Source organism: Limanda limanda, chromosome 9, assembly GCF_963576545.1.
Source record: "Limanda limanda chromosome 9, fLimLim1.1, whole genome shotgun sequence".
Taxonomy (NCBI): domain Eukaryota; kingdom Metazoa; phylum Chordata; class Actinopteri; order Pleuronectiformes; family Pleuronectidae; genus Limanda; species Limanda limanda.
Genome location: NC_083644.1, coordinates 6,433,041 through 6,559,597, shown reverse-complemented (window position 1 = coordinate 6,559,597; position 126,557 = coordinate 6,433,041). Strand labels below are relative to the sequence as shown.

At 42.7% G+C, this 126,557-nt stretch overlaps 2 protein-coding genes across 2 annotated transcripts; both read right to left on the bottom strand.

The window, feature by feature from the left end:
* Positions 1-1,584: 1,584 nt before the first annotated feature.
* On the bottom strand, positions 1,585-9,548 carry si:ch211-262h13.5 (uncharacterized protein LOC571127 homolog). Its single transcript, XM_061077701.1, has 7 exons — positions 9,282-9,548; positions 7,570-7,680; positions 7,014-7,101; positions 5,929-6,095; positions 5,324-5,431; positions 4,639-4,725; positions 1,585-2,670 (listed from the first exon to the last, which is right to left on the bottom strand). Exons 1-7 carry the CDS (start codon positions 9,504-9,506, stop codon positions 2,170-2,172), a joined length of 1,287 nt encoding a protein of 428 aa, XP_060933684.1. The 5' UTR covers positions 9,507-9,548; the 3' UTR covers positions 1,585-2,169.
* A 40,013-nt stretch (positions 9,549-49,561) lies between these two features.
* On the bottom strand, positions 49,562-123,833 carry LOC133010576 (ephrin type-B receptor 1-like). The gene is made up of 21 exons (XM_061078167.1): positions 122,433-123,833; positions 119,646-119,829; positions 105,776-105,840; positions 104,792-105,082; positions 102,782-103,000; positions 102,502-102,682; positions 94,191-94,346; positions 88,210-88,472; positions 86,707-86,782; positions 82,539-82,663; positions 74,404-74,569; positions 73,908-74,013; positions 73,315-73,373; positions 73,039-73,236; positions 67,381-67,628; positions 63,833-63,900; positions 63,402-63,549; positions 60,940-61,089; positions 53,757-53,953; positions 53,511-53,669; positions 49,562-49,676 (listed from the first exon to the last, which is right to left on the bottom strand). The coding sequence occupies exons 1-21, from the start codon at positions 123,831-123,833 to the stop codon at positions 49,562-49,564; spliced, it is 4,575 nt and encodes a 1,524-aa protein (XP_060934150.1).
* Between the last annotated feature and the right edge of the window lie 2,724 nt (positions 123,834-126,557).

The window sequence follows — 126,557 nt, the reverse complement described above, 5'->3', positions numbered from 1 at the left end:
GGACACTCTTGACACTTCAACTCCAATGGAAGTTAAAGGGAGGTTTAAAAGTGTGACGTTTTAATAGGGCGGGGAAAGGGGGGAGGGGGGAGTGGAAGGTTGTATTAATGATTCGTGATCGTGACACATTCACCAGCGCTTGGTGAATAAGGTGGATTCATTCAGAGGGATTTATACAGAGACGTGTCACGTTCCATTCAGGGCCTCTCACGCCCCCTGTCGCCCGCGGCGGGTCTGTGCTGCTGCCTTGACAAGTGAAGCAAAACTTTATTTATAACAGAACGTTGAACATTTAATTCTATGTGACAGCTCAATGTAATAATAATAGTAAATTATATAACTTCCAGCAAGAAGCTCAATGTGTTGTTGGAACCACAACACTATGTACAAAGTTTATACACAGATAAAAACATCACACAAATATATTATTTGGAATTAGATATTATAACCTCATTTTTATTAATTGTTGTTTTCCATCATGATAACAGTTTTAAACATGTAAGTTTTGTTTTGACTCTAAAATGCTAACTTCACACCTGTCTGTAGTGAAAGACGTATATTATCTGCACATAATCTGTATTTTACTTTTATTCTTTATTTATTGCCCTATTTCATTCTAATTTTGCCTTCCAGATGTAGCCAGTGAACTTCTCCAGCGTGGGATCTGTAAAGTTAACTGTTACTATTTTCTTGGGCCCCAGTGGCCCCTGAATAAGAAGGTTGCCCTTGGAAGTTGACATTTTCTACCAACGCACCCAGAAACCTTCCAGAATACGATGGAGCAGTGGATCCGAGCAGAATATTAATGAAAAGCATCTTCCATTTTGTTAGAGGACGGATATTTCAAACCTTTTTCACTCATCTTTGTAACCATCTGTCCTAGAATGTGAACTCTGCTGTTTGAATCTTCCTTTTAATCAACACAAACTGCTGCATATTGATGAGATTGCTCCGTCTCCTCCATGTTTCCTCCTCTGATGTGTTTCTCTGTGTCACTGCAGCCTGGTTCACTGCAGATCCTCCACAGTGTGACACAGAGACACATGAGAGACGACTCCGTCTCACATCCTCCTCCCTCTCCCTCTCCTCTTGCTAATTGCTCCCGTTGCTTTGCTGACCGAAGCTCACTTTGAGTCGCTGTGAGCTTTTAAAGCTTCAGATGTTTGCACTTGTCTTTCACTTCTGTGCAGTTTGGCTCCGACTCAGCTCGGCTGAAGAGTCCGATAGTAAACCCAGACTTTCAACGAACTTCTTTGTAAAGCTGTCTCCAGCCAAGTGCTCAAGTTCTCTTTCTCTGTAATGACTGCAGAGGGTGAAATGTTATACTTACCTCAGTGTAATGGCCACAACTATCAAAATAACATTCACTTTGTACAATACAATACCAGTGTTTTCGTTTTAAATCTGACACATGACAATAACATATTTGTAGAAAAATAAGATCCTAGTTTTCCTGAAAAGTTTAGGCTTTTGTTCAAACTTTTATTATGATTTCTGGACTTTGTTGCTCCAGAAATTGATTTATAAGAATTTCTTACCTTGAAAAAATGTTTCACAGTCAAAAATGAAGACAGTTTCATGAAGTTCAGTCCAAGTAAAATACTATGTTTTTATTTATGCTTCTGTTCTTCGTTTCCTTCGTACAGAACAATTCTACACATGCCATAGATACTCAATTTAGAAATATATAAACTACACAATCTCATTTGTGAAAGAATTACAATAATATAGTTTATGCACTTTTTTCTATATATATAATAGCTTCAGATTAATTTTCTTTCACTCAGCTAATTGATATAGAAACTAAGAAAAATCTAATTGTTAAATATTGAGCTCTAAAATCTTTTCCTTTATTGCTTTATTCCACCAAAATAGATCCTGACTATCAGCTTAAGTACTGAAGGTCTAAAACAATGATTTACTAAAATTGTTCAACTATTAGAGGCCATCTTCTAATACATGGGTTTTAACTCGTGGCTGTTTTGTCTGCTTTGTACCATTTGCAGCAGAGAGGTCATTTCAGGGCCACGGGAAAAAAAGGAGCTAGCATTCGTCTCATTAGCACAAATTATTACAAGCCTGCAGTGACGGGGAGCGCAGCAGTTTATTGCTCCACTGTCTCCGAGGATAAATTAAAGATGAACAAATGGTTTCCCCAAGCAGCGCCGGTTAAACTGTGGTGTATCGAGCGGGACCGGGACAGGAGCGGAAAGGAGAGCGGCCACTGGGGAAATCAACCAGGAAGACGGGCCTGTGCGTGGTGGAAGTTTCCATCAAGGCCTGGCGTCTCCTGCGCTCACGCCTCTGGTAGTGGAAGTCAAAGGGCGGACGCAGCGCCAGGGGGCCGCCAACCTCTTCAGAGGAGGAGGCGAACCACTCAGGAGCGGGTGCTGGTTGCTGCTGCTGGTTGACCAACCCTTCAGACGACTCGCTGGAGGAGGAGGAGGAGGAGGCAAGCGGGTTAGCCGCCAGTGTGGGGTCAAAGGGCTCGGGCTCAACAGGTGCGGGGTCAAACGGCGCTGGTTGAACATCAGGGGGCGATGTCGGGTCAGAGGGAAGAGGCTGTGGATCAGTTGCTGATTCATCGATCCAAGGAGGGAAGGTTGGGCTCTCAGGGTCCGGAGGGAGGTCATGGGTCTGAGGCTGCAGCGGCCGGAGGACGTCTACGTTCTGCACACAAACACACAAGATCACACAAAGAGGATAGTTTACACTCACTCCACAAGCTGGGAAAAGTAAGATGGAGTATTAGAGCCACGTTACAGGGGAAAAAAATCGAGATTTTTAGAATATAGTCGCAATTTTATGGGATTACGTCTTTTGTAATGTGTAAAGTTAGAGAGAGAAAATGAGAAGATGAATCTGGTGAGGAATGTGGAGAATATAGATTTCACAAATAAGGAACTAGTTAATTTTTGGGGGGTATAAGAAGTATCAGCAACTGGAAAATATTGTGCAAAAAATCCTCTATTCCAAAGTAGGAGCCAGAGAACTTGGGGGAAATTGTCTTCTTTGGGAAAATGTTCTTCTCAATTAAGATTTTATTCTTGTTATATTCAAACTTGTTTTTCATTTAAACTGCTTAATGCTATATATATATTAATTAAATATATAAAAAAATGTTAAACAATTCTCATTGATCTTTGACTTTATTCACGTAATATAACCTTTTTCTAGCTAAATTATATCTTTGTTCTCTTAAAATTACAACTTTTTCCTCATCAAATGTCCACTCTATGGTCTATAGACAGCCTTTTCAATCATTACTTTACTTTTGTAACATTACATAATTATTCCTGAAATCTCTTGAATTGCTTCTCAATATGTCCTGAACTCTCCGTCACACAGAAGCGTTTCACTCATGCAGTTTTAAATCAGACGCCACGAGTCTAGAAACAAGTGAGAAGACGACATAATTATAGCTCAAGAGTCGTACAATTTGAAACACACACACGAGCACGACACAAACTCGGAGACACATGGAAGATGTGACAGAATAATTATACGACTGGAAGCTTCCATTCAGACGCACAACATTCATCAGAAGTAGGTCACACAGTGTCTTATTATCAACTTACAGCCCCACAGCGCGGCTCCACTTTACCGTCGACTTTACACCGTGTGACTCACGGCTTTTATTTCAGATGAATGTTCAATTATTTCTCTCTTTCTTGCACAGACGCTGTTTTCTTTAATTAGCCGTGAGAGTGAAATCCCTGCTGCTGTTTTCCAGTCTGCAAGTTAAAAATCACTCGAGACGCGGTTGACAGCTAAAGTATTATTTACTCTTCTTGTTTGTCATGTTTTATATTTTCGGACGTGTTGATTGTGTGTATTGTTGTCACTTTGTGGTTCGATTAAAGCAACACTAAGCAACTTGTATACCTTAAATTAGCAGCTTTAAAATTATTTGATTGGACTGAGAGTCACAGCTTCAGCTGTCAGAATCAGGTTCAGCAGGTTGAAGAGTTAAACTGAACTTTAGATCAGTTAAAAATACTAAAAATTTCCAATATTCAGCAGCGAATCTTTTTAAATGTGAAGAATTCTGAACGGATTTTGGCGGATTTGTTACAGCAGCAGCTCTTTTGGTGCAGGAAGCAGAGGATCATGGGTAATATCCAGTGTTCAGTCAGTGCTCCACTCAACACATTGAGAGGAGACCAACAGAGTTAGTCTCATGTGTGACTGCAGGGGGCGCTGTTGCTCTGTAAAAGTTACATACCGTTGCTTTAACAGTAGTCAGTCGAGTGGCACCAAATGACACACACTCATAAATATTACTCCCCTGAATATGTCAGATTTTTTAACCTCTGGAACCATGAATTATTGAATTGGAAATCGTGACAATGTGAAAACAACGACTATTTATTTAAAAATAATCCTGGAGACGTCCCTTTTTCCATATTCACGCCAACATTTAATGGGATCTTTCTTGATCCATCTACAAATTTCCAGAGAAATCAGCTCAGGAGTTTTGGGCTTAATCCTGTTGACAAACAAACCAACGACCAAACAAACAAACAAAGAGAAAGCGGCAAAAAAACAACCTACATGAGTGGAGGTAACGCCAGCAGCCATTTTGGTTCAACTGGCTCAGATAGAAGAAGATAACCGTTTCCTAACTGTGTCTCCTACCTGCAGTTTGAACATCTCACAGGACACCTGCACTTCAGGATGGACGCTCACGTCACCTCGAACAGATCCGGCACAGAAACCTGCCGTCTGAGAGAAGAAGGTTTTATTCTTTAATTTCTTTTATACGATAAAGAAAAAAGAAAAAAGGAGCAGAATGAAAAGAGCAGAGAGGGGGAAAGAGATTTACAAATTAAAAAGGAGGAGCAGACGTGTCAGCAGTCGTTGATAAAAGAATCCATTACTGCAGCTCTTTAGGATTTAAAAGTAGAAATGAATCTGTCACGTCGTCAAGGAGCCGCTGCAGCGACGGTAAACAAGACGCCGGCGGATCGATGTTCATTTGTGATTCTACAACAACATTAATTAGAGTCATAACAGTGTCAGAATGCTGACATTGCAATCTATTATTTTAAATGAATGGTCCACCTACAATGATGTTCTATGACATCTCTGATTTCAGACTTTGTGCCTTCTTGCCTTTCTGTCATGTTTGTCTTTATGGATTTGAAATTGAAGCTGAAAACATTCATAAGGCCTAAAATGTATGTTTATATATATATTTATTTTAATTTAGCCATTTTCTTTTATTATATGCAACTGTTTTTTGTACTTTTGTTTCATAAACATCTGAAGCTTATGAACAAACAACTATTTGTCTGATTTTGAACTACATGTGGACTCGTACCTGTGTGTCAGGTAAGAGTGAGCGTCCCCGGCAGCTGCCTCTCTCCGTCACTCCCTCTGGACACTCTTGGATGGTGTACTCCACAAAACTGGCTTTCTCCGGCAACGACTGAAATATAAAATAACAAGGTGAGAGAAGTGTAAATTGCACAAATGAGCTCAAAGGTCACATTTGCAGTCAGATACAAAGGAGGTGAGGATTCGTGCTGTAACTTAGTGTCTATCAGTTTGGATTTAGAGCATTAAATAAGTTTCCTAAGCTGGACAATCAGATGCAAAGAGGAGCAATACAAGGATTCTCTCAGACCCCAAGTGAGCGATTCAGTTTCTCCTCTGCCCGGCCAGACAGTCACGTCTGCGTCGCCGTCAGTAATCCTCTGCAACCTCTTGCATCATTATGGTTTTTTGTGGAGCAGTAAAAGCTTCTCATCTGGTGCACCGGAGCTCGGGGGTGCAGTCGAACGGCTGCTCATTTACACCCAGAGATTAATCTCCAGTGTTATTTTCCAATAAACACATTGTTGTGTGAATGATGGAATCAGCCCTGGGAGCTTTCAGTCCCTAATCAAAGTTCACAGCTGTGTGTCCTTTGTGTTTGTTTTTTACCTGAGCCGAAGCTCTGGTGATCTTCTTCAGCCCGAGTCCTGCTCCCAGCGTGGAGCGTCTCCTGTAGGACGCCAGGGTGACCTGCGCTGTGTCCACGGCCTGAGGGCTGTCCGTGGACAGCAGCAGGGGACAAGTGGGACAGACCTGCTGCAGCTTCTCTGGGGGATCTGCAGGAACCAGGCAGGCTCGTGAGTAAAGAACATTTACACTGAAAACACAATGAAGACAATATTGTGTGCAGATTCTATTTAGTACAGATTTAACAAATAAGGAAATAGTTAATCTTTTGGGGTAATCAGAACCATTAGATTCAGGAATTGTCTCCTCCAAGGAAAGAACCCAAGAACTCTAGTGAGGAAATACCTAGAATATCTTAATTCTATATATTCAAAAAAACTTTATTCATTTAATATTATTTTGTGGCTAAATTATAACTTTGTTCTTATAAAATTTCAACTTTACTATCATAATATCATGATGATTATTTTTGCCTTCTCAATTATGACTTTATTTTTGTTATATTACAAAATTATTCTTGAAATGTATTGAATCTTTCTTTGATATGGCCCCAACACTCCAGTATATGGTACATGGACATTGAATCTAAATTGGGGATCATCATTATTAGTTACACCTAAATGCTAGAAATTAAAATGTCTACAGTGAAAAATGTCTGTTACATGGAAACATTTTCCTTTGCTTTCCTTCTTTCCTTATCCTTTCTTTCTAGAGTCAGAGCAGGTGGTTAAACAGAAGGTTCGTGCTTTTATGTTCTCCTTCTTCTGATGGTTCTGCCGACAGTGTATGAACGACATGATAGGAAAGTGCAGAGTGAATGTGACTTGTAGTGTGAAGAGCTTTTTGTTGTCATGAAGACTAGAAAATATATAAATACATCCGTTCTATAAATATTTGTTCTTATGACACTGGGTTTTGTTGAGGAATTCAAACCAGAAGCAGCATCCGCAAGATCCACAGCCACATTTACATTTGAATACAATATAGTCGATTTATAACATTGATAACAGGGATCTTCTTGGTGTTTAAACTCTTTTGTACAGAAGTGTTGAGTGTGTGATTGTCACCTGGCACCAGGGTGCAGTCGTAGCTGTACAGGTAGGAGAAGCCCTCTGGTGTGTGGAGAATCGTCGTGTTACAGTTTCCAGAGATTTGCTGCAAATAAGAAAAACAGTGTTTGTCACAATTGACAATTATCACTATCGTTAACAGAGGTGATATAAAACTAATGACTTGACTGTAATGTGTGTTTGCTCTTGTATTTATTGTTTGGAAGTGAAGATGATTGTGGGAAATACTCTGATTTTAGGTGTCAAGTTAAAATTTGACACCTAAAAAAATAGTAGTAGTTGTAGTGGTATATATTCTGATTGTTGTAGTATTTGCTCCTGCGATTTATGGATATTCTTAATATAAACCTTGATGCCTCCAATATTCAAGGCACTTCAAAATGTTACTTTCTTTAACTGCATTTTTGCAGTGTAGGGAATTCATTATGGCGGTGAGGGTCGTACAAGTGTAGTACAAAGTACAAATGTATGTTTGTCTCTGTGTATGTGTGTGTGTGTATATGTGTGTGTGTGTGTGTGTGTACGTGTGTGTGTGTGTATGTGTGTGTCCCACCGTCTCCATGAACGGTCTGACGTCACAGCGTTTCCATGGTTTCGGGCTGCCGATGTGACACTTGGTCTCCAGGACATCCAGGTCCAGGTAGTACACGTTGCCTGCCGGGCCCTGACGTGCACGGAGCAAACACAAAACACAGAGAGACGAGGAACAAACAATGTTCTGCAGTCAGAATTATTCCAGCAGCGAGAAAAAACATCAATCCCAAAATATAGAAATTGCACAAAAACTCATGTAAATCAGTCAGTTTGTTCAGTTGCAGATGAGGTTCTCTGTGCTGGAACATGGAAGTTGTGTTTTCATCCGTGTCCTTTTGTTTGTTTGTCACATGTTGACATCGCTCAGAGAATAATTCATTGATCACGATGAAATTAATGCAGAGTGATATTCTACTTTCTTTGTTTTTCCGCAGGATTACACAAAAAGCTGCAGAACACATTTCCAGGAGACTTGGCATCAGGCGAGGACAAGGCTCATGAAAGAGCCCATTATTTTTTTTTGTGTGGATCTGGAGAGAGGAGCAGGTCCAGGAATGTTTTTTATCACTTCCTTTAACAAGGCAAAATGAGGCGTTTATGGGTTATTGTTTTTATTAAATATCCAGGGAATAATTCCTGGACCTTAATGAAAACAATCAGGCATATTTAGGGGAGTGATATCTATAAGTGTGTAAATACAAATCTAGATCTAGAGAATTGAAATGCTGTTTCATCAGGCGTATTTACAGCAGCTGTATGGTGACATATGAGGCTACAGACGTGTAACTAACACCAACCTGTGGCTGAGACAATGTGAATTCACTTGTGCATGAACTTTTTACATGTATTTCCAATAGTTCAAGAACCGTGTTCATATAAATGTGACAGATTCAGTGCAGAATTGAAGGGACTCGAGCCTCGGAGACGGTTTGCGCTCCACTGAGTGCCACTCGAGTTCAATATTGATCCGGGCTGCAGCACTGAAAACAAATGTCAACACTTTGAGCAGGTGTAACGGGGCCTTTTCAGGTCGTGAAGCCGAGCTGAGCCTCTTAAAACTCCATCTATCCCACAGTCGGGCTCCAGCAGCCTTCAGCGGCTGACAGCATGAAGTTCATAAAGCCCTGTTGTGTGAGGTTTGTCCCGGCGGTGCTGGACCGGAATGACCTGGACTTTATTAACCGTCGCCTCGGTAAAAGGCCTTTTTTCATGAGGCGTGAAAGAGGAACGGCTTTCTCGTTTCACGACAGAACATTATGTTCGTCGATTTCTACGTCCTGTTTATTGGAAAGTGACACTGGCAGCAAAATGCAGACGGCAAATGTTCATTGTTTTAAAAGACTTCAGTGGTTTTGCACTGATGCACCTGCAGGTTTTGTTCCTGTCACTGATAAGTCCTTGACAAGCAGAGATTAATTCTGTCATCATTTCCCTCCGGAGAGATGGAGTCCACTCATTGTGACGAGGATTCCCTGATTAGAAAATTCAGCTGTGCTCAGTCACATCCCAACCAAACATGAATCTTATCAAATGGAATCCCACTGACATGCAGATTGTTCACGGCTGGTTACGTCCACCAGCGTGTGACTCTCTGCTCTCAATGATGTTTGGGTATTTCAGGGGCAAAACAACCTTTACACACCACAGCCTTTGTGAAACTTGCACAAATCACTCCACTGCCATAATAGAACAACCCCCCCCCCCAGGCTGAGGATTTCTGTTTGCACAAACCTGAGCCTGCAAGTGCACGTTTGCAATGCGGTTGAGGGCAAACTTGTAGCCGTCCTCTCGATCCTCGTTGATGTAGGTGAGCGCCAGACGAGACAGCTTCTCCACCGCCTTGTCGTTACAGGGCACGGGGGCGAGCTCAGCCGGGACCAGCGGGAAACCCTCGGCGTGCACGGCAGACAGGAGGGAGGCCAGCAGCAGGAACATGGAGGGGGCCTCGGTGGCCATGATGACTCAGGTGCAGACAGGGACTAAAAGACAGAGCTGTGGGTATAAAGTCAACTTTGTTCTCCCGTGTTTGCCTTCAGTGACTTTTGGAATCAAAACAGGACGGAGATGTTGGAATGGAGCCAAGGGGAAAGTTGACCTGATGTTTGTGAATGAATGTGACACTCGTTCATTTTCACCAGACAAAGAAACTCCCTCACCACTTTAAAACACATTCAAATGACTGTATATATACACACCTACATCTATACATATATATATATATATATATATATATATATATATATATGTATACTGTACTTATGTCATGTATTGTGGTGGTGATGTCAGTGCCTCTCCACTAGGGGTCACTGTGACTCTGGTCCGCTGTAGAGAAGCTGCAGAACTGGGGTTAATGATCCACTGATCAATTTAACTCACTACAGAACTAAACCTGCTGTTTTCTTAGGAACAGGAAACTCTGATATTTATTTTCTGCATTGACTTTAGTAAAAGAAAATAAACAACAGCCCTGAAAGTCAATGAATTTACTCCATCGTGGTAAGTGAGCATGGAAATTATGCATTTTTTAAGGACTTAAAAAATATTTTAGAAGATTTTCTTGCAAATGGGATGTACAGGATATTTTTGCAGCATATTTATATACTGAAGTAACTTTTTTAAGTTGTATATGAATGAAAACATTTATTATGAGACAACAGTTGGTTATTTCAACATATTCATTTCATAGCACCTTTTATTTGAAAACAATTGAATGAGCATGTGTTTAAAAATAAACAACAATCCATTTAAGCAGTTTAAAAACCAGTCAACATTTATGCATTTAAAGGCTTCCAAATACAAATATGTTTTAAGCGATGATTTGAAACCAGGGAAAGTGCTTGAAAGCCTGATCTCAGGCAATATGGCAAAAGTCTGTTTACCCTTTGTTCCCAGTCTTGACCCAACCAGGTTGTTGCTCAGCTTTACCTCTTAGGCAATAAACATCTCTGAATCTGTGCTCTTAGTATGAGCTTTGTTATTGACCCGTGAAGACTGCATGAGTTGTTTGAAGAGGAGAAACCAACACAAAGACCAGAGAGCTGTCGACAGTAACGAGCCATCTCGCTGTTCTCCGAGGAGGACAGGAGGAAAAATCGATCCGACAATCTGAAATGTGCCCAAAGAGAAAGAAGCTCCTGAAGTAAAGCGCATCAGCCATCGAGGAGGTCGGCCAAGGTCAACAACAACAGCAGCTGGGGACAGGGTGACGTCACCACCAGTGTCCACAGGGGGCAGCAATCCAGTCGACACATCACAAGGTACAACTTCCTCCACAGCTGGAAGAATCTGAAGCTCATGATGGGATTTGAAGTAGTTCAGAGATGAGATTCATACGTTTTCCTGGACTGAAGTGACAGAACAGGCCAAAGAAAGGATCTCTGCTCATGATCCAGAACAAAGCAGCTGATCTGTGGAGCAGGAGCTGGTGACACGGCTTCGTTTCCGGAATGATCTCACTCATCTTCAGAGATGATATCACACATGATGAGTTCACACATGATGATTTCACACATGGTGATATCACACATGTTGGCAGCAGATGGATTCATTCAGAAGCTGCACAGAGAAGCTTTGTTCATCAGTTTAAAGAGAAATGCAACAAAAATCAATCAGGAGCAACTTCCATCACGAAGCAACACAACAAGGGACTAGATAAGAGTGTGAGTCAACGTTTACATGGAAGCCAACAATCCAGTATTAACCCAAATAAACCAATAATCTGAATAAGACACTGTAATGATTGCTTCATTTTCTGATTACCTCAACCAGAATAAGCTCATATACTTGGAATAACTCATAATTAAATCAAAAGGTGTGAAATATTCCAACCTCAGACGCATTATATCAATATGCACATGTCATAAATGTCATTATAACGTCCTATTGGAGTTTTTAATACCAACTGTGTGTAAAAAAGATGTAAAAATAACAAGGGGTTGGAGCTGAAAGTTAGAAATCTTCAGTGTTCCAACACAAACACACAAACACACAAACACAAAAAAAAAGATTAGACTGTTGTTCTTCCTTCAGAGCAGTAGCAGGGTAACCAGGTCTGACTTTGTGTTAAAGGAGGGGTTCACACTTCTGGAGGAGTCAGACTGGTTGTTCTGTTCACGACAGGAGGGATTACTGTCTGTCACTGTACACACACAGTCACACACACACACACACACACACACACACACACACACACACACACACACACACACACACACACACACACACACACACACACACACACACACACACGTTTAACCTCTGAGTGACTAAAGCTCGATGCATATTTCTGATTTTGCAGAGATTTGTTTTAATGAGAAAAACGAATCATTCCGTAATCTAAAATAATCAGATTTTTTTGGACACTGTGGAACCAACGTGTGATTTACATCAATGCTCAAACGTTCTAGTGCAGAGTTGATGAGACGACTAATACCGTCACCATCTGTCGGTTAAATCTGGAGGGAGCGAGACTTAAAGACCGAAGTGGAAAAGCAGCAGTCCTCCCGGTTCTGTCTAACACCAGCATCTCTTTAGATCGCTTACTAATATGTTGTATCCTATTTGTTTAATCCAGAGCAATAACAGCTCTTCAGTTGCACAGGGGATTATGTGTCAGACCAGTTGTTGGCCGGGGGCATTAAGTTCAGCGTCTCCACGGGCAACTGCGACATATAATCCCTTGTAAAACAGTGAGTTGTCCTTTATATACTTTGGATTTTTTGTGGATTGAACAAACGTAATAAGAAGTAATTATTTTCTAATTATCTAGTATTTAAGGTTGAAGGGCAGCTGGTCGATACAATACAATACAATTCGATATATATATATATATATATATATATATATATATATACCAATACTCTTTTTTAAATCAACCAGTGCCAACTTGATAGATTAATATGTACATCACATAATATTGATAATTTAGTAGACTCAAATTTTATTGTGTTACTGAACACTGAACTCATATGCACTTGCCATAAACATTACACAAATAATAAAGTGCATATTTTGCCACTTGAATGAATAATTCACAGCTGGGATGATGAGCTTTGAATACAATCTGAGTCTTTATGCAGGAAAAAGGTGAAATCACATTAAAAATGGCGCAGCATAACTGGGAAAAATCAGAAAAAAAGAACTGTGGTTTTCCCTTTTGCCCAAAAAGTAGAAATACGTCAACACCCAGAATGCACTGGGCCCTTCAAGGCCTTTTGCTATTTGATGCTTGTCCTGCGATTGGGGTATAATTACAAATGCTGCAGAGCCGAGGTGCTTGCACCGCTGAGGTGTGAAGAGAAACTCAACATCTGTTTTAAGTCTGTGTAGCGTAGCTCCCTCCAGCACGGATATCAATGGAAATGCTTTTGCTTCACTTTCAGGGAGTTGTCATCCATCTTTATTTAGAGTCTATGTTCTCACCTTAAGCTCTAAAACAACAAAAAAGCACATTTCCCTCATTTCTATGCAAGTCTGGGGTGTTTCTGCTCGGCTACTTTGGTGCGGTTAAAATGTTTAACATCAAATTGAAGAGCAGCGGTTTCTTTCTTCAAGTGTGTGTCCGGGGAAAGTCGTTTAATCCATTTCAAATATTCAGAGAAGCAGGTTCAGCTCCGAGTAGATGCTGGAGGAGGCAGAAACACAGAGAGAGAGAGAGAGAGAGAGAGAGAGAGAGAGAGAGAGAGAGAGAGAGAGAGAGAGAGAGAGAGAGAGAGAGAGAGAGAGAGAGAGAGAGAGAGAGAGAGAGAGAGAGAGAGAGAGAGAGAGAGAGAGAGAGAGAGACTCACTCAGCAGAACAAATTCTACTAATATCAGAAGAAGAAAGAAAAAAGAGCTGCCTCAATGTTGTGTGTGTGTGAGTGTGTGTGTTCACACAAGACAATGTGCACTGGTGTTTGTTGTGTGCACATTTGACCGTGCCGAGCCGTGCATGCATGCGTCAGTGTTACCGGCAGCCAGTTGTGTTGCAGCAGAAAACAGAAAAGAGTCTGTTGGGGAGAGATAAGAACGGCGAGGCTGCTCCGAGGACTCGCTCCACCAGCACATCGCCAGACCCAAGTTACACAAACCTCGTTTGATGTGAGCAGAGTAATCTCCTCTTCTGCTCGCTGCACAGAGAGAGAGACGCCACAATGTAGTGATGATGCCCGGGCACAGATAGGACCAGGCTGCTGCTGCTGCTGCCGCTGGGGCTCCTTCTGCTCTCTGTGAACAGCCATGACGGGCCTGAGGTGAGAGAGGGGAGGATGAGGAGAGGAGAGGAGAGGAGAGGACAGGAGAAGAGAGGAGAGGAGAGGAAGAGTTGAAGAACCACTTAGCGACGGGAAAGGAGTAGGGCAAGAAGAAGAAGAGTTGAAAAGTGCAAAGGAAATGAGAGGAGGAAAACAGGAGGACAGAACAAGAGAAGAGGTGAAACACTAAGCAGTGTGACACCGTGCCGCTCTTCATGATTCACCTTTTCACCCACAGACTGTAAATAAAGACAGATGATTGCGTCTCCACTTCCTCCCACGATGAAGAACTGAAGCAGAAACGTCCCAGATATGAACTTTGCCGTCTTGCACATGAAACCCGTTCACACCAACACAGGGAGAGAACAAGCAAACTCCACACAGAGAGATCCGTGCTCATATCACATTGATAATTATCACAATAAATTCCGAATCATCATTTCTTTTCAATTTAAACTCTGGTTCTGCTCCTGAGTGACAAACAGAAATCTGATTGTAGAACATTGGTAAATGTTCAATTAAAACCAATTATGTGTTACACCTCCTTGAATGCTCCAGCACAATGAATTAGCAATAAATCAATATGTGGATGTTGATTGAATTCTTATTATGATAAATGATATTGCAATAAATACCTCTGCCAAGGAGCACATCATCTTTGTTTGTTTGTTTGTTACCTACTCAACCAATTATCATGGAGGGGACATTGAGATGTTATTTTTAACACCAAAAGAAGACGAGACGAGACGAGAAGAGAAGAAGTTTCCGGTGGAGCCTGTTATGAAATGTTTCCCCCCCCCCTCAGTTACTCGTCCTCCTCTGACACCGTCTCTTTCAGTGAAGTTAATTAGTGTTGTTTTCAGTGGAGAATTTCATCCTTGTCGTCTGTTTTTTTGTTTTGTTCCTCAGGCCTTCCAACTCGCCAACAACACTTTTCTCGGGGAAATCCTGGCAGGAAATCTCCTCCTGTGTCTCTTTCCTCTCAGCAGGAGCCGAAGAGAATCGCTTTCTGTACCGAGCTGCACATTTAGGACATTTCTCCTCTTCTTCTTTCAGATCACATCCTACCTGGGATTTGTGTGTCACAGTCCACAGCATTTACATTCTGTGTGTTATCATCACTCTGTCCATCGCCCACCGATACGTGCGGGTGAATAGAATCAGATTGCAGGACGGCAGCCAGCTCTTTATCTTTAGAAAATCCTCCTCTTTATCTCCATCACACATTAACGTCCACACTTTCTGTCCTTTTTTGCTTTTTACCTCTCGCTCTCTCTGTTCATTGTTTCTCTGCTTTTTGTCTTTCACACGATGGGATTTCTTTATCATCTCATTGGTCACAGTCTGCACCGAGCAGAGGAGATGTTGAGAAGGTGGAGGGATGATTCTCTCATTTAATTCCTTTCGAACTTTTTCTTTCTCCCATGTTTTCTTCACTTTTGTGGCCAAAACATGGACACTGATGCTGAACCCATTATATTACACTGTTACTGGTCAGACTGTTGCTTATTCTCTTCAAAAAATCCCATCTTCCTCAAAGAAAGTCCACATATTTAGACTCTTAATTTCCCCGTCATGCTTCTTTCTGCAGCTGCAGGAAGTAAATGAGATGTGGACGATTCACTGCAACATCAGAAGTGACACGAGGAATTGTTCTTGTTATCAAATCCTCTTTTCGCTGTTGGTTTTCTCTTCCTCCCACAGTCCAAACACATGCAGATTGGGCTTGGGTTAATATGAGACTCTGTATATTGACCCTGTGATGTGCTGAAGACAGGCTCCAGCCCCCGGACCCAGAAGAGCAGAGGGATAATGGACAGATAGATGGATGTTAATGTTCCCACTCCACTAGAGAAGAAAAATATCATCATCATCATTTATCTATCTAATAACTCTGCCTGTCTATCTCAAAGGAAATTATGTCTTGTTGAGATGAATAGATTCTTCATGAATTATTTTGAAGGTATTCTTGGTCCATCTATCTATCTATCTATCTATCTATCTATCTATCTATCTATCTATCTATCTATCTATCTATCTATCTATCTATCTATCTATCTATCTATCTATCTATCTATCTATCTATCTATCTATCTATCTATCTATCTATCTATCTATCTATCTATCTATCTATCTATCTATCTATCTATCTATCTATCTATCTATCTATCTATCCATCCATCTATCTATCTATCTATCTATCTATCTATCTATCTATCTATCTATCTATCTATCTATCTATCTATCTATCTATCTATCTATCTATCTATCTATCTATCTATCTATCTATCTATCTATCTATCTATCTATCTATCTATCTATCTATCTATCTATCTATCTATCTATCTATCTATCTATCTATCTATCTATCTATCTATCTATCTATCTATCCCTTCAATTATGATTCAAAATCATATGACATATGAATAAATACAGCATTTGCAGCCTGAATACAGAACATAACTTTGTAACAAATGTAAAGGTGACAGAAAGAAAAGAAAGAAACCTGTAACTCTACTATATTGATTTATTCAAATTATTTTCTTTTCTTTGTCTCGTAGTAATACTAATACTACTAATAATAATACTAATATTCTTAACAAGTGCTTAACAAGGACAAATATCTCCAGGCAGGAAGATAAAATGAGGATAAATCAATGAAATAAGAGCAGAGAAAATACAGAAATAAATGAATAAAGCAGTGGAACATTCGAGTAGATAAATAAAAACTTTGTTTATACAAACTTTGTTTAAATGAGAGTCTGGACTGAACTATTACTTAATGACACATAAATATATTTTTCCCCAACGACACTGAGCCGGGGCAGAGAGGGGTGATAACTCCTGTCGACCCACGGATTCATTTTAAACATACATGTTGACGATTCAGTTTCCTGTGAGAGTCGGTGAGACTAGGAGATCCGAACTTCACTGATTCAAACACTTCACAGACCCACAGCCGAGCCGCCATGAGCACAGAGCGTCGGTTTGAATCCCAGAGAGAAAGATACAGGGAACACGTCAGGTTGTGTCACAGGAACCCAGAGCCGGGATGATGACGCCCAGTGTGAGAGAGCAGCTCAATCACTGAATGTGATTGAAGTAGCATGTGTGCTCCTCCAAACTCTGGCTCTTGTGATGCTTCCCCCCCCACTCCCCCACTCGGCCTCCTCCTCTGCCAGCTGGGACACGTGTCCCGACCAGTCACCTGCTTCCCACCGGCACCTGGACCTCAGCGCCAGCCTGCTGACGGAACAATAATGATTTGGCAGTAATGTTAGTGCTGTTTGGAAAATGTGATCAGGACGATTTGGTATTTATACACCAGGCGAGTGTGTGTGTGTTTGTGTGTGTGTGTGTGTGTTTGTGTGTGTGTCCAAGCTGCATGTGCTCAGATGTATCTGGGTTCAGTTTGAGTATTAAATACATTTCCCTCACTAATTCAGCTTTATGTGTAACTAGTGGAACAACTACACTACAAGTCAACTGGTCAGCTAGTTCATATACATGGGTTTAACTCACTAGTTGGCCTCTGAGCATTAGAAGTTTGATCTAGTGGTCCACTATAGTTTGTAAAAAAGTTGACCAGCTGGGAAACCTTTTGTGACCAGTGCTGCAGCCAGGATTACCAGTGCGGCCTTTGTATGACATTTTAAGTTATTATTCACACACTGAGGAGGTTTGTTGTGTTGCAGAAGCAAACAAGACAGTAAAATTCATAAATAAGTAAACACTTAATATAAGAAATAAGGAATTCTAAAAATTGAATATAGAGTAGAAATAATATGTGCACACAGAGAAGTGTGAGCTAGACTAGAGTGTGTGTGTGTGTGTGTGTGTGTGTGTGTGTGTGTGTGTGTGTGTGTGTGATCAAGTCTCCAACTAGTGCTGACGAAGACCAGGCAAAGGGAAATGAAGCCAGATATCGAAGATAGATCTAATAATTCCATAAATATCAGTCTGACAGTAGGTGGCTCGGCTTCACACTTTGTGAGGGTGACAGGTGATCAGCTCTTTGTGCAGCAGCCTCAGGATTCTGTGGATTGGACTGAAGCTGGTCTTCGCTCAACACAGCTTAATTACTGAGGGTCCCTTTTTCAGTTTTTAGAGAGAAAAGCTGCAACCAGCAGCTTCACCACAGGCCGAACAAACAGTCCATTCCAGACAGACACTGCACCAACGTATTAAATGATAAAAACGGCTTTTTCATGGTGCTTTTTGGAGCATTAAAGCCAAGTGTGCATGTACACTCCTGTGTGTGTGTATGTGTGTGTGTGTGTGTGTGTTTGAGAGAGAGAGAGAGAGAGATGGAGAGGGGTTAGAGAGAAGTCAGTGAGTCAATGCATGACCTTGTCTAACCGACTGGGTATGAAACTCATGACAACTAAAACTTTTTTCAGCCCTAAAGCCTATTTATACCCGTACAGGCCTCTTTGATGTCTGCACTTAAAAGCACCACTAACTCACCCTGGAGGAAGAGAGACAGAGGATGCTCGGGATGTCTCAGCCTCTGTGTGTGTGTGTGTCTGTGTGTGTGTATGTGTGTGTGTGTGTGTGTGTGTGTGTGTGTCTGTGTGTGTGTATGTGTGTGTGTGTGTGTGTGTGTGTGTGTGAGAGTGTGTGTGTGTGTGTGAGGTGTGTGAGCTCATCATCCATGTTCAGCTTCATGATGACGAATCATTTTTTAGACTTTCATATTTCTAGACTTTACATGTCTCTTCTCTTTCAAGTCCATGTGCAACAACATCTGTGCTGCAGACTTTGTTTTGAGCTGAAATGTTTTTCACTTTGAGTTTTTGGGTGTCAACCTGCACGAGAAGTAGTCGAGTAGTCGTTCCTGTGTCTTCTCCTTCGACTGATCTACCAAACTTCTCCGTCTCACACGGAGCAGACCTGGAAGCTCCTTGGCATCTCGCCATTTCAATTATCTCTCTCTTTCACTTTCTCCACATTAATCTTTTAATCTTTCCGCCATTCACCTTATCCTCGGCCCAGTCTTTGAAAAATCACACGCCATTTTCTTCCCTCTCTTTAAAGTCGATCAAATATTGAATCTTTTTTCATTTCCGTCCGTGTGGGTTAAAGCAGCCGAACTGTGCATCGTAATATTCTCTGACATTTTCTTTTTCAAAAATGTTGCTCTTCTTTATCTCTAATTGAAACGACACAGCGGCAATTCAACCTTTAGCAGGTGTCGTGACGGCTTTTACATCCGTTCCTGCTTCTTGTTGTGATTCAGGTTTGACTGATCAGTGTGAGGTATTGAGAAAATTAGATTCGGTTTTAGAGGAGTGAGGTTCAACCACCTGCATGAATTAACAGGAATTTACACTTTGGGTAAATGAAGGTAGGAGCAGTGCAGAGGAGGAACTTTGCTGATTAACAGGTGGTTTTTCATGTGGCAAATAAAAGAAGCACAGCAGCAAGATGCAGAAATGATGAGGATTGCAATCTGTAGATATGTCAGTCAAAGTATTTTACATCATAGATCACACTCACGCACTGATGGTGTCTAGTCTGGAGCATTTTTGGGGTTCTGTGTTGCAGAAGGACTGTACAACACATGGGAAGAATGAGGAATCAAACCAACAACCTTCCAATTCGTGGACTTTCCACTCTACCTCATCGGCCACCAGTATGAATGGAAATGTTTCGGGTTCCATAGAGAAATCCTTTCCAAGCATCTTTTAGAAAAATGGATTTGACTTTTTATTTGGTCCATGTCCCGTCTGCTAACATGGAGGAGGCAGGGTTTATGACCTGTGCTGTAGCGGCCCCTAGAGGCGACTCGGAGGATTTGGATTCAGCTGTTGGGAGCTGTCATGTCGTCCATCTTTTAATACAGCCGATGAACCACCAAACCTTATTGCATAAAAGGTTTATTTTCCAACATTTGAAGTGTTGAATCCGTGGCATCTCAATTTAGGAAACTCTATCAGAGACCAGGACTCAATGATGAATCGGTGGGTTTAGCCCTGGAGGACGTGTTGTTTCCTTCAATTCAGCCGGATCGCTCCCGGTTTGATGTTTGACTGAAGACGGCCGGTCGGGGGTAAAATAAAAAATTCAGGTCCCGGCACCACTCCCACACAGTCTGTGTCTGTGTCTCACCACCGCTGTTCGCTTGGCTGCCTCTGACCAACTATCTGCCTGATTGCTCTCTCTCTCTCTCTCTCTCTCTGTCTCTCTCTCTCTCTCTCTCTCTCTCTCTCTCTCTCTCTCTCTCCACCCATCAGATCAGTGTTGCTCACAGCCAGGGAGAGAGGAGGTGTGAAAAGCTCCTGCAGAGAGAGCAACCCCAGGAAATGCCAGCCAAAGAATGACTGAAACACAGAGAGGGTGTCTGAGTGTGTGTGTGTGGTTGTGTGTGTGTCTGTGTGTGTGTGTGTGTGTGTGTTACACTTCAAGCCGTCTTGTTTTCCACCCGTCTGATTTCCTTCAGTTGATGGATAAGACGCTCGGCCCGACAGCGTTATGGTTTTAATACCTGGCACGAATATGAAAACTCTGTTGTTCTGGTCTAAATGGGATTCCTTTCTATATATATATATATATACACACACCCACACTCACATGCAGTAGAGTGCACAAGCTCCCACACATACGCACAAATTCTCAGAATATAGGACACATTTACATTTAAGTGTAACAGCTGCATACAGCAGTTCAGGCCTAAACATGAAATCCATTTTAAGACGTGTGTGCGAACCTTTCACGATGCTCCTGAGGAGGCTGGCGTCGGTCGGGAGGCGCACAAGGAACACGAGCATTTAAATCAGTTCAACACTTTAATCATAGATGTTTCAACACTTAAAAGCTGCAGGAGAGGAAATGGAGAAATGGAGAGCCGTGCCCTCTGCCACTGATATTAAGCATTAATGGATAAGAAAAACAGAGTGTACACACACTCACACACACACACACACACACACACTCACACACACACACACTCACACACACACAAGCTCCTGAGAGGAAGAGTTCTCCAGCCCTGAAATGGGAAGTGGTTTGTGGTATTAAAAACGAAAACGTGACTGTGGCGAGCGAGTGGACTTCGTGAGGAGGAGCAGGAGAGAGAGGGAGAGATGATCTGTGGGGTAAACAAGTTCCCAGTACATCTTACCTTCCCATGATGCATTATTCTGCTCAGGAAATGAGGCCAAACGTGGAGTGGCCGACTCACAGCTTCACTTTCTACTTGTTTGTTAGGACATGTCACCCACGTATTAGCACCTGTGGTCCTAGAGAGATTTAAACATTGGAGGAGGTTCAGGTTGTGGAAGTTAATTGGATTTTACCCTTTTAAAAATTCCATTTTAATATTTTCATCACGGGAGAAATGCCCAGACAAAGCATTCTGGATAATAAAGTGATAACGGCTATGTGATATGGTCACTGGTTTTAATTATTGTGAGAAAAAAGCTGCGTCTAATATCGTTACCTTGCTCCTCAATCAGAGGAAAGTGACTTATTATGCAGGAGCAGTAATTGACAATTTGGGGTTTTCTAAGGACAAAGTGCAGTAATATCACAGTGAGGTGAAATCAGAACAGTAAATATAGTGCAGTGTATAATACACAGTGATTACAGACACAATTCAAAAAATACAACCAAATCAATGAATCTCATTAGAAGTTGATTTAAAGATGAGATGCTGATTAGAGCAGCAAAAAGAAAGCTCCAGGGTGGCTGATTCAAATGATCCATGTTTAGCCCAAAAGAAGAAAATATTTAAAATCTTCAACGTGTTTCCAATACTTGATCTAAGCTTCAAAGCAGCAGCAGGACTTCTTCCCTAAAAGATACACAGGCTTGTTCCTTTAGAATGAAAAAGGGTGTTTCCAATGCACTTGTTCATTAACAATGTTTATAACTGAAGAAACTGCAAATTATACTTTTATTTGTACTTTGGATCCATGAAGGAAAATCATGACAACATGAACAACATAAAACCAAATCAGAGACGGGCTAGAATGACACATATATCGTCTTACTAACACATTCAAATTAACTGGATCCAGATTTGTAGTTGGATCTGCACTACAATTCAACACTTATAAATAACAAATTCCCTTAATATATAACTGACCCATGAATTTTCTCTGAGAAATCAATGAAAATGTTGAAAAATGCCTTCGTCTCACAACCTTTAAGAAACAATTTCCCGGATCCCCAACAAATATTAAATAGATTCTTACTTTTCTTCCACAACATATCATAGAAATTGATTGAGTAGCATTTGGATAATTCTGCTAAATATCAAACAAACAAACAAAGATGTTAAGACAAAAACAAAACATCTTTAGTGGAGGTAATACAATGAATGTTCTCTGGATTCTCTTATTTCTTTTGCTCCATCTATAAGCTATAAACACGTAAATCCACTTCTTGAATTGAATCTGACTACAGACAGAATATCTCCTGAGGAAAGAGAAATATGACGTTAATTCTCCCCCCCCACACCTCAGGCATCAACACACAAAACCCCACCCTACTCTTTTCACCCGCCTGTTGCCTGCGCTGCTCAAACACTCAAACCTGTCCCACACGTTTGGAATGAAAACCTCTAAAAACACTTGAGAGTCCCGAACATTTCCAAGCAGATGTTTATTTGAAGAGCAAAATGGCCGCCGCGGGCTGGAGCATCAAAGTGCGACCGCAGGTGACAAGACAATCGGGTCGCGTGTGGTTCAGAGCATCGTGATGAGCCGCGGCCATTATGTTCCTGCATGTATAATACGTGTGAATAATCTGCTGAACTGAGTGGGCACCTCCCTCTGTGGGTCCTTGGGCCAATCCAGAGCTCTCACATCTGGCTCCAGCTTTCAAGTGGCAGGTGTGTCATCTACATGCAACACACACACACACACACACACACACACACACACACACACACACACTGGCATCACGTTGGTGGATGACAGTGGGAGCCAGGTCTTTGTTTGGCAGAGTACAAGGAGCATGCACATTGTCGTTTTGGTGTTCGGGGACAGTTTGTGATGGAGCATAATCAGATGTGTGCGTCTCCGGGCTCAGCAGCTTTAACGAACAAACGGAAACCTGGCTGAAAACCCACACGTCTGTGAGGTGTGAGTCACCGGAGACGAGCTACGACTCGACTCGAGTGTGAGAGGCCTGATCTGACGCAGCTTCTCCTCCCAGAAGCACGTCAGGACTTTATTTCTCACAGAAAGAGGAAATTTACACACATGCACACACACACATGAAAATAGAGGATGTGATGTTGTGCACGAGTGAAGCGAAGCCACAGTAGAATAAGTCAGAGAATCTGGTGTCACTGCTCCACTGAGGCTCTCACACAACAGTCGTGTGTCGTGTTTTCAGGGCTGAAAAGGAAAAGTTTGCCTAAGCTACCGAGCTGAACAGAAACTAGTTTCTCCTTCTCTGGAGATGCATAAATGTTGAAGCCCTGAAAATCTAATATGAAGATTTTCTCCCAAATGTATGTGTTGTTTTTTTTATCTTCGGTTTATTTTGCTTTGCAGGAACATAAAGGCTAAAATAATAAAACTAGGGTGTCTGAAAAACATCTATAAAATCCTTTTAATTGTCATATTACAAGAGATAATCCAGCATTCAAGCTGCACTTAAACAAAGTACAGAGCAATAATTAACTAAATGTACTCAAAGTGCTCATTCTGCAGAAAATAATGTTTTAAGTTGTTCAAACTAATGCATTTATGTCCAGGCTGTATTTTTGTAGCTGGTCGAAGTGTCGCAGTTTTTAAATAAAGCACACACAGTTCAAAGTAAGAGGTGAGATAAGGAACACTGAGTTCTGCAAAACAGATCAGTTTTCAATAATATTAGCTTTTTAATTTTTCTGTGAAACACTGGAAAGTTTTACATTTTTAGATATTGCAAGTTCTTAACTTTGTTTACTAGAATTAAACCTTTAATCTTATATTTATCAAATAAAATCAGCAGAAAGAAACCTGTAAAATGGACAAGGTGTAAAATGATTTGTAAAATGATTTTATGTAACCGATTATTGGGACTCAATTAGTTGAACATGAATAGATTTATAAATACGTGGAATCAACAAGGTCCATATTATTCATCTGTTTTCAAGAATAATATTTTCCAAGCTATTAACATTATTGTAGATACAGTAGTCTTAATTTCTTACTTTTGGGGCCCCAGGCAAAAGGTAACCGGGGGTCCTGTGTCAAACCAAACCAGTGTGTGTGCCCCCCTCTATGTACCAGGCCCCGGGCAATTCCCTGCTTCTCCGGTACATTGATATTTACTCTGACTCCTCACCTGCCTTGTTAGAAACTTTATACAACAAAGAAAAACAAGATGGTGGTTTCAAAACTGCTGTAAACTACATTTGAACCATCGCCCACCGTTAGAGACGGGAGATCAGTCTCTTCTTTTCATTTTACTGAACAGCCGAGCGATAACCATATGTTCCGCCTCTGATTCAAGGTTATAGGGAAAATAAACACACACACACACACACACACACACGCACACACGCACACACGCACACACGCACACACACACACACACACACACACACACACACACACACACACAGAAAACACAGTAACCATGGTTTAAAAATAACCAGTCTAATTAGTTTTCTGCTTTGCTTAATATTTGTGTGTGAGTATGTGTGTATTTGTGTGTGTGTGTGTGTGTGTGTATTTGTATAAGGGCAGGATGGGGCTGCAGCAACAGAGTAATTAGGAGAAACAAGTCTTTGATCTTAATGAGGTTTTTCCTGCTCGTCACAGAGTGAGGGAATGTGTGTGTGTGTGTGTGTGTGTGTATGTTTGTGTGTTTGTGAGTTCATACTTTCTTTAAAGAAACCACACCGTAAACTCCAATCCTTTGCGAACCAGCAGGAAACTTTCATCTCCGCCCGCTGTCGTGACTCTCTGTGTTTTCTCAGTCGCAGCCTCTGTGTCACTTCTTTGAAAAAAAACAGATTTGGGTCATTCCGAGAGAGAGAAAGAAAAAAAAAAGAAAACATCCTCCGTCAAATCTTTCTTCTCAACTTCCTGACTAATTGACTGGAAGATCATTTGAATGCTGAACAGTGGCGCCGGGCGTCCAGTGCGTTCAGCGGTGAGATTGATGCATCGGAAACAACATCAACAAATCTGGCCCTGGATCCCTGCAGAGGAGCCGCTCCACTGAGGACTTCACTACACACGCCGTGTTGTCTGCTAAATCAAAGCATCTTCCTCGGCTTTGATAAGAAAAAAAAGAGTCTGCTGCCGACCGGGGGGTGGGAGTCTGCCGCTGGGTTCCCCACATGAAAACCGCTCGATCGTGCACCAATACACCCGAAGAAGAGGCACGAAGAAAATCTATAGATTCCAACATGTGGAAAAGGTTTCTGTGTGGTCAGAGAGAAAAGGTCCAAGAGGTGATTAGTGAAGCGATCGTTCAAATCAAAGAGAATAGAATAAGAATGGGAATGTTCCGTGCAGCCCTTTCAAACCGAATGAAATATGACAATGTGCTGGAAGTGAAACAGAACCTGGTGAGTTCAAGGTATCAGTTATTTATAAAAGCCAATTTAACACAAACGTCCGTCTCCAGGGACTTAATGCGGAGAGAAAAACAGAGAGCTCCTCCACACAGCCGATCAATAATCAATCACAGGAAGAAGATGATGCAATGCAGAGTCCAACAACAGCAGGGGAGCAGGAGGAAGCACAGAGGGAGGGAGTGGATGTTCATGCTCTGTAGAAAGACACGTGGAAAACTGCTCCAATCTGGAAAGAGGACAAGGTTTCACATGTGAGTTTGGTTAAGGTTGTAGACTGATAAGGAAAATGTATGTTAACGTAAAAACCTCAGATAATCAAAGTCTATAATAAAAAAAAGAACAATTGGACAGAAACCTCGACTCAAATGGTTCAATTCAATTGCAGGAAACATTTAAGGAATTAGTTAGTGGAGCTTCATTGTGCAACTTAGTTTTGAATCAATAGCAAACTCCAACAAAAAGTAAGGAGAGCATCGTAAAAACGAAATAAATAAATTACCTGAGCATCTATCCTGAATAAATATCCCAGCATGTACTGTACATATATTCATAAGGACCAATAAAGTGTGTATCCACCTATTTAATATAGAAGACAAGAAATATTACATGTAATGTAATACATAGAAACAAAGGAAGGAAACCAGGAACATTTAGGATTTAAGCTTTTTGGCTCAATAAGCAATATTTACCCAACTGAATATTATCATTATTGGCCACTTAAAACTATAATCCATGTTAATTAGAGGGCAGCTGTTCTGAAACTCATGTAGGAAATAAAGTGGGTGAAGTCAAATGTGAAGAACTGAGTTTTTGCAGCATTCATTTTATTTTACCAAACATATTAGAGTCATAATGCATGGAAACCTCTTAGACTCTATTTGAGTATTAGATGATCATTTTGTTTTGAATAAATTCAGATTTTTTCACAGGACAGGAGATAGTTTTCCACTCTGCGTGTTAGAAACCACCACAGAACCTGGTTGAGAAATGTATTTCCTGTGCTGCGATGACAGTGGAGGTTGTGAGGACTCGTCTAGAGAAGAGATGAAGGTTGAGAGAGAGAGAGAGAGAAAATGTTGCTGCTTTACAAAGTTTGTCTTTACACCATGTGCAGGATTCACTATCCAATATCCTTCCAAATGCACTGATCACGTGATGGTGCACAGATTGTATTTTCACTGGGAACACGTGAGGACTCTGTGATTCAACTTCTCCTCAGAGGATTTTAATCAGAAATGCTAACACAGAGTGATTTCCTGAGTGCATGAATGTGAAAGTGCACAGACACATAGAAGCGTCCTTGAGTCTCTTGCAATGCACTTTATATTAATTGTTATTAATATTATTATTATTAGATAAAGCAGTAAATGGACACTAATAGGCTCCTAATAGAAAGAACAACAGGACCATGATGTGCTGGAGGGAGATTTGTGACTTTGACCAGTTCCACAGTTCACATCAACAAGGACAGAGACTGAAACACAGCATCAGGCCAGTGTGTGTGTATCGTCCCACACACACACACACACAGACACACAAACACACACAGCGTGTCACTAAGCATGACTCACACACTCATTGTTGGGGCGTGCACAGACTCCTGTAGTGAAGCATCCACCAGGACTCAGACCTTCACCTGCTTCCAGCTGCAGGTTTCCATGTTAATGAGCTTTGAACTGAGGCAGGAGAGAAACTCTGGAGAACTCCTGAGCAGAGAGAAGCTGGTACCGTCTGTCTAATGTTAAAGATAATGTAGATAAAGTGTTTTTTATCAAATGACAAAGTGAAACAGGTTGTTTGTATCAAAGGACCTACAGAGAATTATCAGCTGTTTCCCCTCGGCTTCATCAGTTTATCATCATACTTCTCACTTGTCGAGAAGTTGACCTTTTATAGGAGTTGCAGTTTGTTTTGTGGGACGCAGGAGACGCAGGAGACGCAGGAGACGCAGGAGGCGCAGGAGACGCAGGAGACGCAGGAGACGCAGGAGAAGCAGGAGACGCAGGAGACGCAGGAGACGAAGGAGACGCAGGAGAAACAGGAGACGCAGGAGACGAAGGAGACGCAGGAGAAACAGGAGACGCAGGAGACGAAGGAGACGGAGGAGACGCAGGAGACGCAGGAGACGCAGGAGACGGGAGTCTTCATCAAAGAGCATTTGGTCCGGGCGGCCGCTGACAGCTTCAGACAGTTTCTCATTACTGATCTGGCATTTAGCATTTAGTCATTTTAACATTCAGTTCCACTCCTGTCTGCTGAGTCAGAGCACAGTCTGTACCCTGCTACACACAGACACACACACACACACACACACACACACACACACACACACTACAGCAGGACTTTAACAAGGTCTGAAAACACTTAATGAAACGCTTACATTTGCTGATTAAGAGCCAATAAAGATAATGAGTGAAATATGAAGAGTGACAAAGTTTCTTTTGCTTGGTTATTTCGTTTTGGTTCATTTATTCAGTCAATTAATTTTTTGTGACTTTTACTTTTCGTACATGTGCACACACACACACACACTTGCTCCCTTTTTCTGCTCTGGAGAATGTCATCATATCGCTGCTGTAGCCCGACGTTCACGCTGCCATCTACATGATCAACAAGTCACTGGAAGACTCTCAGTTCCCTCCGGAGCTGAGTAACCAAATAAACAAATAAACAAATAAACTCGTCACCAGCCGAAACATAAAAGTTGGTCACGACTGATTTCCTGTCAATCAGCGATCAGACTGTCGACAGCAAACTGACAGGAAGCTGATTACAACCAGTCAGAGCTTCTCAGCTTCTCACTGCTGAGATCTGCAAAGTCCACGAGAAGATTCTGACGCTTGCAGAACGACGGTAACGATCACTGACGTAATTTTAATGGAAAAATCCACTGTGATTAAAGATTTCCTGTTTTATCATCATCTTTTGTATGAAATATCTACCTGTTGTCATCGTTGATATTTCAAAATGCACACTGTTGTGCATTGTTATCACGTATAAAGGCAACACAAGGCCTCTGTAATGACTCCTACAATGTTACAGTCATATTTATTGCTGCGTGACCCTTTGCTCAACTCTTCTGTGTCCACATCTCTCCCTCCCCCCCCCCGGTGTGGTTTCATCAAGGCTTTCCCAGTCCCCGCCTCGGATTTTGGAGACAACAGATTGATCGGATTAAACACTGGAGGTGAGGCCTTTGAAAGATTTGGTCACGCACTGGGAGATTTGGAAGCAGTGTCTAATATAATATATGCTTTTGGTTGCATTATTGCAAACGGTGGGATTATTTCGGGATCTTAACCCAGACTAGGAGCTGAAAATCAGGACCCCGACATCAGCTTTGTGTCGGACAATGTTCTATCATGGTTTTATTTTGGGTGAAAAAACAAAGAAGCAGAAATTACTTTCTGGATCCTTGTAAATTCATAGTTTACATTGGTTCATATAAAATTGTGCTTTGGTGCATTAAGTGCTAAGATGGGAAATAAACATATTTTCCATGACATCTACAGTAACTGCAACTTCTGATGAAGCTTCTATGGTCAAACGCTTCAGAACAGCCATTGAATGAAAGTCTTTTTTACTAAGATGAATATCCCAAGGTCAAGACTGAAGTCTCATATTCAGACACTGGTTTATTTATGTGATTTAGCAAAGAGAAATGACCAGAAGATTAAGCCAAATATCTGCAGTCAATTTCTCCCCTTTGGTCGATCAGGGGATGAAAACCTGGCATTGATGGAGAGTGAAGCCTCTGCTAAAGATGTTCAATGATCGTCTAGTTCTCATATTGGAAATATAATAGAATAAAGAAAGGGCTTGATAACCTGAATTATTTTTGTGCACTGTTCCCTGACAAAAATGTGGGAAAATGCTCCAAGTTGCAAAGTTAAAGTGAAAGAAAACAAATCCTGGATCGGCCATTTATCCCACTGCAACATTTCCCAGGCCTCCACCTCATCCCTCCACCAAGTTTGGCGATAATCGGTTTAGTAGCTTTCTCCGTAATCCTTCTGTATAACAGACCAACCAACAGACACATGCAGGTAGAGATGCCACCTCCTTGGCCGAGGTAAACAGAATCCATCCAGCTCAGTGCTCTGAACCTCTCCTGCTTCCACGTCTCACAGGGACTCAGTCGGGGGGGGGGGGGGGGGGTAGAGCAGTTGGTGACCCCTGCTTCTCTCAGGTGCAGTAATTTGAAAAATTCCCACAGCACCGAGTCCCTCTCATTGCCAGGAAATGGGACTTTTAAATGATTACCAGACGCTTCCTGCCCCGTGCGGCCCTGCTGCTCGACAACACAGTGTCAGGAGATTACCCCCCCGACGTACAGTGAATCCTTATCTTTACGCTGCAGTTGGGGAATAATATATTTTGCACGGTGTTGTGGAGGCAGCCGGAGAGGAGAGGCATCGGTAACGTAATGAAAGCTCAGCTCATAAAATTAAAGAAAAATAGACTGGACACCCATAAGAACGCTGTATTATCAGATTTTTTTCTCCAGGTTGACTGCGAGAACATTTTCTGCAAATGTGTTTTTATGGAGGTCAGATTTATTTCTCCTGTAGACTCAGCACTCGACTCAGCAGCTGAGAAACTCCTCTGGCAGCTCGTCAGGCTCCACAGGTGAAACCTAAACCAAGACCGGAGGAGACGTTTCAGATCCAACGTGAATCGTGTGAGCTGGGGAGTTGTGTATTTATCAACTCATGTGTGCAGCCCTGTGTGTATATGCCCTCTGGAGGGGGTGGGGGGGCTTGACTCCCAAAAGATGTCATTATTTTGCACTTGCAAGCTCTCATCTCAGTGTGAGAGCAGAGGTATTTTTTTTATTATTCTGTCTGTGTTAGTCTGTGTGTGTGTGTGTGTGTTGGATGAGCTTGTGGTACTGGGAATGATGGGGGACATGCATTTATCCGTGTGCAATTGTGCGTAGGCGTGTGCTTCACAATATTTGTGTCTCCAAATCTTCCAGGCACTTGCTGGTGCTTTGTGGTCGGCTGACGACTGCGGAAAATCTCATTTCCCACCGAATCTTCTTGAGCAGCAAAGAGGCCGCGGAGCATCGAGTGTCACAAGAAACACAATCTCTCTCATCTCAAAGCAACACTTGAACAAACAATATTTGTTTACAAAATAAAATTATCGCATCAAGTGTCACAGCGTCAAGTTAACTCCACCAAACACAATATCTTTCATCTCGTTCGGGAGAGCAAGCCTTTGAATTAACTCCACAGGTGGCGTGACTGTCTGTCAGGCTGGCAGGACAAAAGTCTTGTGTTTTTTGAGAGTGGGATGGGATTCGCCCCCCCGAGAGGACAGGTTGCAGAAGGCGTTAAAGAAGAGCTGCACCGGGATGAAGGCAGGCGAGCCTTCTCAGAGTCAGCACCACGGACAGCGCCCTGCTCCCGGCTCCGATCACTGACATTCATCTCAGTTCTGAGACGAGCCGTCCAAACAGATTCATTAGATGGAAGATTAATGAACGAGTCCGAGGGTCTTCACAGCCAAACCAATCTCCACATCGAGGGCGAACGCTGCTGCAGCGACTCAGAGCGTTTAAATCTTTCCTGTGGCAGCGACTCAGGATCCTGTCAGTTGATATTTCACCTGAACAGAAGGAGTGTGGCGATCGGCCCGGTCACTCAGAACCGGAGAGGGTCCAGCTGTGAGGGGTTCTGCCTCGTTTATCCTACGGAGAGACACTTCACTTCGGGTCAATGTGTTGAGTGTTTCAATATAATCTGTCTCTGGCTAATTCCTGTGGATTTGAAGGCTCTGCAGAGAAATTTCAGATGTTGCACCTGGAGCCACTCTCCCAGTTTGCAGGTCACAGCTTCCAGTACTCCTGTTACCACGGGGACCACTTCCAACTTCTCCTTCACATCTGTTGCTGTTGTTCTTTCAGCCCCTGGTACGTCTCCATCCTCTTCTCCTTCTTCTGCCTGATATAACTGTCAGCAGAGATCTCCACATCCATCACTGCTCCACTCTCTTCTGCTCCTGTCGACGATGTGTTGATGGTTCAGCAGCAGCTGTTTGTCAATCTGAATCTTGAAGTCCCACAGGAGTCGTGGTGCGCTCTTCCTTCTGATGTCTCCATGGAGGATCCTGGTTTGATTCCTGGATCGTGGCTCTGACTCTCACCGATCCTCGTCCTCCTTCTTCTCTTTGCTCGTAGAGTCTCAGGATGATGAAGTCCTCCATGAATTGTGAGGATTTTTTGTATGTTTTAGCACATTTACCTCCAACTCCAAGGACTTTTTGTTTAAATCTCTGATCAGATTTCCTTGAAACTTGGGACATGGGTGAAAAGAGCCATTTAAATTGGGGATATTACAGAACTTTAGTTTTTTAACCACCATCTTTGACTTAGCGAGCGAGGGCATTTCCTACATTTTCACAAAATTCTCATTAATGGATCTTTTATGGGACCCATATCTTTGAGTGTGTGAAATATTTGGTGCAGCTTGATTGGATGTCAGGCGACTGTTTGGCCTTGTAAAGAAGCTTTTCAAGGTTTTCATTAAGGACAGTGGACTCAGTGGTTTTTAGGCGTTTCGAGGACCCGCAGACGCTCCGTGTAAAAAAGAATTAACTTGCAAGGACGGCAAATAACATTTTTTGTGAATGTTCTCTCTCAGCGACCCAATTTGCATATCTCTGTCCTTTCTCTCCACTTTTACTTTAGTCTCTTTTGTATCTCTGCCCTAATAACTTCATAGTTTGTCCTACGAGTCGTTCCCATTCCAATGAAATTAAACTCAATGTCTCTTCCTTCATTTGAGCTCGAGTCAAATCCAATAAACGATGCTCCCAACTATTCACCACCTGGTTAATGTTTGTAGATGGAACCAACGCGCCGAGGTCTCACCGTGAAAAACACAAAAACCCAGAAGATGAGTTTTTAAACATCCCATTAAGCGTTTCACATCAGCTTCCATTCTTGTTCTGTGGAGTCTGAGCTGTAATGACTCTAACGGCCCTCCTCCCATTCAAATCAAGGCTGAGGAGTTATTTTACTCTGCTCTGAATCTTCAGGAAACAAGTCACTGCGGGAAACTAAAAAGTGAGGGAATACTCTTCAAACCCTCCTCACCCTCTACTCCATCTCCCTCCGTCTCTGTCCGCCCCTCCGTCTTTGTTAAACCAGCGACCGGCTTCATGCCGAGTAACTGCCGGCAGCACCGGGAGTGACAGAGAGAGACGGACAGAAAGAGGCAAAGAGAGATGAAGAGAGCAGAGTCAGCGGAGAGAAAAGAGGAGAGTGAGACAAAAGGGAAGGAGAGACACAGGGAGATGGATAATGAGGACGGACGGAGCAGAATATATTTCACCACTGGAATATTTCGCACTTCACGTAATATTTCATTCTTACCATCAGATTTGGTGGGGGTTTGAGATTCTACCCGGGGCAGACGGATTGACAGACTATTTTTCATCAGCCGTGCGTTTTCCTCCCAAGCTCCGGCGACTGTAAACCTCCCGTTAAATGACCGCCATAAATCCTCCACAAATCCACACACACACTTCTGCCCTATTTCTGGCAACAGCTGATTATTTCTGCAGCGTTTAAAGTGTGTGTTCAAAACTAGAGTATTAATCTAAGTAATGAAATCAAATCGAAAGGGTTTATTATTGCTATGTCTGTGTGTGTGTGTGTGTTTTGTGTGTGAGTGTGTGTGTGTGTGTGTGTGTGTGTGAGTGTGTGCGTGTGTGAGTTCAGTTGATATAATAAAGTATAACAGGTCGTTTACAATACACAATAATTAGAGTAAGATTTCCTCAGCCGGAAAAACTTAAACATTTAATCAAAATGTGATTTATTTAATCATTTGAAATGGTAGAACTATAACAAAGTTCCAGCAAAAAGTAAACTTCCCTTTTGCTAAACCTATTAAAGTGTATATTGTCACAGATTTAAAACTAGACTGTAAATAAAGACGCACAACAAATCTCCATTGCCTCTCATTGCATGAAATGAAGCCAGAATATGTGAGATACTGATGATGCCATCTGAAATGAACACTTGAACAAACATCAGTGTGATCATAACTATACCTAAAATGACATTATCAATCTTTGGGGGGAATTATTGAACTCATTTGATTTTGGACCATGTTCCCTTCTCTTATGCACTGCAGCCAGCCACCAGGGGGCGATCAAGATAATTTGGTTTCACTTTCGTCATCTTCTTATTCAATCTATGAAAGAAACGTAATGAATAAAATACAAAAACTCGTACCACCTTCCAGAACATCCCTCGCATCCATAAAATAATTTAGAGTTTATAAAATGCAATCACCTGATATCAGAATAGAGACATTTGTCTGAGATTCAGAAATCCATCCTGGAAATCATAAATAACAAAGTGAGATTATTACCATGATGAGCTGCCTGTCTTCTTTGACCTTTGACCCTTATTCTACCCCTGAAGCAACACAATCCCAAGAGACCTCATTATAATCTGAAAGAGCAGAATTAAGAATAAATCTGTATAATGTGTGATCCAGTTTTTCCACTCAGCGAAACCTTCACAACAGTGTCCAGAGTTTATTTTACAGATCCAGAGCTAAACCTGATGAAGTGGTTTCATGAGAAGGTTTAAATTCTTTAAAACAAAATCATTCAATCGTTTCAAAATAATCTGAGACAACCTCGTTTAATTTCCATAAAAAGGATGATTGGTTATCAGACCAGTGCACCACCAGAGGTTCTGCCTCTGCTAATGTTTCTCTCTAAAAACACACATTTCCCACGAACCAATAAACTCTAAATCTTTTCAAACAGGAAGATAAAGTTCTTCTCATAAAGAAGATTTTTCCTCTGCAGGCAAATGTTTTCTGCTCTTCTTTACCGAGGAGGATAAACAGCAAGGAAGTGTTTTTTCATCTGTTTCTCTATCCTTCTACCATCTGCTGTGAAGAAATGAAAACTTTCAGCGTCTGAAGCAATAGAGAAAGCATCATCCTGTCAGATTTGACCCCAGTGCCTCACAGTGTGGAGAGATGCTTCCGTTACAGGCCGTCAATCTTTTCACTCTTTGACGGTGAACGTCCCAGGAAGCTGCAGGTGGATGATGGTGCAACTCGGCTGTTTCTGCAACAGGAGCCCGAGTGTTAACCAGCTCTGTGTGTCTCTGAGATTTGGATTGGGGGTTGTCATGAGAATCAGGTCCAGTTAACTGCACTAACACAGGACTCACACATGAGGCTTCAAAACCAAATACTGCTCATTGTAGTGTAATGCAATGTAGTTGTGTGTTTTATTTCCCATCTACTTTTAGCATTGTATAGACAGTTAACCACGACCTTTAGCATGTTGTGTGTCCCCAGAATGAAACTGTGATTGTTGTCGTTATGACAACACATCTAGAACAACATCATAGACTGTTAAGAATATGATGTCTCCCGAAAAGTGAAGCCAAATCATCTTGATTGCCCCCAGGTGGCTGGCTGGAGTATAGGTCCTAAACTCCCATTTCTCCATGTAAGCAAATGGGTCATGGGCCAAATAAAAAACTTTTTTTTTGTCATTTAAAAGATTCACAAACAAACTATGATGTCACCACTATTTAAAAGACAGGACTTCAGGCCGTCTCATTCACAATATGATTAAAACTACTTGAGTCATCAACAAAATAAAATCAGTTTTGTCTGAGTCTGTAATTCCTGTTTAAATCAGATTTTTTTTAAAGCCGTGCTGGCTGACCCGCTCTCATCCTGGTCACAGTCACGGAGCCACATTGGAACAATCAGCGTGTCTCTACTCGAGTCCTCGGATGAGCTGGTTAGTATGGAAATTGGGTCCCGGAGGTTAAATGAGGAGAAGAGTTTCCTTTGGGGAGAAAACCAGGCGTCTGCTCTGGCTTCTAAGCATGTGAAATATTAACAAGGCCTGGGACTGTGGAGGCTGCACAGCCCGGCTGGCCTCTGCACAGAGTCACGAGTTAAGATACAGAGACGGTGCAGAAAAGAGACAGAAGATAAAGGACAAGAGAAAGGGAAGAGAAGAAAGCGTCTGACGTCAGTGTGTTAAAACAAAAATGACATAACTCATAGATGGGAAAACTTTAAAAAACAGTTTGATGAGTCACCCTCAGACCTGAACCTTCATCTCATAGAGTCCTTTACTGACTGAATCATTCAGCAAGTGGTCAGAGATTTAAACGTACAATATGTCACTTCAGCCTCTAGGGGTCTTTTAATCAAAACACTGACAAAAAAACGAGTTCGATACCATTATGAAGCAGCTTGGGATCATGGGAGTTGTTGTCTAAACCAACATTGCTGATGAAAATCCACCTGACGTCATGCTGACGGATTAGGTGACGTATTCAAGTTCTATTCATGTTGTTATGCAGCAAACATCAATGAATAATCTTGACCCATTTTATGAAATGTTATTTCTGCTTTCCCTTATGCAAGCCCTTCAGTTCGAATTAATTCATTTGTTGTTCCTTTTCTTTGCTCGGTTTATTAGTGTGTTTTTCCTTCGTCATACACTGTTTACCCTGGAAGTTACAGAGATGGGAAAAGCTACGGCTGAAGCAGATATGACCCAATTCATATAGAACACGACGAAACGCCCCTTTATCGTGAATACATTTTGGATTTCTGACTATAAACTTTGTTGGAAACATTTTGGATCATATAGGTGCAGAAGTCAACAAAATGTACAACATAGGTTTAGTCATTTTAATAGAGAATTTTTACCCATTGTATCTTTGAAACTGATGAAAAGAATTCTTCCGAGTCCTGAGCATGAGTCAGTGTGAGCTCAGCCGTTACATCTACACCAACATGACGCAACAGTCCTGTAACTGGAACACACACAGTTAAATATATGCAGAATACCCTGATTAAAGCATTAATCATTCTGTTAAATCATATGTTGCTGGTATTGGTTTTATTCCTCCTCAGTGAACCGGAGGCAGACTCACTCCTGATGTAGCAGAAAAGCCTCCCCCCCCTTGAGAACTTAGCATGATGCTCGTATCAGCGAAAAATGTTGGCTTTCTCAACTGCTGCAAAGCAAAAACCTGAATTCATAACAAGGTTACTGGACATTTGAGTTGTGGAGAAAGAGAGAGATGAAGATGGAGATAAGGGAGAGAGGAGAGGAGATGAGAAGAAGACAAACGATGAATTTAAATCCGTCATATTTCAAGTTTACCATGTGCCAGTGATTGTTGTTTTTTCTGCCCCTGCTTCTAATCTGGACTTTTCTTCCAGCCAAGACTCAACAAAAGAATCCACGGACTTAAATATCGAATGGAGCCTGAGAAGGAAACCCAGACGTCTTCAGGGAGCAGACGTTGACTCGAGAGTGAGAAGAATTCTGTGGTACATACACGGAGACGGAGGCCAAACCAGGCTGACTGATTGCTATTCTGAAAGGTGGCGTTGTGCAGGGAGAGGAAGACAAGGCCGGTGCGGAGAGAAAATCTATACGCTGACAAAAGAGAAAGTGAAGGGTGTGTGTGTGTGTGAGAGAGATAGAGAGAGAGAGAGAGAGAGAGAGAGAGAGAGAGAGAGAGAGAGAGAGAGAGAGAGAGAGAGAGAGAGAGAGAGAGAGAGAGAGAGAGGCCACAGTAATTGTAGAGACTCATTCTCATCCTCAGTCGCTCTCTCTGTGTCTCACACTCACACAGATTTTGTCACCGAGCCGTCCCAGCTTGTCAAAGATGATTTAAAAAAGAGATTTAAACAGACGACCAGATTTCTCCACCATCTCATGTTGCTATGGCGATACCTAATTGAGTCTCTCCCTCTCTTTGTCCCCTCGTTTCTCTCTCTCTCTCTCTCTCTCTCTCTCTCTCTCTCTCTCTCTCGCCGGCTGCTTGTTTTGGTCAAATCATCAAATCAACAAGTAGTGCTGAACACAGAGGCCGACTGACTATAGTGTGTGTGTGTGTGTGTGTGTGTGTGTGTGTGTGTGTGTGTGTTCTGTTATCTCGCTGCTTCTCACTCGCTGTTGTTGTTGATGTTTTATGCGGCGACAATGAGTCCTCCTGGATGAGTTGGTGTGATCTGATGTCAGTGGCTCCCTCCACCAACTCACCGCTAACACGACTCCTCAGTTCTGTTCAGCAGAAGCTTAACGATGGTTTATTCCTCTGCAGTGGAGCAGCACAGGATCCGGGACCCCCTGTATCTATCTACAGCCTCAGTGGGGGTCCTTCATCTTTGAATTCACTGGCTGGTCATGTGTTCAGATACTGACAATTACAGCAAGAAAACATAGTATTTGTATTGAAGGTAAACAACAATGAAGGATTTCATCAATTGATTTCAATCAATATGCTGAAATTGCTTTAGAAAGCTTTAACTGTGATGTTTTAGAAAAGTGCAAACCATGATTTCTATTTTTTTGATGAGATTATAGTCGAAACCAAAGAAAAAGTGGAAAAACCATAATACAGAGGCCGAACAACCCAGAAGGGATCATTGTGTTAATTATCTAATCTTATTTTACCATTTAGATGGTTTAAATGAACTCCTCAGAATAAGCACAATCACTTTGTCCACCTACAAGTTTTCTGCATATACTTCATATATATTTTATTTATTAATTAATTTACTATTCACAGTAACTCAATGTAGTCTGACATGTCATGCAGGAACACTTGTGACATGCTTTACATCAAACAACACAGTCCTGCTGCCTGCAGAAGATGACAAAAACTTGTTGTGTTCTTGTGTTTTGTTCCTGGTCTGCAGATAGTGTGTTTGTGTGAGAGTTTAACAAAGAGGGACGTTCACACCTCTACAATCAATTAGCATTAGATTTCATGATGTCACCACAAAAACAAACCATCTATACATGATATCTGTGTATTATCCTGTAACATTCAGTCGACATTGTTGCACAGTGCAGCTGGAACACTGATCTGTTGATATTTAAACCCTCAGTGGGTTAGAAGCTTCCCTGTGCTGGGGACTGTACTGGTGTTCGGCTTACAGCAGTGACAGGTTTCTTCTTTAGAAAATATACTTCAGCAGAAGAGTCTCGGTCCGTGTAAAATACGATTATACCAAAACTACTTCCTCCCAGCACGGAGGGCGACCTCGGAAAGCAACACAACCACTGATCCCTCCAGAAGAATCACGTCTAAATTTAGACTTCAGAGGCAGAAAAGAACAATGGATGCAGGAAACAGAGGGATTGGGGGGGGGGGGGGGGTGTAAGGTGGGAAGAAGAAGAGAAACCGGATTGAGGAGGAAGGAGGAAGAGAAAAGTGTGAAGATGCAACACGAGCAGAGACGAGGAAGAGTTCTGACCCTTGAAACTGATCCAAACTTTTACTTGGAATCGAAACACACTGTCGAGACGAATGTTCAGCATTTTAATCTCTGATATCACAGATAAAACACGTCCAAGGTTTAAATATTAAGCGATATTTAAATTTTATAAAGAAAAAAAGTGCTGCACCTGAAATAGCAGGTTTATTTTCCCAGCATCGTCCCGTCAGGCTGAAGTTGTTTATCTTATCTCCTCATCGACTTCAGGGATGCTTTAAGGGGAGAATAAATTCACATGAAGTTAAAAGAGTCGAGCATCAAAGTGAAGTTTGACCCACATTTTTCAATTCAAGATGCTTCAAGCTAAACCCTAAAAATATGCATTCGCTCCATTTGGATCTCGTGGCTCGTTGACGCTGCTCAAACTGCAGGAAAACACTTCCTGAATTCATTAAGGTGCTCGTGTTAAAAAGTTTCCTGCAGAGAAAAATTGTACAAGTAACCTGTGCGTGCTTGGAATAGGGATGAGGCACATGACAAATACATCATTTGTTTTATTCGATAACTTCGTTTTTCTGTTTTAGTTCTGCTATAACAACAAGATGTGTAGGACTTTGTAGGACAAACACATTTTGACACATTTGTCTTTTTTGTGTATGGAACCTCGTTTTAATCCTGAGATATTTGTCTTTTTCAGTATGAATCTGTCACAAATGTCACATATGCCTAAGGACATTTTCCTTCTGTATTCTCACGTAGGTTCACTCAGACATTTGATTTGGGAAATAAACCGAAAAACTGACTCTGACTTTGCCTTCTCATATAAATCCCCATTGGGAAATTTCAGGTAAATGTCTGGACTTCAGTGCAAGTTAAACCATTTCTTTATGTTCCAATCGGCTGAAGAACCACCTCTCTACAGCGATAACTGGTTTGAGAATGGCAGGAACACTTTGCCGTTATCAAACCAAGCTGAACTGATGTCAGGAGCCTAAAAATGTAAATAAAAATAAAATTCTGCAACCATTAATTCAAGGAGTATAAATGACACTATGAAATCCACCTTTGGTATTTACACTGCTGGGAAAGCAGAGATGTTTACGGACAAATACAGCAACACAACTCCAGCACAAGCAGCAGCACAGAAGTAGCACCGAGGTTTTTGCATTTGCTTTAAGTGAAACATTTTGTGCCTCATTATTTAAGAAAAGTCATTTCTGAGCTTGTCTTCTTGCTACCTTTACTGAATCCACTGATCTTCTGGGGGGGGGGGAATCTGCATAACTTGGCATAAAGGAGGTTAAAGTTTAGGATATTTAATAACTGCTCAAAATATCAGCACCTCCACTTGACTTCTTCTTCCGTTTGTACCTTCACTTCAGTCGTGACCCTGCTGTAAATCACTGGACTGAACTTTTTACCGTCTCACTGACACATGATGAGGTCAAAAGTGATTTAAGCTCCGACGTCTCTGTGGAAGTTCACGGGTGAAAAAAGGCAAACGAGGTGTTCACTTCCTGTTGACCGTGGATTTACAGCGTTGTTGTTGTTGCTGGAACTTCCTTCTCCAGAGGTTCACACTGGAATGTGAATGTAACGCTTTCAAACAGTGACGAGAGGTTGCACCTGCCTTCATCTGTTGTCAACAACATGATCGATCAGAACATGCAGAGGGATCATTATTTGTCACGGCTCGTGGGTTGTCGTGTGTTTTCACTTGAGTGTTATTTGTGTATGGATTTAATGAACGACTTCTGGAGTGTTTGTTCTGCCAGTGCATTCAGCTGAGCAGCCCCCCCTCCCTCATTAGATCTGCCACCAAGCAACATGTAGTGTAAACTGTTCATCCAGATCTCACACACATTTGTAAAGAATGTTTCCCTTTTTATTTCAGCCACAAAAACAAGATTTTGGACTTATAATTATTCACTAACAATGTTTTCCCACATCCAGGAACTCCACAACTGATCATACTCCTGATCCCCAGATAGTCCACAGTCCAGACTTGTCATTGTCAAGCCCATCAATTCCTGAATCGGACTCCTCTTCACCTCACGGCTGTTTCCTTCCCTCATTCCACTCCCTCTCCTCTGTTTGTCCACATTTACCTGGGTTTGGATTCATAGTTCCAGTTTTTCCTCCAGCTCACGTACAAAACTATAATCCCCAATCAGCTACTTGAATAAAAACCTGGTCCATGTCTGAAATCACCAACTCGTTCAATAACCCTTGCTTTACTTTATAGTGACATATATGTAGAGGATTGTATAGTGAGCCCCTGGTCGGGAAAGCTAGAGTCATCTGAGCTTCTAAAAAGAGGAGAGATGTCTGATGATAGGGTGGAATGACAGAGATGAGGGAATATCATCATTTTCCTCAGATGTGTCTTGAGTTGGAAAGAAAAACTACACACGACTATAAAATATAAATTTCCCATCCAACAAAAAGATAAACTTCCTTTGGCCTCAATCATTTCTGCAGATTTTACAAAACATGTAACATCCAGTAAAGTGTGAGCTGCAGCTCGAGTGTGGAGCTGGGAGTGGAGTACGCTCACTTCATGCTGGAGTCTGAACAAAGAGAAACAGAAACATGGAAACAAAGATGGTGCTGTCAACACAGACGTCTCTTTCCTTTCAGCCACTCGAGTTTTTGAAGTGATACTGCACAACAACAACAAGAAGAACAAAAAACATTATTTACTAGTTGCCTTGAACGACGGTCTTGGCCTGGTTTTGTCTTCGCTGGTAAACGTGTAACTCTGAACGCTCGGCTTCAAATGTGTGCAAATCTCTCCAGTGCTGTGTCATATTTATTTCAGCAGCCGAGCAGAGAGATAGCTGCTGCTCAATAATACATAGACGACGCTCATTCCTTTTAAAAAAGACACTCACTGCTCATTGTTTCCTGCAGAGAGTCGAGCCGGAGACAGACAGAGAGAGAGAAAGAAAAATTAAGAATTCAGGAACGAAGACCTCAGAGCAAAACGCCTCACACCAGTGGACCTGCAGTGTCGGAGGAGATGGTCAATTATTTATCCAGCTGGAGTTTGTGGGGGGAGGAGGAGAGGAAAGACAGATTTGTGCTGGTGAGGTCGTGTGAAGATGACTCACTGTGTCTCACACACACAACTAAAAACACACACACACACACACACGTAGGATCTGATGGCTTTTCATTCGCCTCCTCCTTCCTCCGACTTCTTCCCTCAACCTCCTTCTGTCACTCTCTCTTTGGGCTCATGATGAAGTCATGCCGCCGAGCCCGGTGTTGTGCACCCCCCCCACCGACACGCCTGACCAGGCTTCGGTCTGTTACCTCTGAAAACCATTACCCCTTGAAGCACAGGGGGTGGGGGGACCCACACGACACCACACATAACACATGAAGTCCATTTACCTGCTCTGGCCTGTTTCCATCAACTCTACAGAGACTGTGTGAATGAGACACAGACGGCATCTTAAAGTAAAGTAAAGGTAAGTGGCAAAACTAGACTAATGTGGTTCGGGAGTTTAAAAGTTTATCAGTTCATTGCCTCAGTGTGATGTCAGAGGTTTGCAACTTTGATCTAGAGCTGCAACGACGAGTCAGTTAGTCATCCAGCCATTATCTATATCGGTCATCCTTTAAAGCTAGGGTTGGTGATCCTGGAAAAGATCACAAGAGCAGGTCACACTTTGATCAAAAAACACGCCCCCATTAACGGGCTCTGACTAACAACAGCTAGAAGACGACTTTTCTATGATTCCACAAAATACAGAGAACAAAGTAGAAGATCCTACAGTGGCTCGCCAGACAATCACATGAATGGAAGGAAATGGAAAAACCCTGAGGATGCAATTAAATGAAATAAAATGTATACTTTAAGACATCTGACCAGGTAGAGAGTGTTTAGGGAAAAAGACAACTTACTGTCTGTGTGTTTGCAGGATCGAAGAAACCAAAACTCTCATTGCAGGCGGCAGAACTCAGGAACACTGACAGGACGGATACTGTCGAGTTAAAAGTGACAAGAAGGACTGAAGACACAGAGACAGAGACACCAGGAGAGACAGAGATGACTGAACACAGGGGGAGCACATCAGGGAGAAGCAGAGGAGGGAAAAGGTCAAAGACAGGAAGTGAAAAGATGATGAAATAATATGAAACGATACGTTCAAGGTCCAAATCAAAATGTGCAACAGTCCCTGTGATCTCCAAACAAAGGGGTTTAGAAATAGTTTAAACGGGTCGGTTGTAAAAAACTACAACACAACAGTTTCTCCTACCGACAGTTTCTGTTGTTTTCTTTGAGTAAATTCAACTTGAAAAAGTCACGGGTATCTGTGGCTCGGGGGAGAGAGCGGGTCGGCCACTAACCAGAAAGTTGACAGTTGGATCCCAGTCTCTCCCCCCAGGAGGCAAAATACCGAATCCCAAAATGTGCAAGCAGAGTGCAGGTGATGTGTGGAGCAGAGAGATAGAGAATGTGCTGCACATACACGCACTGTATATGAGTGAATTTCAAAAACTGTGCCGTAAAGACTAAATCCAGACCGTTCACCACCAACAGACAGGAAGTGGCAAACAGCTCCAAGCTCCTTTATCTCCTCTGAGGTGAGTCTGGGCGGCATGGTGGTGCAGCGGTTAGCACTGTTAACTATCTTCCTGGTGCGAATCCCTGTTCATCCAGGATCTTTCTGTCGCATTGTGTTTTCTCCAGATACTCTCTGAGAACTGGAGACTCTAAATTGTCCGACCACGAGTGCGAGTGGTTGTTCCTCTGTGTGCGTTGGCCCTGTGACATGTGGTGACCTGTGTGAATCCCACCGCTCGGCCATATGTCCGCTGGGATTGGTTCCAGCTCCCAGTGCACAAGCTTGATGTACACAGTAATGGAATAAATTATAATGCTGTATATGGAAGAAAACTCAGGATAAACAAATGTTTGGCTCCAGTGGAGAATACTTACATATTAGACATTTTAATATTCCCGTTATTTATAGAAAAACCTGGAATAAGAGATGATCCTGTTATAGCTGCAGCAGTTGATCAGGAAAGCAGATTGTTGATTTGTCATCTTCGGAACATAAGAGCTACAGTGACCTTTGACTTTTATATTTTAAAGGGAACATTGTGAATTTATTTCTTAGGTTTTTCTTACAGACTTCACTTCATTGTCATAAATATATATTTCACCACCACATAGTCGCAGGATTTTGTCGATCATTCTCCTGACGTGTTCACGAGGAACTTCCTTTTATTAGTGAATCTAGATTATAAAGTTTTTTTAATTATAATTTAATTCCCCCTGCCTAGTGTCTTTTAGCATCTTTTGTAATTTCGTTTTGTATTAAATTAATCTAACGCTGTGAAGAGGCAAAACACTCGGTATCATTCAAACTCCTTCTCACAGGTTGTAAACTTCTCCGTTCATCAATGAGGAGTCACAATCTCACACTCACACGTTAGAAAGACTCTCGCTCGGCTGAGTGATTACTTCCGTGTGCTGGCATAAGAGAACTCATTATGGAGTTTAATAACCTTTTTTAATTACTTTTCTCAGTGCAGATCGACTCCTGAGCTCTTTTATCCAAGAGAATATCATAAAACATCACACAAAGAATAAAGATCACTTCTGTTTATTGTTGTTGTTGTTGTTATTAGTGATGTGGCTCAACCATATCCTGACATGAAAATGACATGTTTGCCAAAGCTTATCTGTTTGATTGATTTGTCTTCTTTATTGACAAACAGTGCATTGTAAATGTAATATTCAGAAAGTTCACGGCTACAAACTCACACACGCACAATGTACAAACAAGTTACTGTACACTGAACAGCACACACACGCACACACACACACACGCAGGCGTGCGCATACTTACATTATATTACAGTGTTATGATACATTACAGTGGGATGCTCTGACTGAACGAGCACCAGAAACAACAAACAGAATCGTAGGTAAACAGAAAGGCAGACGACAGCAGATTAATGAGCTGTTTTTCTTTTCTCAAGAGAAATGAACATTACGTACAAAAGTATCGTCATAGAAAAGCAAATAAATTAACATTGAAAATAAAACAGAAACAAGATCGAGCTTCATGTTCACAGTTTTGGGATTTAACTCCTCAGAAAACTCAAAAACAACAAAAAACTTCAGTAATGTTTTGTAGAGATCAACAAGAGATAATACTTCAGCACTGCTGTGTTTTGAGCTAAATGCTAATGTAAAATATCACTCAGAATTGCCCATGCTTTCTTAATGAAGTTTAACAAGTAAACGTCTTTGCTTTGGTGATATCTGGTTAAACCATATGTGTGTTGGACAAAATTAAAATGTTCGTGACATCACAGGAAAGATTAAAACTAAACATAAAGATGGACTACGTTAAGGCTCCCCCTGGCGGCTGGCTGCGGTATTGGTCGTAAACCCCGCCCCCTCCGTGTGAGTAGATGGGATGTCCCACAGTACAAATCAAATGTGTTTCTCAAAGATGGTTTATTTAGGTAGTTCATCTCATGCTAATGTGTCTTCAAGTGTTCCTGTTTCTGATAAGTTTGGTTTTAAGGACTTACAGCTGAGACTGACTTGAGGCCACACCTCCCTGCTGCTCCACAACCAGGTCACCAGCGCAAGATGGTGGCGCCCGTGTCCAGAATATTTTGGCTTCATTTTCGTACAGCGGCAGGAAGCGGAGACACGTCGTCCATCTTTATTTACGATCTAAGTATCACCCTGTGACGCGAAGATGACATCAAACAGTCATCAAGACATTTCATTCATAACAAGTTGGCCTCATGGTGGCGCTGATGTAAGCTTTAACGTTTTGGAATCTTAAATCTATGAACACAATCGCATCACAATCCATCCAGAAAAATGTCAGTTTTAAAAGGGAAGACGAGAAGTCAACCTGGAGTTCAGGGAAGTTGATGAGCAGTGGGAATGTAAAATAAGAACATGTCAGAAAAAATATTGTCTTGAAAACCCACAGAAAACACTGCAAGTTTTGTTTTTTGTGTGAAACTGAAACTTTCCAGATATACGTCAGATGCACGTTAAACAGGTTTTTTTGAAAGCAGAGCATCTGAAATATAAAAGATTGCTCGACTTTAGCAGGTTTGGAAGGCGCCGGTGGAAACGCAGACAGGAAGCAGAGCGAGTCGCTCAGAGGTTTTAAGCATTAGAAGAAGAAAGAGGACGTCTGGGTCGAGCAGGGAGAAGGAGAAAGAGACAAAAAGAGAACGAGTAATCTCTCCACGCCCAAGCCTCATTTTTATTCAAACACCAGAGTCAGGCTTTGCCTCTCGCGCACCCCCCCCCCATCTCCCTTCTCTCTGTTATTCTGTTTCCTTCCCGTCTCCTCTTGCCCCCGCCATTACCTATTCCCTTTCACTTTTCTCCTCTCTTCACAACTCATCTCCTCTCATCTCCAGCCTCCCCTACGGTATCTATTACAGCCGAGCAACAGGAGAGAGGAGAGGCAGCCGGGGTCGGTCCAGCTTTCCAGAAAATAACTGCAATTAAACGATCAATCCACCCAAAAGCACTCAGAGGAGCTGATGCACCTTGCATGTCGGGGCCTGTTTTGCATCAAAGTGGTTCCATTTGTCCCGTTGCCGAGCTTAATTGGCCAAACATTATGCCACATCATGCTGATATATGTCCAGCACAGATATAGTGGAGTCTGGATGTAGTTTCTTTATCTGAAACATCTGCAGTAAACGTCAAAGTTTTGGTGTCAGGCCCTCAGAATCAAACACTGAGCTCTTTTGTCGGCTGCTGCGGCTTTTACCTCCGATCAACGATGAATAGAAAGAAATCAGTTTATCCACAGTATGACCCCAGCAGACCAGAATACTAATGGTCATAGATATAGTGGCAAATATTCCAGCAAGTGTCTTGAAACACTTAAAAACTTAAATTGCCTCCCAAAGAACAACAAGCATTGCATTGAGAAAAATAAAGGTTATTTAAGGTGGAACGTTCATGTAATTGGGGAATTCATCTCAACATATTCAGGTTCATAATCTTAATTTGTGTTATTACTTAAAAAGCTTTTCATGCTCTAATGCTCAGAAAACACTTTCCTCAACCTGTCCGTTGCTGCAGCTCCTCTTTTCAGCCTCTGTCTGAAACACTTTGAGGTTTTAGCTTCTGTCTCTTTAAATTGAATTCATCCTTTAACCAGAAATGTTCAGCAGTGATATAATCTGACAGTTGATTAACAGCGACTACGATTCATCACCTGAACCTGTATCTGTGTCTTAACGGGCTTGAGGCTGGATTTAACGTGGACGTAATTAAGAAAACTCAACTTTAAAAACACTTTGTCTCCATCCACTCTTAAAGCACTTCATCTCTATAGTGCAGGATTTAACCAGTGCAGCAGTGTGAACAAAACGTACATTAGTTGCGTTCCTGAGATTTCGTCTCTGTGGTAAATATTTGTGCTCGTTGGTCGTGTAAACACCAGACGTGTTGTGCGTTGTGTCGTCTTCTCACAAACACTGACAACCCGAAATGTCTGAAAAGTCAAATCGAACCTCGTTGAAAATACCAGAAGACAATAACACGGTATGAAAAGAGGAACAGATGTTACATAATGGATTAAGATTCCTCTCTGTGTCGATCGCCTGTTTCCCGTGCGTGACATTTTTGTTGAGGTGGAGTTGAATTTGAGCTTTCAGGCACACGACTCATCTCACTCTTTTATTAAACCCCCGGGCTCAAGCTGAAACTCTTCTTCCAGAAGCGTCTATTTACAACGAATTAAGCCTCTGAGCCACTGACTCGCTCCCAGTTGATCTCAATACATTCTGATAAAATTCTCAATAAGCTATCGTTGCCTGGCAACAAATGCAATTGCGGCCAATGCCGGCGTTTTTCGGGGGTTGAAAAAAGCGGAAACTGAAAAATTCTTGGAGGGTTTTTAAATAACTGCGGACCTCTCAATGTCACAACTTTCATAAATAAAAGTCAGTGGGGGCGTCCCAGCAGTGGAGATCAGCGACGCGAGACACAAACACACAAACACACAAACACGTGGTTGTGTCGGACGAGAGCAAACAACCCCCGACGCTGCCACTTCTCTCATTGTGAAGCACGGCTCGCTGCGGACCACAAACAGAATCATGACGTCCAATCAGTGCTGCGGACGGGTAATCCTCAGGATGGGGGTGCACACGCATGACCAGCGGTTCGGCGGCAGAACGGGCCGGCTGTTATTCCACAGCTGGTAATCTGCTCAACGCTGAGATAAAAAGAGATCTACCATTGCTGCCCCCCCCCCCCCGAGCGCCATGCACTGGGCTCAGGCCTTTGTTATATCATATTCCGTGAGGTTTGAAGTATTAACACATGATAAATAACCCCCCCCGGTTTCCTTCTTGACCTCTAGCATTTTGTGTAACATCTTTTTCTCCCGAAATCGTCCCAGGAATCAATCATTGTGGTGGTTTGCGTTGAAAAGGTTGTCGCTCGCAGATGAGAAACACGCATAGGTCGTGTCGTGTCGTTTCATCTGTGAAATGACAAAACGGAATTAATCAGCGCCGTCAGTTGGGAAATGTGAAATGTGTCAAAACAGAGTCGGACGACGATGACATGTCCGGCAGCCGATGCCTAACAAAGAAATACAGATGAATTAACACCGGGGACCCTGCCTGCTAGTGTGTGTGTGTGTGTGTGTGTGTGTGTGTGTGTGTGTGTGTGTGTGTGTGTGTGTCTGTGTGTGTGTGTGTGTCTGCTGCAGAGCGATGATTAGCATCTGGACAGCAGCCACACACTTGATTCCAACGCCTGAACACAACACGTTGGTTTGTTTGTGTGTTTAATGCTCAGCTGGCAGCCGGCGTCGGGATACAAAGCCAAAAATCACGATTTATTTATGACTGGATGACGACACGTTTTGCTTTCTGCGTCCTGCAACAGGTGCGTGTCAGCAGCTGGTAACGCCCCCATACCCCCAGTCCTCCTTCTCTTCTTCTCTTCCTCTAAGTCTGCGGCTGCCCTTCTTCCTTACGCCGCCATGGTGCAATATAACCCTCTGATTCGGATGCTGTTTTCTGATCCATAATTGTCTTCAATCAAAGGGCATTAGTGCTGATTGTAAAACAATTCCATAACGAGTTCCCTCTGAGGACTCTGGGTATTTAAGTAGGACAGGCATCTCTGGCTCTGTGCATGGAAGGGTTGATCCTTTCATGGCTGCATGAAAAGTACAAACAAATACCCACTATGAAACCTGTTTTCCCAGTTTTTTTTTTGTGTGTGTGTGCGGTCCGCAGCACTTCAAAGTCGGTTCCAGTGATGAGTCAGGCAGAGGAAGATAATCACAGGGAACTCACAAACACTCCGGTGACAATTCATTGTCCGCTGCTGTTGGCAGACGTGAAAGCAAACGAGCATATAGGAAATAAATATCCCCAAAATTACAAGATGTACAGACTCTTCAATATGAAGAGAGATTCGGAAATGTGCCGTTAAAACCGTCGACTCTTGTCAAACGGCGGCAAATTTCATCTACAAACTAAACAGAACATACTAGAAGATATCAGCGCCTGTGGAAGGTCTTGTGTCAAGAAGCTTTGTGGAACGCGAGTCAGGCTTCATGTCCAGTTTGCTCATCAACATATAAACACCTGACCACAGTCTCTTCACAGTCTTTGTGTGGTTCATCCTTAAATTAAAAAAACAGGCCGTGTCATCCTTGAATCAAACATGTCGGTAAAAAAATGGTTTCATTTCCATCATTCAAATGTACAGAGTCTTCATGGGATGGATGTAACTGTAGTCACTGAAGAAATCCAAATCCTCTTCAGTCCTCTTTTTTAAGTTAGGAAGCCACGTGGTCCGGAAGAGGTCGGTCCAACGAGTAAAAGAGATCTGTCGTTTAAAAACATGTAAGATCTCCAGGAGCAGCACTGAGCAGCGAGCAGGGGAAACTGAAGTGTGAAGTGTAGAGTCTGGTTGTTCCAGACTGGGAACGAGTCACAGTCTCATAGTGCATCACTCCTGTGTGGTCACACGGATTCAGTGGGAGACTGGTCATCGTCGTCATGGTGCATCATCGTCTGGACACTGGTCAGGATCTTCTTCTGGTGTCCGGCGAGAGACACTCCGATTCTCTGAAGGTCTCTGAAGGAAGAAACAAACAGACATGAGGCGGCTGCATCATCGTCATCATCATCATCATCATCATCATCATCATCATCATCATCATCATCATTACATAACATTACATTACATTTCATTTAGCTGACGCTTTTATCCAAAGCGACTTACAATAAGTGCATTCAACCCAGAGGGAACAAACCCAGAACAACAAGAATCAAGACAGTACAATTTCTTCGAAATAAAGCAAAACTACAAAGTGCTATTGGTAAGTGCCATTTTAGTGCTACCAAAGCGTTAGTTTCAAAAGTGGTTAGTGTTGTTTTTTTTGTTTGTTTTCTTGTTTGTTTTTTTTTATTCAAGGTACAGTCGGAAGAGGTGTGTTTTTAGTTTTCTGCGGAAGATGTGTAAACTTTCAGATGTCCGGATGTCGATTGGGAGCTCATTCCACCAGGGCTGGACTGGGAGAACAAAACGGCCCGGGCATTTTTTGGCTCAGACCGGCCCACATAATTAGCCGAGCACATCTGCCATTAAATTGACGTAACTTATGTCTTCTAAATGTCTTAAAGTAGCTCATATTAAAAGTACTTAAGTATCAAAAGTATCTGGTGTTGAAATGTACTTAAGTATCAAAAGTACAAGAACTAAAATAAAAAATGCAAAGCTCTTTTTATAGTAGGTCTATACAGACACAAAACAACCCAAAATGTTTCTCCTCAAGATTTATCTCAACTGACTGAAAAATTACAACAACAATATGCATATAATGTATAATTTTACCAATTTTGAACCCTAGATGCTGAGGTTCAAATAGTAATGGACCAGTGCATCTAGAGACAACAAAGAATTAACTATAAACAAGTGCCTCTTGTGTCTGCCCAAGAACATTAATAAACCACAGTATAACCACTAAAACATTCTGTAAATATCACTAAACATGGACCTCTCATCAGTAGCAAGAGTGATACACAATGCCCCTTATGATAACTCAGCAAAGGGAAACCAGATCTAGGCACACAAAATAAGACACTATCTCTTATCCTATTCTAGAGGAAGTAAAAGTCGTAACAAGATTTCTGAAGGTGAACCTGCGGAGGGATAGACCAACCCCCCCCGACGGCAAACACGCCACCGGGACCTGCACATCTCAGGAGGGAGGGGGCAGCGAGTGAGAGAGCGAGAGAGAGGTGCGCCGTGGGTAGAGGCGTGCGACGCCAACCTCCGCTGCTCAAGTAACGAGCCAGTTTTGAGAATGTATTGAAAATTGAAAATGCGCGCTCACATGTCTGCCTCCACTCGCTCATCATTGTCGAGTCCTCCTCGCTCGTCTCCCGGCGCACCTGCTGCTGCTGGGCTGGTGAACCCGGCACCACATAGGTCCGTCAGTTTGGCACATTTAGCAGCCTCCACCTCCAGAGACTTCAGCTTTTTTTCCCGATGCTTCTCAGCGCCACCCGGGCGTTTTTTTACTCTTATTATCCATTAAGTTAAGTTTCTGTCTCAGCAGCAGCCCGTCCCGCGACTCCCCCCCCCCCCGCCCCCGGTTTGTATTGTGATTGACAGCACTGTCAGGGCTCTCTGAGCCTGTCAGCCCATGATTGATTGACAATGACAAACAATAGACCAATAATATGTGTCGATGCTGGCAACACACTGCTAGCCCTCTGTAGCCAATTGGCCGGCCCAATTGGAGGGAATTTAGAGAGGAAGAAGAGAAAAAAAACAAAACAACAACATAGCGGACCAGACCGGCCCACATTGGGTCAACGGCCCACCGGGATTATGCCCGGTATGCCAGATGGCCAGTCCACCCCTGCATTCCACCATTTAGGAGCTAGGACAGCAAACAGTAGTGATCAGTTGTATGCCTCAGCGTCCTTCTGCAGGTGCAAGCAAAATAAAGATTCCAGATTTGAGATCAATGTGACCTTTGACCCCTGAAATGTAATCAGTAAATCTTTGAGTCCAACTGCTCAAAATTTGAAGAAACTCCCTAAAGGCGAACTCGAGATATCATGTTCAATATCTCATATATCTGGTTTTAAAATGTTAATCTAAAAGGTCTATTCCTCTCACTGGAGGAACAACTTTATGCTTCACATCATTTCATTTTATTTGACTGATCTGATTTGGCATCTGGGGAAATTTGCTTCCAAGCACAGCGACGATATAGATCGTCCGTACATTCCTCATGAAGTCACATGTGTTCCGTGTGGGCATTTCACTTTTCACAGGATCTGATGTGTGCTTACATTTCTCACACGAAATAAAACACCCACATTGAATTGGTGTTTGCAAAAGAAAACTATTTTTAAGTGGTAATTGTCTTCATACCAAAATTTCCTCCCAAAGTAGTGTTTCATTCTGCATGAAAAGGGTCTGACATCAACTTCCCCCCCTCACACCCGCTCTTATCTGCCGGCTCCACATGCGCACTACGTTAAAGTCAACTTTATTAATCCCAGTGGAGGAATTCATCCTCTGTGTTTGACCCATTCTAACTAGTGGTGAGCAGTGGGACCGACTCCCAGTCTGTCGGGGGGGCCTTCAGTCAGAGGTGATGACAGGAGCCTCATGTGGAACATTTATTGACCCAAGAGTTTGGAGGTCGGGTCTAACGGCTCATTCTGTATCCGGAGAGTCAAACCACACGATGCCAGAGTAGTTTCCTCACATGAAGGTTTGTTCAGCCAAGAAAAACAGCGATCAAACCATTTACTGATTCAGCTTTAGACAAAACGAAGACCTGCAGCACATTAATTGCTGAGTTAACGAGGCTTAAACTCGCAGGAGTTTCCCAGCGTGACAGATGGTGTTTGGGACTTCATCAACAGGAAAAACTCACTTCTAACACGATGATTTAAAAGACGAGACACATCAGGCAGAAACACAGACGTGTGAGGTTCTGAGAGAAAGTACCTGGAAGCTGGAGACTCTGGGAAACATGGTCCTTGATTTCAGAAACAGAAGAACCGCTGATACCACTCAGATGACGTTGGTTTCATTTGTGTACAGATCAGACTATTTGTCGCTGGTTATTTGACAGTGAAATATAGATCTTTAATAATCGTGATCACAGCATTTTAAACCGTGATTTAACCAGAATTTCCGTATGGAGTGAAGTGTTTATCCCAGTTCACTTGACATACAAGGATATGAAATGTCATTACGATATCATTTTCATCTTTATCGAACATTTGTGTGAGATTTTGTCTATTCTGCTCATATACTCCTGAGAAATGTGCTTTGTGAGTCATCAAAATCCAATCATTGAAGCTGTGGCCTGCAGAGAGCAAACTGAAAGGAGACGGTCTGGTCTACGCAGGATTTCCTGTTTGCATCTAGCTCTTATTGTTGCATCCTTAGCTACTTAGCTTCCCACGTAGCATTAGCTTCGTCAATAAATCGTGCGATAGGTTAGCTCAAGAAGGATTCACCCCTGGGGTCATTCGTAAAAAAGGAAGGAGGCATTTGTCTGTCGCATCTGAAGAAGCCTTCAAAATGGGAAAACCTGGCCACCTGAGGTCTTTGTGTGCAGCCGCTGAATTGAGACTCAGCTTTAATCCTTGAGTCCAATTGACCGTTTGAACAGAACTTTAAAGTGATTCCCATCGGGCGACGCTGGGTTAAAGCATCCAGAAGAATTGACAGACTCCTCCTGCCATGGCTGTCGCTGGCGTGACGGCATTAAAGAGGAAGAAAGGACGAGACACAGACAGACAGCACACACGGACCAATCCCTCAGCCAACCAGCTGCCCTGCCACTCATCCAGCTAACAAGACGCCGACTTGGCAGGTGAGCGAGCGACGCCGGCAGAGGAAGAGAGAGAGAGACACCGTAATGAGTCAACTTACTCAGCTGTGATTTGTGTGACGAGCGGCAAAGACGTGAAACCGGAGCCCAGGAAGGAGTCTCGGTACTGGGTCATCTTCAGAGCGGCCAGCCAGTCCTCCACCGAGCTCAGCCGGCTCAGGTCCGGAGCTCCTCGGTCCAGCAGGGGGTGATGGGACGGACTGGAGAGAGAGGACATAAAGAGCTCAAACACCAGCGTGTCTCTGGGATGTGTGCGTATGTAAATGGACTTGTGTATCTCTGCTCACCCAGGGGCCATGTTGTTGGTGCCGGCTTTGAGGGAGGCCGGGTTGCGGATCATCTTGTCCAACATGCTGACGATATCGGGGAACTTTGGCCGAGCGTTCCTGTCCTTCTGCCAACAGTCCAGCATCAGCTGGTGCAGCACGACCGGGCAGTCCATCGGCGCCGGCAGCCGGAAGTCCTGCTCGATGGCGTTTATCACCTGGGACACAGAGGGAGAGAGAGAGGGATGAAAACAGAGGAGACCAGAGGATCGACTGAGGATCGCTCCGATGGCCACAAATTCAATTTTTAGCTTCCATTATGTGACAGAAGTATTCATTGATTTGAGATGTGGGATTGGACAATGACTGTGGACTATAGTGGATCAGGTCTTGATGCTGGATCGTGATCTTGCTGGCTGCTGACCAGAGACTATGATTGCAGCAGGACTGCGTGACATATAGTATTGAAAAATGTTTAACCTCACCAATGCTGCTAAAAAAACTTTAATCCTGATGATGTTTTCCTACACTTGACATCTATTGCACTTGTGTCCGTCCTGGGAGACGGATCCTCACATGTGTCTCTCTGAGGTTTCTACATATTTTTACCTTAAAAGGGTTTTTAGTAGTTTTTCCTGACTCTTGCTGAGGGTTAAGGACAGAGGATGTCACCCCATGTTAAAGCCCTATGAGACAAACTGTGATTTGTGAATATGGGCTATACAAATAAAATTTGATTGATTGATTGATTGAAAGTGGGGTTTAATTTCAAATGATGCAGTGTTGTGTTTAAGTGCCCATTATATAGTGAGTGAGTGAGTGAGTGAGTGAGTGAGTGAGTGAGTGAGTGAGTGAGTGAGTGAGGCTGCCTCCACACTACTATGTTTTAGATTTAAAATATCAATCAAATATATATTTCATGATGATCAACCACACTGAGCACGTGCGAACATCCACCGTACAACACTGACTATCTGATAAGACCCAACCAGGAAGCGAATGCTCCATCATTATTTCCAAATGTCAAGTTTTTATTTTCGCTTTTTCTTTGATTGGACAAATTTGAGTTGTTTTAAGAGAAAGTAGGGAAGACTTGCAGGCAGCGTTTCAAAGGTTCTCTGTCTCAGACACACTGACATTCTGGAGCAGTATTAGACACCGGGCGTAAACGTAGCAGACGTGAACTAAAATATTTAGTGCGGGTGTAGCAGGCTTCGTCCTGGAGAACCACAGCTGAATACAACCCTCTATTCACACATAAAGGGACGTCTGCCTCCATCCACACCTCCAGCACCGATGGTGTTGAATCAGGAAGCAGAGCACAGGGAGACATGAATACATTGGAATCCTCTTCGGCTGTAATGTAATGTAATATATTTGCAGTATGATAGTGAAACAAGTATATTCCTACCTGGGATATTTCCCGGCTACAGCAGTTTCTATGACAGAGTACAAAGTGTTTTTATGAAAAAGTTTCTCTTTTTCTGTGCGGTTTTTTTTAAGAAGAGGAAATATTTCAACAAATTTGTATCTTGTGATTAGACGTCAGTAAATACCACACATCGTGGTGCTGGTGTTTGATGCTCAGGATGTCAAAGGGAAGGGAAACTTTACATTGCACTCTCTCTCTCTTCCTGCTCAGGTTACGGCTCCTTTGAGATTGTGGCTGATAAGACCGGTGTTTACTTCTTTACAGAATCTGCATCTGAACGCTTCCTCCTGACGCTGTGTACCGTCAATCAGTGGATCCAGATATTCTTTGCTAAGCAGCAGTGACGCCTGCTGCCGACTCTGATGTGAAGGCAGGTATCTGCACACAGGAGCTTCTGATTTCATCGTACTGATCTTTCCATTTTTTTTCCTTCCTGTGGAAACTTTTAAAACAAGAACTCTGTATTTCAGAGCAGGTGCTGCTAAATATGGCAGCATACCTTTGGGTGTAATTATCCTGAACATCACAGAATTCAAAAACTCCCTCCAGTGAGAGAATAAGTAGCTTCCTCGTCACGTACCAGCTAAATAATCAAAGAGAGGAAATATTAAGTTCAAGGATTATTGTCTCCAATTATTCTGCCCTCGGTGCCGGGAATATGAAAACACTTTTTACACGGCTGCAACTCTAATTGTGATGGTTGCAATAGTTAAAGCTCACATTCTGCTGTAGAACTTAACATGGTCTATGTGTGTGTGAAAAGCTTTCAGACTATATCTCTACTGTTTTCACACATCCCCCATCCGTCTTTACACCCTCCACTTTAATCCTCACACCATACTTTAGCTCAAAAAGAGCAGATATCCCAGATGTACTATACAATATGTGGCAAAGTGACACAAAAAGCTTTCTGTGCAAGTTTCAAGGAATCGTAATGGAAATGACATTTATGCAAAGTTATTCTTTTCGGCATGAGAAGACAATATATTAGACTTCAGTGGCTTGAATTGTGCTGCACAGAGTGTTAAAGTGAGAAACTTCAACAGTTCAGATGAATGTAAGAAGGATATGAGAAGCATAATGAGTATCTGTGTTATATGGTGTGGCTGAAGTCCTGATTGGAGGACGCCACTGATTTTGTAATTATTGTAGATTGAGACGTACGATATGTAACTACAGCCACTAGGGGTCTCTCAATCACAACAGTAAAACAATACGTAGTTGGATGATATCATGAAGCAGAGTGGGATCGTGGGAGTTGTCTTACCGATGAAAAAACTCAAACCACGTTCACAGATGAGCTAATGTATTACAGTTGTATTCATGTTAGCTCCACATTGAATAATGATTCTTTACAGTGATCAATACAAGTGGAAGGAAGAAACAGCCAACTAGCTAACTAGCTAACAGCGTGTTTCTCCTTCATCATACCGCATTTACCCCTGGAAGTTATCGCAGAGATGGGCAAAGGCAAAGGCGATCTTGGTTTATTGAAACTAGACATAACCAGATTTGGAGTAGCAGGGGCGGAGCCTAATATAGCTCAAGGAAATATTGCTACCTACCACAGCTGTCAATCACATCATTGATAACATCATGCTGTATTGAAGAGGACTTAAAAATACAGATTGAGATCATAACGTCCTTAAGAAAACGTTTTCTGACGTTGTAAATCAAGTGAGAAGTCATTTTTCTCACAGAATTCTACAGAGAAATAATTTATTTCTCCAGCTGCTGGTAATTTGAGACGATTCAGGTTCCAGGCACTTCACCGCTGGCTTCATCACCTGACCTCCACTTCCCCCTGCACACCTGCTCCTCATCATCCTTCCTGGTTTATCTGCAGCTTCTCTGGCTGCAGATAAACCAGGTTTTCTTTCTGCCAAAGCATTCCAGCCTTTGGTCTCCATATCCTGCCTGCTGCAGTTTATGACCTTGTTTACCCATCATCCCTTGTTCACCCCCCCCCCCCCCCCCCCCACTGGTCTTTCTCTGCCCGTCCTCGCTTTGATCGTTGACCTGAAACTCGTCTCAACTTCCCCGTTTTGCTTTGAATTCAAGAATCCAAACTCACTGTACTGTGTTTTTTGACTTTTTGCTACTAGGTCACATTTTTTTTTATCAACGGTGAAATGTCAGAAACCTCAGCGCTCGCCACTTCTCGAGAAATGTTAAACTTGTGCGACCGCGTAAGTGCACGGGTAAGCCTATTTAACGGTGTTGGCTGGGGGGGGTGGGGGTCGGGGGGATTGCTGTGCCTTCTTCTACTGTACCCGCAGTGCCGGGGATTTTGTCTGCTTGCAAAGAGTCTGAACTCCACCTGACCCCGGCACACTTCTCAGGCTTTGTGCCACACAAACTCCCGCTAAGCACTGCTGTCAATCACGATAGCAGCGAGTGCAGCGGAACATCACAGGTCTCTTTCATGATTAATTCATGTCGAACAGAGCACCTGTGGCGGCTCCGCTGACAATTCCCCCCGTTCCATGTTCTTTGAAATTGTGTGTGAGCGAGTTTGTGTGTGTGTGTGTGTGTGTGTGTGTGTATGTGTGTGTGCCCTTACGCGTCTACTTGCATATGTGTGTGTAGCATGTGTGAGTTTAGGGTGTCAGGTTCATGCATAGTTAATGCCCCAACAGATCCTCGTTAGCTATAGTAGCAACACACACACACACACACACAAACACACACACACACACACACACACACACACACACACACAAACACACACACACACACACGAACACACACACACCTTCTCCCTCTCCATCATTATACATTGTGCCATTATAAAACTGCCTCTGTCATTATACCGACTCTCTGCCATTACTGCTGCATAGGCTGCTTCTACTCCTCTGGAGCATCGGGGGGGGGGGGGGGAGTGAGCCGGGTGGAGCTAAGGAGCGACAGCGGGGGGGAGGTGAGAGACGAGGAAAGTGTGAAATAAGGGGGAAGAGGTGGAAGAAGATCTGAATGTAAAACAGGGGAAATGGAGAAAAACTGTTTCTTTTCCTTTCAAACGTGTTGGAAAGAGAAACTCACAACTGATTAACTCCTCATCAGTGTGATAAGTAACCAGACTGAGGAAACTCCACGTGTGAGTTAATGAGGTCTGGAGGAGGTTAAACATTTCTGAAGTGCAGCCGACAACATCTAAATTATTCCTGTCAGACTTTTACTGCAGTAAGTTCTCGAGGTGGTAAATAGAAACGAAGTCACTCGCTGGTGCTTTGGCAAATTTAACTGCGGCACAAAAAAAAGACAAAATATATTTTTAAGCTGAAAGTTAAAGTCCCAGGCTCCTCTCTCTCCGTGTCACAGACATTAGATATTTAGTTTTAGAAAAGCAAGAGTTGGGATTTAGAGCCTCGGTGCTTTGAAGTGGGGCTTTAGTGCCAAAACTAACTATAATCTGTGTATCGCTTTACTTCTTAAAAAACACAAAACCTCAAAATAAAACTGTCAGTGTTGCTGGAACCTCCTCTTTCATGTACGTGATCCCCTTCAGGTTTAACATGAAACACTCAGCCCACAGGAAGGACGAGAGAGTGGTTTTAACGTCATGTTAACACAACAGCAGCAGAGAATTGTGCGTGTGCTGTTTTGAAAAATGGTGATTATTCCTAGTCTAAAAAAAGGATAAATGTAATTTCAATACACATAAACAATGAGATGCCTACAAAGACCCGTCCCAGGGTTAAATTACCAAAGGGCTGCTGCTGTTACTGGTTCTGCTCCCGATCCAAAACACAGATCTCTATCTACGCCTGAGTGATGGTCGGGGGGGAAACGCCCGTCACGTTGCAGCAAACACACACGTGCAACCACACTGCGCACAACGGCAGCGCAAACTAAATGTTAATAAGAGTAATTAAAAATAATGAGCTTGATCTCAAACTAAAAACTGTTTTGTTCAGAGCCAGGAGGACGGGTTGTTTAATTATTGTTTTATGTCCACAAATGTGAAAAAGGTTTTGTTTAAATCACCTTTTTATTCTTTTCTCTGTCTCACTCTGTGGTTACAAACATTATTTCATTAAGCCGAGAGTTTTATTCAAAGCAACTTACAATGAGTGCATTCAACCATGAGGTAGAAACCCAAAACAACAACGATCAAGAAAGTACAATTTCTTCAAGAAAGCCAAAATACAAAGCTGTATAAGTAAGTGCCATTTAAGTGCTACTAACATCTACTGACTCTCTAATGGAGCGGGTTGTCCACTAACCAAAGGGTCAGTGGTTCGATCCCCGGCGCTTGAAAACACATATACCCATTAACCAGGATTACAAAGTCATGCCAAGGTGAAAACACAAGGATTCTATCGAAAACCTTGAGCAAACTCCATCACACACAAGTAGGGAAATGCAAACTTCTTGTGACTTGTAGTTTGATTTATTTTACATCTTTGCAGCCTGGTGTTAAAAGACTGATTGTCATTGGTGATCATCACTTTCTAAACTAAACATATACTTTTAATTATTGTTTTATGTCCGCAAATGTGAAAAAGGTTTTGTTTAAACCACCTTTTTATTCTTTTCTCTGTCTCACTCTATGGTTACAAACATTACATTGCATTAAGCCGACGGTTTTATTCAAAGCAACATACAACGAGTGCATTCAACCATGAGGGTACAAACCCAGAACAACAAGAATCAAGAAAGCACAATTTCTTCAAGAAAGCCAAAATACAAAGCTGTATAAGTAAGTGCCATTTAAGTGCTACTAACATCTACTGACGATCTAATGGAGCGGGTTGTCCACTAACCAAAGGGTCAGTGGTTCGATCCCCGGCGCTTGAAAACACACATACCCATTAACCAGGATTACAAAGTCAAGCAAAGGTGAAAACACAAGGATTCTGTCGAAAACCTTGAGCAAACTCCATCACATACAAGTAGGGAAATACAAACTTCACGATTCCCTAGCTCCTAGTTTACATCTTTGCAGCCTGGTGTTAACAGACTCTTGCAAACATGGGTTAAACCAGCTGATTGTTATTGGGGATCATCACTTTCTAAACTAAACATATACTTTTAGTTTAGTTTGACACTGGGTGGATTCTCATGATTTTGGGGGCTGCAGGCAAACTACTGCAAAGAAAAAGTCCATGACAGTGATTTGTTTAATGTGCTCCTCAAGAATGTTGAGTACTGTATTAGTAATATATAAAGATAAAAAGCAGTATTCGGGGAAGGCTTGAAATAGACGGATGTCAACCACACCCAACCCCTACGCCAGGATCAAATAAAAAGTTACAGACGTGACAGCAAATTGATCACACTGTGCAGGTAATTGGAATAAAGCTGTCAGGGAAATGAAGTGATGCCTTTTGGTCTGATGTTCCCGGGAACAAACACTTCTGTGACACTTCAAATTGATGTCCTCATTTTCCGTGTGTTTTTCTCGACATGCCGACTCCCTGCTGTGGGAGACGGAAGAGGAAACAAACAAATCACACCCACAACCCACACACACACACACACACACATACACACACACACAGACAGACACACACTAGCATTCTTTGGAATGACAACTAATGAAAAAAGGGTAAATGTACACAATCCTACACAACTACAGTGGAAATAAAACATCCGTGTCAGCCCCACTCACTTTCTTTATCTTACACACACACACGCAGGCACACACCTAAAGAAAAAGGGTAACTACACACAATCACAGCTACATGACAGGGTCGCGCTCTTTCTTTATCGCTCTCTCTCGAACACACACACACACACACACAGACACACACACACACAATGACTTACATCTTGGTTGCTCATGTCCCAGTAAGGTCTCTCTCCGTACGCCATCACCTCCCAGGTGACGATCCCGTAACTCCACACGTCTGAGGCGGACGTGAACTTCCTGTAGGCGATCGCCTCCGGAGCCGTCCAGCGCACGGGGATTTTACCGCCCTGAGGGAAAGAGAGAGAGAGAGAAAGGAGGGGAGGAAAGAGAGGGAAGGGAAAGAGAAAATAATATATTTGGTGTTTTTATGGTTTCGCTCCTCACGTGCATACACATGCAGTACATGTTTTTAAAGAGAGGCCACAGGCAGCTCATATATCTGCTCCGTCATAAACACCAAGGTGAGGTCTGGCTATTAATGTAACAGTCATCACAATCTGCAGCAGACACGGTGATGAGGAATGAGTCCACGCTTGATGTCATGCACATTATCCATGAGTCACCTGCTGCGCTGTAGTATCACATACCGTTTTTTAAGGATTAAAAGATAATGCTGGATATGATTGATTTTTCTACAAGATCTTTATTCCCACAAAGAGGAAGCAGCAGATGGCGATATCTCAGTGAGATGGATAAACACACCTGCTCCACTTTCAGCGCTTTTATATTTCTTGTCTTTTATAATGAAGACAAAGCAGCGACGGAACAAAAGCCTTGTCCTCACGACTGCTGATTTAAAAGTCTAGGAGAATGGAAAATACTGCTTCATTCAAAAACTCTGTTGTCATGGTGGAAGAATTACAAAAAATCATCCTCAAATCAATTTGTGCCTGTTGTAAAGATTTACAGAGAAGAATATTCAAGCGTAAAAAAACAAGCAACCATAGAGTAAAATATAATTATAAGCAAAACAAGTATGAAATAAAGTTATTCGATAAAAATTAAGTTAACTCAAGTTAAGGTAATACGGGTGCAAAGAGCTAACAGCAGCAGTAAAGTATGATACGTATAATGTGAATATTGATCAGTAAATTAAACTGCAATGATAAATATGATAGTTACGCCAGAGTATTTTGAGGCTTTAAGATCCAAATAATATATTTTCATGTTGGTTTGGCTTGAATATATTATCTTCGTAAACCGTAATCGTTAAGATTTAAATTAAATACTATGAGCGGCCTCCTAACAGATGGTGGCTCGTGAGGTAATTACCGATCCTTCAGTCTGTCTAAAATGTAGTGATGGATTCCCATTAAATTTGGCTCAGGCATTCCTGGTCCTCAGAGGATGAATCCTTGTCCTAGTGATGATGAGAAGTGGGTGTGTATGTTGGATTGTTAGTTTTAGAAAATACTCTGACTCCTTCCAAGCGGACATCAGGAACATGTTTCAGCAGGAGGTCACAGAAGCTCTTCAACCATCCAACCAGCAGGTGTGATAACATGAACCAGTCCCTTAATGACCTCTGACTTTTTACACGATCCCAACACTTACAGTCATGGCAACATATCAATAAAACTAATGACTTAGTGAAGGACGGCGATTAACTGTCCAGGGGGCACGAGGGAATCATCCATCCATCTATTAACTGTTCTGTTTATCCTTCTGAGGTCATGAGGTGGAGGACAGGCCCGAGTGATATCATGAACACAGCGGACGGATCCCCAGTCCATCACTGGGCTGAGATATAGTGACGACCATTCACACTCACAATCACACTGAGAGTCGCAATTTAGATGTTGCCAATTAGCTTGAGCTAACCTGCATGTCTGAGAACACACACACATGTAAGGGATGTACAATGGTGTGAAAAGAAAGAGAAACAAAAGGCTCAAAGACTAGAGATACCAAACACACGTATTTTCTCCCACAGGGTATAAAGTTTCATGTCTCTCAACTGTTCACATGTCAATATGCTAACATTAGCATCTCTTAAATAGCACAGCTGACATCGGAGTCCCCTTCTTCCCTCTCTGGCACCACCATCAGGGCAATGTGTTTATTGTCCTACTAGCTGGACAGTAAATAAAGATGGACGACATGACAGCTCCCCAAAAGTGAAGCCTAATCATCTCAATCGCCCCCTAGTGGCTGTCTGCAGTATACATTGTAAACCCGACCTCCTCCAACACTAAAAAGTAAAAGCACGTGTTGCCATCCTTGTGTTAATCAACCAATAAACCTTGTTTTAATTTGTAATTTGATTTTAGAAAAAGTAGGTGTAAAATCATGATTGACGGCTGCGACTGACTCATTGTCAGGATCTAACCTTTGCAAAATTATCACTTCTTTTCATTTATTCATCAATTTCATTTATCTCATGAGGTCCAGCCTCCTGGTCATGACAATCTCCATGGCAACAGGCAGGCAGTTTTCCATCTTTTGGCCACGGTAAAGTGGAAGCATCTGTATCCTCTTGGGGATGTGTTTATGTGTGCATGCCTGTCCCGTGTGTGTGTGTGTGTGTGTGTGTGTGTGTGTGTGTGTGTGTGTGTGTGTGTGTGTGTGTGTGTGTGTGTGTGTGTGTGTGTGTCCTTACCAGTGAGCTGGTGTAGGTGGGGTCAGAGGTGTCCTCCTCCAGATAGCGTGAGAGGCCAAAGTCGGACACCTTACACACCAGGTTACTGTTCACCAGGATGTTTCGAGCTGCCAGGTCCCGGTGAACATAGCTCATCTCCGCCAGGTACCTGTTCACATCAACAGGATTTATTGTGTGAAAGTGTGTGTTATCTGCTCCCAGCTACCTGGGCTACTATAAAAAGAAAATGGGATTTAGTCTGTGTGTGTGTGTGTGTGTGTGTGTCTGTCTGTGCACTGCCAGATGCAATCAATAAAAGAGGAATCGGATTAAATGTTTGTGAATATGAACATGTTTGTGTGTTTTCACAGCCAGACACATGAATAAAACACAGATAGAATCCAATGTGTGTGTGTGTGTGTGAGTGTGTGTGTGTGTGTGTTTGTGTGTACCTCATTCCAGACGCGATGCCCCTCAGCATACCAACCAGCTGGATCACTGAGAACTGGCCATCATTCTGCTGCAAAGAAACCACAAACCACAAGGAGGCGTTTTATTTTCAAGCTTCTTATTTAACGAGTCAAGCGTATAAAAAAAACATGTTCACAGAAAATGTCACAACTGGATCTTTAACAAACAAGAAGTTCCTTTTCTCACTCAGCCGGTGGAGGAGTGAGTGTGGACCCATCCTGATCATTCCTATCTGTGGAAATGTCATTGTTAATGGTTTAACTTCCAATTTTTTACGATTCAATTCTCTATTTTTCAGGCCATTGATCTTGAGTTAGTGTTGTGGTCTTTTACGATGTGTGTTTTTCGAGCTGCCGAAGACAAGAGTTGACGATCATGAGAGAAATATGGAAAAATGGTCGCACGGGATCGCAGACACGAACACGAACGGCCGATTTGAAGCCGTAGCAACCGAACACAGCTTGGAGCAGAAATGTGGGATCAAGTTCTCTCAGTGGGAATGTTGTGATAACTCATTTTTACAAACCAATCAATCAGAATATGACATTCAACTATGCAGAATACACAAAAAAAATTGTAAATGTCAATTAGGAATTTAAAAAAACAAGCCCAAGTCCACACTTTCCACTTCTGTTGTAACTTCAGGTTTTAGCACTATGGCCAATTATTGTGTTTCTGTACTTTCAAAATAAAAGCATGTTCTTGAAAAGGTGCCTCGATGTCATATCCTTTTTTTTTCTATCTTCACAGTGAAGAAGTCAAATGTTCAATGTGAGGCTGAAACAATATTTACTTCAGATCGTTCAACAACATTCAACCTGTTGTGTCTGAGGTCTGTTATTTTTCTATTAGTTAATGAGTGCTGGTAAATAAAAAGTACTAATTAACGAAAATATGTGGCTTGTTTGAATATGCAGAAGACAAAAGGGAGAAAAAAGCAGTTTTAGCTCAGAGGCCTATGCATCGTGCACCGTTTATATAGCTTATGAGTAGAAGATATTATCTAATCAGTTGATATCATATAACTTTAAATAACATTACGCATCTAGACCAGTGCCAAAAGAAAACTTAAAAACAGACCTGCAGAGTTAAGAAAGCTGGATTTACTTTGGTTGTTTTTCTTTAGCCAAAGATATTTTAAGGTCTAGTAATAAGTATTAATCAAGTAAAGATTCCGTGTCGGAGCCTCGGAAGATGTTGGCCGATTGGTTTTCATGTCCTTAAGATATATCTCACTGATGCTACAATTGCAATGCTGCCTTTCGGTATGTTTACCAGTTTAATATGAGAGTGTACAGACTAATTCAAATCATTTATTTTATTAGGCCAAAGCCTAAATCTCATTTTTAATAGCATTTCCTCAGTGTGTACAAGCGAAGTTGAGCCAAAAACATTTGCCTTCATAGAGTTTTTCACCTTGGAGCCGGACTGTTTCCTATAAACATCACTAACATCCCCTGACATAGTTGCAGTCGAAGGTCTGTGTGTGTGTTTGTGTTTGTGTGTCTATTAATCCACTTTGTGCATCAAACCGTGTCTTTGATGCTCCTCTGGCCTAATCCTCTGCAGGCAGAACCTTGAAGGTGCACACAAACACACATCCCGCATTGATCCTCAGGGTCTGGTGCCTGCAAGATGGTCACGCTAGGACAGCAACACCAGCGAGATCGATCACGGTGTGTGTGTGTGTGTGTGTGTGTGTGTGTGTGTGTGTGTGTGTGTACACGCGTGTATGAGTCAGCGGACGTTTTCGGAGTCAAAAGGGGTCACGCTGTGAGAACAGAACATCAAAGAGCGTCTCTTTCTGTTTTTAGCGGCGCCTCGGAAGGAGGGCAGGATCAAAGGTGCGGACAGACCGACAGGATGAGGAGGAAGGAAGGAGCAGGAAGGAGAAAGAGGAGAGAGAAGAAGAGCAGGAGGTTGTTTCTGTCTTTGTTTCTCCAGAAACTTCATCTTGTTTCTTTGCATCGTGTCTGTGCTTGTGAAGTTTGACTGTTGTTAAAGTTTTGGTCACTTTAGAGGTTTAGTTTCTCCTCATCTGATCGTTTCATTCTTCTTGACAACCACCTCAAACTCATGATATCAGCCTCTTCAATGTCAGAGTAAGTTTTACCTTTAAACAGCAGCTTTTGGGGTTCAATGACTTAGAATATATAGAAGGTTCATTCCCACTCCTCAACCTGAAGTGGGTTGGATCTCCTGTGAGATGTGTGGAACTGACAGAGAGTCACAGATTCAACTGTCAGAATCAGCTCCAGCAAGTTGAAGAGTAAAACTGAACCGTAGATCAGTTAAAAATACTTTTATCTCTAATATTCAGCAGGAAAACTTTTAATTATGAAGAATTCTAAACAGAGTCTGGTGGATTTGTTACAGCGACAACTTGTCTGGTTTGTTTCAGTTCAGTGAGCAGGTCCACACAGCCAGAGCTCCACTCAATACATCGATACACTTGGTTTTTCTCTACATGAAAGCGACCGAATCACATTGAGCTGAGCAGAATGAATCCCCTCGTGTGGCTACAGGGGGCGCTGGTGCTCAATAAAAATGACTGTTGCTTTTACTAGTGATAAAATGTGCTATAACAATTGAATTAAATTGAATTGCAAAGTCCTGATTCAAAAATAATGAAAAGTAGAGGACAAAAAAATCTCAATTCAGTGAAAAATAAAGTAGCATTCAAGTTAAACCACCAATGGCTTTAGAACTTATCAGTGTATGTTTGAGCAAATAAGCTTCAATCCTTTGTTTGCATTGCTGTGGTTATTTCATAAAGGAAAATGTCCACATTAACCTCAATTCATTTTAAGTTCTCACAGTTTTCCATTTCAATCATGTTTGTTTATTCTCTTTGCTGGAATCTGATATCGATCTCACAGATATTTGACGTCTTACTCCTGTAAGATATCGTCTCCTGTTCATATATATTGCAGGACGTGCATGTTATTCTTCTCCCGTGAGTGTTTTTGAGTTATTTTTGGAGGTGCAGACTTTTTTGAAGGAGCCTTTCTGCCATCGAGGACCTTGTGATATGATTGAAAGCGAGAACGTGGACCTTAACTAATGAAGACACATTTCCTCAGTCGGCTTCTTACGATGACTGATGGGACCTTCGTGATCACACCGACACTTTTTTTTGGTCGCTTCACTTCTGAGCCTCTGTCTCTTCTTGCTGGTTTGAAGTCGAACATGTGAAGGGTTTGTTCTTACATTTGATTGTTGCTTATCGGTTCATGAATATTTAATGGTGTAGGGGAATTATTTAAAGCCGGGTTGTCAAGGGGCTTTAAATTGAGACAGTTTTGTCAAATACTATTTTTAGATTAACAAATGAACTCGTTTTTTTAGTCCCTGAGGCTCTTCTGAATCGTGAAAGTATCTTTACATCTACATTTCCATGGCAACTACGCAAATTCAATCTGATGAGCACCAGGTGATTGGACAGAAATCTCCAGAATTAAGTTCAACTGTTTGGGTTAGGGTTAGTTCAGGAGTTCACTGCGTGTGCTTGTGTGGATTTGTTATTTACCCGGAGAAACGAGTCCAGAGCTCCGTTCTCCATCATCTCCGTGATGATCATCGTGGGCCTGCTCTTGGTGACCACGCCCTCCAGTCTGATGATGTTCGGTTGGTCAAACTGGCCCATGATGGACGCCTCGGACAGGAAGTCCCGCCTCTGCCTCTCGGAGTAGCCCACCTTCAGGGTCTTGATGGCCACGGATATTTCCTTTTTCCCAACGGGCTTCAGGCGGCCTTTGTACACCTCGCCAAACTCACCTGAGACAAAAATGACAAGGTACTTTTCAGAGAACGGTGACCCCGCTACATTTAAAAATCAAACATTATGATGTCAAAATGCGGCTCAGTTGTGAAATCAGATTGTAACAACTGGTGCAAGCAAGGTAGACAACAGCTCTGAGAACAGGACCCAAATATACTTGCTGAGGAAAAGCAAAATGCAGTTTAGTGATTTATTTCACAGTGAAGACAAGGCCTCGGGGAAGGTGAAGCAGTGAAGGAAGCTCCAAGACTGGCAAACAAATCCAGGAGGCAGAGGCAAGAATCCAAAAATCCACAAAAAGCAGGCGAGAAGGTCAAAATACAGAAATACACACAGGGACCAAGGAGAGAAAGTGGAACAGAAAACGTGAACGCAACTGAGATGGAGAAAGACAAGGAGATGTAATGAACTCGTCATCAAACCAGACAACTAAAGACAGGTAATTAAACTATAAACATACTAAAAAATAAAAATAAAACTAAAGAGATGGACTGAAGTTCATATTATTCGGGCACCTTTGACTTATATTCTAAATTAAACTATCATCTGCAATGACTGATTGGAATTTTATATAGAAATCTATGAGAAAAAGACTCTTCTTCTGAGGTCAGTAAATATTTATCCCATTTAGAGGCAAATAGACGATTTAAAGTACACATTTGGGTGTGGATACTGTGATTGACAGCTAGTACTGTCCAATGGGTGCAGGTCACAGCTGTAGGAGGGCGTACAGTGTCCTCAAGTGTCCTTTTGGGACTTCTGGTTTCAAAAAACTAAATGGCACTGGACAAAATACCAACATGCGGTATGGGGGTGTTGTCACTTGGTTAGTGTGGACGAGGAGTTTCTGATACAGAGCTAAGGAGCTTGTCCAGATGGAGATACTTTTAGTTTTTAGACGAGAACGAGAAGCTGCCTCTTCAGTCTCACACTGAGCAGCTCTGTTGGTGCAAAGTGAAGTTTTTTCGCTCAGAGGCACATTAACGGGATGTTTTTTGGAGACTGAAATAACAACAAAAATGAAATCCCCTCAAGAACTACTTTCAGGGATAAGAGAAGTGCTGCGTGGCAAATGAAATAAAAGAGCCAGAGTCAACAGTGTCACTGTTATGTCTCCGGCTCTTGTTTTTTTTACCCTTTTTCTAACCCTAACCATCAGTCACGTCTTGTTTTAAACAAAGGAGCCAGGTGCCCCTGTGGAGAAGCAGAAACAGACTGTACTGAAACACAAAGTTCACAAGTTCAACCCCCGCCTGCAGTTTGTCCTGGAGCTAAAACACTTTTATGACTTGTACCAATAATTTATTGAGCTGAGATCTCAGAGGCCACTGTATGTTGTAAATAGGTAAAAATCGATGGCATTAGATTCCTGACCAGAAATAACTCTTAGGTCATAAACAAACATGCAGGAGAGGCCAAGACTGTGAGACTCCCCAGTGTTAGTTATTTACTCATGACGACCTTGGTTAGTACTGTCACCTCACAGCAAGAACTCCTGCTTCCTCCTACAGTCCAGAGACAAGCAGACTGATATTAGGTTGATCTGAGCCTCTGCATCAAATCTACACCTGAGATTTGTCCCCTCCACAGAACTCTACGACGTACTCTTACATGTCTAGCCCGTAAATGTAACTACGCCTCGAAGCAACGCAGACCGCAAGAGCCGGTCCACTTGGTATCATCGCATTTCCAACACACTGTATTTCCGGGATCTCTTAGATAACTTAATTTGTACTATTTATTTATTTATTTGTTTGTTTATTTTGCATATTCTATTTTGATTATTTAATTAAATTGTAACATTTTACAATATATCATTTTAATTGAAAGCAAACTTGCATATATTATTTTATTTTTGTTATTATAATTATTATTGTTTGCCAGCTGTCATTGTCATTGTAAAGAGCTTAGTCGGGATTGATATGATCGGTCCCCTTAAGGAAACATCAACACCCGGGGTATAATCTAGCCTAGGCCCCTCTAACCCTGGGTATAGTCCGGATTAGGGTATACTATGGCCTGTTACACCGGGATCTCCTGCTTCGGCTAACTTAGTTTAACGATCGTACAGCTCATCTCCTCTAACCCTTTTCGTTGCAGTTCTTTAAGAGAAAGTTATTGCTCCAACTCCAACATGATAACACTTGTTCTGAAGTAAACAGATCAACAGAGAATGTGTAAATAAGCGTCTTGTTGGAAGAAACTCTACGCCCACTTGTGCTGGTGTAACTGCAAGGGGACGCACACACAGCTATCGGCTACATGCTAACCTCCGGCTTAACTTTGATGCAAAACCATGAATCGGCCTTAAATCGACCGTCGCTGTGTCCAAGGTGACCCCCCCGCCTCTCGTCCAATATCAGCAGGGATTTGTTCCCAGCCCCCCCCACAGCCCTTAAAGCACGAGCTGTACAGGTAATGGATGGATTGATGGCTTCAGAGACTTGCTCATGCGTCGTGTTTCTTTATGCAATCCGTTTAAACCTCAATGAACCTGCTCGATGTACAGAAAATGTTCTTTCTGTGCAGACTCTTGATGTATTTTGTCACAGTAAACGCAGCCATATGCTGCTCGGGGATATGAAAGTTGAATATCACTTCAAAATAAAAGTCCTCATCGCCGAGATAAAAATCGCTGCGTGAATAATGGATGAGTGATGGGAATTGGATGACAGGCTGTGTCGTCCCGTCTCTGTGTGATCTCTGTTCCGCGTCTCACTGCTCATTAAAATATATCTACTGTCAGTGCTGTAAACCAGGAGACGGAGGGAATGACAGAGGGGAAAATAAAAGAGAGGACGCAGTAGGGAAGGAGTGAGATGAGAGGCGGTCAAGGAGAGGCTGGAGCACTGGAGAAATACTGAGTATAATAAATCTCATCTTAAATCTACAGTATTTCTAAATGTTCTGTACTTTAAGTAAATTTGCGGAGCTGTCAGGTCTGATATAATTGCTTATTTCTATATTTCTTACAGTGGGAGTGATAGTAACAAGGAAGGAAGAAAGGAGCGGGGCGTTTTCACAGAGGAAGAGAGAGGAAGGTGAGATATTTTTATTATCTCCTCAGGGTGCTGTCTCCTTTTTATCTTCCCTCCTCAATCTGTTGTTCTATGCCCTCCCCACAAAACCCTGCTTCTTTGTTTTAGCATGTCTCTCCCAGCAAACAAGCTCTGAAACTCCAGAGACGCTGAATCATAGAGAGAGGGATGAAGATAACAGGAAATAATCAAAGGAAGACGGAGAGAAACCTTCGTGATGGGGAAGGCAAGAGAAAGAAAGGCGGGGTTCACTTTCTACCACGGCCGAATGGGAGAGATTTCAGGCTTTTAAGGGCTCACAGTCCGGCCACATCTCATATCACCCCGGCCTCATATTTTCCCCTCTATCCGCCCCCCCCCGTCGTTTTCATAGCTCCTCTGTCACCTCTAGCCGAGGTGAGAAACCTTCCCCTGAGAGAAATAAAGCGAGAAACGGAGGGATTACAGAAATCCTCTCACAGTGGCTCAACAGTCCAAAGCCCAGAGCGCACCCCCCCGCAGCGCTGAGGGTCTCAATCTGGTTCGTGACCTTTCTCACCCAGAGCTCCATGGCCATTTGGGTTTGATTGGCTCCGGTTTATAGAAAATAAGTGTGGAGATATCAGGGGTATAACATGTGGAGTAAAAACATTCCTCCATCCAAGATGGGCTGAGGTGGAGGAGAAAAAGAACTCGCCTTGAATAGAAAAGCATGCGAAAGATCAGTTATAACTTCGATATAGCAAAGGTTGTTTTTTCAGATTGAAGTATATTTGCAGACACAAACTATTGTGGAAAAAGTGAAGAATATAAAAGAATCAATAGCAGATGCACTGTTTGCAATCATGTCTGCCTGCAGCCAGCGGGAATATACAGAAGGTTAAACCCTCCTGCAGCAGCAGCGGCTTCGACTCAGCCACAGGTTCGATTCCGACCCAGGTCACCTGTTCTTCTGCTGTATGTGTTCACTCTCTCTCTCTCGCTCTCTCTGTCCCTCCCCATTTCATGTCCCATCAATAACGGTATAAAATGCCTACAAAACATCTTAAAAGAAAACAAATCAAGTCTAAACCTGGACAGTCATTTTTAAGAGATGTGGTGAAAACGAACAGTCACGTTTTCTCTTTAAGTTTCAGTATTTAAGAACAGCATGCAGCAATTCAACTGTTAAGTTATGCTTCAAATACACAAATGTATTTTATGTGTTGTTCTCCAAGACAACATCCATATAAGTGCTGTTATAAAACTAAAACCATCTCTGTCCAGACGAGCTCATCACATGACCACTGTCCACTGTCAGGCAGGTGTGAAGCCAATGAGAAAAAGCAGTGGTGAACAGTAAGAGTGAGGATTTCTGATTTGAGTTTGAGTAAGTCAACGAGTTGTTAAAAGTTTCCAAACTAGAACTGTTAAAAATAAACTTCTCCAGTGTTTACAGCAATAAACAAAGATTATGTAAAACTTTAAATATTTAATGTTCAGATTATTTGAGAGCACCTTTGTAGTACATTTTTCTACATCCTAGTCCAAAAGATGATATCCGGCTTAATCAGGATTTATCCCTAATTTTAAGGCACTGGACATTTACACCATGCCCTCAGTGAACTCATCTCTGACCTTGTGATTTTAAGAATGTTTAACAAATGTATATTCGATGTTTGTTCGGTATTTTATTAAGTTTAAAGTTTATTATTCTGGGATCAGAGGTAAAACGAAGCACTTGTTGCTCGGACCTGCACATTTCCCCCTAATTTTTACTTTCATGCTTCCATCTCCTTTTCCCCCTTTTTTCCATCCACAGCAGATGAAATGCAAAACTGCAACTGCACCAAAAATATTCCCGGGGAAGCTCTGGGACTTCACATCCAACATTTGCCGAAACATCACACAGCATTTTTACAGTGCGAGCGCAGATAGCCAAAGAGAATGCATGAAGACAGTTTTAATTTATTCCTGTGAAAGTTTTCTGCATGAATAAAACATCTCTCCTGACTTCAAAGAGGAAAAAAATAAAGCAGAAAAAAAATAATAAATCGGGATTGTGCGTTTCCAGATCTTTCTCATCGACACAAAAGTTTGCCAGTCGAAGAAATTGATTAATTTACTGAGTATCTGCCGCTTCATGTGACAGTTGGTCTCATTAAGGAAGCCGAGGTTTACTAACTCGACCCCTTTGAAGCAGTTGAAAGTCGCTGTGGCCTGTGACTTCCTTCTCACTCTTCAACTCTTCAAAGCTCTGGTACAAATAGAATGAATGCACAATGTTTTTGATGAGAAATAATCAGGCGATTGTTGAGTTTTTCTTCAAACAGACGATTGAGACACCGTGAGAGAGGAGGCAGAGGGTGAGCCAGAGGTTTAGGGATATTTTGTCTATGAATATCTCTACCTGATCCGACCACTTCCTCGATCTTCACACAGGACGGGTCGATTTCCTTGGCGAACTCCCGCACAGCCTCGTTGGGGTCCTCGTAGGTGAAGGGGTCGATGTAGATCTTGACCCCCGGTGAACTGTGACCCTCAGACAGGGTGGGAAAGGTCACGGTGGGGGTGGGCCCGCTGAACATGTCAGGCCTCAGAGTCGGTTCTGAAGAGAAGATGAGAAAGTTCAAATATAAAAGGTCGATGTGTGGGAGTAGATGTCATTTAATAAGTGAACACGTACCTCCTGTGTTGTACTGCGGCAGCTTGTCACCGTACAAACTCTCCTTCAGCTGCCGTCTCCTGCAGAAACAGAGAATTTGGGACAAAAGTGGCAAGAAAACAGAAATTTTGTCAGAATGTTGTTTTTTTCTTCAACTGGGTCGAGATAAAACAAAGAGTCTGAAAAAGGATTTTTTAAGATTCATTAATATTTGGTGAGTGTACTGTTCTGTGTGTGCTGTGCTATTTTGGAATGGAACCAGAGAAATGCATTGCAACATAAACAGAGGAGGCAGCGTGTTGCTCTTCACAAACTTCAAGTGTTTCCCAGAGTGTCTCCACTTTAAAACAGTTATGCAATCAAATAACAAATGGAAGTGCACCACAGCGATTTCATTAGATTTCTTTGTACCAACTTATGCCTTTAATTCTGGTGATTATACATTTATCAGATCTATGCAGCATGTTTGGTTTCATATGTAAAATATGCATGTAAGAGTATGTGTGTGTGTGTGTGTGTGTGTGTGTGTGTGTTTGGGTGTGTGTGTGTGTGTGGGTGTGTGTGTGTGTGTGTGTGTGTGTGTGTGTGTGTGTGTGTGTGTGTGTGTGTGTTACCTGGAACAGATGATGGCTATAGCAACCAATGAGACGATACACACTCCAGCCACTAAAGAGCCGGCAATCATGGAGAGCTGCTGTCCCAGCTCTGACTTATATTCATCTACACAAATACACACACACACACGCACACACAGAACACACACAGAACACACACACACACACACACACAAGAGAAGACAAATTGGATAGAGAGGTATTATATATATATCTTTTAGACGCTCACACATACACACAACTGAGAATATCCGGAAGGCAAAATATACACCTGGCAGTTTCTCCCTATAATACACACATAAAATATCATTACAGGCCACAGCCATATTTTCACTCTTGCTCAACCTCACACAAATCTCTCTCTCTCCCTTAGTCCTGCACTCTCTTTCCTCCACACCATAAAAACGCTGCTCGACCGCCCACACACACACACACACACAAACACACACACACACACACAAACACACACACTTTAACCAAACACTAACCCACTTACCGTCGGTGAGTGTTTGGAAGAGCATCTCTCTGCTGTAGGCTCCGTAGCCGGCCACAGTGCGGGCCCTCACCTGGACCACGTAGCCGGTTCCAGGCCTCAGTCCCTCCAGGACCATGTTGGGCGTCTCGCTCTGGATCACGGAGCTGTTCAGGAGCGATGACTGGGACTGCAGGATTGTGCAGAGACAGATGGTCATGTTTCACGATCGGACAAGACGCAGTATAATACTAAAGGAGACTGGAGATTTTGGCTTTCAGCTGAGACGAGATGAATTCGTTCGGACTTCAAACTGTACAGACGCCCTGGCAGGACAGAGAAGCTGCAACATCTTGAGTTTTATTTCAATCTTAGATCTTTATCACACCAAGCTGGTCTCTATCATGTTCTTTAGCTTTCCCATTTTTGTCCCAACAGTTGAAATAACTTTCTAAAAGCTTGAAGGGTCTGTGTCCGTCCCAATTTATATGTTCATACCTTTAAAAACATTGCAATAAACTACAGCTTTGCATTTACCCCCTGTGGTAGATTGTAGATTAAAAAAATGAAAGTTTAACCCCGAGAAACCGTGTTGTAGCAACTATTGTCAATGAAAAATAAAAGATGCAGCTAAGCAGAGTCTTTATTTCGACACATTTCAAAACAGATGCATGAGCCCACGATACCGTTTGTGTCTCAACGTGAACCAGTGAAGTTCACTCTGATCCAAACAGAGACCACCTCCCTGGTCAGAGGAAAGTTTCAACACCTAAACCTAAACTGAAAGGTCAAAAGGTTCAGAACAAACAAGGCAGGATCCTTGATGAAGTGATGAAGAAGGAAAGAGGTTGTGAAATGGTCAGTAGAGCATTAGTTTGTGTTTGTGTTTGGGTTGAAAAACACAAACTGATGCTCCACTGACCGTTTCACAACCTCTTTCCTTCCTTCATCTATCATCTACCCTCCAGTCATCACTCGTTTCCCCCCTCCACCCCCTTCTTCATATTTCTCTTGCCTAATCCTCTTAAATCCTTTCTTCTTTCTCCTCCTTCATGCTGCTTTCCATCTCCCTCCCATCCTCTTTTCATTCATTCCCATTTTTCCTGCAAACACGTCATCCCTCCAGCGCTCTGTGGTTAATTAGCTGTTGCCCAGAGCGATGGGTCCACCTGAGCGTTTGTCCCTTCCCCCCCCACTGCCCTCCTCCTGCGGTGGATTAGCCATCACACGTATCAGGTCCATCTCGTAAAGCCTCGGCTACAACGTTTTACCTCCGTCTCCGTCTGCCCTCCTCCTGTGCTTCCTGTCACCCATTTCTCACAGATAAAAAGGTTTTTACTGCGGCAGAATCGGAGAGCGGTCCAGAGAGAGACAGATATGGTGTGATGATGGCATGAAAGGAGCAGGAGCGAATCAGGCGGAGGGGATGAAGGAGGCGGAGGGGTCGACTCCAGAGCTCAGAGGAGAGTAGGAGAGAGGATGGAGGTGATGAGGAGAGTTCATCGGGAGGAAAAGTGGGAAGAGAGTGATGGGTTAAAGAGAAGGAGGGTTATCAAATGAAAACTGGGTTCGAGACGATTGAGATTTATTAGCATTGACACTATTATTCTTATTAAAAAAAACATCTTAAAACCCTTTTGTCACTGTGGTTATTATCATATGGGAAGTCAATGTGATCTATAGATGACTGTGGCTTTGGAGGTAGAGCCACAGGCGCTGCAGTGTTTTATCTCATAGAAATAGGCAACCAGAGGGTCGGTGGTTTCATCCCTTCCTCCTCCCGTGTCAAAGTGGGCAACACACTGAACCCTAAATGGTCCCTGAAGGCTGTTCCATTAGATAGAGAGTACAGCTTGATACAAAAGCTCTGTGGATAGAACACAGAAGACATGAATTACGTCTTTTTACCATATAGATCTATGTAAAGGGTTGGGTACCGAAACCCACCGGATTGAATCTCAATGCAGAGTACGGTTTAGCACCAGTATCTGGAAAAAAAACAAAAACAAGAACAAACCCTGTCTCTATACGGAAAATTGTACGACAACCAGACTCGACTAATCCTCCTGTAGAGTTGCTGAGGGGGAATAAGATATAGAGAGTTATATTTAAAAGTGACCACAGAAATGGGGATTGTTGTGTAAGGGTTGGGTTTTGGAGGTGTGTGTGTGTGTGTGTGTGTGTGTGTGTGTGTGTGTGTGTGTGTGTGAGTGATGGGGGGTGGGCTCTATGCTTGCCACAGTGAAGAGGTTAGGGGACAGCCCATCTGGGAATGTCTGGTAGCCAGAGATAAGTAGTGGGGGGAAAATCCTGCCTCCCTGCACCATATCAAATTTACTACATTAAAACCTCATTATCTACACAGTGGCTAAGAGGGTAGGAGGAGGTGAGGCAGTGGGTGGGGGTGGTGGAGGAAGAGGAGGAGGAGAAAAAAATGGAGAAAAGGAAGGTGGAGAAGTAGCAGCAAAAGGAGGTGCAGTTGTCTGGCTCATCAAACTGCTCCCTGAGGACGTCTTCACTTGGAGCTAAAATTAGTCACTTTATGCCTTCGGCTCGTCTACCACGTGAAATACAGTATTTCTCTCTTCTTCAGATGAATATCAAGGAAGAAAAATGACGAGAGGAGACAATGAGAGAACTAACTTTCAGCCTCTGAGTCTGAATCTTAATTGGCTTCCATGTTAAATAACCTGAAAGCAAAAGGCTGCAGCGAATACGGCCGACTTACAATAAAGTCGTTGCCCTGATTTTTTTTTTTTACTAAGTGATGGTTTTTATCTGTGACTGTCAGACTGCAGCTGCAGTTCATCTCCCAGAGTGCACTGCTCCGCTCTGTCCTCGACTCAGTCTAATTGCTCTTTCCGAGAGGCAGAGTCCCAAACTTTTCTCGCTTTCTTTGTCTGCCTCTCCTGGAACTTTCTCCTTTACCAGAACTTTGGAATATATGGGAGCTAAGCAGCACCCCCCACCTCGTGAGGAACACTCATATTGTTGGAGATTCTTCTTCTCTTGTTTGCAGCAATATCCCAGTGTGATATCTTTTGCTTGTTTTTATTGTGAGTAGCAGTAGAAACCTGGTTTCTAAGTATTTTATCTGGACTGAATTGTTGTGGCAAGAAGGTTTGAGGAGATTTAAACAGAAAATCCATCACAAATATAAAAGCTTTGTTTAACTGCAGTATTCAACTAATATGTAAAAAGTGTATTGTCATGAGTTGGGACTAAAGTAGGCTACATACTCAAATACATTTTTTTTTATAATTTTCAAACAATTGGCTGAAAAAAATTCGCACCAGAGCTCTTCTTCAGCTTCTACAGTACTCTTGAGAGGAGACTCAGTATTTTTATGACAACAACAAGTGACTCTTCAGAAAAAGGTAAACAGCTCATTCTACGACTTGACAAGGACAATCAGCAGTGAGTTGTAATTACAGTGAGCTCTGACCAAAAGGATCTGAAAACGTCTCCCTCTTTAAATGATGGTAGAAAATGCTTTCAGGTACCACAAGCTTATAAAAAGGCATGAATCCATTTCACTAATTGTAGATGAATCACACTCAATGAGCTCTGGAAGATCTCTTTGTGTAACATTTCACAGTTACGACCCAGCTTCCATTACATCGCACATTAGACATTGAATCTGCATGTGTTGATTATCTTTAGTCACATTTCTTAACATAAGAGTCAGATGGAGAAAAGCCTGGTTGGATTATAATGTGGTTAAGACTTTAATCTCATTAAAATACATACCTGTAGAAGGCCAAGGTTATGAATGATGATTGTAAACAAAAATTGGTTAATTTGCTTAAATAGTTGAAAGCAATTATCCAAAGCATCAACATACATGTTGGGAGGCGTACCTCAGAGTTGTTGTTTAATTACTAAGTGATGAATGGTTGTGTTACTGCTGAATTTAAACAGTCACAAAGGATTTTACATGAGAATACTGATCAACAGCACAATCTCTCAAAGCAGCAATAAAATAACGACACACACACACATTTTGTCTCTTCCTCCTGTGCAGCGCGGTGAAATCACAGCCGTTGTGCAGGAAAATTGAAATCTGCGAGCGAGCCCTCTGGAGTCATGGACTTTACTCAGAGTGTTTTCATCAAAGAGAATAGATAAGAAAGAGAACTGACGAGAGTCTCCAGCATTTAAAGTTTGCACTTTCAGTGAGTTAAGGAATGTCAGTAAGTATTACAAAAAGCGGAGAGAAATTAGTGCAGGGATATTATGTGGTTTCCCCAAAGAATGCCAAAAACTATTTTCTGTTAAAAAGGAAAAAAATAACTAAGATGGCAGGGATTCAGAATGTGGGCCGTGGACGAGGAGGCATCTTGTACCTTCCTGTGCTTCCCACACAATCCCTCCTAGGTGCTTGGCTCTTTGTCTTTTTATCCGACTGCGCTGAAAGTCTCTCTCTCTCTCTCTCTGTCTCTGCAGCAGTTGGCTCGGCTTCAGTAAAAAGATGAGGATATTCTGGTGCCTAGCTTTAGGTGATATAGATACGCTTTTAATTCCTCTTCTTCAAACAGGCATCGCCTCCCATTGACTGAATAACAAAGAGAGACAAGATGTGCAGCCACAAATGCCCGTTTCTTTGAGTTTTCCTTTTTTTCCCTCCCTTCTCCGTACAGTGAGTCTTTGATGGGAAAGCAATCAGGTCTTCACCGGCTCGCCCCCTGAATCAGGAGCCGTGGATGGTGCCCCAGGTCTGAAGGTCTTTGATCACTGCACTCTGACAGCGTTCTGCGCCTTCGTCTCCTGGTTCCTACAGGTTAGAGACCTTGTCCACAACAGAACAGCTGGAGGCCTGATTGCTTCAGTCAGACAGCCTCACGGAGCACCGGAGTTTAGGAGCTGGGATTTCAGCAGCCTCCACTACAGCAGAGAGTGTAAATCGCTGCTTTAGTCTTGCAGTCGTTACGAGATTCAGATACGGAGAGAGTGCTCTCAAGATGTCTGAAAGAGGGGTTCATGTTTTATTCTCCTTTGCAAAACACTGAGGGTTCATAGCTGTCTTCCATCTTCCTTCAAATCCTAACAGGAGCCTCAGCAGTTAGGAATCAACAAGAGTTACAGTGAGCTCCATTTCATCAGAGTCTATTTGTGTAAGTGGTGGGCATTCGGCACGGCAGCCTCCAGATTCTTGCTGTTGATTTCTCCTCCCTGGTCCGGCTCCAGGGGGCGGCACTGGGCTCCCTGCGGCGCTGGAGCAGGGATGTGGTGTTTTTAAATTCAGGTTCTGTGAATTCACAAAGGATGCTGCACAAAGTCCTCGAACAATGACAGAGTCTCAGAAAGGGCCAATCACAACCTGACACGCCCTGAACCAATCACCTGTAAGCTGTCAAAGTAGAGCACCACGGTAAATGACCCATCTGCACCACCTCATCTCCTTTCAAACCATCCAATCAGAGGCTCTCATCAGATGTCCCATCTTCGTGCTCCGCTCCTAATCACCACCACCAGAGTCCTTCATAGCCAAAGCACCTAATTCATCGATAGGACTACTTCAAAGGCATTCTACTTCACGCTGGGGTCTGATTTATCTATTTCATTTCAAATCTCTCTTTTTCACTTGTGTCTCCAGAAATCTCTATTGATTGAAATGTGGCTGTTACCATGAAAGTGAAGCTCTTAATTTGACCAGGGCCTCCATGTTCTAACCATGATTTATGATCACTTCCTTCGAGCAGTGACTGATAGATTGAGATCATGGATAAACGTGTCAAAAGGAGTTTCGTCCATAAGGTGGCTGCTGTGCTCGTCCTTAGGAAGAGGAGGTCAAACATCTGGAGGGAGCTCGGAGTAGAACAACTGCTTAAGAGGTGCAGGAACCTTACAAGGATGTTCCCTGCTTCTCTGGAGATTTTCTAGACATATCCAACCTGCCACATCCCAATTAGTCCCACCACAGTTTCACAATGATCCAAATTTGCTTTACACTTTACACTACACCCATAAAACATTCAAAAGGTATCTAACTTGGTGTTTTGTGTTGTTGATCCAGAGAACTGTGTGCACTGTCAAAACATCCGTACAGTTTTTACCATCCACTGCAGGTGGAGCTTGGCATAACACCTGTTCTTGGTAGAACCAGTTGCTTGAGCTGGTTTCAGCAGATACTGAGGTCCAAACAGAGACTTTAACATTTTTCCCCACAGCAGAATATATGCAGCCACACAGCCAGAAACCATAATGAAAAACAGCAAGAGAGCAGGAAGAACATGTCATGGCCTCACTGGGAAAATGACTGGGACGGCTGATGTATTACATTCCTATAAAACAGCTATTAAATATGTAGTTTCACCTTCTGCCGCTTGTTAAAAAAAAATTATAAAATATTTAATGATTCAACTAGGACGGCAACAGCAATAAAACATCTGACTGAGAGAATAAACCCAGCAAAGGCAAAAATATTAAACTTTCTTTGTAGGTTTGTGGGGGTTAACAGAAAATGACTGTGCATAATTGTGTTTTTAAACTTTTATGAGCTAATGTTTCTTCTGGCGATTGAAGTGAGGGGGAGCTGGAAGAAGACCCCGGAGATGTGCATGAGTCCTCACGGTTTCTTTTGTTTCTTTATTTAAAGATAATTTAATTGCACATCCTTTGGCCCACAGCTGCACTTCTCTTTCAAAGTTCAGTTTGACAAGAGCTCTCTGGAAACCAGATGCTAATGAACCAAGGCTTATTTTTGCTGTGTGACTATTATCAGGAGTTTATCTGTGCTGGAATAAAAAATAAACAAAAAGGAAATGGCTTCCCGTCAACGTACAACCTTGTCAGTGTGACTGCAGGCAACATGAAATATGCATAATAGCTCCAAGACTAATCCTGACTTATGAGAAAATAATACGGTGAAAAAAAAAAGAAAGATGATACATGAACTCAACTCTTAAATTAGACATCTGGCACAAACGAGAGAGGAAATAAATCAATTACAGGAGTTATTAATCTCAAACAGAAGCAATATGTTGACAGGGTTCTGCCTTCAGCCGTCATTTATTAATCATGGTGTCACGTCTCGAGAGGCACCGAACACTTTCCAGCGGCTGAACTCATAATAATGATGATTTCTTTAATCAACCGGTGGTTTTCTTGTTGTGACGAGAAAGTAACGACTTTCCCCTCCAGTGTTTCCTACTGATATTCATTCTTTCTGATCCCATTATCACCATGGCTACTGCTAGCAGCTACATTGAGAAGTACAGTGGACATTGATATATTTAGTTTCCGGTAAAAAAACTGGAAAGATTTATTACAACATCCTGCAATTAAATATGTATTTAAAAACAACTTTAAATCTACAAATGCATTGTTTTGCAATACTGCATTTATTGAAGGTTTCTTTCTCCTCATTGACCTGCAGCATTTTTTAACAGCTTTAGAATGGTTAGAGTTACATAGATGTTGTTGTCATCGTTGTTTTATGCTTTACAAAATTGTAACAACATGAGCATTGGATGAGTTACAAACACTAGGAGATGGTTAGCTTAGCTTAGCTCAATCAATAGAATGACTCTGCCCAGAGGTAAAGCAATCTGATTACCAACACCTCTAAATATACTTATTAAAAAGTTATATCATGTAAAACTGACAGCGACAACTTTCGGTATTATGGGGCAGTATTTCTTTGACTTTCAGAAATCTCAGCTTGTTGCCTGGCAACCTTACGGCAATGGCAGGACTTGAGTTCTTTGCATCGATTAAAGAATGACGTACAACGTGTTATTAGACGACTTCAGTGTGCACGCTAAGCTAAACTAGCGTCTGCTGGCTGTTGCTTTAAGCTTAATAGACACATCGAGTTTGGTGGCTTGTAAATCTTTTCATCCGACTTCTCCTCAAAGTAAAAAACACAGCAACTTAAATCAAATCACTCGATGGTTTTGTGTTTTCCTGCATCGCTGAACTAAATCCTTGTGTTTCTCTGACTGGTTCATTTCTCCTGCGTCTGTGTAAAACTAATGAACTGTTGTGTTTTCTTGTAAAAATCTGCTCCTGAGGACGAGTCTGGATAATAAACGACTTTGATGCAGTCGATACTGATTCACCTGTTTTATCGACTCTAATGGATTACTGACTGTGACCATGACAACTCAAAAACACACACAAACAAAGACACACAGGCGTTAGTCATCCCACTTTACCTTGTCAAAGTATCGTATCTCGTAGTCGAGGATAATTCCGTTGGGCTGTTCAGGTGGTGGCCATGACAACGAGAAACTGCGGCTGGTTGAGCTGACTTGGTGCATTATGGGAACTACTGAGGGAGCTGTAAAAAAAAGCACACACACACACACACACACACACACACACAAGTACACAATCAGTTAGACAGTTAAAAGATTTGCCGACAAGCTTAAACGCCACAAATCTAGAAGTACAGATATAGAGTGTAATGTAATGATGTATTGTCGAGGATTATTTACACCCAGAGGAGAAAAACCACTTTCTTATCCCGGCTCATGAAATCAAATCACAGCACTTGTCACTGAGGGAGAAGCAAGAGTTATTTCTGCAATGTGTTTTCACTCATAGTTTTTGGGAAGTGGAAGCTGTAAAGTGTTTTTTATGTGATGGTTTTCATCCGAGACAGAGAGAGACTGACACTACACAAGTGCGAGGAGTATCAAATTGATCCAAACTCCTTTAAAAGGAAACTTAGGGCACTTTCACTTAGAGCACTTTCACTTAGGGCACTTTCACAGCTTGTTTGGGGCGAAACTTCAGACTTTTCAGTTTTATCCGAACTCAAACAATCGATCCATGATCCAGATGAATTGACTGAAGTTTTGCCCCCCCATGGTTCAGATTGTTTGCTGTCTGAAAACATATATTTTGATAGTTTGGACTTTTACTACCAATTGGGACAGTATCAAACAATGAGAAAGTAACAGGATTGGTCTAGTTTCCTTGTTTCTCGTTGATTCTTAAAGTTATTGAATACAACAGCCAACTCGACATCAGAACCAAAGTTAAACACACGCCCAGACAACGTAAATGATTACAAGAGGACGTGGATATATCATGAAGAAAACGATTGAGTCATCTCCAAAAATGCTGGGAGGTAGTTTGAGTGTGACACAGTAGAGTCATCAGCATCATGTGATTCCCATCATCCTCAGTAAACGCTGTCACACATCAAGAGCCACTTCTACTGCAGCCGTAATACAACAGGCTGAGCTGAGCTGTCAGCTGAAGCTCCATCTTTTTGAAAACATTACCACAATAGGCCGCATCTCAACGGTCGGTTTCACTTCCTCAGGGTTCAATGAAACAAGCTCAAAAATGTTTCACAAAAAATGTAAATCCCCACAAAGTGAAATCAACCAGAAAATGAATGACTTCTTGTCTCATCTCATCATCATCATCTCATCTTCATCCGCTTATCCGGGGTCGGGTCGCGGGGGGAGCAGCTCAAGCAGGGGGCCCCAGACTTCCCTTTCCCGGGCCACATTGACCAGCTCTGACGGGGGGATCCCGAGGCGTTCCCAGGCCAGTGTTGAGATATAATCTCTCCACCTAGTCCTGGGTCTTCCCCGAGGTCTCCTCCCCACTGGACGTGCCTGAAACACCTCCCAAGGGAGGCGCCCAGTGGGCATCCTTACCAGATGCCCGAACCACCTCAGCTGACTCCTTTCTAAGTAAAGGAGCAGCGGCTCTAATCCGAGTCCCTCACGGATGACTGAGCTTCTCACCCTATCTCTAAGGGAGACGCCAGCCACCCTTCTGAGAAAACTCATCTCGGCCGCTTGTACCCGCGATCTCGTCCTTTCGGTCATCACCCAGCCCTCATGACCATAGGTGAGGATAGGAACGAAGATCGACCGGTAGATCGAGAGCTTTGCCTTGCGGCTCAGCTCTCTTTTCGTTACAACGGTGCGGTAAAGCGAACGCAATACCGCCCCCGCTGCTCTGATTCTCCGGCCAATCTCACGCTCCATAGTACCCTCACTCGCGAACAAGACCCCGAGGTACTTGAACTCCTTCACTTGGGCTAAGGACTCATTTCCTACCCGGAGTAAGCAATCCATCGGTTTCCTGCTAAGAGTCATGGCCTCAGATTTAGTGGTGCTGATCCTCATCCCAGCCGCTTCACACTCGGCCGCCAGCCGATCCAGTGAGTGCTGAAGGTCACAAGCCGATGATCCAATGAGGACCACATCATCCGCAAAAAGCAGTGACGAGATCCTCAGACCACCGAACTGCAACCCCTCCCCACCACGACTACGCCTCGATATCCTGTCCATGTATATCACAAACAGGATTGGTGACAAGGCGCAGCCCTGGCGGAGACCAGCACCCACTGAGAACGAAACTGACTGGCTGCCGAGGACCCGAACACAGCTCTCGCTTTGGGAGTACAGGGATTGGATGGCCCTGAGGAGAGACCCCCTTACCCCATACTCCCGCAGCACCTCCCACAGTTTCTCCCGGGGGACCCGGTCATACGCCTTCTCCAGATCCACAAAACACAAGTGGACCGGATGGGCATACTCCCAGGCCCCCTCCAGGATCCTTGCGAGAGTGAAGAGCTGGTCCGTAGTTCCACGTCCGGGGCGAAAACCGCATTGTTCCTCTTCAATCTGAGGTTCGACGATCGGCCGAACCCTCCTTTCCAGCACCTTGGAGTAGACTTTACCAGGGAGGCTGAGAAGTGTGATACCCCGATAATTGGTACACACTCTCTGGTCCCCCTTTTTGAACAGGGGAACCACCACCCCGGTTTGCCACTCCTTTGGCACTGTACCCGACTCCCACGCGATGTTGAATAGGCGTGTCAACCATGACAGCCCCTCAACACCCAGAGCCTTTAGCATTTCTGGCTGGATCTCATCAATCCCTGGGGCTTTGCCACTGCGGAGATGTTTGACTACCTCAGTGACCTCCACCAGGGAAATTGACGACGAAACACCATCAACCTCGAGCTCTGCCTCCAACATAGAGGGCGTGTTATTCGGATTCAGGAGTTCCTCAAAGTGTTCCTTCCAACGTCCGACGACCTCCTCAGTTGAGGTCAACAGAGTCCCATCCTTACTGTACACAGCTTGGATGGTTCCCCGTTTCCCCCTCCTGAGGTGCCGGATGGTCTTCCAGAAACACTTTGGTGCCGACCGAAAGTCCTTCTCCATGACCTCTCCGAACTTCTCCCACACCCGCTGCTTAGCCTCCGACACGGCAGCAGCTGCAGCCCTTCGGGCCTGTCGGTACCCTGCAACCGAGTCAGGAGTCCTCCAGGATATCATATCCCGGAAGGCCTCCTTCTTCAATCGGACGGCTTCCCTGACCACCAGTGTCCACCACGGTGTCCGAGGGTTACCGCCCCTTGAGGAACCTAAGACCCTGAGGCCACAGCTAGCCGCCGCAGCTTCAGCAATGGAGGCTTTGAACACCGCCCACTCCGGCTCAATGTCCCCAACCTCCACAGGAATGCCAGAAAAACTCCGCCGGAGGTGTGAGTTGAAGATACCTAGGACGGGGGCCTCCTCCAGACGTTCCCAGTTCACCCGCACTACTCGTTTGGGCTTACCAGGTCTATCCGGAAATTTCCCCCATTCCCTGATCCAACTCACAACCAGATGGTGGTCGGTTGACAGTTCCGCCCCTCTCTTTACCCGAGTGTCCAAAACATGCGGCCTCAGATCAGATGACACGATCACAAAATCGATCATTGATCTTCGGCCTAAAGTCCTTAAAGATTTCAGGAAAAAGAGAGTAGCAGTAGCAAGGTGAGAATGGATTATGTGTTGATAAGGAACAAGCCCGAGCTGCTGTAGATGAGGTGAATGATGTGACGAGGGAAAGCAGCTTTCAAATCTAAATCTGGGCGGCGGCGGAAATATCACTTGAGTCCGTCTCTATAAAGAACTGATGTAGCAGTAACTCAGCTCACTTTACGGTCTCGAAGAATCGTAATGTCAAGAGATTGAGTGAGAGAGAGAGGGGGAAAGGGGGTAAAGGCTCGAAGAGGAGAAGTGAGAGAGACAGAGAGAGAGAGAGAGAGAGAGAGAGAGAGAGAGAGAGAGAGAGAGAGAGAGAGAGAGAGAGAGAGAGACGGATGGATAGAAAGGGACTGAGGATAAAAGCTGTTGATGTGCAGGAGAGAAAAGGAGACGGAGGAAGACAGATGACATGTTTCATGAATTAAAGGACTGTAGCTCAATTTCATTTATCCCCGAGTCATCCCTCCCTCGCTTAATCCACCATGCCCCAGGGTATGCTTACACACACACACACACACACAGACACACACACACACGATTAAAGTTACACACACACCATCACACAGCCACTGCCCTCCCCCTCTCCACTCACCAGCCTGATTGGTTGTTATGTTGATAGACAGATGCTGGGCGGGGTAAGGGCTCTTGTTGGAGACTCCATTGATTGCCTGCAGAATATAAAGTGAAGTCAGAGGCATTAACATTAAAACTGATTATAACAGAACACTTGAAGTCCTTTACCCCGTTTGTTTCTGTTGCTACACATCTGAGGTAAACTTGCTTTAAACCACACGTAGGCAATCAACTTCATCATGAACATGTTGAAGTTTCAGTTTATTTGTTATCTGTTATTTTTACTTCTTTGTTTTCTAGCAGGATTATGCAATGTTTATGAATGTGTGAATTTCTGGAATCAAGAGAAAACTACATTTAAGAACGTAAAGTGCAAGAGCAGAATCAAAGCTTTACAAAAATGTGTGGAATATGTCACTAAAATGTACAGAGTTGTCGGGTAAATGTGCAAACCATTAAACAAGAGGCAGGAGATGAGTGAAGCTTTGGTTTCACAGCTTCTATCAACTCCATTCTTTTTATTCAGTCCACCAGGCTCTGTTTTCATTGATTACTCCAAAAAACACTGAACTAATCTCTATTAGAATTTGTGAAGAAATGAGTGAAGAAACAACCCAGAACATTTGGGAGCAAATCTTGAAATAAGGAGTTAGCCTTGGAGGAGATATTCATGATCTACATAAAACTAATTCTGCAAGTTAAGTTCTTAAGATGACTTTAACTTGTTGGAGTAGGTGTCAAAAACAGTAATAATTCATCTCTTTCTTCAATAAAAAAAATACTCTCAAAACTTTCATAAATCAATAATGTTATTCTACTGATGCATTCATACATCTGTATTGATCGGTGCATCCCACAACAGATTAAAGGAAGATGAACTCGTGACAGGTCCAGGCCTCATTATTCATCAGCGTCTCTCTGTGTTAAAGATTTCATACTTTATGTTTGAGTGGATTCTAAAAAAAATATATAATTCCCTGTAATGGACCGACTGACCTCTGACCTCCAGCTCCTCTGGCTACACAGAGAAGTTTGAGTTACAAACTCTCGACGCAGCAGCTTATCTTCACTGAGACGCTCGGCTTTGATGCAGTGAGAGTTCTCCGCCGCTCGAGCTTTATAGACTTCTGTGTGTTTTCCAGACGACATGATAAAACTGCAGATTGAGCAGGAAAGCCTGCGTGTCGGGAAAATATCGATGCAGCCTCCGTGTGCTCGTGCATCATGGTAAATAACTGAGGCTATTTGCATTAGAAGCATCAAGGATGAAAGCATCAAGGAGCCAATAACTGGTTGTGTATGTAGCCACAGTCGTAGAGAAGCTATGAACATACAAATCAACAGTGGAGAGGTATGTATTGCATGGGATTCTGGGTAATTTTAGAATTTTTTGAATCCAGGATAAATCCACCTGTGATCCTCCACAAAGCAGCAGGTGATAAACATGTGAACCTAAACATATGGTGAGTGTCTGATGCTCAAAGGACTGAACAACCCCCCCCCCCTCTCCCCAGGGACCGACCTGTACGTCGAAGGTGTAGGACGTGTGCGCCCGCAGCTTGCTGATCTCCGCCATCGTGTCCTTCAGCCGCCGCTTCCCCGGGAGGAACACCACGCCGTCGTCACACGGCTGGCACGCCCGGCGCTCGTTGCTGTGGCAGCGGCGGCACACCACGTTGTAGGACAGGTCGCCGCGGTGACCCGTGTCCCGCGGCGTGTGCCACTCCAGCAGCACCGACGTCTGGTTGACGACCGAGACCAGATTGCGAGGAGCTGAGGGGACACCTGGAGAGAGAGGATGGGAGGATGAGAGCAGAGTGTGAGAGAGAGAGTGTGTGTGTGTGTGTGTGTGTGTGTGTGTCCATGTGATGCAGATATTAATCCGGTGAATCGGCTCAATGCAACACACCTGGATGCCATCAAACTTCATTATGGCGCGACTCAGTAAATCATTTGTTCTTTTAATGAAGTGCTTGGTAGTAACTGCTTCCATATGGATATTTATTATTATCACAGGATGTCAGTGGAGTAAACTGTTGCACCAGCAGGTTGCCGTTTTGTTTAGATGTTGTGTTTGGAAACGTTCCGGTTAATATAACCTTTCACTTTCGATAAGTGTAAATGTGATGAGAGTTTATGCCATATTTGATTTATTTATTCATTTCTGTATTTATCCATGTCAGCAGGAGTAGCGCAGCACTTGTTCTCTATTAACACATGTGTGTATCTGACATCTGGATCGCCCCCTGGTGGCTGGCTGCAGTGCAGGTCATAAACCCTGCCTCCTCCATGTAAGTAGATGGGACTCTACACAAAAAGTCATTTTCGAAGTCTATTTTCCCTGGACAGCGGATGTGTGGTTTCAGAGTCCTGCAGCCGGTCTGAGCTCTATTACTGCAGGTTCACTTTCTTCATGTTTCATAAATAAATCTGCAACCAGCATCACCACAGGACAAGTGAACATCCCATTCAACACAGACAGGTTTAAACAGGGCTGTGAGCGGTAGTACGTCTCACCACCAGTCAGAGAATCAAAGTCCTTTTGTCTCTTTGTCTTTTCTTTCAGCTCAAATCTTAGATGTGAGGAGAACGTCTGTTTTTTAGGGCACGCCAGCGACTCAGAAACACAAACCCTGAGTTCTCACAAGGTTACACTAAGCGGCTTCACTCCGACACACACACGCGTGACATGTCGAGACGAAAAACTGCCGAGATAAAACGGGTATTCAACCTTGGCGCAGTCAGTATCAACAATCAGTCGGGGGGTGAAAATCTAAGCAGCATGCTGAACGTTCCTGCTGGGAGAGACAGGACCCGTCAAAAGCTGTGCATTCATAATTATATGCACAGGGGCGCATGCGGCGTGCTGACACAGACACTCACTCAATCTTGTTTTCATCTGAACAGAACAAAAACAAATTCTTCAACGCAGTCAGACACTTAATATCTCGCAGCACACACACGCATTCTAATTCAGGGAAAAGTGGGAAAAGAGATTACACACACACTTTTACTGCTGCGACAATAAAACTCCATTTCACACACTTCAGGGAGTTTGAGACACAAACTGCACTTTTCCCCCTGTTTTCTAAATTGCTTACATCGTATCAATCGGCCCAAAACACAAAAATACATTTAAACTCGAACGAGAGCTCTGCAGTCGTGTGCATCAGTCAACCAGAGTCGAGTCAGTCACTCCAGGTGTTTCCTGACACACTGCGTTCACAATGATGAGATCATCGTGACCTTTTACCACTGAAATCTCACCTTTAGATCTTTGAGTTGAAGTAAATTAGAGGATTTTCTCGATGCGATCAAAATAATCGTGTATCTGCACGTTATTTAATTCCGTTTAAACGCCCTAAAAAGGCGATTGACTCCTTTTCCATTGCCTGTGGAGGAGCTGGTCTTTCTGTTTATTTTTACCCTTGTCTCGTGCAGTCGTTGAATATGAATGCCGACTGTTTCCATTCCAATTGCATCCAAAACCAGATGATAGTTGTTCTGTATGACCAGTGGAAAAATGAAGGTTTGCACCAAATTTGAAGACATTTCTTCCGATTGTTTTCTTCACTAGACCAAAACTGCATTCACCAAGTTCTAATCAGTTAATCTGTGAGTCAAAGCTAATGTTTATACCAAATTTGATAAGATTGTCTGGAGGTTTTCCTGAGATTTGGCTTTCACAAGGCAATACTGTTCTTTGACCACCAAAATTGAATCAGCTCATTTGCCCTCAAACTGAATATTTGCACCAGATTTGAAGGAATTCCCTCAAGGCAGTGTTAATTTCGTTGACGATAACGAAAAATATTCGTTAACGCCCATTTTCCCATGACTAAAGGCCGGCGCATGCTTCTGCGTTTTCACGGGAACGGAGACGCAAGAGCCCTTCCTGCCCCTCACGGCCCTTCCTACGTCCTTACGTGCGTCGGCCAATTTTTCTAACTAGACGGCAAAGCCCCGCAAGCGTCACCCGGCCGCGAGGGCTGTGATTGGTCTGCTGACTACATCATTTCCGGAGTCGCATTTCCGGTTCATGCCCGGAAACCACGGAAGATTTAGAAGAACGAATATGGACCAGATAGAAGAGCACTTGGCAGAAGAGATCCGACACTATGTCCACTAGTATAACCCGTCACTAACCGGCGGATATTTCCGCCAGAAAAAGGCTCTGCGGAGCCGCCGTGGCGATGTAAATAAATCGCTCTTCTTCGTGCAACACACGAAGAAGAGCCGACTTTGACAAAAAACATTACTGCGCCTAGTGTTCTGGCGGGGAATTGCATGGCAACACGCGCAACGGTTGGAGAACCATGAATGAGAACGAGTCCTGCGTTACAGCTGCGTGTCTGCGGGCCCCTGACGACGCAGAAGCATGCGCCGGCCTTAAGACGAGACTAAGACGTAACGAAATGGATCTTTGAAAATAAAAACTATGACGAAATCTATTTTAATTTTCGTTAACGAGACGAGACGAAACGAAAATGTTGGCGGTTGACTAAGTCACAACAATTTTTAAAAACATAATCGTATCAGGCCGTCATGAAGTACCCGGAGCGGCGAGTGTGTGTGTCTGTGTGTGTGTGCGTGTGTGTGTGTCTGCTGTCAGACAGCGCACCGGTCCCGAGGCTCCGCCCCCTGCCGCAGCGCACTCGCTCAGAGAGACTTAAGACTCAGAGCTCGTTCATGTGAAGCAGGCCGGTCACTGACTCACCGGCTGCTTCTTAACTATGGAAACAGTGAAAACACAGAGTTCCTCTGGTCTCAGCTGCTCTGAGATCAGCGCCGCAGCTTCTGGATCAGAGCAGAAGCTGCAGTTGGTTTCTACCGAGCTTCAGTTTCCTCCTCCGGTCTGATCTGCTTTCACTTTTTGTTTTCACATTTCGCCAACGCCAACTAAAATATATAGGCTGCAGCTATATGTTTTTATTTATTTCAAAATAGGGTACTTCTTATTTCATACATTTCCCACAAATATGGGGATGACTCAAATAACCCTACATAGTTCTGCGTTTAATTTATTTCAAAGTAGCCCTACACTTGCCTGTGTATTTTCTTCTCCTCTTCATAAGCATTTGGTGTTTCCCTTTTCTTTATTGTTGTTCTATAATTTCATAAATGCAATAATCTACAGATTAGTATAGTATAACTTTATATAAAATTTTATCAGCTTTGTTATCAAATTTGTTTTGCGGCTCCAGACAAATTTTATTTGGGGGGAAGAGGGGGCAAAATGGCTCTTTTGATAGTAAAGGTTGCCGACCCCTGCTATAGACCTATAGGAGGGACATCTAATGGACAACCTAAGTACTGCAAGCTAGACTAGTACGCAGTTGTAGACACAGCACAGGGGGTCCCTGGACCTGAGAAGGGAAGATTAGGAGTTTAATGTGGCTATTAAATGTGACTAAAACTAGACTAAAATGTAATTTGTTTTCGTCGACTAAAACTAGACTAAAACTAAGAAGGATAAAAATGACTAAAACTAGACTAAAACTAATATGCATTTTCGTCAAAAGACTAAGACTAAATCAAAAATAGCTGCCAAAATTAACACTGCCTCAAGGCGTTTGAAATATCATGTTAATAAGATAGGACACATCCTGGCAACAGTACGTGCACATATACAGTTCAAACACACACCTGCAGCCCTCAGGTTCAGTGTAAGGCAGTTTTCAGGCAACTACACCCACACTCTTCATTTCACGGATCTGATTTTATCTGATTGAGTTGTACCAAACAGAAAGTGAAGCTCCTTCATACATTCTAACAATAAAAAACTATATGCACTTGCACTTTTCTGTCTTTTTTTTTACTTTGCAGCTATGTGGAAAAAAACTTTAAACTCAATTTGTTTTTGCCTTTGAATTAAAATTCCCTCGGTGTTTCCCTCCTCTTCCCTGAGAACGTTCTTGTTTTCTTCTGTCAGCATCAATTCAAAGGTGCTGCTGTTGTTTGAGGTGAAGCGTTTCATGTGTTTGCTTTGTTGTCGGAATAAGTTCACTTTGTAAATTGTTTTATTAACGAAAAAAAAACCTTCTAAAATTGCCACTTTGAGGTTTAGTATATTTTAAGTCTCATGTGTGCCCGTTCTCCATCCGTCTTCAGAGCCTGTTCACCTTCTGACAAAAACTCACCTGCCTGCACTGCACCAGCCGCACGGATTCCAATCACTCACCTGCTACATTCCCTGGATTCTGAGCCTCACCATGGAAACCCCTGGACTCCCACAACCCCCCCAACAATCTCTGTGTTTCGTTAAAAATAAACCACTTCCTCATTTTTACTCAGAACCCAGAGTTTGTCTTTGTCTGCAATTGTATTTGTTAAATTCAACACTCTCGACCATTTGCTTTTGCTTCAAACAGGCCGGTGAGGACGATATAAATGAAAGTGTGAAAAGTGGTCTCCTTACTTCCCAGTGAGCTGTGGTTGGTTTGTGGTGTGAAAGCGAAGCTGCAGAAGAGTGTTGCAACAGTCGAAGTTGTGAAGATGTACCTTCAGCTTTACCCTTGTTTCCCAGATTAGACTTATTATCTATACCACTAATTCCTTTGAGGGGTCAATGAGGTCTGGAGCTGATCCCAGCTGACACTGTCGGGGGGGCCCCCTGGAGAGAGCTGACATATAGCGATACACAAACGTGTTCTCTGTGGGAGGAAGCAGGCGTGGAGAGAAAATACACAACTCCACACAGACAGGAGCAATACCACCTGAAATCATGAGGGAAAGTGTAGCAATGAAACAATTAAATTTGTTATTTGGGAGAAATTGATGAATGTTAACATCAATTCATGTGTGAGTAAAAAAAACAGTAAAATAAAGTCCATCTTGTGAATGAGAGTTTTTCAACACTGCCCAAAAAAGAATTGTCTATCCAGGTCAGCAGGACGAAACACACACATGCACCTGTGCACACACACACACACACATGCACCTGTGCACACACACAGCCTGGCCCTCAGTTTGAGACGAGCTCCACAGTCCAAAGTGATTCATGTTCTAACCTACTTACAGCGTCTCTCTGAGGAACCAGGAGCCTGCGTTTGTCTGACTCGTGCCTCGGCTTGAATAGCAATGTGTCGCCTCCTCAACACACTAAACACATATTCACCTGAATGGAGACACCGGAGGAGGAACGTGGCAGCGTTATTACTTACTGCTCCCAAACTCCCCGAAGGAGGGCGGGGGGGGGAACGCTGCGGCACACCGACTCCGAGCGAGGCGCACGGAATTAGAGTTTGAATTAGAAATGAGAAGCAGGTATGGATTTGTTTTTTTGGAGTTGTTTAATATTGAGCCGTGGCGGAGCCAGTAATGTGGAGCTTTGATACGACAGCTATTAGGAGCTTGAGACCAGAGATCATGCTTTCTGAAGCTGTATCGGTCAAACCTGAGGCAAAATCACACCTGACTGCACTATTGACAGGTTCATTGTGTTTGTGTGTTTGTGTGTGTTTGTGTTGCCTTTGTTTGACAGAGAGAGACAGACGGACTCACTGGTGCACACGTCCTCAGGTTTGTCCATGTCGCCGCGGTAGAAGCCGTTCCAGCAGCCGCAGAGGGGGGCCGCCTCGATGGTGGAGCGGCTGTTGAGCGGACACTGCTGACACAATCCCCCCCCCTGGAAGGACTTAAAGGTGCCCTGAGGACAGGCTGTAAAGAGAGAGAGAGAGAGGGGTGGGTGTTCATTAATAAAACAATACACAACTCTGAATCAAGAACATAAATAAAATGTGATGAATGAGGAAATGTTTTCGTTGCTTCTGTCACGTTTTGTGTGTCATTTATTTATCTTGTCGTCTGGAAACGTTCCCTGAACTTTGTGTTCTGAGGACATCGGAGCAGCGGAGCTTTTATCGTTGCTCAGAAGTTGACAAAGACACACAAACAAATATTCTGTGTGGGTCCACAAAATGTGTGTCTCACTGATTATCTGCAGTGTGGAACGGGGGTTTCATTTCTCCAGTTTCCTTATCTGGGTCAGACTTGTTTCTGTCTATAAATTTGTACTGAATTATTCTTCACGACACCAAACACACGAATGAATTCTTAAAGTCGATGTCCCCCTTTCTCTCTCCCTCCAAACTTTTATTTATGCAGGGACGGCTCATGCTGAGCTGAAAGGTTCTTGTTATTCAGTTGCCTGAACGCAGTTTCATTATTTGCTCGGCAGCACGCCTGCGATGAGACGACAGTGGAAATGGAAATCAGACTCCGTGTGGACTGGAAGCCTCTGCTGCAGTTACAGGATAAAGAGAAAGAAGATGATGCATACAGCCGACAGTTTGGGTATGAAGGTCGTCCCTTCCATTTCACTGAAGGCCAACTAGTCATCTGGAGAAGGCAGGACGAGTACATGAAGCCTCGGAGCGCATCTCAACACCCAACACTCACTTGATCCACATTCACACGCTCATGAATGTCAGTCCCTTTGAAGGCATGACTTCTTTTTAAATCAAGATTCTTGAATTATTCTCTGAAAAAAAATCTACAAAAATGTTAAAGAAAGTGAAAAGAAATCCTGATTCCTCACCAGAATTTATTGTGTTCTTTACCGACCCAAACGAAAACCCCAAGTTTCATGGTAATCCATCCCATCGTCTTATTTAAAAATGCTTGAGCTTTCGTAATCAGAACGTGGGAAACTAATGACATATACGAAAATTAGGGTGCGTCATGGATTTTAAGTTTAATTCCACATAATAGGTAAAATAAATAAAACTTGTAAGTTATCATATTACTTGGCTTCCCTAGACTCAAAATATATTCATATTTATGTGTTTTTAATTGCGTGTAATATTTCAATCCATGTGAATTACACAGCTTTAGCATAAACTAATAAACTGAATTTGAGGCGCGTTTATCAGTCAAACTTAATTAAAACTCGTCAGAATGAGTCAGTGTGAATGAACCCACACCACAGAAAGCATTTAAAACACTTTAAGCATTTTCACAGTGTCTCATATTTGACCTGTTTCGTAATTTGACTGACAGATAAAAAGTACATTAAAATAATAACAGGTGAACCACAAACAGCAGGTGTCTGACACCACAGATGGATGAATCACTCCCTTTAATCCAGATGGTGAAGCACAGGTACTGTTGCATTTTTTATTTTGACATGAATTTTTTAAATACCACAACGCCCGACCTTTGCCTGGACATGATGTCAGAGGCCAGAATCATCTTGCAGCTGACAGCACGTTGGAAAATACGAGGTCAGATTCAGGTCGAACTTGGAAAAGGAGAAGTCGGAATTATTTTCTCTATTGAAAATCTGAAGCTAAACCAAACTAAAGGCAGGTGAGAGTTGCAAGTCGGGCAAAAGTACTTCTAAATTATTTGTTAGTTGTATAAATACTGTATAAGGGAGCTGAGGTCAGCAGCCGAGTCCTTTCAAGCCCCAATATTTGCAGAGAGAGTCGCTGCCACGAATTCAGCCCGACGCCGCCCGGCTGTGAGACTGACAGCGAGTGTGGGAGCATGTGACAGGTGAACTATAAAAAGCTCTGACATCAAGTTTGAAGGCAAAGTGAAAAAAGGTCACAGCAGATTGACTTCAAACTCAAACGTACCATGAAGACAAACATGCAACGTTAAACGGATGATGTTATATACAAGGTTTCCGATTCAAATCTTTCATTAGTTCCTGATGTGAGAGCTCATTCTGAATTATGATCCTAAATTAAGACAAACATTGAAGAGGGAATTTAAATTGAATGTCAGACGGACAAAAAAGGCCAAAAGACTGAAGAGAAGCCAAATGATGTTACTGTTTTGCAGTTCTGATTTATCTTTAACATTTTTCTCATGTTGTGATTAAAGCTCACGTTGCCTCCTGGAACATTTTAGTGGTTAAAAGACCAAAATGCAAACGTTTAATAGAATGTATCTTATAGCAGGAGTTCACACAAACCGGAATCGGAACAATGACGTGAACTGAATTCAAGATGTTTAACACTTGAGTCCAAATGTTTGAAAAGTCACATATTTCGTTCAGTCGGAAGACAGAAAAGCACGGAAAAATAAAATCTGCAATGGAAACACGCTCTTGTTCGCCAGCTGCCTCGACCTCCTCTGTCACATTAATGTGATGTGATTGGCCGGTGCAGGAAAGAGCAGCGCTTCGGTCGACACCTCCAGGAAGAGACGTCCGATCACAAGTACATGCGTGAACACAGCTGAGACTAATTGGGGACACATCAGAGATCCGATCAGCACATGGGGACGTGGTCTGGGACGCATGTGTCCTCTTCTAGTGGAGCATTGACAAGATGCTGAAGGGACCAGGAGGTTTTTCTATTTCTTGTGTGAAATTTGTCTTTATTACTGTCGTTAAATATGAGGTTCTTTGAGGTGATGATCAGGTCTGGACCAGGTTACTTTAGTTTTCCGCTTTGCATTTTTTACGAGATCTATTTTTACCTCTCAACGTCTGTGTGAAGCACTTTGTGACTCCAAGTCCGTGACGATATATAAATACAATTTACTTCCTCACTTCCTCCTGGTGTCAAACGGACTATTTCTGAACGTACTGGCCTTTTAATAGCTGGTTCAATCCAATGAAATCCACCGGACCTAAAAACCAATAATGTTCACCACCAGTATAACTGGACCTGGGGCTGGGAGGAGGACACATGTCCAGGTTAATCATCTCAGTTTCAGAAAGTAGAATCCTGTAAAACTTGTGGATTAAGAATCCGACCATGTACCACAGCGTCCCCGGCTTGACTCCAGCCAGCGGCTCTATCTCCCTCGTTTTATTTCCAACATAACAAAAAATAATACCCCCAAAACACAGAGCGCTGTGAAATGCAGGTATTAAAAAGCTCTGATGGGTCTTTGCATGGGACTGGATCAAAGTGGTTTAAAAAGAAGTAAATAAGCATTAAGTCGACCAACGCCACTTTGCTTAGAGTCGCTGGTTCTGAAGCGTAGATAATACATGAAAGAAATATATCCATTATGTTTTCTCATGTATTTACCTTCAGCTAAAGCTTTGTCCAGCTTTTCCTCACTTTTTCTCCGAGACACTTTTTTATTTTTTTTGTCGGTCGCTGTTAGTTTCTTTGTGTTCAGACCTTTTGAAGTTGCATGTCAATGCCTTGTGCCTCTTTTGTGTGTGTGTGTGTAGATGTGTGTATTTGTGTCTTGAATACGCAGATAGACATCTGGCTTGTCAAGGTCACTTATTCAACAGCCGTCCTCACACACATGGGGCGTGTCACCATGGCAACAGGTCTTGCTCCCGCTCCCTTTCAGTCGTCTCCTGATACCTCTCTGTAGAGTTATCTCTCTTTCTCTCTCTGGCTTTTTGTGTCCGGCTGTCAAAGGATCTGCTGTCATCGCAAATGCATGAGGATGGTGTGTGTGTGTGTGTGTGTCTGTGTGTCTGTGTGTCTGTGGGATTGTAACCACACTTGGAACATCGGTAATAATTTAAATCCGGAACAGACAGAAATATTGACAATATACAATGTATTTAAAAGCCAGGATTAAAAATCTTCTCATTGTATGAGGTCACTTTTATCACACAAAGCATCCACATTAATTTGTATCGCTGCTGTTTAAATTGAACTGTTCAGTGAGTATTTTGAATCAAAGTTAAAGGAAGCTGCTTTATCCCTGCAACAGATACAGAAGCATGTTCTCTAATATAATTCTCATAAGCTCCAGATATTGTCCTGTTGGTGTGAAAGCGTCTGACCTGAACAATCTACCGCTGCGTTCTTTTATATATGAAACTTCAACAACAATGATATGCACCTAATCTGGTGTGATCGGGTCAACAGAAATGAAAGAGTTTCTGGCGAAGAATAAAAAATCCATCTTGTGATTGGAACAAATCTAAGAAACGGATGTTGAAACAACAGAAAACGAACTGCAGGAGACGGAGACATGTGACTCAGAGGTTTAAAAAGAGAAAGATAAAGATTTAAAGAAAAGGGACAAAGAGAGAGAAATAGATCAGTTTCCCTCGGTGCCTCCAGCCGGCTGTGGACTCATGTGGAGAACAACCGTCTGAAGTCGGCATATACGAGCTCGCTGGTCAATTATTAAAAACCTGCATGAAAGTGTGTGTGTGTCTTTCTGTGGCTGTGAGGACAGAACTGTTGAAAAGATCAGTGGGGGGGGGTATCTAGCTCGGTCCGCACAACACAGCGAGTTAGGATTAGGTTCAGGTTAGGATTAGGGTAAAGCACGTAGTTATGATGGCTAAGGTTTCGGGAATACGGAATAGAATATGTCAATGAGCGTCCTCACAATTGCAGGAAGACAAACGCGTGTGTGTGTGTGTGTGTTCAACGCCTGCAGGTTTTAAAAATCTCTTTGCATTGTCGGGGTTCACAGCAGGGGTGGATTGTGTGTTTGTGTGTATTTGATGATAGTGCTCACATTTTTAGAGAGGAGCATTTGAAGTAGGTCTTTGAATATTTGTTGACTCTGCACTCACGCGTGCGCGCACACACACACACACACACACACACACACACACACACACACAAACACACACACACACACACACACAGACAGAGACACAAAGACGGTACTTTGAGGTTGAGCCAGTTTTGCCGAACGGTTCGCACAATACGCTGGTTTGGTACAAAATTAAAACAATCTCTCAGGCTTAACTCTCTCTCTCTCTCTCACACACACAGACACACAGACACACACACACACACACACACACACACACACACACACACACACACACACACACACACACAGAAAGAAAGATAACAGTCTGTTCTACTGTTGGGGTCCAGTCTCCTGCCAAGTGGTTATCAGCTGATTGGCAGCTGGGCGCCGACAGGACGGGACACGTGACACTGAATCCCAGTCTAAGCTCAGGAGCTTTGGATGCAGCACGTCGCAGGTGTGTGTGGACTCAGCTCCACAGAAACCGTCACGTCATGTCGACCGAGCGTGTTTTCAGTCGGCTCACTCCACCCGACACGTTCCCTCCCGAGGATACCCCGGCCCGTTCTGCCTCTGAATGAGGCTTTGACTCAAATCCCCATTTTAAATTGTAAGGAATCCGCTCTGACTTTGGAAGGGATTTAACAACAATGTAAACACCGGTCGCAGTGGACATCGTCCTCTAGATGAAAATGAGAAAATCTAGTAAACTATACGCAGGGTTACAATTCATGACCTCATACAGAGGAATATAGAGGAAACAGACGAAGATGTCTCAGGTTTTTGGCGATAAGGTCGGACGCCGGTGTCCAATGATCGGACATTTTCCAGAGGTCATCTCTGAAATGTGTTTTTCCTGTTCACGCATCAAGCTTCAGGTTGGATGTATACGATCATGATAAACGTGTGTCTGTCTGTATGTGTCCGTCATATCTCAAGAACCGTTCATCTTATCTACTTCAAACTGGTCATATGTGTAGTTAAGGACCTAAGGAACCACAGTGTGAAATGTGGTGCGTTTGGTCAAACAATACATTCAAATATGGATAAACTGTGTAGCAGCTTCTCCTGTGTCCAGCAGCGAGTTTTTTTTTTACCGCAGCTCGATTACCGAAGATCACTTTCACAGTTTCAGTAATAAGTCTCAACCTCCACAGGCCAAACAGCCAATTCCAGTCAAATCATGTGTAGAACGTCCACTGCTCTCGTGTATTGATATGAAAATGTAATAATTTCCCTTTCCTCTTCCCCAGCTCTTCTTCCTCACGTTGGTTTTCAAGGACAACGATGACGAGCTAAATAGTTTCCAGGCGACTTGGACGACTTAATGATTTTTAGAATTCCACCTTAATTTCTTTTTGCAATGACAATCAACATCACTGTAGCGTTGTCAGACTTAATCACAGTTTCCCATGAATCAAATCAGGCACGTTTTTTTATTTGCAAAGAGCCAGAGATTCAAAAGTCTAAGCTTCCATTTCATTCAGAGCATTTAATCTAGAAGGTAGAATATTATTATTATTATTATTATTATTATTATTATTATTATTATTATTATTATTATTATTATTATTATTATTATTATTATTATTATTATTATTATTATTATTATTATTATTATTATTATTATTATTATTATTATTATTATATATTATTATCAGTCGTCTCTGTTCTCTGTGCTTTATCTCAGGTGTAGTTTCCACCTCTCCTTTATTGGTTTGTCCTTTTTTTACTTTCTTGCCCATCCTTCCCTTCAGACGTCTTCCATCTACTTTCTTCCATCCTTCCTTCTTACTCCCCTCCATCCCTCCTTGGCTATTTTCTTCCTCACCTCCTTCCCTCCATCATTCCTTCATTGCCTGCTTCCTCAGCTCCCTCATTTTTTCTCTCTTTCCTTCCCTCCTAGATTCCTCCCGTCCTTGTCCCTCGCTTCCCTCCATTGTGTTTCCCCCTCCATGATTCCTTCCTTCCTCCCTTCCTTCCCGATGTGATACTCCTCCGTCTCCCTGACACTCTCTGACAGGCCAGGACTAATTTACAGAAGACTAATCTGGCTGGAACACGCTAAACTAATTAACATTGGATGAAACCCCCTCACTTATCATTTCACCATATGTACATACATCACACACACACTCACAGAGACACACACACACACACACAAATTGATGAGACTCTCCAGGGAAAAGAAGAAATGATGGGTTTTACTTTGGAGAGGAAATGGGGAAGGAGGCCAGATATAAAAAAAGAAGCAGAAAAAGCGGTGGAGATACTGAAGAAGCTATTTCTGTGCCACGCTCAGCCAAGTCTGCCTCGACTAACATTAACATACTGAACATCGTGGGCTGCAACCCCTCGGGCATAAATACATCTAAATGCAGACACGCGTGTGCGTATTAACGAGGACTGCCACAGATGACACGCTTCGCTCCCCTGGATACAACAAACATTTGCATTTTCTACACAATTTGACTCAGCAGTGACTCGCAGAGCAAGTCGGGATCCAACCGTGTCAGATTTCTTACAGCTAATAACAAACCAGATATTAAAAAGATGATCTCAGTGTGTATTTGAACCATCTGAACTAAAAACACATGTCATTATAGCTTAGTGATGCTGTTTTGTGTCTCCGTTGTTCCTGTGGTGTATTTGTGATGTTGGCTGTTGTGTGTTTGTTGTTTGCTCATTGAGTTGTCGCCGGCTGAGAAGCACGTTGTGGCTGGACATCGATCTTCTGTCATTCAGGTTCTGTGGGTTCGTGCTTCAAGATAATGACGCGTGTTTGTGCGCAAGGTCATTAAAACCCGATTAAGTCAGTCTCCACACGACGGTTTTCACTTTTCATCGATTTTTCTTGTTTTCATTGAGTGCAGTTGGGACAAGAACAGCCTCAGCACCTCTGGAGGTTATGTTTTCACCCCCGTCTTTTTGTTTGTTGGTTTGTTTATTGAAGGAAGCAGCACGGCTTAGTAAAATGTTGGTGTGGATCCAGATATTTTCTCCAAAAAATGTAAATTGAGATTGGACATTTTCTGTGATTGTCCAGGAAATAATTCATGGACCTTGATGAAAAATATGAATATCTATTAAACTGATTGTTGGGTTTGTGCTCCTCTTTGCTCCATCCTAGTTTGTTTGTCAGCAAGATTATGCAAAACGTACTGAAGAGATTTTCTACAAAATGGAACACGGACCAAGGATCTTTCGAGTTTTGCCATTTTCAGATATTTCCCAGTGAATAATTCAAGGACATTGATGAAAACAACCAGACACATACAAGGGACCTTCACTATGAATGTGTGTGCTTGACTGAATTTAAAAGAAGTGCTAGGCCTTGGCAGATGCATGTGCTCTACTGACTGTAATTCTAGTTAACATAACGATTTACCTCTGCACACGTTGCCATTGTCCGGCTCGTAACCCTGCTTGCAGCTGCAGCTGCCGATGGGAACCATCCACTCTCCATCTCCGTTACAGTAAAGCTTTATTGGCACGTCCACCTCCTCCGCGTTGAGGATGCAGCTTCCTCTGGCAATGACTAATGAGGTGGACTCGGCTCCAGTCAGCGTCTACACAAGAGGGTTTATAAACATGTTTTTTGATAACAGCTCTTCCGAAGCCTGACGAAAGCAGCAGCACAGTTTCTAGTGAGTCGTGCCTCTACGTACCTCTGGGAAAAAGGCAAAGTTCTGCACCACGCTGGGACATTTCTTGTAGAACACTCTGACAGCCAGCAGGGACATGCAGGCCCCCAGGTCCTGGAAGGCCAAGTGGAAGCCTCTGCCTTTGGACAGCGGCCCGAAGCTCCGCACTTCAGTGTTCACCTTCATTAGCCTCCCTCCGAAATCCACCTGGGAGAAACTCTCATCCGCTGCGATGGTGTCCACCTGGCACAACGCAAATAGAGAGAGAGAGGGAGGGAGGAGGCGGAGGAAAGAGAGGGGGATGAGAGAAAAGTAATGAACGGACAAGCTTGTGTGTGTTCTTTCTAGAAGGGTGAATATCTGGTGCATTTTAGATCTACAATCTACACTAATGGGGATATTCTTTGGAATGGAATATAGAGAATATAGTCGCCATTGTTGTTTCCTAAACTCTCCATTTGAAATAGTGAAACTGGAGGTTTTTTAAATCTGACTAAAAATCTCTGTTAAATGACGTAAAACACAGTTTGCATGTGGACGAGAAGCTTCAACACAGACTGAAATGTTTTGGGGAAGCTGCTTTAAAATACAGAAAACAGTTTGTGCATTTGAGACCACAAACTGTTTTATTTAACTAGTCATAAAATTGCTGACAACCCCACTGATGGAAGGAGGCTGATTTAAACAGGAGTGACTCAGCTGCACTAACAAAAGTTTTTGAGTGTTGCCTCTAGATTGCATTTTGCTTCCATCACATAAACACCCTGCATCTCTGACAACTTTTAATGAGCTACAAGAAATACAAACCCCCGTTATCAACTTTACAACAAATACAATTTCAGACAGTCCAATGGGTTCATGGAGTCGACAACTTCTTCAACCCAGGAGAGTGACATGTCGTGATGAATAAGCAGAGAGCACCAGCCTCTGGCCTGCGTTTCCTCCGGAGCAGCGACTGATTAGAGTCTGGGTGCTGCAGCTCTTAACAATCCTGTTTAGCATACCAAAGTCAGAAGAAGAGAAACTGTCTGACTCCGTGCTGAACCCTCGGCACAACACGGCTCAACGGTCTCTGTGTGCAGAGCAACACTGGGGTCGTCATTAAAATGTACTTTGAAATGTTAATTCACAGCGAGACTCGGCTTTTTCGCTCCTCTACTCAGAGGTGGTTGTTTCTGGTTAGGGTTACAAAATTCCGGTAATATTCAAAGTTGGAAACTTTCCATGGGAATTAACGGGAATATACGGGAATTAACGGGAATATACGGGAATTAACAGAAATTAATGGCAATTAATGGGAATAAACTGGAAATGTTGTGGGTAATTTATACTAACTGTATTTACCTTGTCATATACAGACATAAATATAAACATTTTGTTGTGTCATAGGCTGATTTGAGCCCTGAGGAAACTTTGGGCACTTGACTATATGCTTCTGCATCGTTGTGTCATTCTTAACATAGGTCTTTGCACAGTATTTGCAAATGTACACAGCCTTTCCTTCTACATTGGACGGGGTGAAATGTCTCCACACATGAGATAGTGCACGTGGCATTGTTCTGTAGAGTAAGATGAGAAAAAAGTTTGTAAAAGCCAAGCCAAACTATTGGAATCATCTGTAAACATATTTTACAATTGATGGATAAATGAATGGAAATAGGCTAGATGAACAGATGAACAATCCTCAATCAGCATGCTAATATATTTTCCCAAGTAATATCATGGAAACTTACCTGACTAGTCCTTCACTCTACAGCAGGCCTCAATAGCCCTGCTGTAGAGTGAAGGATGCTGGGAGTTATCTGTGCATGTGATGGAAGAATGCACAGTGGAGGGTTGAAACTCAACGTTCCATACATCTTTAAAATAGAGTTTTGAATGATGTTTTTATTGCTCAGCGTTTAATTTGCCTATTTTTTTTTTTTTTTTGTAATTCCCAAAATTCCCGAGCTAAACTTCCCATGGAAAGTTTCTGGAAAGTTTCCGGAAATTTACCGGAAACTTTCCACCCCTTTGCAACCCTATTTCTGGTACCTTGAGAAAAGGCGCGTTGGCCCAGTACTCGACCCCCTTGATGCCCTCGGACACGGTCCTGTCCGTCTCCAGGTAGTAGAGGTTGAAGGTCTCCTTGCAGGAGCCCAGGACGCTGGGGATGGAGGCGCAGTCCCGCACGGTGAAGCGGATCTCCACGTAGATCCTCTGCGCCGCCCGCCGGTCGATGTAGGTGGTGAGGAGCCAGTTGTTCTGGCTGGGCTCGAACACGTTGCACACCTGGTACGTCCGGATGGTGTTGAGGTTCTCGTCGTAGCCGCTCACCTCCTCCCACTGGGGGAGGTGGGTGGGTGAGGGGAAGGACAGGGGGGGAGGGGGTGAGAGGGGAGAGGAGAGGCTCAAATGATTAATGGGTTTACAGAGAACTGACACGAATTAAACTTTCTTTCTCCCGTGCTCCTGTTTTGTCTCTCTATCCTGCTCGCCTCCCTCATTTCCTTTTCCCCCCCTCTCCTCTACCTGGTTCTGTTCTGCACAGGGACAACCATTCATCACAATTAGAGCACACACACACACAGACACACACAGACACACACACAGAGAAAGAAACCCGACCACTATAGACGCTACTTGCCAAGCCAGCATTTAAAAACTCTGCGGAGTTTCCGTAGCTGGAACAACCTATTCGTGTTTGATTCAATTATAGTGTATTCAATGTATTGTGATCTATTTGTGTGTCTATTTTGCGAGTTGTTGTGCGCGCCACACCTCTGTGATCTATCGGAATCCGTTCTCTTCTACATCAGCTGTGGTTAATTGATGTCACCTTGCAAGTGTAATTAAGATTTTGACAGATTTGTTAATGACGCACTGTAAAGTGTAATCTAACTGCCTCCCCCCGGGGTACACACACACACACACACACACACACACACACACACACACACACACACACACACACACACACACATACACAGACCAACACACACACAGCACATACAGTATACTTTGGCACATGGTTCTTACTCCATTGGCAGGGAAGGAGATCCACCCGAGCTCAGCTGTCGCCGTCCTCGTGTCCATCACCGTGTCTGTCAGACAAAGAGAGAGACAGGCAGAGAGAGAGAGGGGGGGGTGAACACAGGCAGCTGCAGGGACAGGACAGGTACGTCTCATTAAGAGTCGGCTCCAACAGGAAGCTGCACAGTGATGCATGTCATTTGAATTCAGAAAATCCCCCTTCACACCCTTTTTTCTGCAAAGCGTCTCCTCTCCTTCTTCTTCACACACACACACACACTGACACGCACACACACACACACACACACACATACACACACACACACACACACAAGCTGATGAAAAGAGATGAGTGGGCCACAAATAAAAAGCCGCCCTGTGTTTATGCTAATACAGTATAAACAAAATGATGCGACCCAATGACAACAAAGCTAATCCAGGGAGAATATGTGTCATCATTTTACCTTGTATTTACTTTCGTGTGACGGTTTTGTTCCCGACTGTCGTCTGTGAACATTCAACCTTATCTATACAACAGGATACAGTGAAATAGTATATGTGGAAATACCTGATCTAACTCATCTATCAGGAAAAGGTTTACTTAAGAAATACTTAAAGAAAAGGTCGGAGTAATGGCTGCAGGGGTTGTACCAAACAACGACTGCTGACAGAAAGCAGCTGCCATTCATCTGAAAACTAAAAGGAAAAGGAACACATCGCCTGTTACAATCTAAACTGCGAGTGTAAATGTGATAATTCGGAGACAAGTAAACGTTCAAGGATACTGTGAAATAGTATATGTGGAAATGCCTGGTGTAACCCATCTATCAGGAAAAGGTTTACCAAAGAAATACTTAAAGATACTTAAAGACAAGGTCGGAGTAATGGCTGCAGGTGTTGTACCTAACAACGATCGTCTGCCAGAAAGCAGCTGCCATTCCTATGAAAACGGGTTTCATGCCAGTTAATTAATCTCTGCTTTAAACTTATTCAAACCGGTAAAAAGCATCGGCTACAATTTAGGGCACAAGCTAAAATAAATGTCATAATTGCAAAGGGAAAACTGTTTTATTCATACTCAAAGTATCTTTAAATCATGTTGATTACAGACTAACTTCCAAATATCGAAAAAGGAATAGAGGACATCGCCTATTACAATCTAAACTGCAAGTGTAAATGTGATAATTCGGAGACAAGTAAACGTTAGAATTTCACCTAAGTTTTACCACAGACGTGAAGTTAAGTGTGTGTAAAAGTTAAGATTGTTTCCCAGCAGTTACAGGAAGAAGCGCTGCATTCACGGAACTACAACACACAGGAAAAAGACTTGTGACGACCATGAGTTTGATGCTACTTAGCAAGCATCATAAGCAGTCAAAAATGCAGTGTAGGAAATCTTCAGCTCCAGTGTCTTATTTGACCTGTTAAGCGAATAGTTACGCCCGAAGAAATACAACCTTGAGGTGAAAGAGTTTCACTGGGACTTGACAAAGTGAACTAAGAGACAATATAACTTCATAAACCATCCAGCAGCCAAATTAATGAGGCGGTTTTCTGGCCACAATCTTAAAATATTGACTTTTTCTTCGGACAAGTGCTTTGATTTGTGAGAGATTCTCGTCGTTTCTCCATAAGCGATTCGATTTATTCTCCAGAAATGTTGTTGTAAACCCATTTATGATTAGTATTGTACAATAACACAAAACATACTCTTATACATCCCTTGCTCCTAAATGCACGTCCTGAAATCCCAGTTTGCTGAGACTCATTATAACGAGTCTTATCTGGAATAAGAAGGCGGATCACATTGCAGGTAATTTAATGAGTTAGTGCGAAAGCATTGTCGGTGAGCGTGAATTAAAGAGTAATTACATGCAGGTGAAATCAGTCAGCAGCAGCAAATAGACTTTAATTGACGGTTCTGTTACTCGCGCGGGGGGGGGGGGTGCAGGTTTTACCCGGCTGCTGTCGGCGCCTCCACCGACTTCCTGTCCTCGCTTGAACCTACAGCTCAGCTCTAATCTCCCATACTCACAGATATACATTGATTTGATCACAGCTGGACGGCGTGCTGTCAAAGCCGCTCATCACAGGGATAATCACACCTGCCCCCCCGACGGGAACAAAGCTAAGTGGAAGATGAGAAGCAGGCCTGTGTGACAACTCCACAACAAAGCAGCTTGACAGCAAAATCCCACATGACAACTTTCATTGTGCAACATGTCTCTTCGTATTATACATCCTGCTGCTTTAATGGTGATGTATTTATATGTCTGCGGCCTCAAGAACTATTTCCAGCATCTCTGTGTCTGGCGTGTACAAAGCCTGACGGGCCGGTAAATTGGAAAAATGAGACATATGTAATACGGGAAGATGACTCGAATTGCATGAACATACATGGTGATGCAGCGAGCAGGAGGGAAAACAGCCTGTGATGAAAGATTTGGGATTGTGAAGTCAAAGAATGGATATCACTTGTTTTTAAATTACTGTCATAGAGCAGAGAGGGGAGAAAACAATCTGATAAAAGTCAGAAAATGAGCACAAATGCTAATTCCACTGAGATAAAAGAACCCAACTCATGGAGAAATTATTATTATTATTATAATTAAGTTATTCAAGCAACAGAAACTGCTCCGTGTGGCTCTCAACAGTCACAATTAGAGGAGAAAAGTCAAAAAGCGAGCGTAGCAATAGAAAGACCGAAGGAATATAATTACCTTCCACCAAGAGCTGTGGTCCTTAGTTAGAAAGCAAGATTACACAAAAACAACTCAATGGATTTACACAAAACCTAGATTACACAAAACTTGGAGGAAGGAAGTGGGATGAATCCAAACAGAATCCATTACATCTTGGTGCAGGTCCAGTTCCCTTTCTTTAACAGTGAGAGGCATAATTCAGCATTTTCCAAGGGAGGAGTTCATGGATCTTGATGAACAAATTCACAGACATTTAGGGAACTATGATGTAACGGAGATATTTTGCCAGATTAAGTTTTTCCTATGTGTTCGGGCCTCGAATCCACTGAAACTGAGATTTTAACAAATACCTTGAAAACACAGATTTTTTAAAACTTGAACATTGACATCCCAGTTCACTTTGTGCATTCGGCTCAATACCAGTTTCTCTACGCCTGGTTAGCACAGTTAAGTCTAATTCAGATTTAGCATCACTGCACCACACTCACAGGACTCGCCCAGTTTCACTCGGACCACAGTGTTCTTCTCTGCTATTTGACAGATTTTTGTCGATAAAAGTAAAACAAAAGGGATAAAAGGGTTTTTCCTGCATATTTGCGCCACCTGAGAAAGTTCTAGTAAGTATTGGAAAATATAAATATAATACTTCCAGAAAAAAACCCAGGAAGATATGCGTTTATATTAAAAATATATGCAGCAGCTATGAATTTAAGATGTATTTGAGACTATAAACACTTTGTGTGGTCACCAGGACTAGAGAAGCTCTATATAAATACAGACCATCACCTTTTCAGGCCTCGCCTCTCTCTCTACCATTCCAGTTTTCATTTTTGTGGATCCATCAGTGATTCCTGCCCAGTTCTGCAATATGAAAAGATGTTACCTGTGCTTCCTTTAAAGAACTTTCGACGACACCACTTTGCTCGAGCAGGTTCTTCTTCGGCTGAACGATGCAAAGTGAACAGCGACTCGATGCATCAGTGGACGAGCGTCACTCGACTCACTGACAACACAGAGCTTAACACAGAGCCTCTTGTAATAAAACATGGAGGGAGAAGGTTCCACGACATCACACCATGAGGCAGCTGCAGGCTAACACACCCCCACTCCCCCGACTCTTGACATGCTCTTGCACTCTTTCATTCTGTCACCCTGCCGCTCATTATCTGCCCTCCTCCTCCACCTTCATCCTCTCCTTCCCTCTACCTCCCTGTCTTTTATCCTCCTTCTCCTCCTCCTCCACCTTGAGTGCTTCTCTTTTTGTCAGCGAGCTCGCCTAATTACAGCCAAACCCGGTTTCTCCGCTCTCCCCTGGGAGTGAAGGTCGTTTGGGGAAAATGAAACGCTTGTCGAGCAGAAATGTAGCCGACTATCAAAATCTCGGACCGGAGCTTATTCAACTGTCACTGCCTAATTTGTAGCTTCTGTGCGTTTAGTGGCATGTTGTCAACATAGATTTTCAAACGCACCAAAAAACCGCAGCAGAACACGGAGCTGGTTCATTTCTACCTTGTGTGTTTTTCTTCCTGTGCGAAGGTCTTTGAAGTTTTTTGGGGGGGAAAGAAAGGAGAAGCGTGGTTATAAACCCCCAGTGTTGGTGGAGGAGATAGAAAAATAGAACAAGGGCTGTGCACCTGTAATACTCCACCCGGCCACCATCCTCCTCCATCTCTACACCGGGTTCCAGGCTCACACTTCGTCTCACAATGGAACAAACTTGGCTGGTAATTTTTTTTGTTTATTGGAAATTGATTGCACCATCACACGCAGGAACTCTTGGGAGACTGCGGTGATTCATCATTTCATGTTATTAAATCTCCAGCACAGCTTGAGCATTATGATGAAGCGCAGGGAGAGAGTAACGTGGGTGTGAATATTAAACCATGAAGCCAAATATCTTTTAAATACGAGCAACTTCTAAATTTGCACAGAGGGAATTTGAATATGAATATGAACAAGTATTTTCTCAATTATCAATGAATGTTCTGGGTTCTGCCCCCACCCTCTGGAATTCCCTCACCAATAGAGATTCTCAATGCCACATCCTGGAAAATTAAAATAACTACTGTAAAAATGCGTATGACCTGATCTGGTTCAATCTTTCCTGGTCTCTGTCTCATGAAATATGTCTTTCTCCTTCAAATATGTAAAGCGTCCTTGGGTCCCTATAAAAATGTAAGTTATTATAATTAATACAATTGTCCAAATCCCTGTTTAACACACTCAAACTGCTTATTTTGTAAAAGTGACACACGATAAACTATAAAAGAAGCTGCCACCATTGAATATTTTGCATCTTTGGTTGAAAAATGACTGAAAGAAGATATGGTTGATTGAAATATTTGCAGATATTCCTTTTTAAATCGCCAAATCCATTAATGAGCTTTTATTAAACAGTCCTCTTCATTGATCTGTGCACATTTCAGGTCCACAGTGAGACGAGCAAAGCAGCAAACATACATTCCTGGATATAAAAAGGTTTAAGAAGTCTAACGAGAACAAAAGCAGTCGTGTGGTCGGCGTCGGGGTTATTAGCGTCGACTCATCAGTCTAATTAACAGCACGGGAGCGCACACACCTCTCCGTGCATAATAGGGTAGACTCTCCGATCAGCCTAATTACTTTTGACATATTGGAGGCTGTGATCGGTGTGATGTGGGGCCGCCGCCCCCACAAGCGCTGCACCTCCTCCACCTCCTCCACCAATGCAACACAACGGAATGAAAAAAAGAAGCCGTTTTTTATGGCGGAGGAAACAGCAGGTAAATCTGCACTGGTTCATAGCAGTCAAACAGGCTGTTAAAGCATTGTTGTGGCCCACGAGAGACAAATAAAAGTATTTTCATCACACTGATTTAGAAGTAATTTCCCCGTTTCAACGCCTGCTTCTCTCTTTACCTGTTTCCATAAGTGTGATGTATGAAGGTGGTCGAACACCGAGTGAGCCTGGTTCCTCTCGTCCTAATTAGCCAGTGGGTTCTAACCAGATTAGTCTCCTGCTCCGAGACGACAAGTTACTAATGTTGTTTTTATCCCTTTGTGTGTGTGTGTGTGTGTGTGTGTGTGCGTGTGTGTGTGTGTGTGTGTGTGTGTGTGTGTGTGTGTTCTGTTATGTACTTGCCTCTCAGAGAAAGAAAGCACGCCTGGGAGCATCACACTCATGGTTAAGGAAGCACAACGGAAATAACACGCACCCTCACACAAGCCAAACGGTCACTAAAAGGCTCCCGGAGTGAAGGACGTCACACGGCCCTCAGAGAGCGGCGTGGACCAATCAGCCGCTGGAGTGGAATGACACTTAGCGGACGCATCACGAAAGGACGAGTCAGTCGAGAGTGAACGCATCCAGACATAGATGTGCGCCTGCACAGATTGAATACACAGATGTGTGGTCTCTCAAAAAGACACACACACACACACTCGGCAGGACTCACGCAGAGCAGCTTTTCTTTTAATCCAACCTCACATGCCCTCTCCAAATTAATAATGGAGATAATTATCAGGAAGCGCAAACTGCTCAGAGAACCTATAGAGGAAAAATAAGGCAGAAACTCCACATGAAACAAGAAACCTGGGACATTTGTACTTGTACCACAGGAAACTATGTGATTACACTTAAACACTAAGAATCGTTGGGATAGAAGAAGAAAAGAATAAAGAAAGTTAATGGTGCAGAGCTTTTTTATGAAGTAAAAGTAGCCTATAAAAGGAAAAGTCCTGCTTTCAAATGTCTACAGAAGTAGTACTAGTGAAATTAGAGTATCAAAAAAAAAAGTAAGTCCTCTTTTACAATGTTAAACATATATGGAGTATATTACTTTATTAGAATAACACGCACATTATAACAACATGTAAGCAGCATTATAATGTAGTTCATCAGCGTTTGGAACCTTTTAATTAGAATGCTTCATAATTTATATCCTTGTAAGCAGAGTTTTTTGAATTTTGCAAAATAAAACATCTGAAGACTCAAGCAAGTAAAGTATATATACACGCAGTTAGTGTACATAGCCGTACATTATACCAAAGGTTACAGATATAACAAGTTTTAGCTCCTGTAGAATATATTTTCTCCAGTGTTAGACCCACTGCAGCTTCACCAGTTTAACACTCTGCTGTGTCAGACCTGCTCTGATCTGCAACCCAGTGAATTCACAGGCTGCAGATTCTCCCCCAATAACTTCCACATTCAACATCAATCTGAGGCACCGGCTAATGGGTCGGCCCCGTTGTCTGAAAAGAGTCGGCTCAGCGCTTTAAAAAACACATTGTATCAGCAAAAGACACAGATAACTATACCACAACAGTGGATTTACACAAGGAGACGCACATGTTGCAGGCAAAATTACCATTCCCCTCACCGTGGCCTGACTCCGTCGTGTCGTTAATTAAAGAGAGAGTTTATGTTTTTTATCCACTTATCCGAAGTGGAAGGAACATTCTGCAGTTTGAAGATATACTGACTGCTGTGTTGTCGTCAATTTACTGTGGGATCAGGAGCAAGTTCACCTCGAACCCAGAGGAATACAGATACTGACTTATTAATGTGCATGCTGTAGTTTACATATTACACCAGATCCCTGCTTCTTGCACCACCCACAGTGATACGCTGACGGCAGCTGAGGAGATATTATCATAAATGTTCAATTCTTGATGTGATACACATCCAGTGTCAAGCCGAGTTCGACACGTATCTTTCTTACAAAATGCAGATTGGGTTGTGTCTGGAAGAGTATTTATTTTCTGGTGTACTGCTGCAATTTAGCAAAGCATATCTATAATCTTTAGACACCCACAAGAGAGACATGTCTATTGCAAAAATATGGAAAATAAAAGAAGCCGCGTTCTCTACCCGGGTCGACCTAGAAGTGATGTCTCACCCCGTTTTTATAACATCATAAATTGTAATGTGACATAGAAGGATTTTAAAAACATAATTGTCCTCAGCAGTAAATACCCAGAACTTCACACACACCTGATCTCTGCCCCTTGTCCGTGCTGCCATCGGTGTCATCTGAAATCTGAATATGAGTGATGTTGTGGGAACCGAGCTGATTTAATTTGTATGTACAGTACGATTCAATCAATATTTTCCTATTGACTGTGAATCAAATGATGATGTGAGACGTGAAAACTGTTGGAGCCACAAAGAGTCATCGTCCGACTCTGCAGTTCAGCTGTAAAGTAGAATTATCTGTCAGCTCAGTATTTACAGTTTACAGTTGACTGTTCCCAGTGCAAACAGTTCATACCACTATCACACTTATTTTGGTCACATGGACACTAAAAGGTCTCCAAATGTAAACGTTTCTCTGTGTCTGGCTGATGTGAACATAGAGAACAACCTCCAGCAAGACAGCCATGTTGTTTTGTTTGTTTTTCTGTAGGGTTTCGCAAAAAAACAGTTTCACGGAATTCCACAAAACTTTGTTGGAGGGATTGGACCAAGAGAAAATCTATAAAAGTTTGTCGTTGATCCAGACATTTTCTTTTAAAACAAGGCAAATTCATATAATGTCCAGATACATGAGGTCAGGACATTGTACGAACATTTAAATAGAATTCTATGGTCATTTTCTGGCTGAATTCTTAAAAGGGGCTCACTCCGAAAATCCCTGAAGTTTTTACAAGAGGGGAACATTCTGGAAAATGTCTGGAGAAACAGCCTTTGACATTTGGGTTTTCATAGCAGACCTTTCGGATAATTTCAGGAGAATATCCAGACTTCACAGCATGTCTGAGGGACCTGATATCTATGTGCAATCTGGTGAAGCCTGACTTTCATGACATCCCACACACATTAATATGGAGCTGGTCCCTCATTTGCAGCTATAAAAGCTTCCACTCTTCTGGGAAGGCTTCCTGTGTGTGTCTTTCTGCCCTTTCATCCAGAAGAGCATTGACCAGGTCAGACGAGAGGACTTGGGTCGAAACGTCCGTTCTAGTTCATCCCAGAGGTGTTGGACCGGGTTGAGGTCAGAGCTCTGCGGGCCAATCAAGTTCTTCTCCACCAAACTCACCCGACCGAGCCTTTATGGACCTTGCTCTGTGCACTGGGGCTGAGTCATGCTTCCACGAACTGGTCCCACAACGCTGGGAGCATAGAAATGTCCAAAGTGTCTTGGTGAGCTGAAGCATTAATATGTCCTTTCTTAGGGGCCTAGTCCAAACAATGACAATGGGACTGAATGAAACTGAATTCAATGGTTAAGAGATGTGACCCAATACTTTTGTCCATATAGTGTATGGGCTCTTTAGTTTGCTAATGTATCACCATAATGTAGATATAAAATATAGGATATCTCTGGAATGCTCAGCAAATCGAGGCTCACAATGCCACATCCCTCTGGACATTTAAAAAAAACAATGAAAACCTTTAAAAAAAAAAGTAAATGACCTGATTTGATAGAATCTGTCCTTGTCTTTGTCTCTGTCACCTTAAATATGTCCTTAAGCAAGTAAAGTGTCCTCGGGTCCATTGAAAGGTGCAATAAAAAGTTATTTACAGTTCACGGAGCTAACTCCCAAGTGGCCAACAAGCACCTGAAACCATTATAGTGAAACAAGAACAGAAGAGGACGCAGCTCCGGGTGGCAGACGGACACTTTAAGAGATGGTCATATTTCAGATTTCATCCGTCCATCAGAGGGGAACCAGTGGTAGTGGTTTCCAGGCCCACAGGGCGGTGAGGCCTCACAGCAACAGATCTTCAGGATCAGACGTGTGCAGGAGTGGAACTGAGGCCTTGAGGTATCAGGTTGTTTCTCCTCGTCGCTGACACATTGTTGTTGTTGTGAATGGAAGCTAGGAAAGGCGCCAGGCGGTGTTAAAAACAACAAGCCGGCTGTCACACATGAGCACTTATCTGTGTCACCATTTATTATTGAGCGAGCAACACAGACACAACACAGACACATGGCTCCATGACTTCATGTTACATTTACGTACATTGATTTCCTGGACACTCACTCTTACTTTCAGCTAAACTTAACCAAAACCTCACCTAACCTTCACTTTAAACCTTACCTATATGGAGGACCATACATGACTTAAGTATAAATAAATAAATAAATAAATAAAAAAGGAAATACATAAATAAATAAATATGTTAATAACAACAGAAATGTCTACATAAATGTCTTAAATATATTTCAACATTTATTTATTTCATGATTTATTTATTTAAACATTTCAGTCTCCTTATGCTAATGAGAAAGGCGGGCCTAACTGCAGTTTATACTTAAGTCATGTATGGTCCTCCATATACCTAACCTTACCATACTCTTAAAAAATGCGAGTACAAGCATAACAGGAGCATCACCAGCACCACACACACACAGTTTCTTTGTTTCCTCCTGTGTGTCTCTCACTCTCCCTCTGATTTCACCTCTCCCGTCATTCTCCGCCCATCGTTAACAGCCTCGACCTAGAAAATGTGTGGTGTCACGATTTTGTTTGATGGAAGAGGCCTTGTTCGTCACTGTTGGGCAAAAATTTCAAATCATCGCTGCGCCACAGTAGATGAAAAAGAAATGTCCGTTAAACGTGGCTCTTGAATCCTGCACATTTATGACAGTTTACAGCTTTTTCAAATCCAGGATGAGAAATGCTCGCACACGCTTCAATGGCGTCGGATTTCTTTACAATAGTATAAGTTTGATGACGGTGTCACGAGGACATACCACACGCTGGATAATTCAATACAACAGTAAATCAGGACAGGCCTGTCAACGCGGTTTTAAAGAAGCAGCGCAGGTTGGTGGCTTTAGAACACAGAAGATATATTGCGGTACTTCAGAACATGATTGCTTGTCACAGCAGAGGCTTGTCACTATAAATATAACAGCAGCACATTGAGTTTTTAGACAACAGGGTGTGTTAGTCACTGTAAAATAAATAAATAACCAACTTATTGTCTTTGAAAAAACGGGGAACGGCACAAAAATGAAGGAGAACATATTGGGTTCTTATTTTTAGAACTGATGAAGCCTGTCTCTCTTTCTCTCTCTCTGGATGAAAAGTTAACATGACACTGCCACTACCACAAAAAGAAACGTGCACACGCACATGCACACGCTCGCTCAGAGACACGAGCGCTGCGTGAAGCCTCCAGTCTGTCACTGTGGCAGAATCCTTTGCGCCATTGTGATTAACACAAGAGGAACATGCCCCTAACTGGCGTGTTCTGTTTTAAATGAGAGCGACTCCACATTTCACGTTCTTTTGTCGGGCACGGGTGAGGATGATATAGCTTCTGTATGAAGAGTCTAAAAGGTTTGTGTGTTGGATGAGAAACAGACGGTGAATAGGATGAGGAAATGACCTGTTTAATGGGATTTATAAAGAAATAGCTCCTTTCCCACTGGTCGGATTCAATTGATGGTTTGTTTGTGACGTTGACATACCAGGTAAAAAACAGAAAGTCTTCCTGTGGCTGTCTATTTTACAGAGTAAATAATACAGAAAAGAAAATGTCATGTTCGTACAATTTGGTTGTACGTGTGTCTTTGTTTAATTTATATTTATTTATAATAAAGTTTCCATTTCAAATATCAAACCTTATGACATGACATCTTAGGAATCATTGAGAATGTAAATGATTATATTACATTTTTTAATAGATAAGTTAATTAGCAGAGGACTCAATAATAAAAATAATTGTGTGTTGAATCTTTAATAATGTAACATTAATGAGCTTGTGATGTGATATTGATTCAGAAATGCACTCTTAGTGAACTCACTTGCATTAGTTGCTGAACCTTTAATCCTCAGTATATGAGACAACTAGTTCAGCTGTCATGAAACTCACAGACTCACAAAAACCACACGACGAAATCCACCAAGGATTTAGGAGCATCAAGAGATTCCCAGTGTTTTCACTGGGAGCGTCTCCGAGCTGCCAGTCAGGAATGAAAGACGAGTGGGACACGAAAAATAAGACGACGCGCAACTGCGAGCTTCTCACTGAAGTATTAAAACTCCAAACACTGAAATGTCATCTCCAAGCCCCAACATCAAAGCCTCCCCCCACTACATTTCCCCCAAATACTTCTTAAGTAAATATTCTTCCACTTTATATTTCTTTTGCATTTTCACATGTAAACTGACGTTAATTTCGAAATCCACAGAAGTCAAAGTCAATCAGACTGGGGGTGAAGAGGAGAAATCCTGATTGAAAAGGGCTCGGTGGCTGAATAGAACTCCTGTGAAAGGAAATGGGCCTCGGTGAGAACTGTGTGAGTGTCTAAGTGCATCTGATGCTGAATCTCAAGTGGTGATACATCCTATTCACAGAGAAGCCCCCCCCCACAGCAGCAGGACAGCTTCAGAACAGGAAGAAGGTGACGTGGAGATTAGGACTGAAAACACCTCATGTCCACGTTTCTCAGACTCGATCGAGACAAACATTTCAGCCAATGCTTCATTTGCACGTATATGTATGAAGAAACCGATATTTTTCAATTGATTTGAAAGTGGCCCAGTTAGAATGATGATTTGAAAGATAAATTGAATACGATGTTATGCATTTAATCAAGCTTTAGTGCTATTATTCTATCGTATACAATAGATTCTATTATAACCCATCGGAAAACGATTTTCCATAGATAATTCCATGCATGAAGTATTTTGATTTGCATTTGTTCACACTGTAAATTGAAAAACATCCCTTGAGGGGGTTATTTTCCTAATTTGGAGCTTTTGTGTACATATGCAAATCCGTGTTGTTGATCTTATTGTTAATTAGCAAATGCCGTCTTGACGCCATGGATGTTTGTGCTGTTGTGGCATCAAATGAGGACGTAGAATGCAAGTCAGCGAAAATCTTAAGCGATGGAAATTGAGAAACTGAAAAAAAGACACTGTGCCTTCAAAGTAAAAGTTTACGTTTTTTGAGCTGCATAGGAATTCTGAGTGCATGTCTTAAAACTCCTCCAGATTAATACATTGGTACGTTTGGTCCTTTAATGTGATTGGTTGGTAAAAGATTTATACATTTTATGATTATTTGTAAAAATTAGGGCTGCCACTAACGACTATTTTTCTATCGATTAATCGGACGACTATTTTATCGATTAGTCGATTAATCTAAACGACTAATTTTCCTCCAAAAAAATTTAATTGGCCATTTGTTTCATTTAATTTTATTTTGACAACAAACTGTATGTCATCGTATAATGCAGCACAAAACAAAATGTAAACAAAGACTCAAATATTAAAGTGCAAAACTGTAGGTTTAAACTAGCAACTCCAACGTGATAAAAAAATAAATAAAAAAGAGGGCATATAAGTTAAGTCAGCAGTGCAACTCAAAAAGATATCAAAGTTTCTATTTAACCCCTTATCAAAATTAAAAAGTTAGGTCTGGATATTAAACAAAGTGCCACATGTTTAAAGTATAAGAAACAATGGTGTCCAGCTCAAAATCAAACTCAAACGTTAGTTAGACATGTGTGTTGTAATGTAAGAATGTCAGCACATCCACATGTTCTGGACTCAGTCCCCCCCCGCGCGCGAACGGAGCGTTCCTCCAGGGCACCGTAGCTGAGGTGACGCGAGTAGGACCCGACACGCGTCCAGGACCCGCCTTCCGCACCTGCGACGGACACCACCCCGCGGTCCAAGAGAAAGGAAGCCCCCGCACCGGCGACGCCGTGGACGAGGAACCGCCCCCCCCCCCCAAAAAAACAACTTGAGGCGGGCCGCACACCGAGCCTCCGGCTGCGTGGAGGGCGGGGGGGAGGGCGCCGGGGCGACTGCTCCCCCAGCCGCGGCATATGCCCAGCGGTTTAAAAAAAAAAAAAAAGCGTTTTATACGCGTCGACGTATTTTCAGCGTCGACGTAATCGATGACGTCGACGAATCGCGGCAGCCCTAGTAAAAATGCACACAAAGAAAATCCACTCTTAACCGAAAAGGACTAATTAGTCCAGTATCCTGTGAAACACATAAAGCATGAAACCAAATTGATGTCCCGGTTTTAATATACTATCTGGATACATTAAGGAGTTTTAAGCAAGTTAATTAACACTGTCTAATCGTCTCATTTCTATTCTCTTAAGGCAGACCCTTAGTCACAGATCTGTTTATCACATGTCAGCTTGTGTCCCCGCTTGTCTCCCAGGAGACGTCCAGACACAGACAGTGGAGAACAGAGAGAGAAGCTCTCAGCTGACCACATGCCACCATGACCCTGCTGCATCTCCCCTGACAGCCTCCATCTACCAGCGGGTCAATCCGCTGACACGTGTTCCTCCCAAACCAGCCTGGACGACACCCGCTGGCCTGGTGAGACGCCTTGTGCGAACTCTCTATGAGGCTTAGAGACACGTGCTGGCACAGTGAGAAGTTTGGTCCTGTCTATGTGGAGCCACATAGACACACTGCACACCACAAAGGCCTTAGGTCTAACCCCCCGAGACCAAGGAGACTTTGCAGAGCTCTGTGTTGTTGCTGTGTGCTAACTGTTACAATTTTGCAAATATCACAAATATTACTATATTAATGACTTCACTGCATGTTTCTATAGTTATTTACAAGGTTCTGCCGGGTCACCATCAGCATCCCCTCTGAAACTTGAACATTTAGCTGCTTTAGTCTAATCAGTTTGGTTTAATCAGGCAGGTCAGATAAAGGGCAGGTGATATTTTTTACCAGGAAGACAAACACAGATATGAGCCGCCCTACTCTGCGTCTGATTGGCCTACTCTGATATTTACATCCTAATTAACCAATCAGAAGCAGAGTAAGGCGGGAAATGCTTTTGCTGCCCTCGGAGAAAATTCAGGACACGAAGGACTGAAGCGAACAACAGGCGATTTGAGGTGAGTATACGGCATATGCCTGATACCTGAGTATACCCTGCACTACACTACTGATGGTACCTAGTCATCTGAATCGCTTCGCCTTAGTGTATTCACAAACACACAAACACACAGACACACACACACACAGAGTCTGACCTGCTGTCTGACCCAAGTCTCCTGGATCTACCCCGATGAACAAAACACATCAGTAGCATCAAACTCAAACTTTCCTCTCTGAATCTCTGCTTTTCTCTCTCTCATCTCGACCTCTGCTCCTTTCACTGCTGTTTTATTTAAAACCTTGTCTGGAACTTGGACACGATGTAAACCACTGACTCTCACTTTTTAAAAAACTCACAAGTTCTTCCAGTACTATGCATGTAGAATGATTGCTTGGTTCATCATACTTTGTATTATTAGTTTGTGTGTCGTATGTTGGCCACAATTTGAACATTAAGTCTTGACCATTTTCTCAGACTCTGCATTCAAAACAGTCTTTATGTGATATATTATGTGCTGCAAAGTAACTATTTATTAAGAGGGGTATACTGAGAGAACAAGAAGTAGAAGTAGAAGTACAGCATAAACCTTGGCAGAGGTAGTAATAAGATGTATACTGACTTTAAAGAGAATATTCAAATTCAAAACAACTTTATTTGTCCCCGCAGGGTTAATCAAAGGCACATGGAAAAAACTAGTAAAACAAGAAAGACAACGATGACAGTGCAATGACCACGGACAGTTAGAAAAAAGTGCAGTATACTGAAATTCAAGAGTTAGAATTGTATATGAAAGTAAAAGGATGGTGAACAGGACAACGGCTGTTATACGTTCATGAATATACATTTCAGTCAGACAACTCATGTTCGAACATTTATTGCAGCATTACAACAGATTTAGTGTTTGGCGTCTAGGCTCCAACTTAATCACTCCCCCATATGATTACACAGGAATGATGGGAGGGATGAGCACATACTTGTAACCCCCCTGTTGGATCTTACAGGTGGATGCTGGGGTGGTGGAGGGGCTGAAGCAACTGGTGACAATACTGGGTTGATGGGAAATGTCTCTCTGGTTAAATAGACCACCTGATAAGATGGGTGTGTATTATAGATGGTTGTGGAGAGTGAGGTATGTCACAGGATGTATTTCACATGATTGGCGCAGCGCAGCTCGAGTTGCCTGCCAGAACTAGCTCGTCGGCGTCGCCACATCTATGTGTATTTATTAGGACTTGTCAGTCATGCTGGTTTAAAAAGTGTCCATGAAATAGTTTGTGACATTGGCTGTTAAGGTATCAATACATGTAATGCTATAAAAAAAACAGTGCCTTGCCGTTTTTTGGCTTTGGTAAGGGCCAGGGAAATTTGAGTACCCCGAGAAAACCTTGCAGACATGGGTAGAACATGCAAACTCCCGCAGAAAGAACCGGGATTCTAAATCAACTTGCTGTGAGTGGAAAGGGCTAACCACTGCCCCTCAGTGCCACCATTCAATTAAAGGTTAATTTGTGTTGGGGGAAGGTTGTAGTAGGCCCATCATGTTTCCGAATAATCTGTGTCGCTTGTATTTGGCCATACCATTGACTTTGTCCGCCACGTGCCTGAGTTCCAATCCCAGCTCCACTGGAGTCATTCTTGGGGACTGGTTTTCAATCTGTAGTTGCTGGATTTCTCTCTGGAGTTGCTTAATTTCTCTCTCGAGTAGCTGATTCTCTCTCTCGAGTTGCTTCTTTTCTCTTTGGAGTAACATCTTTTCTCTCTGAATGTCTTGGTTTTCTCCCTCTAGTGGCTGACTTTCACTCTTGATGTTGTTTTTTTCTTCCTGCAGTTGCTGACTTTCTCTCTGGAATTGCTGAATTTCCCTCTGGAGGTGCTGATTTTCTCTCTGGAGTTGCCTCTTTTCTCTTTGGAGTAACTTATTTTCCCTTTGAACGTCTTGGTTTTCTCCCTCTAGTTGCTCGTTTTCTCTTTGGGTGTCTCGGTTTTCTCCCTGCAGTTGGAGGTTTTCTCTTTGGAGGTCCTGGTTCTTTGCCTGGATTTCATCCTTTTCACTCTGAACATCCTGTATTTCTCTCTGGACGACCTCGTTTTCACTCTGGAGTCCCAAGTTTTGTCTCAGGAGGTCCTGGTTTTCTCTCTCTATTTCTTGCTTTACTTTCTGGTGATCCTGCTTCTCTTTCTCGATGTCACAGTTTACTTTGTGGATTTCCTGGTTTTCTCTCTGGAGAGACAGATTTTCTTTCTGAACGTCCTGTGTTTCTCTTTGGAGGTCCCGGTATTTTTTCTGTTGCTCCTGATTTTGTCTCTGGACGTCCTGTGATTCTTTCAGGAGGACCACATTTTGTCTTCCGAGGACTTGGTTTTGTCTCTGGACATGCTCTTTTTCTGTGTGGGCATATACGTGTTCTCTCTGGATTTTCTTATTTTGTCTCAGGAGACACTGCTTTTCTCTCCGGAGTTTCTGATTGCCTGCCTCGAGTATCACGTTTTCTCTCAGGAGTTTCTGATTGCCTGCCTTGAGGGTGAAGTTTTCTCTCTGGAAGTCCTGGTCTCCTACCTCGAGGATCAAGTTTTCTCTCTGGAAGTCCTGGTCTCCTACCTCAAGGATCAAGTTTTCTCTCTGGAAGTCCTGGTTTCCTTCCTCGAGGATCAAGTTTTCTCTCTGGAAGTCCTGGTTTCCTACCTCGAGGATCAAGTTTCCTCTCGGGAAGTCCTGGTTTCCTACCTCGAGGATCAAGTTTCCTCTCTCGAAGTCCTGGTTTCCTAGCTCGAGGATCAAGTTTTCTCTCTGGAAGTCCTGGTTTCCTACCTCAAGGATCAAGTTTTCACTCTGGAAGTCCTGGTTTCCTACCTCGAGGATCAAGTTTTCTCTCTGGAGGTCCTGGTTTCCTACCTCGAGGGTAGCGTTCTCTCTCTGGAAGTCCTGGTCTCCTACCTTGAGGGTTTCGTTTTCTCTCTGGAAGTCCTGGTTTCCTTCCTCGAGAGTAGCGTTCTCTCTCTGGAAGTCCTGGTTTCCTTCCACAAGGGTAGCGTTCTCTCTCTGGAAGTCCTGGTTTCCTTCCTCGAGAGTAGCGTTCTCTCTCTGGAAGTCCTGGTTTCCTTCCTCAAGGGTAGCGTTCTCTCTCTGGAAGTCCTGGTTTCCTACATCAAGGGTAGCGTTCTCTCTCTGGAAGTCCTGGTTTCCTTCCTCGAGAGTAGCGTTCTCTCTCTGGAAGTCCTGGTTTCCTTCCTCAAGGGTAGCGTTCTCTCTCTGGAAGTCCTGGTTTCCTCCCTCAAGGGTAGCGTTCTCTCTCTGGAAGTCCTGGTTTCCTCCCTCAAGGGTAGCGTTCTCTCTCTGGAAGTCCTGGTTTCCTTCCTCAAGGGTTTCGTTTTCTCTCTGGAAGTCCTGGTTTCCTCCCTCGAGGTTCATATTTCCTCCCTCAAGGGTCTCGTTTTCTGTCTCGATGTCCTGGCTTCCTAACTCGAGGATCACGTTTTTTGTCTCGATGTCCTGGTTGTCTGTCTGGAGCTCCTCTCTCTCAGCCGAGAGACTGTCAGTGTCCTCAGGCTCAACCATTATTATGTCTCCTCTCTGTCAATACAAAATGCTATATAGTAGCAGTATCTCTAATCCTTCACTAGTTTAAAATGATGTAGCTTGTTGTTCTACAAATCATTCCCCCTTTGAAGTGTAAATGCTTTGATAATTTCTTAAATTTCCTATATAATGTAACATCAATGGAACCTTTTTTTTTTCTTTGATCTTAGCTTACGCCCCTTTTTATATTTCTTTAAAAAGTAATGAAAATGGAGAGAGAAGTAAAATAACACATGCCGTACATTCCAGAAATTTGTTTGCAACCCCTCAATAAACCAAACTTAGAAGAAGCTCTTAATGCTCGTTATCTATTGAAATTTCAAATTTGGGATTTTGAAACATTAGAACTACTCATTGTATCTCCAGCACTATAAACGTTTTGGGTTTCGTTAAGGCACTGGTAGCGCAGGAAAACAAAATGAGTACACCTAACCACTGAGGTCATTGTCTCCGTCTTTATATATTTTTGTGCTTTAACTCTTTCTCTATTTTTCTCCATCCCTCTTTTGCTCCAGGGTCTCTCTATGATATGTGCTGCCATGCAGGGTAAAAAAGCTAAATTCTACACACTGAACCTTTAATATATAATCTTAGGCTGTGGGAAACGGGGATTACATATATTACCTATTTTAATAAAAGCAATATATTGAAAAAGTAAATAATTAATAAATCACAATCAGCACTTTTGTTTGTTTGTTTTTCCAATAGTACTTATTTTAAGATCACTGTAACGTTACTTTGAAATCTGAAGTGATTAAAATGCCCAGTGAGGCATATTTCCTCCACAACGTTTTCAAGGTGAGGCAAGACCAGTGATGTGCCTCAGTCATTACATCCTCTCCACCCGTTTTCTTTTGCTACAACAGTGACACAGTCCTTAATACCCAGCATGGCTATCTGTGAGACCATATGTCCACAGCAGGAACCCTGAAGAGGCTGGCAAAGAGCCCACTCTCAACCAGCAAATAAATAATGGGCCATTATGTTCAATCATATGCTGAGCTATAAAGGTCTACAGCGCAGAGCAGCCGCATGCAGCATGCACAGTGGTGTAAGAATAGAATGGAAGAGAATAAAAGGCAAATTGCAAGGGCATAACTGATTCGAGTCTATTTCTTGAAAGAAAAAGACATGGAAATGATTACAAAGTAATCTCATCAGATTACTTCAATCCACTGTGTCCCATGCAGGGGACAACAGATGCAAATTAGCTGCAGGTCCCAACAGTCCCCTTAATAAACCACATTAAATTCACAACATCTGGATTTTTATTTGGACCTGCAACAAACACACATAAATATCAGTCCCCTAAATACGTCAGATGTATATATAACAATATATTGTTTTTATTAAGCTCTATGAATTATTCTCAAAGGAATGAACCAAACATGATCCAGCCCCTGCTCCGGATCCGCACCAAAATTTGCAGGATCTTCCCTCAGCCATGCAATATCCTTCCATCACCTTTCATGGGAATCCATCCAGTAGATTATCTTACAAAAGGGACATGAGTGAAAACATGCCTTTGTGCTAATAAGGCGCCTGCAACTCCACATTGTATTAGTGAGTTATGAGGAAACTCAGCAGGTTCCTCAGGTCCACAGTCTAGGATGAATTGGCGTCAGCTGCAGGATTTATGATTAGAAATTGAAAAAGTTAATATAGCCTTGTGTGAAATGAACCGTTCATTTATTATATTATAATAATATTAATGTAACGGGCTCTTCCTCGGCTAATGCCCAACCCCTCTCCAAAATGTCAGGGAAATCGCACACAATGCATTTAGAAGCACATGTTTCCGATCTGCTGTTTTTCTTCTCGTTGGTCAGTAGGTAGAAGAGTCACTGAGGCCTGAGGTCAAGATAATATATATGTATTGGTGAAGAGGGTAGAGAAATCATTTTTGCCTTTGCCTTAACAAAGGCTAATTGGTGCTATTGTTAATGAAATCAATACGGGAGACAGAACAACTCGAGCAGCATGCCACCGCCGCCTGTCTGACTTTGAGTCGTATCGACGGGCGTCTGAGCTGCAAATTAGTTGAAGTGACTGTATAATGGGCCTGAGTCAAAGGAAAAGGAGAATTTTAGGTGAAAACAAAAGATTCTTTCTTTCCCTTTCTGCCCACGAGTGATCTGTTCTCCAACAGTATCAATTATACTTTCATATCAGGAAATATCATCTATTTAGACGGGTTTGTTATGCAAATAACCCGAGGGGTTTTGAGTGGTGAAGTGCTTCCTAATGTGCGAGCCGTCTGCTTCTTTCTGCAGCTAAAAGCAATTTATGCTTTTTTAAGCAGCAATGGCAGCTGTGGAAGACAAAGAGTGATTGTAGCCTAATGTCTGTAATGGTGGTTTAGATGTTGGCTGTTGATATAAACAGTGTCGTCAGTGGGATACAGCAGGGACCATTCAGAGGACTTTCTAGATGTGTAGCAGCTTGCAGTACATCCCAGTCACACCAGCACAGATTCAGTAACTTTCCCATGTCAAGGTTAAAGCTGTGGTCAGTAGGTTTAAGAAAATGGCCCAGACAGAATATCTGCGTCTCAGATCAGGGGCCACATCCTTCAGATTTGTATCTAACAAAAAACACAGTTCCACATCACAATGGGAAAGCTGGAACAAGAGAACCAATCGATCCATTGATTAACTGACTAATTGTCTCAGGAATGGAGGCATCAACCATCAAGGTCCCTGG

What these genes read in the sequence shown, in the direction of transcription:
- si:ch211-262h13.5 (XM_061077701.1), bottom strand. Translation starts at nt 9,506, where the DNA reads ATGGCCACCGAGGCCCCCTCCATGTTCCTGCTGCTGGCCTCCCTCCTG. An exon ending in ACGTGCACTTGCAGGCTCAG is followed by an intron (nt 7,681 to 9,281) that starts GTTTGTGCAAAC and finishes CGTGCACGTCAG; the next exon opens with GGCCCGGCAGGCAACGTGTA. An exon ending in TCACCAGAGCTTCGGCTCAG is followed by an intron (nt 5,432 to 5,928) that starts GTAAAAAACAAA and finishes TTTATATTTCAG; the next exon opens with TCGTTGCCGGAGAAAGCCAG.
- LOC133010576 (XM_061078167.1), bottom strand. Translation starts at nt 123,833, where the DNA reads ATGGTTGAGCCTGAGGACACTGACAGTCTCTCGGCTGAGAGAGAGGAG. An exon ending in CAATGGCAACGTGTGCAGAG is followed by an intron (nt 94,347 to 102,501) that starts GTAAATCGTTAT and finishes CTCTCTTTACAG; the next exon opens with CCTGTCCTCAGGGCACCTTT. An exon ending in ACCTGAGGACGTGTGCACCA is followed by an intron (nt 88,473 to 94,190) that starts GTGAGTCCGTCT and finishes CTCTCTCTCCAG; the next exon opens with GTGTCCCCTCAGCTCCTCGC.